At 41.1% G+C, this 144,179-nt stretch overlaps 1 long non-coding RNA gene and 1 pseudogene across 5 annotated transcripts; both read right to left on the bottom strand.

Moving 5' to 3' along the window:
• Positions 1-40,966: 40,966 nt before the first annotated feature.
• On the bottom strand, positions 40,967-123,417 carry LOC309859428. 4 transcript variants are annotated; one of them, XR_014308682.1, is made up of 6 exons: positions 123,252-123,417; positions 46,141-46,292; positions 45,425-45,540; positions 44,414-44,486; positions 43,783-43,932; positions 40,967-42,990 (listed from the first exon to the last, which is right to left on the bottom strand). It is a non-coding gene; the product is annotated as an uncharacterized lncRNA (long non-coding RNA). The 4 variants fall into 4 exon arrangements; XR_014308683.1 differs by having other exon boundaries at positions 45,443-45,540; XR_014308684.1 differs by lacking the exons at positions 45,425-45,540; positions 46,141-46,292.
• On the bottom strand, positions 90,436-93,512 carry LOC309859424 (vasculin-like protein 1 pseudogene; annotated as a pseudogene). The gene has a single exon. The product of its transcript is annotated as a vasculin-like protein 1 pseudogene (transcript).
• Positions 123,418-144,179: the final 20,762 nt, after the last annotated feature.

Below are 144,179 nucleotides of genomic sequence, written 5' to 3'. Positions count from 1 at the left end.
TCCTTCTAAAGAATGAATGGGTCAACCGGGAAATTAAAGAAGAATTGAAAAAAATCATGGAAACAAATGATAATGAAAATACAATGGTTCAAAATCTGTGGGACACAACAAAGGCAGTCCTGAGAGGAAAATATATACTGGTACAAGCCTTTCTCAAGAAACAAGAAAGGTCTCAGGTACACAACCAAACCCTACACCTAAAGGAGTGGGAGAAAGAACAAGAAAGAAACCCTAGGCCAGCAGGAGAAGAGAAATCATAAAGATCAGGGCAGAAATCAATGAAATAGAAACCAAAGAAACAATAGAACAAATCAATGAAACTAGGAGCTGGTTTTTTGAAAGAATTAATAAAATTGATAAACCCCTGGCCCGACTTATCAAAAAGAAAAGAGAAAGGGCCCAAATAAATAAAATCATGAATGAAAGAGGAGAGATCACAACTAGCACCAAAGAAATACAAACTATTATAAGAACATACTATGAGTGACTCTACGCCAACAAATTTGACAATCTGGAAGAAATGGATGCATTCCTAGAAACATATAAACTACCACAACTGAACCAGGAAGAAACAGAAAGCCTGAACAGACCCATAACCAGTAAGGAGATTGAAACAGTCATTAAAAATCTCCAAACAAACAAAAGCCCAGTGCCAGATGGCTTCCCAGGGGAATTCTACCAAACATTTAAAGAAGAACTAATTCCTATTCTCCTGAAACTGTTCCAAAAAATAGAAATGGAAGGAGAACTTCCAAACTGATTTTATGAGGCCAGCATCACCTTTATCCCCAAACCAGACAAGGATCCCATCAAAAAAGAGAGCTATAGACCAATATCCTTGATGAACACATTTGCAAAAATTCTCAACAAAATACTAGCCAATAGGATTTAACAGTACATTAAAAGGATTATTCACCACGACCAAGTGGGATTTATTCCAGGGCTGCAAGGTTGGTTCAACATCTGCAAATCAGTCAATCTGATTCAACACATCAATAAAAGAAAGAACAAGAACCATATGATACTCTCAATAGATGCTGAAAAAGCATTTGACAAAGTACAGCATCCCTTCCTGATCAAAACTCTTCAAAGTGTAGGGATAGAGGGCACATACCTCAATATCATCAAAGCCATCTATGAAAAACCCACCGCAAATATCATTCTCAATGGAGAAAAACTGAAAGCTTTTCCGCTAAGGTCAGGAACACGGCAGGGATGTCCATTATCACCACTGCTATTCAACATAGTACTAGAGGTCCTAGCCTCAGCAATCAGACAACAAAAGGAAATTAAAGGCATCCAAATCAGCAAAGAAGTCAAATTATCACTCTTCGCAGATGATATGATACTATATGTGGAAAACCCAAAAGACTCAACTCCAAAACTGCTAGAACTTGTACAGGAATTTAGTAAAGTGTCAGGATATAAAATCAATGCAAAGAAATCAGTTGCATTTCTTTACACCAACAACAAGACAGAAGAAAGAGAAATTAAGGAGTCGATCCCATTTACAATTGCACCCAAAGCCATAAGATACCTAGGAATAAACCTAACCAAAGAGGCACAGAATCTATACTCAGAAAACTACAAAGTACTCATGAAAGAAATTGAGGAAGACACAAAGAAATGGAAAAAATGTTCCATGCTCCTGGATTGGAAGAATAAACTGTAAAATGTCTATGCTACCTAAAGCAATCTACACATTTAATGCAATTCCTATCAAAGTACCATCCATCTTTTTCAAAGAAATGGAATAATTCTAAAATTTATATGGAACCAGAAAAGACCTCGAATAGCCAAAGGGATATTGAAAAAGAAAGCCAACGTTGGTGGCATCACAATTCTGGACTTCAAGCTCTATTACAAAGCTGTCATTTCAAGACAGCATGGTACTGGCACAAAAACAGACACATAGATCAATGGAACAGAATAGAGAGCCCAGAAATAGACCCTCAACTCTATGGTCAACTAATCTTCGACAAAGCAGGAAAGAATGTCCAATGGAAAAAAGACAGCCTCTTCAATAAATGGTGCTGGGAAAATTGGACAGCCACATGCAGAAAAATGAAATTGGACCATTTCCTTACACCACACACAAAAATAGACTCAAAATTGATGAAGGACCTCAATGTGCAAAAGGAATCCATCAAAATCCTTGAGGAGAACACAGGGAGCAACCTCTTCGACCTCAGCTGCAGCAACATCTTCCTAGGAACAACACCAAAGGCAAGGGAAGCAAGGGCAAGAATGAACTATTGGGATTTCATCAAGATCAAAAGCTTTTGCACAGCAAAGGAAACAGTTAACAAAATCAAAAGACAACTGACAGAATGGGAGAAGATATTTGCAAACGACATATCAGATAAAGGACTAGTGTCCAGAATCTATAAAGAACTTAGCAAACTCAACACCCAAAGAACAAATAATCCAATCAAGAAATGGGCAGAGGACATGAACAGACATTTCTGCAAAGAAGACATCCAGATGGCCAACAGACACATGAAAAAGTGTTCCATATCACTGGGCATCAGGGAAATACAAATCAAAACCACAATGAGGTATCACCTCACACCAGTCAGAATGGCTAAAATCAACAAGTCAGGAAATGACAGATGCTGGCGAGGATGTGGAGAAAGGGGAACCCTCCTGCACTGTTGGTGGGAATGCAAGCTGGTGCAGCCACTCTGGAAAACAGCATGGAGGTTCCTCAAAATGTTGAAAATAGAACTGCCCTATGACCCAGCAATTGCACTACTGGGTATTTACCCTAAAGATACAAACGTAGTGATCCAAAGGGTAACGGGCACCCGAATGTTTATAGCAGCAATGTCCACAATAGCCAAACTCTGGAAAGAACCTAGATGTCCATCAACAGATAAATGGATCAAGAAGATGTGGTATATATACACAATGGAATACTATGCAGCCATCAAAAGAAATGAAATCTTGCCATTTGCGACAACATGGATGGAACTAGAGCGTATCATGCTTAGCGAAATAAGTCAAGCAGAGAAAGACAACTATCATGTGATCTCCCTGATATGAGGAAGTGGTGATGCAACATGGGGGCTTAAGTGGGTAGAAGAAGAATCAATGAAACAAGATGGAATTGGGAGGGAGACAAACCATAAGTGACTCTTTATCTCACAAAACAAACTGAGGGTTGCTGGGGGGAGGGGGTTTGGGAGTAGGGGGTGGGATTATGGAAATTGGGGAGGGTATGTGCTTTGGTGAGTGCTGTGAAGTGTGTAAACCTGGTGATTCACAGACCTGTAGCCCTGGGGATAAAAATATATGTTTATAAAAAAATAAAAAATTAAAAAATAAAAAGCTGAAATCACAAGTATGAGGCTTATCGGACTGAGTCACCCAGGTGCCCCTAGGCTGTGTATATTAATAATGTGTGTGGCCCATACTTTTATTCATATTGTGATCTGTAGGATATATTTTATTGATGTTGCTCAAAATCTTCAACTACTGGTTGTATGGGAGTGTTTGGCATTTTTAGGCTACAGTTTGACATTAAATTTCAGACAAGTTTCTGTCACCTTAAATAAAGAAATATCCTTGTTAAAAAAAAAAAAGAAGAATTTTATTACGGTGCCTTGGTGTCTCAGTTGGTTAAACATCAGACTTCTTATTTTAGCTCAGGTCAGGATCTCAGGGTCTGGTGGTGAAACCCTATATCATGCTTCCCTCTTTCTTACCCTCTGTGGGGGTCTGCTTCCCCTCTTTCTTTCCCTCTGCTCCTACCCCACCTGAGGGCAATCTCCCTCTTCCCCTCTTTCTTAAATTAAAAAAAAAAATTTTTTTTAAAGAATATTTTTGTTAGTGCCTTCAACTAGGGATCATTTAGTTTAATTTCTTATAAGAAAGCTTGAATGAAACAAATATTATCATATTTTGTCAAGAAAAATTACTCTGATCATGATTTTTTTTAGTCACAAAACTATACACACATATATAGTACCTGAATTAACAACAGATACGATATCTGGGTGATATTCAAGTCACGTATTAGTTCAGAAAATTAAGAATACAAATGGAGCAAGATCTCTAGAATTATTTAGGAATAATAGTGATGCATTGTGTATAAAGAATCAACAAACTACACCACAAATAATGCTAATAATTAAAATTATGCATGACAGAATTGTGCTCCGTTTGTGTTGTAAATTTCCTATACTAATACGTGACGGGGGTGTCACTCAGATATTGTACCTGTTGCTATTTCAGGTACCATATGTGTGTATACGGTTTCATGAGTTTGGTCAGTTTGTCTCTTCAGGAGAAGCAACTTCTAGAGATGAAGAATGAATGAATCTTTCAATGAATGACCTCACATATAAAAAGAGGATGTATAAATAAATGATGTGGATAACAGAAAGGGAGTAGAATCAGATCATGGAGGACTGAGAAACTGAGAAAAGCTTTATACCAGTGCTTAGGTCTCCAGGTTTTGCACTTATTCTTTTTTTTAATTAATTTTTTATTTTTTATAAACATATATTTTTATCCCCAGGGGTACAGGTCTGTGAATCACCAGGTTTACACACTTCACAGCACTCACCAAAGCACATACCTTCCCCAATGTCCATAATCCCACCCCCTTCTCCCAAACCCCCTCCCCCCAGCAACCCTCCTTTTGAAGAATGGGAAGAATCTGCATATCTGAAAGGGCCAAGCAGAGGTAATGGCCCAAACCTGAAGATCAGAGGACCAACAGAAGAAAAGGTACAGAACTAATAATGTGCATGATAAATTGCCTATAGCATGGAAAATACTTTTTAAAAAACATGATAGTATGTGCTCAACCATATATGGGCTTAGAAGTGACTTGGGTGCTAGTTTGCAATCTCTGAGTCAGAAGTGGAATGCAGGCTGCAGTTTTGTTTGCTCTTTACATGTAAAATCTTAAAAAAAAACTTGATAAATCAGTAAAATATTTGTGTTTTTTTTTTAAAGATTTTATTTATTTATTTGAAAGACGGAGATCACAAGTAGGCAGAGAGGCAGGCAGAGAGAGAGAGAGGGAAGCAGGCTTCCTGCGGAGCAGGGAGCCCGATGCGGGGCTCGATCCCAGGACCCTGAGATCATGACCCGAGCCAAAGGCAGCAGCCCAAACCACTGAGCCACCCAGGCGCCCCGATCAGTAAAATATTTGAATTGAGGGGCACCTGGGTGACTCTGTGGGTTAAAGCCTCTGTGTTTGGCTCAGGTCATGATCCCAAGGTCCCGAGATCCAGCCTCACATTGGGCTCTCTATTCTGCGGGGAGCCTTCTTCCTCCCCTCTCTCTGCCTGCCCCTCTGCCTACTTGTGATCTCTGTCTGTCAAATAAATAAATAAAATCTTAAAAAAAAAAGATTTGAATTGCATTGGGAAGGAAGTGCCTCGATTATAAATGATAATGATGGTGAATATTAGACATTGTTGGGAGACAGTATACATGACAACTTTGAGCACCAGTTAATTTTACTCAAGAAGGTAAGGGATAGATGAAATGACAGACTGGGATGAATTTTAGACAAAGAAAGTTAGAAGGAAAAAAGTCAGCTGGGGTTAAGCAGTAGAAATCAGAGGGTGGGTCTGGAATGACAGGAAAAAAGGTTACTGTTATTGGAAGAAGTATGATTCCTTGATTAGGTAGAATATGAGTGATAAAATCAGATTAAACTGATTTTTATTATAATTATGTTTAAAATTTAGAACTCATCAGTTTAGTTTATATGCACATACACATACATACACACTTATATAATTTACATTATAGATATACAATTCACATGATATAAATGATATAACTTTTGTTGATACTTAATCCCAAAAGAATCAATTTGCTTTGGAGAAATCAGAACTCTGTCCCTTTTCCCCTTACATAAAGACTAGAAAGTACTTACTGCTTTTTCTTCCTCAGGTTCATTCTGGTCTTATGGAATATACATTTTCAGTTTTATTTCAACAGAGCATCTATGGATAGCTTACATTTCTATTTCTTTATCTTTGTCAACTTTTTTATTTCCCCAGTGGACATTTCTGCAGAATCCATTTTTACTTCTATGTGATCCCAGGAACTCTACTGGTCAAATTCAATAACGTCCTTGGTGTAATTTCAGGAGGAAATTCCAGAGAGCACTTCAGGTTTACCACTTTCTTGGAAGGTAAATATTAACACCCTCACCTCTTGCTCCCAATATAAGATTCTGGGTAGGAGTGAGTTACTCATTTTCTGAAGAAGGATTAACTCTTTTAGACCTCTCCAGTCACTTAGTAAATTACTTCTTTTCTTGTCCAGAACAGAGATTTCAAGGACTCAGAGATTTCAAGGACTAAATGCTTCAAAAGTAGAAAAATGCTAAGAAACCCATTATATAAGTGGTTCCCTTCAAATTTTATTTTAAAAAAGTGTTTCTTATATAAGGACATGTACATATAGATTTATGTATGAGTGTATGTATGCATTTGTATTTATACAAAAGGATATTGGGGCTTTTAGTTATATATTTGTATTATTAGCTAAGCTACAGGTTTTCTGGCTATAATAGAAATCCAACAAAATAGTGGCTTACTCTAGATCAGGATTTCTCAACTTTGGCACTGTTGACATTTTAGACTATATAATTCTTGGAAATGAGAGCTTTCTTGTGTATTGTAGGATGTTTAGCCACATCACTGAGTTCTACCCACAGATGCCAGAAGTAACCACACTGTCCCAGTTAATGATAACCAAAAATGTCTCCTAAATGTCCTCTGAGGGTCAGGGGGGCCACGTTGGCCCCTACTGAGAATCACTGAGCTGGATATAAATATGTGACTCACCTGGAGAGCCTAAGTGGACACAATGGCTTTGTTCCGCATTAGGACCCCTTGTTTTCTCATCTCTGGGACCTGCCCTCATGATACAGGCCCACAGATCTTACTCAAGTATCCTGATTCTAGGAAAGCAAGGAAAACAGTGCTGGTAAACTTATTCTGTGTATATAAAAAAAAAAAAAAAAAAAAAAAGTCCCCAGCTGGGGGATATTGGCTCTGATTGGATTAATGGATTTCCATGTGGTAAACACTTTTCTCATGGCTGATATTAAACTACCAACAGTTTAATAACTGGCTTGCTAGAGTCTTGAATGTTTAACAGTCAACTTTTGTAAGGTGGTTTTGGTAGGAAGAAGCATACCACAGACAGAAAAAAGGGGAAGAGGAAGGAAAAGGTACAGCCTTCTGTTTAATGGTAAAGTGAGGTTTCATTTCTGTTCATGACCATGTTCATCCTAGCTGCAAGGAGGCTGAAATGCTGTGTTTCTTCTGGTCAGCATACAGCTGCCAAAGAATCAGACAATCGATCTCTAAGAGACATAAAGAATATTTATTGGTGGGGGGGGACTGCCCCTTCTATACTATTATAGCAAAAAATCAACCAGGAATCTCAGTGAATTTTATTTAAGAGGTTATTAGAAATCTCAGCAGATGAGATACATCACAGACCTGCCTACTCCAACAGTCAAAGTTTCCTCACACAGCTAATATCAGAGGTTGCTGGGTAAATGTTCTTGCAATTTCTTAAACTGAAGGTACACGTGTCTCTAAAATTCTAAACTTTTAGCTCAGTTTGTTTGAGTTTGAAGTTGGTTACCTATGTTCTCCAGGAATAAATATTGGAGGATTTTGGAATTAGAAGAAGCTTAATAATGATAATGATAGCAGTTTTAATAGATAACCTATATAATACCATGTGTCAGTCACTATCTAAATATTTTACATATTTTTATGTTAATTTAATCTTCACAACAACTCAACTAAGGCTGAAATGGGGTAAGTAGGACAATTCCAAGGCCATAAAAAGCCAGATCTAGCATAAAACTGTATTAGCAGTTTTAGTGATAGAGTAGAAAGCTGGATTGGGGTCTTAAAGATTTTTAAAAATTTATTTATTTTGAGAGAGGTTGAGAGAGAGAGAGAGGTGGAGAGAGAGTGCACACGTAGGGGAGGAATAGAGGGAGAGAATCTCAAACAGACTCCCACCTGAACACAGAGCCAAATGTGGGGCTCAATCCAAGGACACTGAGGTCATGACCTGAGCCAAAACTAAGAATTGGATGCTTAACTGCCTGAGCCACCCAGGCAACCCTGGGTTTGAGTTTTAGACTTAGGATTGCTACTTGCTGGTTCTGGAAACTTGGTAGGTTTTTGTTTTGTTTTGTTTTTACAATTTCCTCATTTGTAAGATGGAGATAATAACCTTTCCTTTTTAGGATTGTTGTGAAGATGGAATGATTTATCAGGGAGTTGCTTTGGTGCTAATGACAGATCCAAAATAATAGCTGATTAAACAAGATGGACATTTGTTTCTCTATACTGCAAAAGTCCCAATACACAGTTCAGGCTTGGGTTGCAGCTCTCTGATCTTCAGAATCCAGGCTCCTACCCTGTTGCTTAACATTTATCAATATTTAGTACTCAGTAGTGCTCTAAGATGCCTATTCCCACATCCTAGCAGTGAGAGCTGGGCGAAAGGGAAGTAATCAGTGTGTCCTTCCTTTAAGGACAAGACCCGGAAGCTGTGCACATCATTCCACTCATGCCCCCTTGTCTGGCAATTAGACTTATTTTCATACTTTTTTTTTTTTTATTTTGGTGGGTGCAAGGCAAGATTTATTAAAGGCACTCTCTGGTGATGTTTCAGGGCTCAGGAGAAGGGGAGCCAGGAAAGTTGCGTAGGGAGGAGATGGACACCCTCAGGCGAGGTTCCTCGACTCCGGAAAGGGGAGTGGAGGAAGCTGCACTCTATTTTCACACTTTTGATGCAAGCGTCATCTTTAAATTGCAGCCATCAGCTAGGCAGTTATGGTCTAAACATTTTTAACTCAAAGCTTGGGAAGACGGCAGAGTAGGAGGACCCTGAGCTCACCCTGTGCCATGTTTATACCTAGGTATCATCAGCATCCAAATCAATAAACTGGAGCGTGATCCAAAGACTGGCAGAACAAACTCCACAATGAAACAGAGAGAAGTTGGATCTGAAAGATTACGAAGGTCAGAAAGGGAGAGGGAGGCTGCCGGCAGGAACAAAGAAGCTGTGTAGACAGAGAGGTCTGAGAAATGAGCCCTGGCACTGGGGAGCTCACACAGGGAAAACTAATCACCATAGCATTTGGCTTTAAAACCTAGAGGGGTTGATTACATGTGTGTGTAAAATCAGTGGGACTTAGAGCCTGAAGCTTTAAAAGTCAGCTGACTCAGTGCTTCGTGAGCTGGGAAGGCAAGGGATAGCTGGGGCACCACACTCAAAGAGACAACAGCCTGCATGAACAGGCAATAAAAACAGTAGTTACACACGGCCCAGGGCAAATGGGAGATAGATCTGTTCATACTGATTTCAGAGCACATTGGGGAACTTCTCTAAAAATGAGGGATCTGGCAAGGGCCATTTTCCTCCTTCATCCCAAAACATAAACACAGAGCTAGCTACAGGAGGCAAGGCTGCACAGACACTTGCTACCTAACCTGCAAGCAGTGCACCATACTCACAAGGTGTCCTGAGGCCTTGTCTACTCAAAGCCTCCTAGCCTCCACCCAGAGCTCAGGCTAAACTCTGTTAAAGTTGTGTGCACACCTCACATGGCTATTGGGTGCACCTGCTGCCACACCCCATGCCTAGCCTTGTGCCCCCAACCACTGTCATTTGCTTCCCCCAGCCTCATGCCTCTGACTGCCCTAACATGCAGCCTCCAGCCATCAAGGGCTTTGGGGGATCTGGCATAGGACTAGTGGCCCAACACAAATTTGATAACACAGGTGCTCCACTCCCAAGTTCCCCAGAAGACACAATGGCTCAGAACTGGCCTGTGTCCCACTAACACCACAGAGAACAAGCACAGCCCACAGCAGGCAGAGTCAGGAAAGACAACCCACTGAAAGGACAACTGACCCAGACACAACAGTAGAGTGTAAGCATCACACACAGGGTCCCCTCCTGAAGTGCCAGGCTCTGGGGAACAGGGCACCGCAGGGCACTCCAGGACCTACTCTTCATAAAGCCACTACTTGCAAGAGCAGAAGCCATAGCTGACTTTCTTCACACATAGAAACAGACACAGAGAGGCAGATAAAATGAGAAGACAGAGAAAATTTATTACAAATGAAAGAACAGGACAAGGCCATGGCTAGAGGTTGAAGCAAAACAGACATAAGTACATACCTGATAGAGATTAAGCAAGGATCATGAGGATATTCACTGGACTTGAGAAAGAGTAGAACACAAAAGTGAGGCCCTTAACACAGAGATGAAGGATAATGCAGCAGAAATAAAGTTCTCAATAAAATGAGAAACACGTGATGGGATGAATAGCAGGTTGGAAGAAGAAGAGGAATGAGTTAGTGACCTAGATGACAGGGTAATGGAAAGTAATCAAAGTGAACAAAAGAGAGAAAGAAGAATTACACAGAGTGCGAATAGACTTACAGAACTCAGTGGCTTCAAACATAATAGCATTTGTATTATAGGATTTCCAGAAGAAGAGAGAAAAATGGGCAGGAAATTTATCTGAAGAAAATATAGCTGAAAACTTGCCCAATCTGGGGAAGGAAACGGATATCCAGACCCAGGAGGTACAGAGAACCCCTATCAAAATCAACAAAAACAGGTCCGTACCAGAACATAGCATAATTGAGTTGGCAAAATAGAGTGATAAAGAAAACATTTTAAAAGCATCAAGACAAAAGAAGTCAGTAACTAACAAGGGATAACCCATAAGGTTAGCAGGAGATTTTTCATAGAAACCTTACAAGCCAAAATAGAGTGGTGTGATATATCCAAAATGCTAATCGGGAAGAATGTGCAGCTGAAAATACTCTATCCAGCAGGACTACCATTCAAAAAAAGGAGAGATAAAGAGCTTTCCAGACAAACAAAAACTAAGGAGTTTATGACCAGTAAACCAGGCCTTCAAGAGATACTAAAGGGGACTCGTTGAATGGGAAGGAGAGACCCAAAGTGACAGTATAGAACTCAAGAACACAAACACAGAAAAAATAAATACTTCTCTTAAAAATATCAGTCAAGAAACTCACTAAGAGGGCATAAAATATAATAAAAGATGCCTAAAGTACAAGGAGGAGAAAAGAACTGAGCTCAAACTTCACTGATCAACGTTTATTGACTGCTATATTCAAAGAGATTATATACAAACCTAATGATAACCATGTATCCCAAATCACTAAAGAATATGCAAAGAATAAAGAGAAAGAAAGCCAAATACATCACTAAAGGAAACCAAATCAGCAAAACATGGAAGACAAGAAAGGATCAGAGAAAATATTCAGAAACAACAACAAAACAAGTAATAAAATGGCACTACTGAATATACATCTATCAATCATTACTTTGAATGTCACTAGGGGATGGGGACTAAGGAGGGCACTTGTTATGATGGACACGAGGTGATGTATGGAAGTGTTGGATCACCAGATTGTACACCTGAAATTAATAAGACTGTAAGTTAACTAACTGGAATGAAAATAAAAACTTGAAAAATGTTTATCTTTATTACTAATAGTATGTAAGAAAGCTATTGTGGCTGTATGGGATGACTAGAGTCTCTGCCCCAGATGGGATAACATAGGCTAAGCGCTTGGTACATGTGCAGTAATAATACACAGTAATATTAACATCCTCTTTTTTATTGACTTAGGGTCTCTTATCTCCCAGAGATAATGTTATTTCAGATTTCCGTTGTAAAGGTAATGGTTTGGAATTGTGTTATCCGAACACTTTAGGAAGTACTATTTGTCTCTGAATCAAGCTTGTGAAATAGATCTTGAACCACATGCTAAGAGGAAATGTTATTGTCCTTATAAAATGATTTTTTTTGCTCATATATTCCCTTGCAGAGAAATAATAATAATTAATGACATTTTGGAAACTTATTGGGATGTTATACACACTTCAAGCTTTATGGCAGTTCCAGGTGACATATTTGCTTTTGCAGAATACTGAAATCCTCAATGCGGCTGGTGGCTGTAAGATTGTTTTAATTATTCTTTTCAAACAGTGAGTTCTGGAGTTAGCAAAAGACCTGATCAGTAGAACATTGTCAGTTTGGTTGAGGGGCCTGGGAACTTATCCAAGAAGACCTTTTATATCCCACAATTCTAACTTTAATTAGTGAGAAGAGAAGAGGGCAATCATGGGCACTGGAATGGAGTGGGCCTTGGAAAAATTGTGTCACAAGCAAGCTTGCCTTCAACATTTGCCCACATTCCTTTTTAAGTTTCCTTCTTCCCTCCCATGGCAGTGCCCAGCCCATTAGGCTCCTGCCAGGTGTATCTCATTTTACTATCTTGTTAAAAGAGCTGAATACTGACTATTACTCTCACTTTGCAGGTGAAGCAAACTTTTATCTCAAAGACACGACGCCCAAAAGCCTGAGAAAAGGGTTCCAGAGGTATTTGGAAAGATTTTCTTTGTACCCATAAACTCACACCATGTTGGCGGCGACTCCGCACATACAGAAGTTGCACCTGGTTAGATTTGCTGGAAGTTAAGCCTTTCTAATTTGGGGGCAAAATTAGCATGTTATTATACAGATAAGTAACTATGCAAGGGTCATTTAGCCTGCTTACTGAGACTATCAAAATATTACATAAAGTTTGGAGTGGATCCTGGATTATAATTTTTTTAAAGATTTTATTTATTTTTTTGACAGACAGAAATCACAAGTAGAGGGAGAGGCAGGCAGAGAGAGAGGAGGAAGCAGGCTCCCTGCTGAGCAGAGAACCCGATGTGGGCCTCCAACCCAGGACCCTGAGATCATGACGTGAGCCGAAGGCAGAGGCTTTAACCCACTAAGCCACCCAGGCGCCCCTGGATTATAATTGTTAATACTGTTATTCTTGATCAGAGCAGAAAGAGGAGTAGCTATTCCTCTTTGAGAGTTTTCTATTTCTGCCTCTGATCATACCACATGGAGATGTTCAAAGTGGCCTGCCTAGAGAAATGACAGAAGTCACAAAAGATATTTAAATACCCTCCTCTGCTTCCTATAGGACTTCTGCTCTCTGTAAGTGAGGTCAGGGGTGATTTCTCTGTCCTCAACACTTGAAGCAATGGCTGGAGAACTAACAGCTGATTGCAGATTCCATTTTTGGGGTAGTTTTGGAATCCCTCAGCTGCATCTTAGGCCACACAACTCATGTTTAATTTTGTGCTTTAAATTCCACATTTTTTCATTTAAAAATCTGCTTTAGAAACTAAAAGCTGCTGAATATTAAAAAACCATAAAATCCTCCATGTTTATCTTGTATGTAACTCTCTCTCTCTCTACATGTCTTTTTTTCTAAAAGGTCTTATTCATTTATTTTAGAGAAAGGGTGAGAGAAAGAGCAGTGGGAGGAGCAGAGGGAGAAGAAGATAATCTTCAGCAGACTCCATGGCACTGAGAGCAGAGCCCCATGTGGGCCTCAGTACCAGGACCCTGAGATTTATGACCTGAGCCAAAACCAAGAATTGGATACTTAAACCAACTGAGCCATCCAGGTGCCCCTCTCTACATGTCTTTTTATCCCATTGTTTAGCTTTGGAAGCCCAACTATTGATCCAGGGCAAGTAAAATAGAGAAGATGTGTCAATAAAAGATATGCTCAAGATGTTTTGAAGTTGGCAAGTGTGACTATAAGAAGAAAAAGAAATCCTCTAACAGTGAATTCTAGACCTTTGTTACATTAAATGGGCCAGCAGATGTGGCTCTGTAACTTATAAGATTTAAAAAGAAGATAGGGTGCCTGGGTGGCTCAGTCATTAGACATCTGCCTTTGGCTCAGGCACTGATCCCAGGGTCCTGGGATCAAGGCCTGCATTGGGCTCCCTGCTTGGTAGGAAGCCTGTTTCTCCCTCTCCCAGCCCCCTGCTTATGTTCTCTCTCTCATCGTCTCTCTCTGTCAAATAAATAAATAAAATCTTTTAAAAAGAAGCTAAAACTAGCAGTCAACATTTAAAAAGAAACAGAAAAGGGCGAAATTCATATTTGTAGCAAGAGGTCCTAATTAGAATTCAGTTCCTAAAATCAACCAATGAACTAAATGAACATAACATTCTGTTGATGGTAGAAGCTACAGCAAATTCTGACTTCAAATGTGCCTGCGAATGATTTCTATCTAGCAAGAAAGAAAAACTTGAATTCAGACTGTGCTTGTGTTTTTATGAACAACAGATTATTTACCCAAATATTAATAATTCACTCCATGATTCTTAAGGAAAATTGTAAAGTGATTAAAATGCAGACGTGTAAGATTAAAAACCTGCGTGTTTACTTGGTAATGTGAACTCCTTCCATTTTTAGCTAGGGTGCCATTCTTGGAGATTTTAATTCTTTGGGAAATATTGCTCTTCTCAAAGATTTAGCCTGGGTGTATGGGACCCACAATGTGGAGATGTGTGTGTAAGCAGTCACCTTAGGGAAACAAGGCCGTACACAGGCAGGAAATTCACCTCACCCTGGAGGAAATTCGCTCATAATCTTCTGGGTAAACAGCTTGGGATTATGTTTGAGAGAGTTCCCTGCAACAAAAAATTATCTGGCCTAAAAATGTCTATAGTGCCATGACACCCTGTTATAGATGAAGAAACTCTGCCTAGACAGGCTAAGAAATGTGTCCAAAGACCCACAGCCAGCAGGTGACTGCGTATCACTTGGCACCTAGAGGGCTCTGAACCAAGAGCCTTCTGCATTCAGTCTGGAGTGAAGGCTCCAGGGTACCTGACTCATGACAATGCACATAAATTTGTTTTTTTTCCCCTTTAAACTAAGCAATCTTAATTTTTCCCTACTAAAATTGAGTTCAGCTCTCATAAAGAGCATAAAGAGCTTTGCTCATTTTTCCCCCAGTATAATTTCATTTAAGCATTGAAATTGGACTCATTTTTATTCTATTTTTGGCCCAGGATTGAGGTGCCTTAGGTGATTCTTAGATTAGCTCCGTCTAATTAAGGGTTGGTGCATTGTGTTCTAGACTGTCTTCCATCATTGTGGCATGCTAGTGTTGTATCCTAGGTGTCTAGCAGTGTCCCTTGTCATCTTTCTCCTATTAACTCCTCCCCCCACCCGATTTTATTTCAGTGATTTGTAATGGTCCACAAATAATGCTTTTTAAATTACCAAAATAGCCTAGAAAGGTACAGAATGTATTTGAGAAGGCAAAATTCAGGTCTGATTACATATTGGACAAATAAGTAACAAAATGGAATACAGAATGATACCCAATGAGAAAGAATAAATAAGCAAATATGAATAACACCTTTTGTATTAATAATATGTAGCCATATTCCAATTAGCAATTTTACTTCTATACATTTTTCACCTGAGAAAGGATTTGATATGACTTATAAAATACTCACTTTACAGAATTTGTAAATCTGGAAAATAAATGTTAAATTTCTTAAGATGCATTTCATTAGATTTATGATCTTTTTGGCTTTGCATTTCTCAGCATCTCATGTTTGGAATACCCCCAATCCTCTTAACATGTTTACCTGCTGCTAATGAAACGTCCCTCACATTTTTCCCCCATCAGGGTACACCTTCTAAAATTTAAATTTGATCATATCATTATTCTGCTTAAAATTCTTCAACTGTTTCCATAAATATTCTAAGCACCTGTTGAAATATGTGAAGACCTCCCACCCACCAAACTCCCTTTCCTTCCAGGCTGCCCTAATGCAGGCCAAATGTAGTTTCTTGTACAAGCCGGGCTTTTCGGTGCCTGGCTCCATTTGCATTTTGAGTAGGCTCACTGCAGACTGTGTACCCAACAAACTCACATTTTTTAAAATGCAAATAATCCCCTTCTGTAAAATGTCCCATAATAAGCCATACATTCCTCTATTACAATATTGAACTATATTGTATTTTAATTAATCTATTTACCCATCTGACTTGTCCACTAAATGTTGAACTCCTCCTCGGCAAGTCCTTCCTGATCATGTTTGAACACTCTGCATTTTACATTCTGGTATATAGTAGATCCTCAATGAATATTTTTAGAGGAAGAGAGTGAGTAAGTAAATGATGAATATATCAAATTACACTAGAGTCCAATTTAATCAGTCAATTTCAAGAGCTCTTCTTTATCTCTTAATCTTTTTGTTAAAGCATTCTGTAAAGAGTTTTATCTCAAAGTTTGGTTATAGCATATTTAAAATGTAATTGAGGATATTATTATAGGCTAACCAGACAATTGCCCATACTCATTACTGCGAAGATTGAAGGACTATTTTGATAAGCAAATAGAATATAGAACTGCATTCAAAATAAAGTCAAATAGAATGACTTCAAGTGCTGTGTTATCACAAAATTTCATTAGACTGCAAACATATTTCCAGTATTCATAAATCCAGTGATGAATTACTGCTAGAACAATATTTTCAAATCCCACTTCTAAAGAAGTATTTTATCAGCTAGAAGGAGGCTAGTTTCTGCTGAATGATTTCATATTTTATGTGTATATTTAGAGGACTAAATTGAGCTTAGCTTTAGTCATGCTTACTTTAAAGAGAAAAAAAAAACAATAATTTTCTTCCAGAAAGGTCCTTCTGGTCATTATCTTTTCCATGTAATTAGTAACCTGTGAGAGTCCTGTTATTTAGTTAGTATTCATCATAATTTCCTGCCCTGAAAAAAAATCTCATACATTAAGTTCCCAATTTTGCACAATGTTTGTTGTATAATGTTCACCAAAAAAATGAGGAAGAAAATTACCTTATGAGGAACAGCTGTACTGTGAGAGTTTTTTGTTTTTTGTTTTGACAACAGAAAATGTTACAGAAATGGAGGCAGTAAGAAATTGGGTAGCCACGAAAGGACAGATAATATTTCATCAAACTAATTTTTTTTTCTAATTTGATAAAGAGAGAGAGTGAGGGAGAGAGCCTAAGCAGGGTTGGGTGTGGAGAGAGGGGCAAAGGGAGAAGCAGACTCCCTGCTGATCAGGAAGCCCATCACAAAGCTCTATCCTAGGACCCTGGGATCATGACCCAAGCAGAAGGCAGACACTTCAAACCAAATTCTGATGGAACAAGTCAAATTACAGTATGCTGGATGTCGTGTGACTTTCCAGTTATCAGAACTGGAAATGGGAGCATCTCAGTATTACTCTCAACTTTAGCAGTGATTTGTGACTTTGTTTGTAAAATGAGAAGAAATGGTTGCTTGCCCTGTAGTATCAAGGCAGCTTAAAGGAACTATGTGAGCTTCTTCTGACAAGTATAAAGCCAACCCTCTTTTGCCCAGAGTGAATTCAGAAGTAGTAGTAGGCTGAGGGACCGCTAAAAACATGGGCCAAAACAGAAATAAACCAATACTATGGCAAACTCCTAAGGGGGAGCCAAGCTCTGGAGGAAATAAATAAGTACTTTACCTTGACATCAGATAATTTTAAAACAAGCTGATTTCAAAAAATAGTTTTGAGGATTATCATCTAGTATTTTCAAATGCATTTTAAACTTTATGTCAAAGATCTAATATCCCATTGAAAAGAAAGCTTATGCATAGGTTATTTGAAATAATGTTCTGAGGAACGCTATTCTTACAGAAATTCACTAGAGGGCAGTATATAGCAAGCGTTATTCCTGATTGCCTGGAATATTGATTTGTTTCAGAGAATATAACCTGAATATCATATTACAGCTTAATTTTTTAAAATGACATACAGTTCTACTGTTTTAAAGTTTAAAAAGATTTCCCACATTAGGTGCCGGGATAAGTCTACGCATTTCCATTTGTTGTGAAGAATGATGGGGTTGATTATATGTTGAAAGCATTTCTGTCTTCCTGACAAATCAAAGTGTGAAGAATTCGTTTCTGTACTCAGTTGAGCAGTGATGCATTTCAATCTGGCTAGACTTTAATTTATACTCTCTACCTTAGGAAAGAAACCAGGTTTCCAGAGACAGCTGTCCTTAATTGCAGTTAGGTCACACTGCCTCACACGCCTTGACCCCAGAACATGGAGTGCAGTGGTCTTGATCCTATCAGCTGCCTGTGTAGCACACGCTTCCTTGAAGAAATGTATTTAATTTGATTTCTGAGAGTAAATGACACATCTGTGAGATAGAGTTTAGAATTCAAATTGCTCATTTAACTGTAAGGAAATACTACAGTTGATGAAAACTAGGCATCTTTTGCTTATAATAATACCTGCCTCCTCACCTATAGTTTCTTCCTTCCTCCCAAAATCCACCCATTCACCATCTTCCATTAACTTACTCAATATTTATTATTCTTTTACAATGTATGTGCCATGTAAGCCCTGAGGTTAAAGGTGAGCATGAAATTTCAGTTCATAAGAACGGATAAACTTTTCTCAGAATATTAGGACATGGTGAGCCTTAGATGTTCCTCAAATAAGAATAGCAGATGTATGTATAGCCTTCTGAACCAGGCAATTGTTCTGAGCTCCTTTAACAATATCTTTGGGAGGTAGGTTCCATCATTATCGTCACCATGACCATCTTCCTCCTCCTTCTCCTCCTCATCACTATCATTATCATCATCATCAACATTCCAATTACTATCACCTCCATGATCATCCCCCTTCTCATCCCCATTTATGGATAGGTACATTAAGTCACAAGAAGATCAAGTCCCTTGCCCGTGGTCATACAGTATGAATGGCAGAGCCAAAATTTGAGACTTGCTCCAGACTCCATGCTCTAAACAGCTGATCAAGCTATACTTCTCCTTCAGAGCAAGAGTTTCAGGTGAAGCAAAAATCAGCTTGGAAAACAGGTAATTTAAGGACGGTGTTTTGCTTTTGTGAAAGAATGTACTAGACAATTAAGGAAATGTTTTATCTAGGCTATTGCAGTAGGGAGAATGTTCATTAATGAATGTCTCAAAGAAGAGGGAGAGAACTTAGTGGGCCAGACAGCCATAAGGAACTCTGAAGCTGTTTCCCTCACTTCCCACCCCTGTGCATTTAATTTAGCTTTTTTCATGTGTGTAGAACAGTGGGCTTCCAAATGGGGGAAATAATGCAAAAAGCTCGACTCAGAAGTATCACCCTCTGCCACATCCTTCCACCCGGTCACTGGGTCATTCCCCTACCCAGATGCCCCTATTTGTGTAGTAAAATGACATCCTGGTGCCCTACCTTGTTTATCCTGTGTTTCTTTATGTAAAGACAAGCAGATGTATGACTCTTTTCTTTAATCTTCCAAATATTACAACCTTGGGGGTAGTCTTTCCATTTTACTGATGACGAAACAGGCTCTTCATCTGGATGGCTACAAACTCTTGTGCCTTGTTAATAACCTGTCTTGAGTGCTCTATAGTTTGGACAAAGCGATTAAAATGCCTAAGTCCCCAAACACGCAGGTTGTGGCATGCAGCTTTTAATCCCAAAGTTTGCCTTTTGGGAAGACTGCGTTTTCATCTGTGTTTTAAGTCCAGGTTATCTTTTCAGACTGGAATTTGCAGTGTTCCTAGCATATCACCAAGTGACACGCTGGATGTGGGACGTGGCTTGGAGGTTTTCTTGTTTTGTTTCTGTTTAATTTAGGTGAAATGCACACAAAATAAAATTAACATTTGCAGCATGTACAATCCAGGGGTATTTATTATGTTTATGATGTTGTGTGACCACTGCCTCTATCTAGTTCCCAAACCTTTTTAGCATCCCCAAAAGAGAACCTGTACTCATGAAGCAGTCCCTTTCCCTCTTCCTTGCTTCCCTTAGTACCTTGAAACCACTGATCTGCTTTCCATCTCTCTAGGAGGTATCTGTTTTGGATCATTCATATAAATGGAATCACATATTGTGTGACCTTTTTGGTTTAACTTCTTTCATTTGGCCCTCCTGTTATCACAGGCCATCCACGTCGTAGCATGTAGCAATACCCCATTCCTTTTTATGGCTGTACAGTATTCCTTTGCATAGACAGACCACATTTTGTTTCTCCACTGGCCATCTGATGGACACCTGGAAGGCTTGGTGGGGCGGGAAGGTGGGGAGAAGAGTAGTCTGTACCCTGACCTGTGCTGTGCTACTTAAGAGCCGTGCGACCATGAACCAGCTACTGACCAGCTTCTGCTTTCCTTTATTTGTTAAATGAAAACTGATAATAACATCTAACTTTTCAAGTGGTTGAAAGATTGAATAAAATAAGTTCATAGTAACATACCTGCCAAATAGCAGGCCCACCTAAATGCTGGCTGTTGTACAGTAGGATCTTATGAGGGGGATGAGTAGGGGGAGAGAAAGCACGAGCTTGTGTTACAGTAGGTTTTTTAGTATGTGTTTGTTCTGTTACGGATGCTCAGGCCTTTATGCTGCTGCTGCTGCTGCTGCTGCTGCTGCTGCTGCTGCTGCTGCTGCTGCTTCTTCTTCTTCTTCTCCTTCTTCTTCACTTTTAACGCCTACATGTTTTCTCTGCTTTGTTGTTTGGTGATTTTTTCGCCCTCCCTCCCCAACAAACTACCCTCACAACCCCTCCCTCCCAAACTCACTGAACACAGGATTTTACATTTAGAAGCAGGGCCCTAGACAGAATGTCTGTAGTGGAATGTTACATAATTCATATTTAGATCTGAAGAGCTCATTATAAAAACCTGACACACTTCAGGAATATTAAATTATTGCAGACTGTGTGGAGCAAAGAAACATTATTGAAGCATCTCACAATTCTAGGTGAGCCTGAATTTAACTGATAGGGTTTCACAGCTTTTACTGAGGGAAAATGATTTCAGTTGTTACATGGTTCCTGGCCCTTGGGGGACTTTAATCTCCTTAATTACAAAGAAACAAATTTCCTAAATAATTTGGAGTTACTTCACAGCATTTTCCCAACCTCTGGCTTTTGGAAAATTAAAGGGGATGCCAAGACCCGGGCTGTGGTAACTTCTCTCCTTACTGTGGCTTCCTTATCAAAGTTTTTATTTGAAATAATGTTGGTTTCCTTTCCTTATGGATATCCAGGTGTTCTTCAGAAATGCACAAGCAGTGTTTTATAACACTTGAACACAGTACCAGTTTGTTGAAGAAGCAGTGTTGGAGATACCCACGGAATAGGGAGAGGTGTTATGTGGTGCTTTATGAAGTTGAAGAGGAAAACACGGCCCAGTTCCCATCCAGTTTTATGTAGGAACTTCTTTAAAAATATATATATATATTTTATTTATTTATTTGACAGAGATCACAAGTAGGCAGAGAGGCAGGCAGAGAGGCAGAGAGAGAGGAGGAAGCAGGCTCCCTGCCGAGGAGCCAAGCAGAGAGCCCAATGCGGGACTTGATTCCAGGGCCCTGGGATCATGACCTGAGCCGAAGTTTAACCCACTGAGCCACCCAGGCACCCCATATGGGAACTTTTAGGAAGCCTTGAAATTGGGTAAAATCTATATATTTCAGCTCATTCTGTTATTTATGTTAGGTACCTGTTGTGTGCAAAACAGCACGATGGAAATATCTTAGATTCTATCTCTTCCTGCCATGTCTTTACAAGGAAAACTTAACCTGCTTTAGTTTCCTCTTCTGTAAAGGGAGAATAAGAGTATGGACCGGAGGTCACTCACTGCCACGTGACATTGAGCTATTAACACAGGAAATGATTGGCACCTCATCTTTTTTAAGCACTTTTTTAAGCACAGGTACTCTTCCAAGCATGTGACATGTGTGGTCACACTTCATTTCCACAATGGCTCCCTGTTACCGCCATTACAGAGATGGAGACACTGAGGCAAGGAGGGGCTGAGTAACTTCCTCAATATCACATTGCATATCGGTGGCTGAAGCTAGGCACCTGGCCAAAAAGCAGATTGTAGCATAAGTAGGGAGAAATCCCATTGAATAGAGATCAGAAAACCTTTCTGCATACAATACTTTGAACTCAACCTTGAAGGGTCAGTAGAATGTCAAGGCAGACACGAGAAGAAAGATTGAAGAGAAAGGTAGCATGCAAGTTACAACTGGAGATGTGAGGAGGCACATCGCCTCCTTACCAGACTTAGATTTCCTTTTCTTAGTTTGGCTGTTTGTTGCCAGTCTTTGTGCCTTTGCACAGCTGATCCTTCTGCCAGAAACAACCGTTCATTCATTTATTATACATGGACTTACTGAGTGCCTGTTGGTCTTCTCTTATCCAGTTAGCATAAGAATCATTCTTTGAGACCCCACAGTATAGGGCTCCTCCTCTGAGAAGGGTTTTTGTTTTTTTTTTTAAGATTTGATTTATTTATTTGACAGACAGAGATCACAAGTAGGCAGAGAGACAGGCAGAGAGAGGGGGAAGAAGCAGGCTTCCTGCTGAGCAGAGAGCCAGATACGGGGCTCAATCCCAGGACCCTGAGATCATGACCTGAGCTGAAGGCAGAGGCTCAACCCACTGAGCCACCCAGGCGTCTCACCTCTGAGAAGTTTTAGTGATTCTTCCAAGTAAAGGAGAGTCCTTGCTCCTTTGTGTCCCAGTATACCTGGTGTCTGCGTGTGTGTGTGTTCTGGTTGTCCCTGGAGGGACAACCCTGCAGTCCCTGCAGTCCCTTACCTGCCTTACATCCTCATTAGACTGAGCACCTGTGAAGACAGGAATAAAGAGTCCGCACTCTTAGCCAGGGTGGCTGCACGGTAGCTGACTCTTGACGTGAATGAGCCGGCATTTGGGCCTGGCCTGTCATAGGTTCTTCGTCACTGGCTGTGGCCATGAGATGATCAGTATTATTAAAAAATTTAATTATGTACATGTAGGGCTTTGTGACTCTGTCATCTCCTGTGGGATGTTGTCTTCTGTCAGGGGGAGAGGTTGGTAAGTGGGGGTGAGGGCTAGTAGCATGGTGCAGCTAGATGGCACAAGGGTGGCAGGGAAGGTTCCCATTTTCTGTGTTTGATTTCATGGACCCCATTCTAGGAAGACAGTTTTGCATTCTCCTTAGTTGTAGCTTTGGTTCCTATCGTTGAGACATCATTCGGGGCCAGCATTGTTTTAAAAAAATAATAATAATCGCTTTTTAACAAATAAATTAACCAAGTATCTTTGGCTAAGGTGAGAATTTCCCTATTATCAGGGCTTCCTATAATTTTACTAATTTTATTGTCTTTTTATTTAAGTATAAACACATAGTGTTCTGTTAGTTTCAGGTGTACAGTAGAGTCACTCAGCTGTTCTCAGGGCTCATCACAGTTAAGTGTACTCTTAATCCCTTCACCTGTTTCACCCATGCCCCCCCAACAGCTCCCCTCTGGTAACCCCTGGTTTGTTCTCTGCAAATTAAAGTGTGTTTGTTTGCCTCTCTTCGTCTTTGTTTTGTTTCTTAAATTCCACATATGTCTTTCTCTGACATAGTTCACCCAGCATTATACCCTCTCACCATTTGTAACAACATGGACGAAGCTAGAATGCACAAAGTCTTCCTATAGTTTTATGTGGCTTTTACATTAGACCTAGTTAAGCCCTCCTTAGTTGTCATGATTAAGAGGTTTGGTTTACTGTTCTTTTTGAGCAGAAACTGGCATTCAGAATCTGCCTTTCTGGATTCAACCATTCTGGGTCTGTGGGATGAGCTCAGAATTGGCTTGCTCAGTTTAAAGAACCATTTCCAGCAGCTTTATCTTCATTTTCTTTAAAAATGGGATAACTAGGGGCGCCTGGGTAGCTCAGTGGGTTAAGCCAGTGCCTTCGGCTCAGGTCATGATCTCAGGGTCCTGGGATCGAATCCCGCATCGGGCTCTCTGCTCAGCAGGGAGCCTGCTTCCCTCTCTCTCTCTCTCTCTCTCTCTGCCTGCCTCTCCATCTACTTGTGATTTCTCTCTGTCAAATAAATAAATAAAATTAAAAAAAAAATAATTGCTCTGGACTGTTTTCAGGATATGTGTTTGAGATCAAACTAATTCGTACAGTTTCATATCCTGCTTTGTTATTTGACATTATATCATAAGTACATTTCTCATATTATTACATGATATTATAGACTAGAGGGGGTGTTTTTTCCCCTTTGGCAAGATTTAGATGGTTCCTGGGGCAGATATTTTATTTCCTAGAAGAGAATACCTGACAGTACAGGTCATTTATCAAGATTGAGAGTGGCATAAAGAAAAGTTTAGAGGCCCTTTAGAATTTCTCACAAAACGTATCACCCGCTTCTTTAACCCAGGCTATTGAAAGGAAGTCAGAGAGTTTCCAACACAAGTCACCCAGGGGCATATTTCACCATAAAATGCATTTCTAGACAGACCCTTTAGGAGACATAACTGGAGTATTCACAATTCAAATAAGGAAGACTTGAACGTAGTAAGAAATAAAGTTGTTTTCTTCATTTCATTTTTATTGGATTGTGTTACTACACATGCAGCTTGTCCAATAGTGCCTATTCCAGGAGTGGAGTTGATGGAGGATGGGAATGTAGATTTTCAGGTCAAGTTACCTGCCATCAAAGGGGGAGAACATCTGCTGTGATTTTGGTTATTTATAAACCCGGCACCAGGCCACCCAGTGGAAGACTGTGAGAGAGGAAGGGTCCCAGGTGAGCAGGTGCAGGAGTCTTTGGGGACAGTGCCCAGGGATTTCAGTCAGCACCACCTAGCAGCCAAGGGTGGTAGAAAGAGCACTCACTTTGGAGCCAGACCTGGTTTTGAATTCTAATTATTTTCCCTCTTACTGTGTAACCAGAGCTGGCCTCTTAGAACCCTGTCTCAATGAGTGTGTGTGTGTGCATGTGTGCAAATAATACTTACCAGAAGGCGGGGCAGGGAGCATTGTGGGTGAAGGTTCAGCGTGGGAGCCACAGCGTGACAGCTACCTGCTTAGCATTAGTTTTTCTGCCCTTTTCCTTCTAAGATCACAGTTCAGCACTGTTTCCTGATCTTCTAGAAACACCTACAAATAAACTTACTCACTTTCCATATATTAGAGTTATGTCCAAGGATCATTAGTTAGCAAAACAATAATGACAATAAAATGCTACCTTACTTGCTCCCTAAAAGATCCAGCCCCGAGCATCAGAGCCCTGATGGGTCTAGGAGAAGTTGGTGGTCTTATGGCACATGCATTTACTTTGGAGCCCCAGCAAGCTGAGTTTTAACCCTGGCTGTGTGCCTTAGTAGCTGTGTGAACTATTTAGAAGTTTCTTTTTTTCTTCTTCTTCATCTTTTTTTTTTAAATCTTTTTATTTTAAAATTTTATTTATTCATTTCAGGGAGAGAGAGAGAGAGCGAGCAAGCAGGGGGAGTGGCAAGCAGAGAGAGAAGCAGGCCCTCCACTGAGCAGGAAGCCCTATTCAGGACTCGATTCTAGGACCCTAGGATCATGACCTGAGCCAAAGGCAGCCGCTTATCTGACTGAACCATCCAGGCATCCCTATAGGGAGATGTCTTAAAAATTTTTGTTAGTTTTGGTTAAGGAAGTGTTTTAGTAATGCCATTGGGGTTCTCATCCTTCACTTGGTCAGTTAGCCCTGGGAACTATCCTATTAACTAGGGTTTACCCCTGAGGAGCTTGTAAAGTGCCATCACATTCATCATCTGATTGGATCCTTGGGACTGGGGTAATTAATTAAAAAAATTCTTATGACACCTGTGGTGCAGAGCTGCTGTTTCCCTGCCTCTGCCTGCTGCTCTTGCCCTACAGTGAGGCTGCCTGCCATCTGTCAAGACCTTAGCCCCGGGCTCCTACCTCAGGCCACTTCCGCTTTTCCAACTTCTGTTTCCTCAGGCACCAGAGGCGCAAATTAGATCTGGGTGACCAAATCTGAAACCTAGAGGAAGCCTTAACGAATGAATGAAGTCCTTTGTCCACAAGGATTTATCCAGCTCCGGTGTGAGCCCTTCCAGAAGTCAGTGTTCTCTGGGGAGAGAGAAGTTTCTGGAAAGGAGACCCTGACTGCAGGCACCTCATGTAGTTGAAGACCTTCCACCTCAGGAGGCCCGTCTGATTTTTTATAGTCTCATCCTTCCTTGAAAAGACCTGTTCTCCGCTTTGCAACTTTGACTCATTCTCATCCTATTACTACTCAAAAGTTAATATTTTATTTTTACCCCACACTCATATTTGTTCCTTAAAATATGGCACATTCCTCATAATAAAAATACTCTTAAATTCTTTTCATGGCTTTTCTGACTTAAAAGCAAGTGAGTTTTCATCTTCATAAACACACTTCATAAACACATCTTCATAAACACTTACTTTCTAGAGTAAGTTCTCTAGAAATGGAGAAACAGAAAGGGTTCTAAGGAATTTACATTTGGAGGCTAGCTGGAGCCTCTTGCTCACAGATGAGCTTCTCGAAAGAAAGACTTGCCACTGGTCACTTCTTTGGATAGTGGCAGAGTCAGGGCTGGAGGCCAGGAATGGCTCCCATGCTTGGTGCTCCTCCAGCTCCTCAGACTACAGACAACTTAACCTACTTGGGATTGCCCTTTTGGTGTGTTTGCTCCCTCTTCTTTACACTGAAGACTCCTGGAAGAGGTCATGCCTTAGAAGCAGATGAACTTAAGTTTGATTTAAGACTTGACACGACGTCTGCTTGAATGTCTCAGGCTAGCTACTCTAACTTTCTAAGGCTCAGCTTCTTCATCCATAAAACAGGGACAAGAGCACCTATCGCAAAGTGTTGTCATGGAGATTACGTGAGTGACTAGACCTACAACACCCAGCACGATTCTCTGTACATAGACCCAGGATGAGGAACTTTCCCTTTCCCTCCAGCGCCCCAGCTCCTCACTAAGCCCCGAGAGGCAGCATGTCTCTTAGTGCTGTACGACATCAGTGAATAGTATAAGGTGCCCTTTCCTCCAGAGGCACCTGGGGGCATCCCTGAGAAGAAGGAACTGGTTCATCTTCCAAGGGATGCTTGTTTCAAGAATAATGGGCAAGGCAGACAGGAAATACAAAGGAGAATGGACTGTGTTGTTAAGCTATATATGTTTATTAATAGCTATCATTTGTATTGTGCTTCCTGTGTGCAAACCATTTTAGATAAATTGTCCACAAGGAGCCCAAATCTTACATCGCCCCATGGAACACATGAGAAAATAACATTCAGAAAGATCAAGAGACTTGCTCTGGGTCATGTGATTTGTCTGCATAAGCTGGAAAGCCCTAGGTCTGCCAGACATTAACGTCTGTGTGGTCTTCCCTGAAAACATGTTCTGGGTTTGCCCTGTGCCTTGATGCTGGAGGCTGGTGGTTCCGACAGAATTACAGGGGGGCTGCATTCTTTTTGGCAGGTGAGGCACAGAAACCGATGAGGCACATCACAGATTTATGGCACCATTCTCTCTTGGCAGGGTTTGGATCTTGGTATGCTAATTGTTCTCTCCTGACTCTGTGATTTGCAAGCTTTGGAAATTCAAAATCCAGGATTTAATTACATGATGACATCAGTTTCTCTGAGGTTGATCCATAAAGCTCTGGGGCTGAAGGGCTTGGAGGGAGGAAATACTGTTTTGGGTCAAGAAGTCCAGTCCTTTATTGTAGGACAGGCTGTCAGATCATATGATGTGTGGTGGGGAGAGAATTCTGTACTCTCTTCGAGCACATGGTCTTGAATTTATTTTAGGACACATCACTCACTGTAGCCATTCCCTGAAGATAAACTCATTTCAGGTTTTATTGGTGACTTAGTTCTGGGCTTCACTTTAACTGGTTCCTTTATAAGAAGTCAGGCTTTCTCCAAGCCCTCCTTCACATCCCTTTCTTCCCTGAATGTGTTGTATAACCCCAGCAGCATACCAAAGAGGATAACCCCCCAAGCAAGCCCTCTGAGTTTTGGTCCCCATGTCTTTGTCACTTGGCCTTCCTTACCCGGAGCCACACCAGGCTTCAGTTTCCAGAACTCACCTCTGTGACATCTGTGTGTCAGCTACTTCTACCTGGGTCATCTTTCTCACCCTGTCTATTCACTTGGCCAACTCATGGTCAGGACCCAACAACCATTTCTCTGAGCCACGATACTTGACGTTTTGGGCTTCATAAGATTCTCAATTAATCGCTGACTGCCAGCCCCTATGACCTCCCAAATGCCTTCCAAAGCTGTCCATGCTCTCTCTCCTCACATCTCCTCTCCCAAGGACAGTCCAGGCTGCCTTCACCTGCCATCTGGATTGTTCTCACGCCCCTCCTAAGGGATTCTCAGGTTTTCAGTCTTTTTCATCTCCAAGCTGTTCGGGACACTTGGAGATCTGATCACGTCTCCCCTCTGCTTCAGACCCTTCAGTGAGCAGCTCCGAGTGCCCCCAGGGTGACATCCACACTGCTTCTCATGGTGTCCCAGAGGCCACACCTGGTCTGATGCCTCCTTATCTCTCTGGTCACATCTCTCCATGCTGTTCTGCAGTAATAGTCCATTCTATGGCACAACTGAATTAATTTCAGTTCCCTGATCATACCATACGATTGTTCTTATTAGGGATTTTGCAAGTCCTGTTTCTTCTCCAAAGAATACATTTTCCTTTATTTCTTTTCAGAGCTTACTCCACATATCCTTTAGTTTCAAGTTCAGTATTACTGTCCTCGGAAATGTTTTGGAGTCCCATTATAGCCCACACCCCTGACCCCCAGCTGCAGGTCATGACTCTTTTGTGTGCTCTCAGATGTCTCATGTTGCTCACTGTTAAATATTTTTAGTCGTCTTTTTGTTCCTCTATGTCACTCATTAGGCTGGGAGCCCTGTGACAGCAGGGACCGTGCCTGTCTTGTTAATAACCATGTCACTTCTACCACTGAGCACGGTGCTGAGAGATGTAGGTATGCAGCAATGTGGGCGAATGAATAAGCAGGTGAATGAATGAATTTATGACAGAGATAAGCCTCCTTCAGCTGGATTTGTGAAGGATTCCCTAGCACCCTGCACGTACTCAAATCACCACACTTGCCATGGTTCTCCTATCAGTTTTGGCTTATTTTTCTGTCTCTACCATTAGCCCTGAGTTCCTAGCACAGCACTCAGAACATGGTGAGTACATGTTGAATTGGTGATCACGTGGTGGGGCTGGGTTAGGGGGATGATCTGCACAAGGAGAAAGAAAATGACAAAACACAAGCATATCCCGGAAGTGCTGGCTCTTGAGATTCTTATTATGTCGCCTTGAAAATTCCTACCACTCTGTGAACTACTTCTCCTTTTGTGATGTGTGTCCTGTCACGTCTGGTGCCATAATTTAGTGTGATGTGAGCCATATTGGTAGTAAAGCTATACGATTTGCCATATTAGTTCATCCCACTGCTTCATTAAGCTCAGTATGCTGCCCTTGGCCATGGCTGGGCTTGAATTTTGATGTTGGGAAGAACAAAGCCCTTTACATTATCCCTCCAAGTCCCGTGAGTCAGGTAAGGGCACATGTGGAGCTGGAGATTGTTCATCTTTGCAGATAATCAGCACATGCCCTGGAGCTTGGGGTTTTCTTATCCGCATGGTTTGCTGAGTGAACAGACGATGTTCCAAGGTGTGCTAGGATTTCAGCAACCCCCTCCTATTTCTGTAAAGCCTCTGGGTTGGTCAGAGTGCGTATGTTGCAGGATTGAACAATTCTGCACAACCCATCAAGAGAGTACATGGAGATAAAAGACAGAGAAAAGGATGAATACCCAACTTTTGTAGCAACATGGACGGGACTCGAAGAGATTATGCTGAGTGAAATAAGTCAAGCAGAGAGAGTCAATTATCTTATGGTTTCACTTATTTGTGGAGCATAACAAAAAGCATGGAGGACATGGGGAGTTAGAGAGGAGAAGGAAGTTGGGATAAATTGGAAGGGGAAGTGAATCATGAGAGACTATGGACTCTGAAAAACAATCTGAGGGGTTTGAAGTGGTGGGGGGGTGGGACGTTGGGGTACCAGGTGGTGGGTATTATAGAGGGCACGGATTGCATGGAGCACTGGGTGTGGTGAAAAAATAATGAATACTGTTATGCTGAAAATAAATAAATTAATTTTAAAAGAACAATTATATATTCCTGATACAGAGTTTTAAAATGCAGAATGGAAGGAAATATCACATATTATTTATACAATTTGAAAAATACTCCCCTGAAAATTCTGCCAATAAAGCTTGCATTAGATGTTAAAAAAAAAAAAATACAGAGGAGAAGTTTGCTGGGGGTGAAATGTTGTTTCATTTAAGCTTGAAAACAATCTTTGGACAAGTGTCCCCATGTTAGAGGAGAGGTGACTGAGGCTCAGAGAGATGAACAGCTTGCCTGAAGTCCATGCAACGAGGAGGTAAAGAAACCCATTTGTGGCTAGTTCGCTCTGATCCCAGGTCCTGTCTACATGCTTCACACTAGACTAAGCTACTCCCTACTGAACAATGTGTCTTCTTAGCAAATATCAGTAAGGCTTACACTGAAAGACATCATCTGGCAGAGTCCAGCAGAAACACTCTTAGGTTGCCATGGCCATACCGAGAGGAAGGAAGGAGGGCAGAATATGTGATACAATAAGGAGGGGAGTTGGAAAGGTAGAGGAAAGGCAGAATATGTGATACAATAAGGAGGGGAGTTGGAAAGGCAGAGGAAGGTCTTCACTCCCCTCCTCTGGCAGGTGGGAGGTTGCCATACACAAGGGTTCCCGGTGATTGACTAGGAACATTTCCCTTTCTAAGGAGAATGCCAGTTATTCTGTGTTTTCCAGATATAAAAAGGTAAAGACTAGGTGAACTTGAGGGACTTTGTGTGCATTCATTAGAATGCAATTCTAGCTCATAATTGGGAACAAGCACTCCAATTTTGCAAATGCCTCCAAATCGATGAGTTGTCCCATTAACCCATTTCACCTCCCAGTGGGCTTCCCTGCATCAGAAATAATCATGACAACGCTGGTGAGGAAGGTAGCTACTGCCTGTCCGCAGTTAGAAATTGTCAGGCATTGCATTTGAACGCTTACATGTATTTTCTCCTGAACAAGACCCTGAGGGAGCTCCTCTATTTAAAACTCCAAGTTTACAGAGAAGGAAATGGAAATTAAGGAGGCAGGACAGAGTTCATGGCATTACTCCTGACCTTATACTCTGAAGAGACCTGTAGTTTTGCCTCTCTCATGCATCCAACAGGCATCACATGTGCCTTTTGTGCATGTGGACCTTCTGAACACATTGACTTGGTTGGCCCTTCCTGCACATGCATGAGTTTTTTCCAGCTCATTTTCTTCTCTCTCCCTGGGGGGGGGGGAATCACCCTAATCTCTTAGCTCACTGCCAAGGCCTGCCTCATCCTCTGAGACCCAGCTCAGAGAGCACGTCCATGAAGCTCTTTCTCAGCATTCTCTTTCCCCATGAAGCCTTCATTCCTCCTATGATTTTCAGCATGTTGGCTTTTTACAAAATTTTTCACCCAGAGAAAGCCTTTCTGTCTTTCTTCCATCAACCCGAAATGCACTTAAATACCTCTCTTCCTTACTGGATTGTGTTGTTAAGTAGAGACGTGATGGGAGGGACTGTTGTCTTGGGCATCGTTGTGCCCTCTCAGAGCTGGGATGAGAATTTACTGAAGAGTTGTTAGTGTGCAAGATGGGAAATGACATTAATTGCCCAACTACTCAGTGCAAACAGAAAGTACGGTCAACAAAGAGTTGATGAGGTCGGTAAAACTCCTATTTTACAAGATGAGGAAACATACTCAACTTAGTTCAGAATATGTCCAAGGTCACCCATCACATGAGTTTTTAAACTTTGCTCTCAGTGATCCAAAGCCCAGACCCTTTATGCCATATGCCATATTCGCTGTTTCCCAGCAGTGGTTGTCAAATAAAACCTCAGTGAAAAGCTCAGTTCCTGGGAGTCTGTGTCCTGTTGGTATGTGGCAGAAAGATTTGCAATTTACTATTTTTTACAAAGAAAGAATTTATATATCATCATTGTAGATTCACTTCCCTTGGATTGGGGACTGTCATCACTTGAGTTTTTTGGTTCCCCTGACTGGTGATACCACTCTAGGGAGAGCTTGCATTCCGATTATTAAACCAGAGGCAGGAAAAGCCACACAGGAACTCTCTACACTGGAAGGAGCCCAGCAGATGATGAATAGCAGACCTGAATCTTATCATGTATTTCAGGATGATGTATGGGACTGTTGGAAACTGTCTTTGACAAATGTGCACGGGAAGGGGAATTATCTCCAACAATGAAAAATGTTCTTATTATGTGATCCTAAAAAGGATCAGGACCCCTATCATTGGGAAAATGATCATCCCCGTATCCCTTATTAACAGCGATATGGAAGCATGTGCTAAAGACATTGGACATTGGGCTGAAGCTGTGATGGATAACTGTGAGTGCTGGATCACGTTGGACTTATGAAAGGTAGTGTTATGCTTGATAGCAGGTGGGAAATGTGCAACTCGCTAAGGTCGCTTTTAGCCCTTGCTTCGTGAGGCTCTGTAGGACTTGTTCCTGCTATCTTAGCCAAGTACCCAGCGGCTTTTGGTCAGGCCCAAAGCTATGAATCAAGAGTAGGAGGTATGCAATACACATTTGTAGGAAATAAAGCCATTTCCATAAGGAGGAGAAGACAGGCATTTTAAATATTTAATCTTACTTTATTTTCACATTTCACATGCTTATGTGGAAACCTGGAGTCATAGAGATTCACCAGCCTCCCTGAGGCTAGAAACCAGCAGAGTGCAGATTTGAACCTGAACAGTTTAATTTCAAAGTCTATATGCTTTGCAGACCATGGTAGTTTTCAATAAATAAGCTCCTGGTTGGAGTTCAGAATAATAGAAATAGAAACAACCGAATGTGTATGTGAAGTGCGTACTGCAGGCCCTGGCACAGGGTAGATGTTGAAGAGATGCGAGTCTTCCTGCCTTTCCTCCTTCCCTCTTTCCCTCCTTCTTTCCTTCATTCCATTTTTGAGTGTTTGAGTGTTTTCCAAAACCAGGCAGAGTGTTGGCCACAGAAGATTATAAACAAGTCCTGGGCTTAGGGAACTTGAGATCTCTCCCAAAGACAGACAACTAAGAAGCAATTAGAGTTCATTACAGTAAGTTGAAATCCCAGAGCAGAGATAAGCAACCACCCAAGGGCCTCCTGGAGGTTGTGCCATTTAAATAAAGATTCTTGGAGTGCAGATTTATTACTTTTTTCAGTTCAATGGGTGCTTTGTGAAATGTCTTCTATTATTATAGACACTGTCTACCCATTAGATTTAAATCCCTAGTTGTGGAAAATAAATCCTACATTGTCCTCTAGTTAAAGGAAGATCAACAGATCAGAAATCTTGCTGGGCTAGCTACAGGCTCCCCCTGACTTGACTTCTAGAGTAAAAGGCCTCTCAAGTTGTACACATATTTTATTCATTTCCTATTACATGTAGGATCAGGAACATATGTGCTTAATGTGTTCATTAAGCATTTGTAGAATAATCGAGTAGCCTATATTAGATAGGTAATTCTTTGGCCTTTGGCCTGCATTTTTCTAGAATTTATATTTCATTAGTTTTCCTTTGATGTTTTAAAGTAATGATTACTCTAGCTTCTTCTCCTGCTCTCAAAGTTATAGATTACAAATAGATTTTTGTGTCATTTGCGATTTAATGGCTGCTTGAAGCACTGTGTGGGGGTTTCTGAAGTCATACCCTGGCTCTGAGCAAGAACTGTTAACATTCAGGCATATTTTCTTTCAATCTTTTATTTACTTTGTTTTTTATGCACATGAGTGTGTGTACACAAACATGCAAACACATGCATTCTACTACAACGATCCTACTGGATATTTAATTCTGCATTACTTTTCCACTAAACCTTACCATCTAAGCTGTTCTCATGTCATTATAAATTGTGCAATTATCAAATTATAATAAGGGAGGCGATCTCATTTCCCTGAGCTTTTACTCACAAGCCCTGCTTCCAGACCCTTATGTCATTGTTGAGTTTTTTTCAGTGGTTCATTCCTAAATTTGTCAGATCTCACTTGAGCTGTGGCACACAGAATTGATTTCAGTGGTTGATGATTCATTTTTCTCTTTTCACCCTTGGACTGATGCAAATGTTTGTCTTCAATATTTGTAGCTGAGGGATGATGCTAACTTGTTTCCCCACAGCAAGAAGAAAAGGAGACCTTGGGAGTGGGCTCCCCTCTACGGGTGTGTCCCCAGCAGGGGCTGCCACTCCAGGAAAGCCTTGAAATCAGATTTGCCAATGGATGCCTCTGGATGCCAGTGATTCTTGCAGTTCACCTCTTTTAACCTCAGCTTTATCAACTTTAATATGTTGTCCTGGTGCCTTGATTTTTTGGCTCATCTGTTTTAATGTGATGAAATGTAAAGATGGAGCTCAATCACAGCGACTGTAGGGGTTTTCAGCTGATCGCCTATCCTCCGTCTGTTAAGGATTCGAATTTTAAGCAGCCAAAAATACATTTTCCTGGTATCTGTCATCAAGTGATTAGTGCAACTATTTAGTTCTGGTCATCTTTCCTATTCTTGGTAGATTTGTTTTCTCTTCTTAGAATTCTACTGCTGCCCTCTCTGTCTGGGAGACTGGAGCTGTCATTTAAACATTGCTTATTAGGATTCCAGTATTTGTCTCTCATATACAGTCAGCTAAATCAAAAAGTCATACAGCGTTTTTAAATTGCAAATTTAAATGACAATTTATAGACCAGGTCCGCTGGAAATTTTCTGTCCGTGGCATCCATCACTGCTTTTGTGTACATAGTTTTATGCTCCTCTCTTTCTCTCTCTTTTTATCTTCTTGAGAGCACAGCACACATATCCATCAGAAGGATCAGAACTGCTTGCAATCCAATAAAAATGCAATAAAGATCTTGAAAGGAAATGAAGACAGACACTGTATCCCAGACCTTCCTTAGATACTCCTTCTGTTCCTCCTTCCCCCTACCCCTTCCTCTTGAAGAGGAAACTTTCATTAGTCACTTTTTTAAAAAAGTATTGAAGCTCCTGGTTTAGTTTCAAATAAAATAAACATTCACCAAAGGCCTGAAAAAACGCCAAATATTGTTACCTCAATTAATTTGCATGATAAACCAATGATAATGGCACTATTATTAAGAATGGTGTCATAGCTGATATTTACTGAGCACTTACTATGTACCAGGCACCGTTCTATGTGTTTCCGGTGCTGTTACTCACTTAAGGTAATAAGATGTTGATTTCTAAAAGAGAAGACTGAAATGCATGGGAGCCGGCTTTCCCAGGGCCCAAAACTTGACTGACTGGTGGAGCTCCAGCTTCTGATGGAGAACTCTGTCCACCACACTAGCTTCTATCTTTATCTTCAGTGAGAAAACTTGGGGCCTGCTTAGTATCTCTATTTTGTAAGAATGACAGATTGAAAAGTCATCACACCATGCTTTACTGAGTTTTAATTTTTAACAGATTGGGTTAGAAGTGGGGAAGGGGGCGGTAAACCTTAAAATCATCTTCTACCGGTCCATTTTCCCTGGGATCAGAGTAGATTGGCAAAACATTATGATCTTCCATTTCAGAGCTGAAGGATTATCCATCTCGATGGGGGAAATCATCTCTAAAATCCTTCTGAAACCAGCTGCTGCAGAGGTTGGTATATTTCAGAAAATGTCTGCGGTACCCAGTAACTTCGGTGATGAAAATGAACAGAGTCAAGTCTGCATCTGGAGGCCCATATTGAGTATATGCTCCCCACCCCCCACATCCCTGCTGTGTCCTGTGTCTCCTCTTGTAACAGAACCAGGAGGTCTGCCTTTCAGCCTGTGCTCACCAGGCTCCAAAGTCAGCAGCAGTTAGGGTTGTCAGGGTTGGTGGGGTTCCAGTCAGACAGAGGAGGTGATGATAGGAAGAGATGAAAGGACTTTGTCTTGCCTATGAGAAGACATGGGGAAGGAGCCAGAGTAGGCTAGGGGAGCCATCAGACCAGAGTGCAGGTTTGGTCCTGAGTGGAAGAGGGAAGGAGGGAGGGAGGGAGGGAGGGAGGGAAGGAAGGAAGGAAGGGAGGAAGGAAGGAAGGAAGGAAGGAAGGAAGGAAGGAAGGAAGGAAGGAAAAGTAGAAGGAACATCTCAGACTTCAGTAAGGTCATTGTGGAGTCCTTGAGCCAGAGTCACGCATCAGAAGAGGCCCCACCTCCTGGGAATAGGCCTACTTGAGTATCCCTGCCTGCTCCATCATTGGCTGGGAGCAGCCTGTAGGAAACACAGTCTTGCCGTAGACATGGAATGGATTTATGAGTGCAGGAGTTGGGGCTCTTTCCCTTCTTTGCAGCTAGAAGTCTACCAGATGCATTCTCATTCCAACCCCCCCACACACACACTCCACACCAAACTGATAGTCAAGGTACCTAAGTCATTCAGCCCTTCTGACTTCTTCAGTTAGGTGGTGTGATGAGCAGTTCAGATTCGTCCCCCGTGTTACCCCATATTGGACACATGTGGGTTTAAAGGAGGTGCTGATTGAGATTGCAGCCCTGGATTCTCTGGCCAGTTTATACAGCAGTCCTCAGAACATTTTGTCCTTTCACAGCCTGTGAGGCCTGAAAAGAGGGGATTGAAAGCAGCTGTTGGGTTGGTAGCCTGAGAAGGAAGCCCTCTTTGTACCTGGTGATATCCCCACACCTCTTTTTGTGTCACAGGCAAAAGGGGAATGTCCATCCCCTCATGCTGCTGCATCCCCACCAATGTGAGAAAGGCCAAAGTGCCATTTCTGGAACATCTTCCTGATGGCCAGCATGCATAGGGTCTTATTTGAGTAGATTCCATGAAAATGACCAGTAAGGCCCATATTCTTTGGAGCATAGCCTAGTGATTGTGTCACTGTCTTCAGAATTCCAAACTGACCCATCACAGCTCTACCATTTATCAATGGCAGTTACCATGGGAACTTCAAGTCCTATAAGTCTTCATTTCCTTACCTGTAGAATGGAAGTGATGGGACTGATCTCTAAGGGTGAGAATGCAGACGAGATGTAGTCATCTGTATAAGGGCTCCAGATGGTGTTAGACATACTGTACTAGCTGCTGCCCTTCTGACTATGGGAGAACCAAAGTCCATGTATTATGGCTGGTTCCTGGAACCTTAAGGCTCATGGGAGGTGGGCTGGATGAGCCCATGTGCATGCATCCACCCCTGCCTAGCTCTGTGCTATAGGTGATGGAGGATGAGTGGGGGCACTGCACCTGCCCCTTTCATGCCTTCTGGAAGGTTACAGCTTAGCACTCAGTGTTACTCGTTGGCCCTCAAGCATTCTGTGCTACTTTATGCTTCCCTGCTCAACCTTCACATTGGCCTTCCTCCAGAATAATTTGTTGCTTGGAGCAGACCCCACTCATAAAAGAGGCAATCTGGAAGGCTGGGCATTCTGAGAGCCTTGAGCAGAGCTCTGAAAAGCCAGGCACTCACATATCTTCCTCTCATCTCTCCAGAGCTACTTTGCTTTTTCCAGACTGGCTTCTTGTTTCTCCCTCTCTGCAGTCAGGCTCACCTTGGTCACTGTGCTGCTCATGGCCAGCTTTACTGGCTTCTGCATTCAAAATCTCAATGAAGACTGAGTTGCAGGGTCCCCATTCCAGATCTTGGGCAGGGAAAATCTGTAGGCTCATCCCCCCTGACAGTGGGCTGTTCAAGAATTAGAGACCTATGACGGACAGTAGGTGCTAGAGCCCAAGCTATGAGCAGTGGGAGGGGATCACTATGCAAAGTAGTGAAGTGTGGTCTGAACAGACACAACCACCAAGAAGATTAAGATTAGATGTTACTTCCTCCAGGAAGTCTTCCTCGACCCATCTGAACAAGGATAGATCGGCCCTCTCCTGGGATGTTCTGATTCTGGGCACTGGCCTCTGTTGTGCTCTACTTCCCTTAGCCCTACATCTGTCTTCAAACCCGGTGGTGCATCCTGAAGGTAGGGATGGGATCTACTTGGTCTTTTCAGACACTGCCAGTGTCCAAAATGCCTGCCACCAAGCAGGTACTCCATAAATAGTTTGGAGACCTAAGTATCATCTGGGAAACTGACAAATAATTGTACTGCAGAAGAAGTACTTCCCAGTAACAGCACGAAGCATCTGCTTTGGCAGAAAAACAGTTGTCCTCTCTGCCCCACCCTCATGCCCGCCTCCAAGGTGCAGTAAACATCCACGGGACAGAAGCAGGGCTCCGGTGACTGCCTTTCATGTCATGCTCTCTGTCTTTGATCCTGATCTCCTTTAGGTATTGAATCCTGAAGAGCCTGCTGCAGCTCCCCACGGAACAGCCATCCGGCATCCCATGTATTAATGCCAACTAGCATTATGCTAAGTGCTTACTTAGCCCAGTGTCTGGCACATAGTAAGTAGTTGTTCTTTTATTATTGACGGAGTACTTTAAATAAAGTGCTGCATACCCACATCTCAGTGCCTTCATTTATACAATGAAAATGCTTCTCTGTGCTGTACGGGTTTGTATGAGGAATAATTTGATACTGTGAACAGAGCACAGCCAGGTCTGGGCTCAGGGCTCCATAGATGAGAGGTGATGCCAGCCCCATCAGGAGAAGGCTCAATGGGCTCAGGCAGTGACCGCCCCCCCCCCCCCAGCTCCCAGAGCCATGCACAGGAGGAAGGGGACAGGTTTGGAGAGGGGCTCTTCTGTAGCTCCATTTGCATGGTTAGACACACAGGGCTCTGGTCTTTTGCCTTTCACCTTGAAAAAACTCAGGCTTTTCAAAGAGATTCTAGACTATATTATCAGACTTTCACCTAGCACGCTGTTCTTTTCAGCAGACTGACTTTTATAATTCTCATGACCAAATGCCAACCCTTCTTTACCCAAACCCCCTTAATCCTTTGACCTTGTCTCAGTCACAAGAAATGATTGTCTGCTACATCTTGCCATACATGATTTAGGGAGGATTACTGACCAACCGCAGTCCATCCTTCACCTTCCCCTCCCCCACCAGCCATCATTTCCTCCTGTGAAATCCTCCTAGGGGCCCCAGACCCCAGGAAATATGCTTGGAAAGAAAAGAGCTAGGCAGGGCAGCTGGGGCAGAGGCACAAAGCATCTCAGGGTAAGAGGTTGAAGGGAACATTCCAGAGGAAGGGAGGACAGGTGTGAGTGTGGACATACTGTTTTGTCAAGTGAAAGAAAGCCTGTTCTTGTGGCTCAAGGTAAGCAGATGTTCACCCTGGCCTCGTCACCCTGTCACCCTGCATGTCATTTGGCATGACTCTCCAGTGAGGTCTCTGAGGAGGCGGGCCTGCCACAACAACTCCTGGGTGCTCTTCCAGAACAGAACAACAGGACCTGTGTGGGTTGCCTGTAGTCACAGGGTGAGCGACGGCCTCTTCCAAGACTAGACCCTAGCTGCCAACAGCAGATCCGCTCAGCAAGACACAGGGCTAAAACGTTCAGTCCGGTCCGGTTCTGTGCCTGTTGCTGTCAGAGTCATTCTCTACCTGGACACGGCAGAGTGTCCTCTGTTACCCAGGGAGCTGTGCCTTGCAATCCCATTCTCCCCTAGGCTCTCCTGACATTGGGCATCAGGCAGGGCTCAGCCCGTGGGAGGCACTGTGGAGGGCTTGGGAAAAGTGGGACAAAGGGGGATGTGGGGGACTCTTCTCTTCCTCCCTCTCCTTCTGGTTGTGGTTCTGGCAGTAGCTACATCCTGGGGATCCAGGTCCTGCAGGATGGCTCTTGTCTTGACGGCTGCAACCCTCCAGGACAACCTTGCGTCATTCCAGCCACCTCTCCACAGTCCTGTCTCTCTGCTCTGGGGACTGCACCTCCTCCTTTTGTGGGTCTGTTCCCAGGGCTGGTGGCAGCTTCCTGCACTCACTAATCCTTGGATCACTTCCTTTTCCCCTGGCTTTTCAGCTCTTCCAACACCATTGTAAGGGTTCCCTGCACTAAATTCCCTCTTGGAATAGCTGGCAAGGGCTCACTTTGTCTGATGGGTCCTTGACTGATCCTTTGTTTGAAAACTGGCTCCCCTATTATGTGAGAACTAGAACTTTGGACCAGCTTCTTAACCTGCAGAGCCTCTTCAGTCTCCTATGAAAGAGATTTTAGATTTAGAGGTTATGTGTGTATAGAAGCTAACTGAGGGCTTGGCGCATTGTAGGTGTTTAATGAGTGGTAACTCTTATTCCAAGTCACTGAGGAAGAGAGTAAGGCCCTGTCAGGAAGGAAGCTGGCCTTTTAATTTTCAACTCCTAGCAGGATGCCCCACATTTAATAAAGTAAGTAAACTTAATAAAGATATATATATACATATATATGTGTGTGTGTGTATAGAGAGAGACATTAGAGTGCCTCCATGGACTAGTTTCCTGAGGGTGCTATAACACATTACCACAAACTTGGTGACCAAAAACAAAACCGGAAGGTTGCCTGGGTGGCTTAGGTAGTAACATCTGCCTTCAGCTCAGGGCATGATCCCAGGCTCCTGAGATTGAGTCGTGTGTCTGGCTTCTTGCTCAGTGGGGACTCCGCTCTCTCTCGCTCTCTCTCGTCCTGCTGCTCCCTCTGGTTGTGCTGTTTCTGTCTCTGACAAATAAAATCTTAAAACAAAACAAAACAAAAACCAGAAATCCACTCTCTCACAGTTCTCACATTCTCTCTGAAAGTCCAAAATTTAGGTGGGTCAGCAGGGCTGCTCCCCCTGTGAAAGCTCCAGAGGAGAATCCTTGTCTTTCCTCTTCCAGCTTCTCATGGTTGCTAGTTGGTGCTTTTGGTCTGTGGTCACGTCTCTCTCTGCCAGTCTCCTCATCTCCCTGAGTGTGGGTCTTTCTGTCTTCAAATAGCATTCTCTTCTGTGTGTCTCTTGTAAGGACGCTTGTTACTAGATTTTCCTTAACTTATTTATGTCTCAAAGATCTCCCCCCCCCCCCAAATATGGCCATACTCACAGGATCCATGGATAAGGATACAACAGTATCTTTTCAGGGCTACTGTTTAGCCCACTCGAGTATCTCAAGGGCTGATGGTGATGTGACCGACAACAGCTCTCATGGGCTGGTACCCATGCCCTAAGTTTACTTTAGAACAAGTCTACTTTGTGTGGTTAGGGGGATCATTGAAATCATATGCCCGCAGAAGCTTATTTTATTAACATTTACAAGGTATTGATACATATTACTCATTGTTTATTTGAACATTTTTCATTCACTATTCATTCCTGTGAACAACAGTTTATTAGAGTATCTATCTATAATAGGCCAGTCACTAGGCAGGCCCTGAGGATTTAATTAGATAGATAGATGAATGGATGGAAGGATAGATTTCTTGAGACATGAACTGGATATGAAGATAAACGGGGAATCTACTATAGTCCAGTGTGACCAGGCCTTCAGTGGATATATTTGCCCAAGATTAGAAGAGCCAGAAATGTGCCCAGGAGATTAGAGGAAGCTTCACAGAAGAGGTACCATGCAAGCTAGATCATACGAGTTGAAAGGAGTTTATTTATTTTTTTATATAGATTTTATTTATTTATTTGACAGACAGAAATCACAGATAGGCAGAGAGGCAGGCAGAGAGAGAGGAAGCAGGCTTCCCACTGAGCAGAGAGCCTGATGATGCAGGGCTCGATCCCAGGACCATGGGATCATGACCTGAGACAAAGGCAGAGGCTTTAACCCACTGAGCCACCCAGCCGCCCCTGAAAGGAGTTTATTAAACAAGAGGAAGACATGCAGGCAACACCTGAGATGCTCCATGTATTCAAGCATAAGAGATTGTAGTGTTTTGGAAGAATGGTGAGAAAGTTAGTGTCCTGGAGCTGCAGGGTTCTCATAAGGAAGCAGTGGAAGTGAGACAGCTGTAGGAACCAGAAGCCAGCTTTTATTTAATACCCACAAAGGGGAAAATCGTATTAATCCCATTTTACTGGGAAATGAAGAGAAATTAGCATCACATACCTAGTTAAAAGGGGGACTTGTGCCCCGTTTTCTGCCTTCCCTTGTATCAGAGAGCAGCAGGCAGATATCCCTCAGTGTTCTTCTCCCGTGGTCTGCATGTTCTCCTTTGCTTGTGTCTTATTCCTCCAATATTGGGAGCCCTTTGATTTCTAGGAGGCCTGCCTTGTGCCTAGCATGTGCCCGTGGCCTGCCTTATACCTGGCGCCCCACAGGCATCGAGGAAATCTTTGCTAACTGAGTTTTATCACAGGAGAAATCCTGGATCAAGCAGGAGAGCCGGATAAAATTCTTCCTGAAGTCCTCTCTGACCTCAAGCTTCCAGACTGAGCTTGCTTTCATGGGAGGCTGAGATTTTCTTCTGGAGTCAAAATACATGGATACCGCCCGAAACCTATTGTTACTTATTTCTCTGGGGGCAGGGACGTATTTCCACACACAGCCCGCTCTCCATCTGTCACATGCTTTTTTATTGGTTTACACGATTACATCTATTTACGTTTGCCATTCACATGAATGCTGCTTTTTCATAATTCATAGAAACGTCGCACAAACTTAATCTGCAGTGAGAACTCAAACTTGACTAAAGCCAAGCGCCCTACCTGCGAATGTCTTTGTTCCTGATAGCATATCCTTTGGAGCCCTTTTCGGTGTCACATAGGTTCCAAATTCTCCTTTAAGGAGAGCCAGATTGAGGAAATCACTAATCTCTGACAGTTGTATAGATATAATTAAAGATGTACAAATTTAAAAATACCTGCTATCTCAAATTACTCTCTAAAAGAACAGGGAGGGGAGAGAGAGAGTTCTATTTAAAATGTCAGATACAGATGCATTAGGCCGGGTAGTCAAAGCACTGTATGTCTGTCACTCATGAAAACTGGCCATTAGGTCCATAAGTAGATTTTACAGGCTTCCACACAAGAACACATCCCACACATTTCAGCCACATAAAGATGAGGAGCCTGGATGGCAGCCGCTGACTCACTGGAAGGGAGCAGCCATTGGGAGGTGATAGTGAATGAGATGTTTGGAGTAAATCCACTGCACCTGGAGGCTGGATGTGGGGCTCAGGGAAGGGAGCACTCAGCAAGGTGGGAGAAGGGCGTAGCATTCCATCACAGCTCTGCCACGCAGCATCTACCTGAACTCTGGCCAGTCTCCTCATCTCCCTGAGTGTGGGTCCGTTTCCCCATCTGCAAAATGAAATAAGTAACAATCGTCTCAGCTGTTTCTACTTGCATGGGTGGTTGGGGGAGCAGATGAGGTTTACATACGTAAGCTGTTGATCTGTTGCTTGACATAGTCAAATGTATACCAGGAAGAGACAGCGCAGGTGATCGGAAAGCACGTTAAGAGTGCATCAGTGAGTGGTTTAGGCCTCTGCCTTTGGCCCAGGTCATGATTTCAGGATCCTGGGATCGAGCCCCACATTGGGTTCTCTGCTCAGCGGGGAGCCTGCTTTCCCCCTCTCTCTCTGCCTGCCTCTCTGCCTACTTGTGATCTGTCAAATGGGTAAATAAAATCTTTAAAAAAAAAAAAAAAAGACTGCATCAGGGAAGCACACAGAAAATGCCTGAGAGTAAAGCTGGACTTGGCCTCAGCTTTGATAGCGGGAAATCCAGCCAGGTGAGCAAGAGCCTGGGAGGTGGTGGGGACAGGGCTGGGAGGTAGATCCATTGTAAGACCTGCTCTCAAGATCTGAGCTCCATGCTTTGGGGTCCTCACTCTCTAGATTGAACCCTATTCAAGCACTTGGCATCTCTGATCCTCAGTCTCCCTCTCCACAAAATAGGTAAGATGATTCTATAATTACTTTCCCCACAGGACTGATGCAACATCAGCTAAAATCACATTTAAGTGTATGGAAATGGTGGTGTCAGCGTGAAGTTTATGATTGAAAATATCATGATCCCTTTGGAAAGGATCAGAGAGGCAGGTCTGGGTACCCATCCTCTCTTCTATTATTCATTCATTCATCCACTTACCTTATTCCATATTCCTTTTCAATTTACTTATTTCCTATGCTTCTTGTTTATTATTTGTCTTTCATCGATGGCATGTTCCAGGTAGGCAGAAATTTTGGGGTCTGTTCTGATCATTGAAATGTCCTAAGTGTCCAGAAGAGCTCCCATCACCTAGTAGGTGAACAATAGATATTTGGTGAGTTAGGTATGTTGTGGTTTAGGCATTATAATGGGAACAGGTACTGTGGTACCGAGGAAAGACTCTTTTCTTCAAAAAGTTCATAGTTTGTTTGGGGGTTTAGAGGGGAGACATAGGAACCGATGGGTCTAATGTAAAATGTTAAACACAGAGTGATATGTAGAGAAGTATGCTCCCCAGCTCTTTTATAATGTATGAAGAGGGTTTTCTCCCAGGTGGGGATTAGCCAGGGTTGGTGCACTCAGGGAGCTGGTGTTCCTGGTAGCTACAGTTGGCCCCTGGAGGTATAGGGCAGTAATCATAGTATTGGAATGAAGCACACTTGAGTTTGAACACAGACCCTACCACCATCACACAGCTGTGATCTTGAGTAAGTAATCACTCTGAGTCCCCCTTCCTTCTCCTGAAAAGCTTTGTGAAGATTCAGTAAGAAAAAAAAAATGTAACAAAAACCATGGACACAAAAGCCGGCTCTTCTTGAATGGCTTCCAGTCCACCCACCATTCCTTTGCCTTTCTCTCCAAACCTGAAAGAAATACAGCTTTTCCAGGTATTTCATTTGTGAGATAGTTTTTTTTTCTCGGTCTCTCATATTACCAGTGAGGTCTAGCATCTTTTTTCCTTCTCCTACTGTGGCTGTTCCCACCATCCCTACTTCTCCTAGAACACCCCCACCATGGCCACTGTCGCTCCTGTGCCTTCCCTGTCCTCAGCTTCCCCTGGGAGCAGCCCCGCGCCCTTCTATGATTACCACCTCCTGTCCCTGCCACGATCAGCCCTTGTTAATGAGCACTTAACTAGTTAGGCATTGCACAAAGCATTTTGTATTAATCATTTAATCATCACAACACTTGAGGAAAAAAGGTGTTATGTCTCATTCGACAGATGATGAACCTTAGACTCAGTGAGTTCACTCATTTCCCAGGTCACAATGCTTTTGAGAGATGGATGCCAGCGAGAACCACTCTCTAGTCCGTGATCTCCTTGAAGGAAAAGAAGCCTCACACTGGCACATGGTGGAGCTCACAAAATTCTTACTGCCTGGACAAGGGCACCATGCTCAAGTCTGTGGTGTTGAGACACCTGGGAGGTGGTACCTGTATTTCTAGGATCAGAGAGAACGCCATCCCAGGGACCTCCCCTCTTACACTCTGGCTGGGAGCAGAGGTGTGAGGGTGGTGGGTTCCTGCCCACTGCAGCCAGAAGAGGCTCTGGGTCCTCTTGATCCCATTTTACATTATGGGTTCAATACCTTACCATGGGGGAAGCCTTGCCCCCGGTGGTCAGACTAGATGCAAATGAGCCTCTTAGAGATGCAAATGAATTTCCTACAGAGAGCTCTGGATAAGAGCTGAAAAGATGTGTGTGACTAAAAGCAGGGACTCCTGGAAAAAAAAAAAAAGGAAAAATTCCTTTTGGGACTTGCCGGCTAATTAGCTATAGCAGCCCTCCTTGGTGGCCAACCTGCTGATGTGGGCAAACCTGTGGGTTTGGTGCTTAGTCTTCATCCTCATGGCCAGCTCTGGGGAGAAGCATCTGAGGCAGGAGCACAGGCCCTGGGCTCAGAGGTTCTTAGTCACCTGTAAGAGGGTTGGTAAGAGTTCTAGACGAGAAGCAAAACTTTTCTGGGACTGCTTTGCCTAATTGTTGTATCTGACGTGATTCCAACCCAACATGCTTGCTTCAGATGTGGTTCTGCCACATAAAGCTGTGTGACCTTGGGTAGATCATTTTAATCTGTCTGGGCCTCAGTTTCCTGATTGGTGTGATGGGAATAATAATCTTCATGACAAGAGTGGTCCTGAATATTGACGAATAGAAGCTGTGTGTTGACATCCTTTTCTCCCCTCTCTGACAGCTGTTCTTGGATTCCATCTGTTTTAATGGTTCCTTCCTCTGTTTACCTGCTGAAAAACAACCCTCACCCCCAAATCATTCTCTCTTCCTCCCCCAACCAGTAAACCCGCTTGAGGGTAGTGGTGATGCCTCTTTGATTTCCATTTGCTCAGTGCATGAACTAGATAGGTGAGAGATGGCTAATGAATGAGTTGACTGTTGGTGTCCCCGCCATTCCATACTTAAAGGCCATGATAACATTTCTGTACCATGCTTCTGTTTGGAAAAGTATTTTTAACGCCCACTCGTTATGTAATTGGCATAAGCATCTGTGATAATTTTACCACTTTGCAGGTGAGGAAGTTCCAGTTTCCTGAGGTGGGTGGCATGGCTTGTCCAAGGTGACCCTCCTGGTACCTGGCATGGCTCACACTTCATTCACTAGTCAGCAAGTATTCACCGGGCACTTCCTGGTGGCCAGTGATCTGGGTCTTTCCTTTTTTTTTTTTTTTTTTTTTTTTTTTAAGATTTTATGTATTTGATAGAGAGAGAGAGATCACAAGTAGGCAGAGAGGCAGGAAGAGAGAGAGGGGGAAGCAGGCTCCCTGCATGATTCCAGGACCCTGAGATCATGACCTGAGCCAAAGCAGAGGTTTAACCCACTGAGCCACCCAGGTGCCCCAAGGTGGTGCCTTTCTTATTCTCTTCCTTTCTTCCCCAGGGTAGCCACATTCTTCTGGGACCAACACTTCAGTGAGCAGTTCCCAGCTGCTTGGGACCCCCAGTTGTAGATGGGGGCCGCTACCTTCATGGAGCTGATGTTCTGTAGTGGAAGCAGAGAGCAGACAGAAATAGTACATTTGTTAAATAAGTAAATTATTGAGAATTTTAGAAGGTAATCACTGATATGGGGGCGGGGGAGGGAAAGGGCTCTGAGACCTTTGGAAGAACTCTTCATTTCTAATGTCTCTTACTAGAAAAAGAAAGTTACTTTGTCATTGATTGTGTCCCTCTCCACACTCTGAGAAAATGTATGCCTGGTCCCCAAGGATTTCAAGATGAAGAATTATGTCTGTAGGCTGACTGTTCCTTGCAGAGTTAGAGGGGGCTGGTGGAGGCCGCAGCAAACTACAAGAGGGCCAGAATTTACCAGTGTGTATGAACAGATTAGGAGGGTAGGAACAGTAATCTTAAATACAGCTAACAGTTATTAAGCACTTACTACATACCAGCCACTGATCCAAATTCCTTATATATAGCAACTCATTGAATCCTCACAGTAAGCCCTTCTGGTAGTGCTTATCATGGCCCTATTTCATGGAGGGGGAGACTATGGCACAGAGAAGCTAATAACTTGCCCAAGTTCACACAGCAGAAGATAGCCGAGCAAGCCCAAGGTGGTTGTTTCTTGGCTCTTTTAACCATGCTACTATGCTGCAGGGTGGAAACCAGCCCCCTTTAAACAAAGGAGCTGGCATGGTGTGGCCTGAGAACTGCCAGGGTCCTACTGAGCAGACAGGCCATGGAGTGATGGGGGGTAGATGTGCAGTGAAGTCAGCTCAGATATGAGAAAAACCAAGAGCACTGGATATCTTGAATCATACTTTTGGCCTATACTTCCCTGTGCCTTGGTTTCCTTATCTGCACCATGGAAAGGGATTAGCTTAGAGGATCATCTAGAGGCCCTTTGCCATGGAGCCTCCGGAACTAGGAGGGCTGTGCCATCTCGTCAGCTCTGGACCGTCAGGTCATAAGCCCTGAGTGCAGACCAACTTAGTTTGAATTGGTGGCTCTCCCTTTTGCTAGGGCAGGGCACATGGCTTGAATAAATAGCTTACCTTGAACAATTCGAGCTTCAGTTTCATCATCTGTTAGATGGGTGCACTGAAAGAGCCCTGGCCACAGGGTTGTTATGAAGATAAAATGATGTCATGTGAGGGGACTCTGTACTGTACTGCCTTGCTCTCAGGCCCTGGTGGCTTGATCTCATCATAACATTGTGAGGACTCTGAGGGCCAGCCACTGGCAGGACAACAATTAGCAGAGAAAAGAGTTTCTCTTAAAACCGGCTAATAGTTTTCTTTACTACTTCTTGCACACTAATTTCACTGTGAGACCCAAGTACATTACAAACTACAGCACCTTCCCACATGGGTGCTCTGCCTCTGCTCACCAGGAACAGGCAGGGCCTCAGACCTCCTAGAACTTTCCCCTGGCTTCTCACTCTTTAGGTCTGTGTACATGTCATTTGCTCAGCCTGTAATGTTTTCTGCATCTTTCAAGGTCAACTTAGTCCTGCTACTCATTCTGGAATCAGATGTTCTGATGGCTTACCCCAGTTGAATTAGTCACTTTGTTCTCTTCTCTCCTAGGGTATTCTGCTTCCCTCCCCATAGTCCTCATTTCACTGTGCTTTAATCACCTCTTTACTGCTTTGCCTGTTGTCTAAACTGTGAATCTCCTGAGAACAAGGACTGGCTCTGTGTTCATTATCTCTGCAGCCGGTGCTTAATATGTTTTATTGGCTGAATGGTCCACAAACTGAAAGAGGTCACACCAGGGATGGGATGCAAAGAGCACCCTAAGCAGGGAAGGCAGAGACCAAAGGACAGAGAGGTGGCACAGGGAGTTTTGACTCTAGCCTCTGTTAAGCAACAGCTGAATGTGTACCATCCTCCAGATGCCCATTATCTGTGCTGTGTCGCTCTCCGAGGTGCTGAACCAGAATCACACAAACATCTTGTGAATCTCACAAACACCTTCTAAGGAAGTGAGAAAGTAGAATTCATTTTTTGTAGCATGAGAAAATGAGACATCAAAGGTGCTGAACCTGCATGTTTGGGGGTTGATATAGTTCGCTCCCCAGCTCCTAAGGAGTCAGTACAGAATATACCCGCCTCACCATGCCTGCACCTCCCCTTCTCTTCTGACATCCTTCTGACATGTCTCTGCCACCCCTGCCCCACCTCCCACCTTCCCACTCTCATCTACTTATGACTCGATGTGTCACATTCAGGTTTGCAGATGATTTTAGAAATGGAGAGTGAGCAAATCCAGTTGAACAATTTAACCAGATTCAAACGGATTTGGATCATTTGCGTAACTGGGCTAGCAGATGGCAAATGTACTTCAAAGTACAAAAATGTAGACTAATTGTAAGAGGAGAAAGCAAAGCAGTTTATGGGTGAGGGAAGAGATTTGGGAGACAAGCTCATTGAAATCATTACCTCAGTGTGTTAGGACAAGCAGCACAACTCTGGGTAACAGAGGCAGATCAAATAGAGTACTCTGGTGACTTCTTGCTGGATGGAATGCAGGAGAGAGGACCTGTCTTCTTGAAGTAAGAAAGGAAACAATTGATGGAGAGAAGGATCTAGGGAGGATGATGCTTGTCTGGGCAGAAAAGCCATCATGGTCACTTTATGGGTTCATGTTTCTCCTGTTCCTGTCTTACCTATGGCCCCTTGGTGAGAATCTGTTTCTCCCTGAGCCTCACTTTCCCTTACTGTAACATGAGCAGACTGGTGTATACTTTCCTGTTGCACTGAAGAATTTATGAGATCATGGATGTGAAAAATGCATGCAACTTGTTTGGAAACCTATGAAATTCACTCTTATGAATATAATTCTATGTTCACAATGCCCCTCCCCCAAATCCAGTGTTTTCAATGACTGGAAATTGGAAAGTGGTTGTGTGCTAGCATGATAGACCAAATGATGACCCCTCTCCCAAATATCCTTGTACTGATCCCAAGAGCCTGTGAGATGAGACATGGAAGATGGGATTAAATTAGGCATCTTGAGGTGCAGAGATTATCCTGAATTATCAAGGTGGGGCCAAAATGTTGTTACAAATGTCCTTTTAAGAGGAAGACTGAGGGCTTTTTGACTTAGAAGAAGGAGACTGGAGTGATGTGGCCACCAGCCAAGGAGTTCCAGTAGCCAGCAGAAGCTGGAAGAGGCAAGAATAGAATTCCCTCCCTCCAGAGCCTCTGGAGGCAGCAGAGCTTTGCTGATAACTTTGATTTTGGCCAAGTGAAACTGAATTTAGACTTCTGGCTTCCAGAACTCTAAGAGAATAAATTTTGGTTGTATTAAGACACCAAGTTTGAAGTAATATGTTATCACAACTGTAGGAAAAGGGAATTTGACCAATACAGAAGAGATCTGGATGAATCCAGGCTCTGGTTTTCCCTTCTGTGGAACCCTGGGTCATCTCTCTTGACTTGTTTTTCATCTTTAAACTGGAATAATAATAGTATATTCCTTTATATGGATTATTGGGAAGTTGCAAAATAGATAATGCATGTACCCTCTCCACCACAGATATATTTAAGAGAAAAAAAAAAAAAGCTAGGCATAGTTTTAGGTTTTGAATCAAGCAGTATTTATCAGCACTCAGAATTACAGAGAAGCTGACAGGGTACAATTTTGGAGCATGAAGGTAATACTCAGTATTAAAGAGGCAGCTGGAGTGTTGGTGACATCTTGACAGCGTGTCTATAGGAGGCAGGACCATGACCACCAAAAAGGGTGTCAAGTCCGGCTCCTGCCCTAGAGAAGGTTGGGGTTCTAGGAAAGGCAATCCAGCAGAACCTAAGGGCTAGCACCATAACTGAGAGACGGGGATATCTCAGGTTAGGAAAACAGGATTTTGGTTAAGGACTTCATCCTGGGTCTCAGGTGTGATTGCTAGTGAAGAAAACTCAGGGAAGACTGCTGGGCCCAGATCCTTAGTTTCTAAGGACATCGTAACACCAGGTCCTAAGATTCTGAATTCACTGGTATAAATTCTGCATCCATCAGAGTGGGTCTAGTCCAGGAACAGTGGCTGCTAGGATGCCAGGGATTACTCAAGGCTGCTTTAGAAATTAGGTCACCAAGTCAAAGAAATCTGAGCTGAACCTAGGTGCTTCCAAGGTGCTTTTCAGTATCTGAAAAGACCAATGACATCTAGAAAATTGAGTGCAAGATGGGTACAAATAAGAAGCTCTAGCTAAGATTGTGGATAGAGTCAGAGCCTGATGAACTTGGTGTTTACAAGTGTGGTGCTGACTATGGCACAGGGAGGCTCTGATGAATAAATATGAAAAATGCAGACCAGAAAGACTGAGCAACTTGCTTAAAGACTTGGCATATTAAGTACAGAACTGGATCTAGAAACTTTATCCTTTGCCAGATTCTTAAACTGATCAAATATGATTCTGTTTTAAGGTCTTACAAACTCTTTGCTCTTGAATTTAGAAAGATTTGTTCAAGATCCCATCTCTGTTGTAATCAGTATCCAACATTTAACAACTCCTGTGCTCTATGATTATATGGCAAGTTTTTTACCATCATTTAAGGAAAGAATGTTCAGGGAGAAAGGGAGGATTCTAGGAATAAAAAGTAATTAAACATAGTAAGTCTCTTGAGATTAGCCATTAATTTGGATGAGAAATGTAAAATTGCCTTTAAAGTAAGAAGGGATAATATCAAATGATTGTAATATCCAGCCTGGGAGGTATCATGCTGGTAACATTGCACAAGGCAGGATAATACATGTGGCAGTTCCCTGATTTTTGTAGGATAAATGATGTTGGTTTCATTTCACTGCTGAATTAAGATACACATTTCATAAACGGCACGTTAAGGCAAATGTATCAGAATTGCACCTAAAGAGCTGAATAGCCAGGAAATGGCAGCCCCAACTTCAGCGTGTCTGGTGTCTCTCTCCTCATCATCCCCAAGGCCCTTTGTTGGGTTTGGGTTCATACTGGGGAATCTCTGGGAGGGTTGGCTAATCACACCCCTTCTCCCCATGCATTTGGAGCCAAATACAAACCAGACACAGGGACCAGATAAAGATAAAATACCCTCATGTTGCTGGCCACGCTGGACTGGAGCATGTGGTTTGGCTGGAAGGCTGGAATCAGGCCGCCTTCTACCAGCCCCTCCTTGACTTGGAGACCTACTTGAGTCAAAATGAGGTCTGTAGAGCTGGAAGTCACCCAGCCCCCCACCCGTCAGAGAGATAAGGACAGCAGCCCCCTCCCATCCTCTCTGTGTTTCCTCTGCTAACACGCACAAGGAAAGGGCTTGCCCTGGTTGGCTGGACAGTAGTGTGCTCACACCCCTCTTGCAGATCCAGAAGTGGAAAAACCCCACATGGACTGAGCTCCAGTTCTCACAATTGTACCCAGTCTCCAGGATCCCATAACTCACTCCTCTTCTTAAGGGAAGCAGCAGGAGGGATGGAGGAAAGAGACAATACCACCTTCCCATTGTTTGAAAGAGATGAGGGTCTCCATTTTGTATGGGCTGCCACCCTCCTCCCTTCAGACTCCATCCATCTGTCCATCTGCCTGGCCCTTGGCTGCCTGATTTCATGTGCCTAAAACACAATACGTGTCCTACCACTCCCCTGCTTCCCAGTCTTTCAGGTTGGCATGGTTTTAAGCTCTTTAGTGATATGCCTACAATCTGCTCCCCTATTTCATGGATACACCCCAGTCCTTGTCAACTATTGTTGATGGCTCCTTAAACAGAGGCTGCTCTCTCTCAGCCCTGATCCTTTGCCTCTAATGCAACCCCCCATTCTCCTGGTTAAGGTGCCCTTCAATTCAGAGACCAAACATCTGTATTACTCTCCACAGCATTTCCCCACTCAGTGTATTTCTCTGTCTCTTCAATTAGATATGTGAGGCCTCACATTTGGCATATAGTAGGTACTGGTGATTTTTGGTTGGCTACGTCAGTGAATGAACATTTGGAAAAAATAGAGCAATAAGCCTACCATTCTAAAGAAGGATCTCAACATGATTTTTAGGTTTGTTTTGTCTTTTTGTTTTCATGGAAATAAGTTTCTTAATGTCACTTTTCAGCATTTTTTAAATTTTTTTATTTGGGGGGGGAGAGAGCGAGCACAGGCAGACAGAACGGCAGGCAGAGGCAGAGGGAGAAGCAGGCTCCCTGCTGAGCAAGGAGCCCGATGTGGGACTCGATCCCAGGACGCTGGGATCATGACCTGAGCCGAAGGCAGCTGCTTAACCAACTGAGCCACCCAGGCATCCCTTTTCACCATTTTGAAGATTTCTTTAAAATAGTCATGAGTGTTTCCTTTGCTGTGCAAAAGCTTTTGATCTTGATGAAGTCCCAAAAGTTCATTTTCGCTTTGGTCTCCCTTGCCTTTGGAGACGTGTCTGTCAAAGAGGTTACTGCCTATGTTCTCCTCTAGGATTTTGATTGATTCCTGCCTCACCTTGAGGTCTTTTATCCATTTCGAGTTTATCTTTGTGTATGGTGTAAGAGAATGGTTGAGTTTCCTTCTTCTATACATAGCTGTCCAATTTTCCTAGCACCATTTATTAAAGAGACTGTCTTTTTTCCCACTGGATATTTTTTTCCTGCTTTGTCAAAGATTAGTTGGCCATAGAGTTGCAGGTCCATATGTGGCCTCTCTGTTCTACTGGTCTATGTGTCTGTTTTTGTGCCAGTACCGTGCTATCTTGGTGATCAAAGCTTTGTAGTAAAGCTTGAAATCAGGCAACATGATGCCCCCAGTTTTGTTTTTCTTTTACAACTTTTCCTTAGCAATTTTGGGTCTTTGCTAAAATTTCCATACAAATTTCAGGATTGTTTGTTTCCAGCACTTTGAAAAATGTCAGTAGAATTTTGATTGGAATGGCATTGAAAGTATAGATTGCTCTGGGCAGTATAGACATTTTAACAATGTTTATTTTTCTGATCCATGAGCATGGAATGCTCTTCCATCTTTTTGTGTCTTCTTCAACTTCTTTCATGAGTGTTCTGTAGTTCCTCAAGTACAGATCCTTTACCTCTCTGGTGAGGTTTATTTCAAGGTATCTTATGGTTCTTGGTGCTATAGTAAATGGAATTGATTCTCTAATTTCCCTTTATGCTGAGTGAAATAAGTCAAGCAGAGAGTCAGTTACCATATGATTTTTCTTACTTGTGGAGCTAAGGTCAACATGGAAGACACTGGGAGATGGAGAGGAGAAGGGAGTTGGGATAAATCAGAGGGGGAGACAAACCATGAGAGACTGTGGACTCTGAGAAACAAACTGAGGGTTTTGGAGGGGAGAGGGGTGGAGGGATGGGTGAGCCTGCTAGTGGGTATTAAGGAGGGCACATATTGCATGGAGCACTGGGTGTGGTGCATAAACAATGAATCTTGAAACACTGAAAAAATAAAGTTTACATATCCAAAAATTAAAGGAAAAAGGAAAATAGTTGTGAGTTTTTTTATGATTATCAGCGGAATCAAGTAGAATAAGAGCCCTCACTTCATCTAAGGTCCTTCATAGTAAGCTACGTGAGTTCTCAATCCAGTACTTAGAGTACGCAGACTGGTTTTACTCAGCTGTGACTGTATCCTCTCTGCGACAGAATCACATAGGGGACTGTGGGCCATGGGCCAGGTTTGCACAGATAATTAGTCAGCAGTGGATGGAAGTTTTTTTAAGTACAAGGGGAAGGACCAATGAATGTATCTTTATAACAGGGATAAATGGAATTTCTCCTTTTATTAAGTCTGCTCTTTTAAGTGATAGAGAACCCTTCTTTGAAGTCTTTGCCTCTCTGATACTGGGGAACAATGGCTGTGATTATCTTTAAGGACTTAAAGGGAAAGCAAGACTGCTTGAGTTGTGCCTCACTTTCATCTCCTCTCCTGACTGTCTGTCCCTTTCTGGGCAGGTTTGCATGGAGCCTGCAGGCTGCAGGGCTCCTAGGACCAAGGTCATTCCCTATTAGGGCCTCTGCATCAGCCTGCCCCTCCCAAATCCTCTGATCACATAGAATTCCAGCATTTTCTGTTTCTGAAATCATTGTCTACAAACAAAAAAAGAAAACTTCTCTCAGCAGGTTTTGTTGGGAAGAAAAGGGCTTCAGGGTCCAGAAGAAAAACATTTCCTTTTTATTTCAATAACCCAGTTAAGAGGGAAGGGTTTGTTTGTTTGTTTAAATTCTTTTGCTTTGGTTTCTGTTGAAACTGATCTGTTCAAAGTCCTGAAATGAGGAAATCCAGGGGGCTGTGGTTATAAGCAGTTGTCTAATGATATCTTTTTGTCTCCTCTTTGTGTTTACACTTCTTACTGGCTGCTGTATAAAATGCTAAACCTTTAGATTCTTCATTTATAAAGTTATTCAGCTCTAGCAGGCTGGATAGTTTTTAAATGTTGTACTAAAGGAGCCAGCTGGTTATAAGATGAAGGTATCTCCTCACAAAATAATTCCATAAATTTTGCTATTCCAATAGCTTCTAAGGACACTTTTGATTAATAGTGAGATCAAGGCAATATGGTGCCTGGCTTCTCAGGAATGACCATTTAAGCTGGCAGCCCCAAACCCATTTTTTTCTTCTTGCAACAAGACCTTTCACTCCCAAAGATGTTTCAAGTTTACACAAACATTTGACTGTTTAAGCTAGCATATTCTAGCAACTGTCATTCACAGTAAGATTTGGTGGCTTTCTTTGGTGGCCGGCCCATAGTGACTTATGGCCAACTGCACATCTCAAGGTCTTCATTTAAAATAATATATGATTTTTTCTTCATATATATATGATATATGATATATATATGATAATATAATGATAACACATTTTATTTTTCCAACCAACTAATGCTATCCCTTCTCTTGGCTCCCCACACATACACAGCGTCACCACACACACAACTTCTGAGCTCTGCTATGGTAAAAAGAGTGTGAACTTTGAAACCAGGAAGACCCACATTTAAATCCTGGGCCTGAAAAATGCTGCCTGGATGACTTTAGCCAAGTTACCTCACCTTTTTGGGTTTCAGATTTCTCATCTGTAAAATGAGGAATAGAAGTATTCTCCTTAAAGGGATAACATAAAATTATACATATAAAGCATGTCATAATTTATTGGAACAAAAAAATTAAATAAATGTATTTTCTAAAATAATGAATCAGTGAAGAACTGTTGACTGGTGCATGAATCTTAGCTTTGGACCTAATATTCTATAATGATGAACAAGTACAAGCTATAAAAAGCTATAGATTCTTAATAGAATGTAAGGAAAGAGAAAATCTTAGAAAGATTTGCTGGAATGAGTCTGTTTTAAGTGAACTTTATTGGAACCCAGCTTTTTGTGCCTGTGCAATAGGAAAGTCTCAGAAAGAACTCTCTGAATTTTCCCTTAAAAGATTTTAGAATATGATCAAAGGAAGAAGATAAATATTATAGTTTTTAATATATTTACTGGTCCCCCCAGGTCCTGACCTCCATACATTAAGTACTTCCTTTGTTTAAGAAATTTCATTTCTTAATAGTTGTAGCCTGAATGCAAAAGATATTAAAAGTTTATTGGCATAAATAATTACCCCACCAAACATAGAAAGATTGGTGTACTATATTCTGCCAGTTGAGGTGAGGGACTAACATTTGTCTCCATGCAAAATTCCTGCAAACCACATGGTCCAAGACGATGAATTTTATCTTAGCGAGGGCATGGATCTAGTTCAACTGTGCTACCAACTAGTTCTGTGGTCTTGAGCAAGCACTTTTATTTTGACGTCCTTTCCAGTTGAGTTCAGGACAGCAGAAGTTTCCTGTGTTATTGTGTGCCAGTCCTGATTCTGGGCACAAGACCTAAAGGCAAATAAAGTAAAGGCAAATATCTGTACATTCCCAATTATAACTTGCCAAATGCAAAAGAGAAAATTAATGCAAGGTATGGAAGAGTAGGATACGTTTTAGATTAAAACATAGATTATCAGAGCAGTGCAAATAGAAGAGGAAATGCCTGGGCACAATTTTGAATGGAGCCAGAAGTTGTCAGATGCAGAATGTGAGCTGGTGGAGGAGGAAGTGAAAAGAGCACAAGGACATTCTGGGTAGAAGGTTAATGTGTGCAAAGTAAGGAAAAGGCATGGTACATTCAAATCAAATTATAACTATTTGGTTAAGAGCTTCACAAGAGTGGGGAACTTTGTTTTGTACAGGGATATATTCCCATCTCCTAGCATAAGGCCCGAGACATGGTACTCAGTAAACAAATAAATAATGGAGTAAATAAATTGGCATATATTTTTCTCTATATATCCAAGGTCCTTATCAGAATTCAGTTACTCTGTTCCTTTGACGATTTGTCTAATTTTCCCAGCTAGACTGTCAGTTCCTCACCACAAAACTCTTGGAAGGCCTTCTCTAGACACCTGACAATTGAATAATTGATCCAAGCCTGAAGTGCTAATTGAAACCTTTGTGGAAGGTCTGACTTGGCAGTGCCCATATCTAGGGATCACGAACTTGACGTACCTCTCTTGTTTGAGGGAAAGCAGAAATCAGGTGGGTTAATTCTGAGAATTACCCTGGGAAGTACAATAGTGAAGCCAACACAGCATCTGTAAGAAATGCAACTGGGGGGTGCCTGGGTGGCTCAGTGGGTTAAGCTGCTGCCTTCGGCTCAGGTCATGATCTCAGGGTCCTGGGATCGAGTCCCGCATTGGGCTCTCTGCTCGGCAGGGAGCCTGCTTCCTCCTCTCTCTCTCTGCCTGCCTCTCTGCCTACTTGTAATCTCTTTCAAATAAATAAATAAATCTTTAAAAAAAAAATGCAACTGGGTTTCCTAAGGAGGAAGAAAAGTGTTAGGGACTCGTTGGAGATTAAATAACATCCATTTGCCATAATGAGGGCCTGAGCAAGCGCAGAAACCTGTGGTTAAAGAAAATCACAGCTTCTCCACTCCCAGCACAACTGTGGGTGTAGGGGACCTTCCTGTTTCATTATTCTGAGGAAAAGCATTATCGGGGAATTGCCAAGACTTGAGCGTCTAAATCAATATGTGCTGAGAGTTACCAAGCAGGAAAGCCAGAAACTATAATACTTTGAACACTATTTTTAGAGTCAATTTTGAGAAAGTCCATGAATTCAAATTCAAGGACACATTTTCAGTGCTGGCACTCGTTAGCCGATACCATCCCGCGTTTGTTCTTTTTTCTTTTTCTTTCTTTCCTTTTAGAAGTGTTTAACGAGTCTACACTATTTGCCAAGCACTGTCCTTGCTCTGTGGCATGCTCAGTATGTGGACCCTGCCCTAAAGGAGGGTAAATTCGTGTGAGGGGAATTCCAGCCACTCTCGAATGTGTAATCATTCAAGAAAAATTGGAGTTAACTTCCTGCTCATGTAATGGTCCTGGGCAAAGGAACCACTTGCTAAGCATTTTGTTTCTGTGTGGTCATTCAGGAATGCAGACCTAAGGAGGCTCTGCCGTTTTCTACAAGTAGGTCCAAGGGATCTTCCTGGGGCTGGTCTCCATTCCAGATGGTTAGAAGAGACAAAGGGAAGAAAAAAACATCCACCGGGGTCTTTCTGGGCCAGGTTCTAAGGCGGCACTCATCATCTTCACTTGGGTAGAATGCATCTGCCTGTGACAGAGGATGAGAAATGTGGTCTGGCTGTGCCCTGCGGACTGGTTAGGGGGTGCTGCAAGTCTCTGCCATCACGGTCTACTATAGAGAACAATAAGTCAGATTCCACGGCAATACAAGAGAAAGGAGAATCAGGTAGATTTACTGACTACGAGGTCAGCCGTTTGCTTCCCCATGAATTAGAGCATTCTGGCCCTCAAGGCAAAATTTCATGGGTTACATATCATTATCTTCACTTTACAGAAAAAGAAAGGGAGACTCAGAGTGTTGCAAGCAACTTTTGATAGTGCTCATTTGAAGCCATAGATGAAAAGTAAACAGAACATTTGCAGTCCCTGTGTCCCCAATTTGCAGGGAAATTAATAGTGTTCTCACTGGTCAAAAATAACAATGCAACAAATACTTCTCCAGACAGGGTTTTCAGCTAGTGATCATCGTTCTTGCTCTAACATTCCCTCTACCATGTTTTTGGTGATGTATGACTTCCCATAGAAGTTTACGTGGTGATACTCAGCTATAAAGCATGGACCAAAGACTCATCACTCTGTCATTTCTTTGCCCATCTATCCATCTTTCCTTCATTGGTTGGTCCATTCCTTTTTTTTCCCTCAACCACATCGAATATTTACTGTGCCCATTTTATGTGCCCAGTACTGTGGTGGGTGTTTGAAACACAAAGACAGAGACTATGGTGCCTTGTCATGGCAAGCTCACTGTCTAGTCGAGGAATCAGACATGAAAATGGATGATTAAAGTGTAAGGTTTTTAGAGGGTGTGGGACAGAAAATGCAATTGGACTAAGAGATGGGAGAACTGACTTTGCCAGAGAATACAGTCTAAGAGAGGACCCACAAAAAGGGAATAAACAGATTTGAGCAACTGGAAAGTTTTCCCAGGTTAAAGAATCAACAGTCAGAACATCCCAGGTTAAGGAATGAAATAATCTTTTGGGTAAATAAATAGAAAGAAAGAAGAAGAAACAGAGTTATGGGACTCCAGGCAGGGAAAATAGAGCAGGTGGCGCTTGTACTTTTCCTGAAATGCCTTTCTCTTTATACCTTTTTTTTAATGTCTAAATCGAATCTGTTCTTCAAGATCTATATATAATTCATCTTCACATTGACCCAAAGTGTTTTCCTTACACATGGTAAGTAACGACTTTAGAATAAATCTGGTTTTCAAATCTCATTCTACCCCTTAGAACCTATGTGTGTTTGAACACTTTGGATAATCTTTGAACCTCTACTTCCTCCTCTGTAAAATGGGCATGAAGATTTGAAACTTACAAGGTTCTTGTTGGGATCAAAGCCCATTGTGCTTGAACAAATATTTCATAAACCATGAAGTACTAGTAAACACTAGTTATGTTAGTTATTATTCTTTTCTTACAGTATTTCTTATAGTTAGTAATATTAGAAATAGAAAAGTTATTATTTATTTGATATCAGAAAATTTATAACTGATGCCCTTGCTTAGTTAGTAGCAGAAAATTAGAGGGGCATTCCTAGATAGGAAGAAAATCTGCCTACTTTGCACAGAGCCCTGATACTGAAAAGAAGTAAACAAATACTTCCGGGTCATTCAGAAAGCCTCAGAAATGGTTTGTGTTTAATTGTAAAGCTTCCCCCAAGAGAAGATGAATTGCCTCTCTTTGTGGAAAGGTTATCTTTCATTTGGATAATGTCTGCTTCAGCTCAAAAGACCTTCCTTGAATCCGGTCCCAAGCCAGGTATGTCAGGTATACAGAGAAAAGACACAGTCCCTGTCCTCAGACAACTCAAATCGTGGGTGAACTCTTAGTAAATAGAGTGTCCAGAAATGTCTTCCCCCACCCCTGGGACTATCTCTTCTCAAAGGATTGGGAAGCTAGAGCACTGGAGAGGAGGATAAGAGAGGGATTATTTGAGCAAATTTTAACTCTGTCTTCTCTGAGAACTGTTGTCATTTGCCACATATGGCAGGCTTACATGTAAATTTAAATTTAAAATCCAGTTCCTCATTTGGAGGAGCCACATTTCCAGTGCTCTAGGGTTACTTGTGGCCAGTAGCTACTCTGTGAGCACAGAATCTTTCACCATCGTAGAGCATCCAGTGGGGTAGCCCTGGGAGTCTGGCTCCTGTGTGATCCCCAGGAGGACCTGAGGGTCTGGCAGAGAGGTTGAAGTCAGTCTCTTGCCAGCCCTCTGCCCCTGTAGTTTGACTCCTCCTACTCTGGGATCACAGAGATCTCTTCTATTCAAATATCAGGATTTCCCATTCTAAATAAAAACCAGTCTTTGGGGCACCTGGGTGGCTCAGTCTGTTAAGCATCTGCCTTCAGCTCAAGTCATGATCCCAGGGTTTTGGCATCAAGTCCCACATTGGGCTCCCTGATCAGTAGGAAGCCTGGTTCTCTGCCCCTCCCCATGCTCATACTTTCTCTCTCTCAAATAAATCAAAGATTTAAAAAAAAAAAAAAAAGAAAGAAAGAAAAAAAAAAAAAAGAAAAGAAAATCAGCCCTGGACTTCCTGTGCCCACCAGGAGCAAAAATAAACCCTAGCATGACATGAAAAGAGCATGGTTATTTATTCTTCCCATGCCACTCCTGTCCCAAGTCCCAGGTGTGTTTGTTCTCTGCAGATGGTCCCAGTCTATAGCAGTTCAATTTATGATACTCGTGCCGTGGTCCAAGAGTGATGCACATTCAGTAGAAATTCTGTGAGTTTAGTGTGAGGGGGATTAAAATGAAAGCCATGAAATTGTGCTTACAATGGTGGATGCAACAGATGTGACTCAGCCACGGACAGGGTGATTGTTTGAAACAAGATGGGATTGGGAGGGAGACAAACCATAAGAGACTCTTAATCTCACAAAACAAACTGAGGTTGCTGGGGGGAGGGGGGATGGGAGAACGGGGTGGGGTTATGGACATTAGGGAGGGTACTTGCTATGGTGAGTGCTGTGAAGTATGTAAACCTGGCGATTCACAGACCTGTACCCCTGGGGATAAAAATATATTATATGTTTATTAAAAAAAATAAAGTCTGGGGTAGAAACCATCCAACTAGGGGCTAAGACAGAGTAGTTGACCTTTGGCTCTGCTCTCATTTAATGAGAGGCACTGTGTTAAGTCCTTGAAACTTTGTTACCTGTAAAACACACGTAATAATAACTCACCTACCTGATCGGGATGCGGTGACATTTAAACAAGACGGCTCACCGCCATTTAACCCATAAACTCTGGGAAGAAAGGAGCTATATCAGGCACCTTCCATGGGCCAAAATCTCTTCAAGGCCCATTACATTCTTGTTATTTATTCCCCAACACCATCCTCAATATGTAGATGTGATCCTTACCACAAAAGAGCGTCTTTTGTTTCTAGACCCTACTATCCATTTCTGAGCAGACTACGTATCACACATTATTCTGGTTGGTTTTATAGGTGTAACTTCTGTAAATCTTTCTACCTACTAAACTAGGTAATAATGTCCTCCCTTTGACTTACCATGCTAGTGAGGCCCACAGGGGTTAAGTAACTTGCCTAGAGGCAAACAGGAAATAAATAGCAGAGAGGGAGTTTCACCCTTTAAGACTCTGAAAACTCTTTGTACTCATTTTGTTGGCTATAACTATGCTAGGCAGAATGTCTAAAGTGGGCCCCAAAAGAGGTTATGCCCTAATCCCTGAAATCTGTGACTATTATGAGGGGCCACACCAGTGATTACATTATGTTATACTCACAGTTTACATTAAGAAGGGAGATTACGCCACTGGGCTCAGTTGAATCACATAAGCCCTGAAAAGCAGAGAGAGTTCTCTGTCTGATGGCAGAAGTCGGAGGGATTTGAAGCACAAGGGAGATTCCTGGTGCTGTTGAGGCTTGAAGATGGAGGGCCCCCATAGAAGGGATCTGAGCAGCTCTAGGGGTGGTGAGCAGCCCCCACTAATCACTGCAACCACAAAACTGAATTTTGCCAACACAACCTGAATACACCAGGAAGTGGACTGTCCCCAGAGTCCCTGGGTGAGAGCGGTGCTGGCTGGCACCTTAACCTTGGTCTGGTGAGACCCTGAGCAGAGAAACCCACTGAGCCTGCTCATAGGCACCAAGCTGTGATCTGATCAGCAGGCATGTGTGTTCAGCTGCCGAATTTGCGATGATGTGTTACACAGCAAGAGAAAAAGAATGCAAAGGCTTTATATGAGTTTACATGTGTTAATAGCACCTACCTGACAAGATTATTTTATGGACTAAGTAGAAAACAACAACAAAAAACCCACAGCATTCAGCACAGTTGTTGACATTTAGGAAGCATGTAATAAATGGTCCGTTTTATTTGTGCCCATTGTACAGGTAGGAAGACTGAGGCTTCGATGGCTAAATAGCGTGCCCAGGGCCCTGGAAGAGGTGGGAGTCAGGATCAGTGTAGACACCAAGGGCTGCTGCTCTTCCTCCGTAGACCAGGCATTTAGACAGGAATGCACATTGGAATTACCTGCACAACTTGCTAAAATGGAGATTCTCATGTCCTGATCCCAGTGATTATGATTCAAAATCTTGGGTGATCTTGAGTAACTGTATATCTAAAGGTATTATGGATGCTTCTGATGTACACACCCACAGAGTGACTGTACTAGACTGTGAATTTCTTGAGCTAGGGGTGTTCTTGTATCTTGTTTGTGCCCACAACAGGGCCTGGGACCTACAGTAGAATATATCCATACTTCCAGTGGATTGTCCGACCTTTAGTGTTTCTGCTACAGCACCATTGACCTTGGAGTCATTGTTGGTGAACCTATATCCCTACCGTCCTCCCAACTCAATCTGCCATTTTGGTGGCTGGCAGTGAGCCCTGCATTTGTTCTGAGAGCTCCCAAAGCTATGAATCAGCTCCCCCGCACCCGCCCGGCCCGCTCACATCCAAGTATGTAGTTTCTCTGTCTTTTCTTAGTCCGCGGAGGAGGCATTGCCACTCACCTGACAGCAGCAGTTTTAAAATAAGTTGGTGAAGGATCGAAGCAGAGACTCGAAGCCACGTTGCTGAGTGGGGTGAGCCTTTCCTGAGTGGGCTTGAGAAAGGCAGATAAAAGGCCAGCATGGAGAAGGATCACGCTAACGCAAGTGATCTCATCTACTAAAATACCAAGCTTAGGAAAGTCTACATCTTTTTTTAAACCTTAGTCGTAGTTATTCCCTGTGGCTGTTTGGACATGTCAAGTGTTTTATTTTTTAAGCTGATAACAGTAACTTCAAAAGGTTTGGCTTGTGTCAGACAACTTTGGGAAAAGTGTTACTGTGTTGCCTTTCACCTTTCAACTTGGACACTCAGCTATGTTATAAAACTTTTATAGATTAACTGCACAGAAATAATCAGCACTGGTTATAATAAGTTAACTTGAATTCCTTTCCCTGGACAGGATTCTACATGCTTAGTGGACACTCTTTTACAACAACGAACTTTAGCACTAGAAATAGTAAAAGGAAGAAGTTTATGTTGCTTGAAAATTCCAGTATAGTGTAAAATATTTTGTTATAGCCTACTGCTGCTTAAAATGCATCTGGTACAAAAGGCTTAGAATGCATAACTTCTTACTCATAACTATTAATAAGGATAATACATCAGCAAATTTGACATTCCAATTCTAGCAACAATTCCTCCTTGATACCTGGGAAATGTGTATGACATATCTATTATTCATATATATCTCTATCCCAACAGGACCACAGTACTGAACTGTGCAACTCTAGGAGTACCATTCACTTTGAGGGGTATTAATGTTGACCCATTCCCAGGAGATCTGTAGGATATAATCTTCCACTTTTACACTGACAGCCTGGAATCTGCCAATACAATTCTTGCCTTAGCATTGGAAGTACTTACTGTTTCTCAATTCAGAATATCTTGAAGAGATTAAGATTTTGTCATCCATGAGTTGTGAGAATTATTATTGTTCAATGGCAGCTATTTTACTTACTCCTTCATATCACTCCTATTGGTGTCCATCTCTTTATTCACTTTCGAAGCACCATGTTATCTTGCTGTGTGAGTGAAAGGGAAGATGTCCTAGGGTTCATAAATGGAATATGAATACATTTTTCACTATACTGGTACAGTAGGTACCAAGGAACATTTTATAAGCTGTCTTGGAAATCTATCAGTAACACTGAATGTATGCAGAAACATTAAAAAAAAAGCCAACTCATAAGTGAATGTTTGGAGCACAGTCTGTACCTCAATATATGTATGTCTATATCATGCGCATATATATGTATATATGTTATTTCTTGGGAGTTACTGTCCTTGTTCCACTAGGAAGAAATAATCAAATGCCCAAGGTGATGAATATCTAGGCAAAAGTGGATAACCACATAGAAAACAATAAATCTTGACTATTTTACATAATATACAAAAATTCCATGAGGATTATAGTTCTAAATGAGAAGACAAGATTTTTTTGAAAAAAAAAAAAAAAAAAAGAATGTCTTCAAATCCTCAGGATAGGCAAAAATTTCTAAAAACAATAAAAAAAAAAACAAAGAAAAGTTCTAGACAAAAAAATCTGATGAATTAGACTACTTTAAAATGAATAAATTCTATTTATCAAAAGGTACAACAGAATGGGAGATGATATTTACAATTTTTTTTTACAAATTTTAATTATGACTACCATATATTTCCAATAAGATGTCATATCCAAAATACATAAAGGACTCCTACAACTCAAGGATAATCCAACAGAAATATGAGCAAAGGACTTAAATAAGCACTTTATGAAAAAAGACATTGAAAATGGCCAAACACACCAATGGCTCATCAGTAATCATCAGAGTAATGCAAATTAAAACTCAGTGCAGTACCACCACTGGTATGGCTCAAATTAAAGGCAAATAATACCACATACAGTTGACTCTTGAATAGCACAGAGGTGAGGCGCACTGACACCATGTGTAAATTTTGACTCCCCCCAAACCTAACTATTGTTGACTGGAAGCCCTACTGATAACACAAAGTCAGTTAACACATTTTGTATGTTACATGTATCATATATTGTATTCTTCCAACAAAGCATGCTGAAGAAACTGTTAAGAAATCCTTGGAGAAAATGCATTTACAGTACTATTTAAAAAAAAATCCAGTATAGAAGTGGACTTGAGCAGTTCATACCCAAGTTTTTAAGGATCAACTATTAGCTAAGTTATGCAACAACTACAATGCTTGGTGATAAAAATGTACACTGCAACTTCTTAGGTGAAATTAGTATCTACCCAATGTTTCAGTAAGTTCTACCATATACCCAACAGGACTATACCCCTATGTTTACCAGAATACATAAAGGAATATTTATAGTAGTAATACTTGTCATAGTCCCAAACTGAAAACTCAATGTCTATCAACACCAGAATGGATACATTGAGATAAGAGAATGCATAAGAGAACACTGTACCATCATGCATGCACAAACATTGACACCTCTCCTGAACACAATGTTGAGTGAAAGAAACCCAGACCTGAAGAATAGGATTCAATTTACATAAAATTCAGACACAAGTAAAACTAAGTAACAGTGTTAAAAGTTACAATGGTGGTTAACCCTGAGGAGAGAAGCAAGGACTGTGAGGAACTCAAGAGAGATTCTAGGTGCTGGTAATTTTCAGTCTTTGGTTATCAAATACATAGGAGTGTTCACTTTCTGGAAAGTCATTCAACTGAACATGTATCGTTTGTGCATATTGTTTTGTGTGTTATTCTTGTGTATGAGGCCAACAGAAGTTCACATTAAAAAAAACAGCCTAAACACCCCCCAAAACAAAAGAATTTTATAGGTATTCTATTCATGAAAGCTTATTGATTAAAACACTGCTAAAAAAAAAAACAAAACAACAAACAACACTGCTTAGTGTTATCCTGCTTTTTATAGAAAGAACATTTTTGCTCAAACATATGTCTCTGTGTTAAAAACCTTACTTGATATTTGGAAGAGAAAACACTCGAGACAAAATGCTTCTAGGCATCTGTTTTGAATGGATTTCAATGCCTCTAAAAGTCATTTTATTGATAATGTGCTAAGCTAAACATTTTCAATTTCATATCATTGACTTGAGTACTACTATGTTTTTACTACTGAAAGATCAACAAATGCTTATGCTAATCAGCTTGATACTTGGGATGCCAGGATGGAAATTTCTTTGTCTACATAAAGTAGTCGAGCTGAAAAATACCCAGGGATATCCATAGCGGTCATGCTTTCAATGGATAGGAAGCTGCAAGCAAGCAAGAACTTCTTAGCCAACACCCTCACCAAATTCAGCAACATGCCACCAAGTTTTATTTGTTCTTGTGCAAATGGCTCTCTCTAAGAGAACATTTCCTTACATAGTTCAATCTAATATTAGGCTTAAATCCAAGGATGCTAAGACTTAATTATCTCATTTCCTCCATAAGTGATACAGCATGTTACTATTTGGCTATAATTGTTAATGGTGTTCCTAACACAGACTTGGAGGGGAGGTGTGCTAGGGACTGTGTATTGTTTTTGACGTTAGCCATGGATGATGAGGCATACCTATGCAAAATGACTTGCATGCAGGATTAGACTTAAAGCTATTCATTGATCTTTTCTAAATATTAGTATTAAAATGCATTTTTCCCAGGATTTCTAACTTTGTGTCACTCTGAACAAGAGGAATAGGTAAGGGTTGAGTATGCTGTTTCTCATTTAACCAAATGTAATTTAATTTAGACATTTGAGTGCTTGCTACTTCAAAGCAATGAAACATAAGCTTTTCACATGACTACACACATGAGCATACACAAAACATACATAGAACACTGTACCATCAAGAAAAAGCATTCAGGTATAGCTTTCATGGCTCTATTTTTTTTAATTATATATCTGGACATCACGTGTCTTCCAAGTTCTAGTTCTATATCTTCATCTGTCTGATAAATATTTCCACTCAGGATGTTCCTCTATTACCTCAAACGTATCGTATCTAAAATTAAATCCCTTACGTCCAGTTCTAACTAGCTTTCCTATATTAATAGTCATGCATACCATAAATATTCCAGTTACTCAAGGTCCAAAGTTTGAAGTCACCTTTTACCCTCATTGTAGTTTTAATTCACATTTGCCTAATGGCTAATTACAAACTATTTTTCATATGTTGATTTGGCCATTTGTACATCTTTTTTGGTGATGTGTTCACTCATCCAGTGTATATTTAGACAGTTTTATCTCTAGAATTTTAATTTGTGTCTTTCATGTTTTCTATCTCTACTTATATGCTCTATCTTATCTACCCTCTTGTACATATGGAATATTATGAAATTACTGTTAAAAAATGTTCTTGCCCAGTATGGTACTGGCACAAAAACAGACACATAGATCAATGGAACAGAATAGAGAGCCCAGAAATAGACCCTCAACTCTATGGTCAACTAATCTTCAACAAAGTGGGAAAGAATGTCCAATGGAAAAAAGACAGTCTCTTCAATAAATGGTGTTGGGAAAATAGGACAGGAACATGCATAAAAGTGAAATTGGACCATTTCTTTATACAACACACGAAAATAGACTCAAAATGGATGAAAGACCTCAATGTGAGAAAGGAACCCATCAAATTCCTTGAGAAGAACGCAGGCAGCAACCTCTTCAACCTCAGCAGCAGCAACTTCTTACTAGGAACATTGCTAAAGGCAAGGGAAGCAGGAGCAAAAATGAACTATTTGGACTTCATCAAGATCAAAGGCTTTTGCACAGCAAAGGAAAACAATTGACAAAACCAAAAGACAACAGACAGAATGGGAGAAGATATTTGCAAATGACATATCAGATAAAGGGCTAGTATCCAAAATCTATAAAAAATACTTAGCAAACTGAACACCCAAAGAACAAATAATCCAATCAAGAAATGGGCAGAAAACATGAACAGACATTTCTCTAGAGAAGACATCCAGATGGCCAACAGACACATGAAAAAGTGCTCCACATCACTCAGTATCAGGGAAATACAAATCAAAACCACAATGAGATACCACCTCACACCAGTCAGAATGGCTAAAATTTACAAGTCAGGAAATGACAGATGCTGGAGCGAATGCTAAAAAAGGGGACCCCTCCTACGCTGTTGGTGGGCATGCAAGTTGGTGCAACCACTCTGGAAAACAGCATGGAGGTTCCACAAAAAGCTGAAAATAGAGCTACCTTACCACCCAGCAATTGCACTACTGGGTATTTACCCTAAAGACACAAAGATAGTGATCCGAAGGGGCATGTGCACCCAAATGTTTATAGCAGCAATGTCCACAATAACCAAACTATGGAAAGAGCCTAGATGTCCATCAACAGATGAATAGATAAAGGAGAAGTGGTATATATATACACAATGGAATACTATGCAGCCATCAAAAGAAATGAAATCTTGCCACTTGCAATGACGTGGATGGAATTAGAGGGTATTATGCTTAGCGAAATAAGTCAGTCAGAGAAAGACAACTTTCATATGATCTCCCTGATATGAGGAAGTGGAGATGGAATGTGGGTGCTTTGGGAGGTAGGAAAAGAATATGAAACAAGATGGGTTCGGAAAGGAGACAAACCATAAGGGACTCTTAATGTCACAAAACAAACTGAGGGTGGCCAGGGGTGGGGGTAGGGAGAGGGTGGTGGGGTTATGGACATTGGGGAGGGTATGTGCTATGGTGAGTGCATGAAGTTGTAAACCTGGTGATTCACAGACCTGTACTCCTGGGACTAATAATACATTATATGTTTATAAAAATAATTTTTAAAAAACTTTAAATAAAAATTAAAAAATAAAAGGAAAGAAAAAGTGTTCTTACCTGTATATTCTATCACTGGCAGTATTTGTGGGTCTGTTTCTATTGATTAATTTTTCTCGTCATCATGACTTACTTTCCTACTCTTTTGCATGGCTGGTATATTTGACTGGATGACACTGGGAATTTTACCTTGTTGGGTTCTGGACATAATTGTTTTTGAGAAAGAGTTGATATGAAACATTAGTTTCAGGCATACAGTATGATTCAATCCACAGTAAGTCTAGTCACCATTAATTATCATAAAAGGTTACAAACTTTGTTCTTGTAATGCAAACATTTAAGATCCACTCTCCTGGGAACCTTCTAATATGCACAATACCATTGACCATAATCACCAGGCTCACACCACATTCCTATTCATTTCACAACTGGAAATCTGTACCTTCCCTTTCATCCATTTTGCCTGCCCACCAGGCCCTTTCTCCACTGGTAACCATCCCTGTGTTCTTTGTATTCATGAGTTTGTTTGCTCATCTTTGTTTTTTAGATTTTGCATGCCAATTGTATCATATGGTATTTGTCTTTCTCTGACTTATTTTACTTAGAAGGATACCCTTGAAGTCCTCCATGTTGTTACAAATGGCAAGATTTTATTCCTTTTATGGCTGAGTAGTATCTGTGCATGTGTGTGTATAGTATATATATGCATGTATGTGTGTCTCATATCCTTATCCATTCATCCACCAACTGACACTTAACATTGTTTCCATCTTGACTATTTATCCTTTTTTTGTTCTTATAAATATTTTTGAAGTGTATTCTTTGACACTGTTAAATTACTTGGAAACAATTGGATTCTTCTATAACTTCTTTTAAAATGTCAGGATTAGAGCAGGCTTCATTCCACAGACAGTTTTGTTTCACTACTGAAGGTAGATCTTTCTGGAGTAGTCTTCTGATATCCTATGAATTACTGGGGTTTTCTACTCTAGCCTTCAAGAAGAGAAACTATTTTTACTTTGAGATATAGGAATTGTTCTCTAATATCTTCTTGGTGATTCTCTCAGGTTTCTCTTTCTCACTTATTTTATTAGTATTCTCGCTCCCCACTCCTTTTCATACTCCTCCCTATAAGCTTTTGCTGTCTTGAACTCCCAAAAGATCATCTCAATTCATGGGAGAGACTGCTAGACTCTATCAGGATTCTCCCTCTATATCCTGCTTCCTTCATCTCTCTACTCAGTAAACTGGAGTTTCACAACCTCTGATCTTGTGCTGACTTTGTTTTCAACCTCTGATCACTGTCCTGTCATCTGTAATGTTGAAGATCTAAAAACCTTGTTTCATATACTTTGTTTTACTTAGTTGTTTCAGGAAGGAGGTTATATCAAATCCTTGCTACTCCATCTTGGTCAAGTGTAGAAGTTGTTACGGCTTTTTAAACTTCTTGGGCCAGTCTTTGTACAACTCACCTAATAGGTCACAGTGTATCATCTGGTACGTGAACTATCTGACTACTGAAATTTTTCTAACAATGTTCCCTATTCTCAGTCTCTACTACTTGCAATTCATTCACTTTAACTCAGTCACAATAATTTTAATGTACCATGACTTTCTTCAAAACCAGTGAAGTTTCCCTTTGGCTTCAGGATGCAATCCCAATTTCTAGTCTAGCATGCAAGATCCTCCACAATCCGACCTCCATTTATTTAACTTTCAAAACTTACTTTTCATTATTCCAACCAGGCTGAACTAAACAGGGCTTCCCAACGTTATTTGTGCACATCACTCTCTTTGTCTTGTTAGGATATTCTCCCCATGAAGAACACTCTTCTCTATGCCTATTCAAGTTCTACCCATTTTTCAAGAAAGTGTTTAAGTTTCACTTTCTTTTTAGATCCTTTAAGACCCTACTCCATGAAGCTTCTATGTGTATTTTTTTTTTTTTTTGTCCTTACTGCTTAAAATTATTGCCTTGCCTACCAAGATGGTAATTTAATAGGTTTTTTGACAATTTTCCTAGTAACTTTTCAGAACAAAGCTTAGAAGTTCAGGTTCTTTTCATTCTTAAAAATTAATTTTTGATAGGCAAGTCTGACTTTTCCCTCACTAGATGATATATCTCTTGACATCAGAAGCTTGTCTTATACACCATTACCTACATGCTTAAGCTCATCACTGTGTCCTCTAGGAGTGTAATATTTCATGGTCAGTCTCTGTGCTATTCACATTCTTTTGCTAAAAATGTCAATGTAAGTTTCTTATCCCTGATAACCTGTCAGCTCTGCAAAGCTTCAAGGTGATAGGCTGTAGGAACTCTTCCTTTAATTTCTTACCTCCTTTACTATTTCCCCTTCAGGAAAAAATTATCAGCTTCATATGTGGAGTGATTCTACAACAGGGTGAGGAATGCCAACAGAACACCTTAATGCCAATGAAACACTGAGACACCTTAGTCTCCCCATAGCACAAGGCTCTCCTGATGCTTGGTAAATCTGTGTTCTAGTAAAGGTCCCAGTCATCTTTCATCTTAGAGAAGTAGAGGTTTTGTCCACTCTCTCAGGAGCTATGGGTATTCAAAAAGCAGGGTCCTTTTTGTTGGGTATCAAGATATGTCAAACAATTCCCAGTACCCTAAAGAGAATCTTCTCCTTATATTTTGAGATTCCCAGCCACCCTCATAGTGTAGATAGCCCAGTGGCTTTTCCTTTTTTTGTACTCTGGCTCACATTTAAAGAACAGAGTTGCTAACTACCAGGATATAAAGACCATGGTGCCTGTAAAAGGTCATTCTCATTGCTATTAACTAGCCTCTTCCTAATTTGTGGTATATGCCACCATTTCCATGACGAAGGAAGTGATCCAAAAGTACTGACTGATCTCTCTTTAACATTTTTTCAGCCTGGAGTTTTCTTCCACCAGACATAAGCATGGGTGACTTTTACTTCAGTAATAGCTATAATCAGTTACCATTTTATTGGAGGCAACTTCCCCAACCTCACTTTCTATCTTCTTATCTTGTTGGGTTTCATTATAGTGCTTACAGCCACTTGATACATTTATTCATTTTTCTCTTCTCCATCATAGTAGCCAACATGAATAGCTCAGCTCAACTGTCTGTGATATATCACCATGACAGAAAATCAAGTCATTAGGACCTTTTTTTGGGATCACATTTCCCCCTTAGCCTAGGTTACTACTACCCAACCATTTGTCATTTAATTCCTTAACTCTCAAAAAAAACTCTCACAAAAAAATAACTAGTGTTATTAAAAAAAAAATCTCTTAATGTACATATATGTATGTAGCCGAAAAGAAAGTGGTGATAACACGAATTATGAGTCTTGGGGCCTATCCACTCTGCCCTGGCTGACCACAAACCCACTTTATATTGCAAAAGAAAGCTGTTAGAGCGTTTGCTTTAAGATACAAACTCTAAAAACTCTAATAAAACAAAATAGAACTTTATTCATGTTTAATGGTTGCATTGCAAGCATGGATTTCACAATCTCAAACCATATGAAGGAACAGTTTATATGCTGATGTTGTTCTTAGGGAACATGTCAACTAAAGAATAAATTTATAGACACAAATTAAATACATAAGGGAAAGGCAGGGAGTGGCTTCTAAGAAATCATAAAATTTAAGCATTTAGGGAATGGAAAAATACATAGAATTGACTTTTATTTAAGTGTGGGAGAGTTCACAAAAATAATTTTGAAGAACAATTCAATTAAACTACATTTTGGTATATAATAGATACCTACAGGCAGTCTTTCTTTACTTTAGGCCTTCAGAGGCCAAAGAACCTCATGGATTACTCAAAGTTACCTCTACCTGTTAGGGCTCAAATTCCTCCTTTTCTGCTTGGTTAAAGTTGATATCTTAACTCCAGTGATAAATTAGCTCTTCTAGGAAACAAGATAGCAAACTAGGATTAAAAAAAAACAGGAATTTCCAACAAGATGCATTAAAGGACACAGGACTTACAGTGAGCAAGTCATCCTGGTTTGTCCAAGACTTTTCAGCTTTAGGACTAAAATTCAACAATCAGGGAAACCATGGAGTCCTGGGCAAACTGGGATGGCTGTCACCCTTACAGATATCTCTCTAATGATAACAAGCCCAAGTTATCAGATCACACCCAAAACTATTTATTTGGTTTTGTGAAGTCATTGCCTGATGTACCAAGACCAAAACAATGGACTGGGTCTTAGGGTCTATACCAGATAATGAGCTTTTGCATCTGGCAGACATCTTGCCTAGATACTATGTTCTGCTGTTTACTAGCCCTGTGAGCTTTTGCAAATCCCTTTACAATTTTGACCTTCGGCTAGTAGGACTGCTTATAACACCGAAATAGGAAGTTACTTAGCATGGTGCCTAGAGTTAAGTATCTCTATGTAATTTATTATTAGTTCATCATTAGTTTTTGATGTGGTGTTCAATGATTCATTAGTTGTGTATATTTTTAATAAGGTGCAGTAGATGGTATCTCCTCCTCTTCATCCTCATCATTATCATGGCCCTAAGAATCAAAGGTTCAGGCTCTTTCATTATTTATTATTGTGACCTTGGTCAAGACTTTTCCCTGTCCTAGACCTCAGTTTTCTTACCTGTAAAGTGAAGAGAACTATAGAACCCATCCTTGTACTGGAAGATTATTATGAAATCAAATGAGAAAATGTAGGTTAAGAGAAATGTATATTGTAAAGCTGGATTCAAATGCAAAGATTCAAGATATGCTAATGTGTCAATGCTGAAGGAAGGACTGGACCTCCAGAAATGAAATGGATAACAGTAGTTACACTTATTTAAAAAGTCAGTTGGCATATTGCCTGTGGTGCTAGTTATTAAACCTCAAGAAAGACAAAACAATCAGGGAGAGTCCAAGATGGCAATGTAGGAAAATCCTGAACTCAACTTCTCCACAAACAAACCAAATCTATACTTTCATATAGAGCAATTCCTTCTGAAGAATGGAGGCCTGATTGAACAGCTTCTGCACAATGAAGAATGGCAAGAGAGATGGAGATACAGTAATGAAGGAAACCCCCAACCCTGATGTTGCAAACTATCATAGGAAGGGACAGTACTGAAGGACCAGGAATAAATTTTTCTCCCTGGGAAACATGGTGGTGGGGAGGGAGAAGCTGCCATTTTAAATTCTAGTTGCCCTTTCAAAGGAACTAGCCCTGAATCCCTGCCAAATGTCAGGGGAGTGGCTAGAATGCTCCCTGGATCTAAGGTGATGGTAAGCACAATACTTTATGCTACCCCTCCACTTTGAGAGTACAGATTGGGGGAGGAACTGGGCACTATAGTTGGCCAGCTGCTTCAGGGAGAACTGGGGTTCTGCTGCACACTATCTCCAGCTGTCCCACCAAGGTAGCCTCAGTACAGTGCATACTGGGATACCCCTTGGCAGTACCCCCTTAGCTCCAGCCATTTTGCTAAAATGGCACAGGCACAAATCACTGCACCACTTCAGCACCAGAATTTTAGGAACATCCCCAGTGCAGAGCACCTCAGGACCTCTCAGCCTATAGCTGCTTTAGACTCAGACAACTCACAGAACACCCTTAAGCAAAACACACAAGGACCTCCCTCCCCACCCCACAATTTGGTGCCAGCTCAGCCCCAGCTGCCCAACCAGGACACCCCCTAATGTGGAGTGTTCTGGGATCCTGCAGCCCACATTGTCTCAGCTCCAGCCACCCTGCCAGTGCACCCTCTATACAGAGTGCCCCATGACACCATAGCTATCATCTACTTTGCCTTCAGTTGTTCTGAAAAAGCATGTCCTCTACAAAGAAAGCCCTGGGACCTTCTAGCTTGTACCCATTTCAGCTTCAGCAACCCTGTCAAGGTGCTGTCGATAAAGAAATCCCCAGGACCATACCAGTCTATGCATACTTTGGCTCCAACAATCCCACCGGGGTAGCCCCAGCAAAGAATGACACAGGACACCCCCACCAGCCACAGCTCTAGTCAGCCACCCAAAGTCACCAGGCACACAAGTGTACACTGGTGATGGCCACACACAAGACTATTACTCTAAGTTTAGGAGAAGTAGATTTTACACCTAATTCATAGAAATACACCCAGAAAATTAAGAGGAATATGCTCTAAAAGAAACAAAACCTCAGAAAAAGAACAAAGCAGATAAGTAATCTATCTGATAAAGAGTTCAAAGTACTGATCATAAAAGTGCTCACTGGACTGGAGAGAAGAGTAGATGAACTTAATGAGTACTTCAGCAAAGATCTAGATAATAAATATAAATTACCAGAGTTGAAAAATAACTGAAATCAAAGCTAAGCTTTGGGAAATCAGAGGATATAGAAGAATGGATAGGTGATCTGGAATACTGGATAATGGAAAGTACCTAAGCTCAACAGCAAAAAGAAAAAAATATTAAATGAGGTTAGGGTAAGTGATATTTTGATAATATAAATCAAACATTTGTATTATAGTAGTCCCAGGAGGAGAAGAGAGGTGGGGCAGAGAATTACTTGAAGAAATGATAGCAGAAAACTTACCTTACCTGGGGATAGAAACAGACATTGAGTTCAGGAAGGACAGAAAGTACCAAACAAGAAAAAGCCACTGAGGTCCACATCAAGACACATAATAATTAAAATGGTAAAGATTAGGGGCACCTGGGTGGCACAGTCAGTTGAGTGTCCACCTCTTGGTTTAGGCTCAGGTCATGATCTCAGAGTCTGAGATCCAGCCTCATGTGGGGATCCACACTAAACACAGGGTCTGCTTACAGTTTCTCTCTACCTCTCTCTCAGGCCCTCCCCCACTGCATGCTCACTCTCTAAAATAAATCTTTAAAAAAATAAGATGGCAAATATTAACCATCAAGACAATTTTAATAGTAGCAAGAAGCAACTGGTTACATACAAGGGAAACCTCCTAATAACAACATCAGATTATTTTTGTCAGAAACCGACTATATCATGCCACTCCCTTCTGGCTACAAAGTACTGGAAGGTTTAAAAAAAAAAAAAAAACAACAACAAAAAAAAAACCTACAACTGAGAATACTCTACCTGGCAAGATTATCATTCAGAATTGAAGGAGAAAGTTTCTTAGATGAACAAAAGTTAAGAGTTTATCACTACTAACCTGGCCTTATAAAAAATGTTAAACATACTTTAAGTAGAAAGACCATAATTATAAGAAAAGTATGGAAGAAAAAATTTCACCAGTAATGCAAACATACACTAAAGGTAGTAGAACAACCACTTATAAAGCTATTATAAAGATTAAGAGACAAAAATAATAAGATATTACTAGTTGCAGGGACTGGCAAAATAAAGATATAAAATAGGACAGTATACATAAAAAACATGGAAGTAGGAAGAATGAAACTTCCTTAACGTGTATTCAAACTTAAGTGAAGATAACTTAATATAGATTGATTTAGGATGTTATATATGAACCTTATGGTAATCATAAACCAAAAATTTACAACAGATGCACAAAAAGTGAAGAGAAATGAAATCAAGCATAGCACTAAAACTCATCGATAAGAGCAAGAGAATTACAAAAGTAATCAGAAAGCAATTAACAAAATGGCAAAAACAAATCAACTAAGTGTAAATGGCCTAAATACTCTAAAAGACACAGGGTGACTGAATGGTAAACAAAACACCTAATACCCATCTATATGATGCATACAAGACACTACAGACTTAAAGACACATACAGACTAACAGTGAAGGATAAAAGTTACTCCATGCAAATTGAAATGAAAAAGAAAAAAGCTGAATAGCAATACTTAGACACAATAAAGTTTAAACAAGGACTATAATAAGAGACAAAGGGCACTGCATAATGATAAAGGGATTAATCCAACAAAAGGATATAACACTTGTAAACATCTATGCACCGAACATTGGAGTACCTAAACACAAAGCAAATATTGACACAAAGGAGGAAAGTGACAGTAATACAGTAACAGTAACAGGGGACTTTGACACTCCATTTTCATCAGTGGAAAGGTCATCCAGGCAGGGGAGAAAAAAGCAGTAGAAAACAATGTTTTTGAATAGCACATTAAATCAGGTACACTTATATAAACAGAATACCCAAAATAGAATATACTTTTTTTTTCAAGTGCACATGGACATTCCCCAGCATAGATCATATGGTAGATAGCAAAACAAGTTTCAATAAATTTGAAATGGAGATCATATCAAGCATTTTTTTTTTTTCTGGCCACAATGGAATGAAACTAGAAATCAATTACAAAAGAAAAAAAAAACTGGAAAAAAAGACATGTAGGCTAAACAACATGCTACTAAATTACCAATGAGTCCGTGAAAAAAATCAAAGAAAAATAAAATACATGGAGATAAATAGGAAGACATAGTGGTCCAAAACCTTTGAGACACAACAATACCATCCTAAGAGAAATTTATACCGAGAAAAATCTACCTCAAGAAACAATAGAAATCTAAAGTAAACAATTCATCTTTCATCTAAAGAACTAGATAAAGAAGAACCAACAAAACCCAAAGCCAAAAGTTAGTACAAGAAAGGAAATAACAATCAGAGCAGAAACAGATGAAATAGGCACTAAAAAATTACCAAAATAGAAAATATCAGTGAAATCAAGAGCTTTCTTTGAAAATATAAACAAAATGATAAACTTTTAACAAGACTCATGAAGAAAAATAAAGAGTACCCAACTGAAATCAGTAAGAGGAGAAATAACAATCAATACCACAGAAATACAGATTAGAGATTATCAAAAATTATATGCTAACAAATTAGACAATTTAGAAGAAATGGATAAATTTCTAGAAGCATACAATCTTCCAAAAGTAAATAGAAATAGAAAATAATGAACAGATGATTGGTAATAAAATTAAATTGTAAAGAAAGTCAATAAACAGAAGTCTAAAACTAGACATATTCACAAGTTCTAGAATATTTAAGAGATAATATCTATTCTCAAACTATTTCAAAAAATAGAAGAGGAAGGAAAGCTTCTAAATTCATTCTATGAGGCTAGCATTACCCTGATACCAAAATGAGACAGAAACACTACAAGGAGGAGCAGGAGAAAGAATTACAGGCCAATATCCGTAAAGAATACAGATGCCAGAATTCTTGAAAAAAGTTAGCAAACCACATTTAACAATACAGTAAAAAAATCATTCACCACAATCAAGTGAGACTTAATCTGGAAGTGTAAGAATGGTTCAATATTTACAAAATCAATTGATACTACATTAACAAAATGAAGGATAAAAATGGTATCTTAATTGATGTGGAAAAGTGTAGTCCTCGACCCGCAAGGATGACAAGAAGCCTGGTTCAGTGTTAATATTCATTTCCTCCTTTTATTTCGTCAACTTCCTTAGCTTATATGCGGCAGGGTGACCAATAAGGGGTCAAGCCATGGGGAGAGCCAATGAGAGTCCTGTTACTATGCTGATTAAATTTGAAACAGCCAATGACTATGTCCTCCTTTAGGCGGGCTTCACCAGAAAGTTCGTTGTTTACTTGCAGCATATTTTGCTGGCAGTGAGCCAAGCGCCATCTTGTAATGGCGGGGACTTTCCCAGTGGGAGGTGGTCCCTGACATCTCCCCCTTTTTTGTTTTATGGCAGAGATGGTGCCTGTCTTAGGTCGTCAGTAGCAGAAAACATCCTTACCCATCATCAGACACAAGATATCAATGATCTCTGTCCTGTCTTAGGTTGGTATGCTTCTCTACTGATCTTACCCATCTTTGACTACCGATCTAGCAAGCTTAGCCATATCTGGGGAGATGTCCCAGCCTCTATTGACATAAGGGCTTGTACTATAGCTCCGCTCTGCTCTCGCTGCTGTGTTCTCCATTGGCGAACTTTTCTGAATAGAAGCAGAATGCCAATAAGGAGGAGGACAAGAAGACCAATTGTGCCAGCCCATTGTTTGGTAAACTGGAACATATTGCTCAATGTTTGAAATAGATCTGGAAGGGAAGCTGGTTGCACACGCGTACTATTTACTCGAGTTATCTCAGCCAAAAGGATTTGTGTGAAATTTTGAATATAGTCAGACCAAGCACCCTGCAAACCTGGGAAAGCTGTTCGGAGGAATTGCTAATCTGACTAAGGTTAGAGAATTTTACAGGGGTAACACAGAGTGCAGAAAAAGAAACAATAGAACCAACACTCAGTATTTCAGCTAGTGAAGAACAGGGGAAAATAAAGGAAGAATTAGTTAAAGGTAAAGGATAGGGCCAAGCCTTTAGAATAGCCCATAATTCACGTGTCGCCATCTGGGGAATTAGGAATATCAGAGTCCCCCACGACAGTAGGAGGATCACGGCTTCCTCTGTCCTCATCCTCGTTCTCAGGGGCCTTCCGGACCAATCTCTCTGGAATCCAAATCGGCACTTCTTTGTCCTGCGGACTTCTCCCTTGCAAGGTTTTTATATTTTTCTTAATATTTCTCGGGTTTCGGCACCATTTTTCGCCCTCGACCCGCAAGGACGACAAAAAGCCTGGTTCGGTGTTAATGCTTCATTTCCTCCTTTTATTTCGTCAACTTCCTTAGCTTATATGCGGCAGCGTGACAAATAAGGGGCCAAGCAGTGGGGAGAGCCAATGAGAGTCCTGTTACTATGCTTATTAAATTTGAAACAGCCAATGACTATGTCCTCCTTTAGACAGGCTTCACCAGAAAGTTCGTTTTTTACTTGCAGCGTATTTTGCTGGCAGTGAGCCAAGCGCCATCTTGTAATGGCGGGGACTTTCCCGGCTGGAGGTGGTCCCCGACAGAAAAGTCATAACAAAACTCAACAGCTGTTCGTGATACAAACTCATAAGTGGGATTACATGGACCACATACCTCAAACATAAGAAAGACCACTGATGGCAAAACCCACAGGTAATAGAACACTTAATGGTTAAAAATAGCTTTTCCTCTAAGAGCAAGAGCAAGACAAGGATTCCACTCTCACCACTTTTATTCTGCATAACCTGAAGTCCTATGCACAGCAATCAAACAAGAAATAAAAGCCATCCAAATTGGTAAAGAAATAAAATTGTCACTATTTGCAGAGAACATGACACCATAAATAAAATCCCTGAAGACTCCACCAAAAAAAGTAGCAGAAAACCAAATTTTAAAAGACTCCATTTAAAGTTACACAAAAAAGAATAAAAATACTTAGGAATCAACCCAAGAAAAAAATGTACCCTGAAAACTATAAAACATTGATGAAATGGAAAAGTACATGAACAAATAGAAGATACATGTTCATGGATTAGAATACTATTGGTAAAATGTTCACTCCACCCAGAGCGATCTACAGATTCAAACCAATTCCTGTGAAAATACCAACAGTGCTTTTCAAAACACTGGAATAGTCCTAATATTTGTATGGAACTACAAAAATCCTGAATAGCTAACACAATCTTGAGAAAAAGCAACGACTGAGAACTTGAAAATTACATTCTGAGAACTCTATTTGTCAATTTTCTCTCAATAAAAAGGGATATCTTATTAAAAAACAAAATGAGGGGAAGTTCACATAATAACCAAATATTTAAGTTTTTAGAAGTAAGGCTTATTGGCCTCATACACCTGTTCAGAGCTCATGTTATGTATTTATGTAAGTGTATAGCTCCATGCTTGTGATCAAGATTAGTGGTGCTCATCAATATCTTTATTTTTATCTTTTTATTTAGATTATCACAGTCTATTTCTTCAGCTCATTTAGGCGGCCCTGAGAGACTAGTCTGGTCAATGGCATGAGGGAAGAAGTACTATGTACCTCTTTCAAACCTGGCCCCTGAAACTTCACTTGAGATCATCTTCACCTTCACTTTCCTCATGTGATTAGGGGTGCAAGAACCCACTGCAAGACTGAGAAAAGATTAAAAGAGCTTGGATCCCTCCATGACTGTGGAATATAGCATCGTTAGCCTACCCATTGCGTCATGAACAACAAATCCTTCATGTTTCCTATATATTTCTGCAACTATGGTTGTGACATTTAATTTCAAGCTTTAAATATCTTGGTTCAATACTTTACCAAGTTACCTCACAGACTTTTTCTTTTTAAATTTATCTGATATTTTACCTACAGAACTTTGAAATGGTACATAGATTTCAGGATCATTTTAGAAGAAGAATATTAATTGCAGGGGCCCAAACATGAACTGATTAAATTAAAACAAAACCTCAGATAAACCTTTGGCACTGACTTCAAAACTTCTCTTGTTGATAGAGAATAATTCCCTTATGAACTATGCTGGACTTAATTAACACATCTTTCTGTACTAGCAGTTGCTTGTGCAGGGATGAAAAACAGATTTAAAGAACAAGAGGTTGTTGCAACAACTTGAGTGTGATGAAGCCATGTTTCCCTTGTTACAGTGTGAACTGTGCACTGGCAGCTGCTTGAAAAATTTATGTTATTCTTTATTTAAATTCAATTAGCCAACTTACAGTACATCATTAGTTTCAGATGTAGTGTTCAGTAACTTCTCAGTTGCATATAACACCCATTGCACATCACATCATGAGCCTTTCTTAATGCCCATCACCGAATTACCCATCCCCCTACCCTCCTCCCCTCCAGCAACCCTGTTTCCCATAGTTAAGAATCTCTCATAGTTTTTTCTCCCTCTCTGATGACTTCCCATTCTGTTTTCCCTCCCTTCCCTTATGATCCCTCTATGCTGTTTTATTCCACATAAAAGTGAAACCATATGATCATTGTTCTTCTGACTGACTTATTTCCATCAGCATAATACCCTCCAATTCTATCCACATCAGTGTAAATGGTATTTATCCTTTCTAATGGCTGAGTCATATTGTATATATTACATTTTATATATGTACTACATCTTTATCCAATCATCTGTCAATGGACATCTAGACTCTTACCACAGTTTGGCTACTGTGGACATTGCTGCTATGAACATTGGGGCACAGGTGCCCCTTTGGATCACTACATTTATACCTCTGGGGTAAATACCTAGTAGTGCAATTGGTAGGTCATAGGGCAGCTCTATTTTTAACATCTTGAGGAACCTCCATACTTTATACCACTTTCCAGAGTAAAGAATGTACCAGCTTGCCTTCCCACCCAGAGTGTAAGTGGGTTCCCCTGCTTCCACATCCTTGCCAACATTTGTTGTTTCCTATCTCATTAATTTTAGCCATTCTGACTGGTGTGATGTGGTATCTCATTGGGGTTTTGATTTGTAAGTCTAATAATACAATTCACCATTGTACTATTTTCAGTGAAACATTTCTGTAAAGCATTTTAATTACCAACAGTAAACCTTTCCCTGGGAATGTGTTTTTTGTTTGTATTTTTTTTTTAACAGTGAAGCTTATTTTTCTTGCCATAATTTATTATGTGTAAATCATGTCTTCTTTATATTACTTCAAAAGTGGGCATCATAGGCTATTTTTACTGAAGCTAGTATCACACAGAAATGCTGACAGTTACATAAAAGGTTTATTAAGTGGCAACATCAAAACATGATCCATTAGTGGGAAGCTGATGTACTTTGCCATTAAATCATAGGTCTCTATAAAAGTGTTAACCTCTTTGAATCAAATTGGGACACAGATAAACAGTAAAAAGCAATACCCAAGTTAGTTCAAATGTAATATTTATTAGTTAATATGCTAGAGTTGTGAAAGTAGATATATATTCACCAAGTTATACGAATTAGCATAAACCCATAAGCCTAGGGCACAAAGAACTCTAGTGAGGGTTAGTTCACACAAGCAGGAATAGAAACTTGAAAATTCCAACAACGACTTAGAGCACCAACATTATTGTCCATCTCTAGCTAGTAAGGCTGATGGCTGCAACAGTAACCGTGTGTTGGTGACTGAAAAGACTGGCCCCAGACCAGAAAATAACTGAAATGAAGTTCTGCCTATTTCCCATACAGCACTGTAAACTGTGTGACCCAAGATCACCATTACCTTATTCTGCAGCACTATCCTAGAAGACATATGGCAGGATACTCAGAGCTATTACTAGAGCTATCTCCTGCATGTATGCATGCATGTACACACCCAGAGGTCTTTGGCAAGCCACACATCTAATTAGGGCCTTTCAATCCCTTAGGGTAGTGAAGAGAATACCATGGGCCACACTGGAGTCAGGACCTCTGGTTTACTCCTGGAATTAAGAGAAGGTGGGAAAAGGGGCCTGGCACATTGCAAGTCATCAACATTACTTATTGAATGGAGAGTCTTATATGTAAGGGAGTTCCTATTTCAGAGAACTTTGAAAAGTACCTTAAAAGACTTGTTCCCATGAACTTGTTTGAAAGCAGATCTAGAAGACCAAATAGGGATCCTGCTCCAGGCTGTCCTCTAAAAGTAATGCTTCCTAAGCCTTTCTACATCATGACACACACAGAAAATGATAGTATTTGCATGAAACAGTAGTTAAATGGAGGATTTTGGAATCCTACATAAGGTGGAGGTGACAGGAAACCTGAGGGCTGATGAGATGGATCCTCCAGCACATAGTTTGGAAGCTATGTTCCAGAAGAGATGAATAATACTGAGAGTCCATTGAGGGATCTAGCTTTTCCTGTTATTATTTAACAGATTCTATCACCTGCTGAGTGCTTACCATATGCCAGCAACTATACCCAACACTTAATGCACACTATTTCTTTTTATCCTTAAAGTAATCTAGGGACTCTACTTCTGGTAACAACAGCATGAGATGGTCAGATGACTGCTCCATAGAAAATGACTATACACTGGACAAAACCATTTGTGACAATCATTTCAGGGCACTGGAAAATAACCAAAGGTAGGCAACAACTTGGGAAATACTAATTCATGTGAAACTGCTACTGCATTGAGTAATAACTAAGAATTAACTTTTGGAGGGGAGGTGGGAGTCTGAGAGCATTCCCAAGCTCCACCAACTACCAAACATGGGCAGTGAAAATCCAGCTTTATGAGCTGGAGGTGACAGACTCAGGAGCAGGCAACAAAGCAGTTAGAAATTTCAGAGGGAGATTTTGGATGTGAGAAAGCTATAGAGCAACTGATACAATAAGCTTTCCATATATACCTGGTTAACTGCTAAACTATGTGTGCTTATTGGATACAGCAGGGAACCCAACAAAAATTGAAAGAAAGCATGTGAATTTGCCACACATCTGAATGCACAGTGAAATCTACACAAAACAGAGGAGGATGAAAGCCTGACTAACTCAGAGTCTCTGACTACAATCTCTGACTCTTTGGCCTCTGAACTATGCAGGTGCAGAGGAACTCCTTAGAGAACTAGGCAAAAGAAAAAACATCTGTGGTTGGAGATTTCAGTTTGACTCCAGGCATGTTAAAGTCTAAATCCCTCCAAAGAACAAAACCGATTTCAGATTCACTGTGAGTACAACTACAAATGCTTTTTACTATTTTTTGACCAAAATATATGAGATGGGAAAAGGAACAGGAATGACCCATATCTAGGGAAAAAGGCAGCCATTAGAATTTGACACTGAGTGGGCTCAGAGGTTGGATTTAAGACAAAGACTTCAAAGAGCTATTATAAATACATTAAAAAATTAAAGGAAATCCTGTTCAAGGAATATTCAAATAATGAACAAATAGTAAATACTAAGAGAAGGAAACTAAAAGAATCTAATGGCTATTGTAGAGAAGAAAAGCATATTAATGGAAGTGAAAAATATATTGTATATACTCAAACAGATTTGAAATGGTGAAGAAAAAAACAATGAATGAAAAATCAGTAGGTCACAATCTAAAAACAGAACAATAAAGTTAAAAATAAACAAACTTGAAGATCTGTGGGTCAATATCAAGCACTGCAAAATATAACTCAGGCCTGACCTCAAGGTAAGTTCTGTTAAAGCTGCACATGTACCCTGCCCAGACATTGCTGCATACTATGCCCCACACCTTGTGCCTCCAACTGCTGGTGTATGGCCCCCAGCCACTATAGCATTTCAAGAGATCTGGCATAGGATTTGCGACCTAATGGAAATTTTGCTAATCCTGCTGCCCACTCCCAAGTTCCCTGGTGGCCATGCTCCCTCAGAACTGGTGTGCCTGGGTCCTACTAACACTACAGAGAACAAGCACAGCCCACAACAGGCAGAATGTCAGTGCAGACAAGTGCACTGAAAGGAACCTAAGTGACTCAGACACAACAACAGATTATAGGCATCACACAGAGAATACTCTTTTGAAATGCCAGATTCTGCGAACAGGGGACACTCTATTGCAGGGCACTCCAAGACCTCTTTTTTATAAAGTAGCTCTTTTCAAGAGCAGAAGACATAGCTGATTTTCTCAACACAGGGAAATAAGACACAGAAATGCAGAAAAAAAATGAGGAGACAGAAGAATTTATCCCAAATGCAAGAACAGGACAAGGCCATGCCTAGAGATCTAAGTGAAACAGATATAAGTAATATACCTGATAGAGAATTTAAGGCAATGATCAGGAGGGTACTCACTGGACTTGAGACAAGAGTGGAGGACATGAATGAAACCCTTAACAGAAATAAGGCATGATACAGAAGAGAGAAAGGGCTCAATAAACAAAATGAGAAACGTGCTTGATGGAATGAACACTAGGTAGAAACAGCAGAAAAATTTAGTGACCTAGAAGACAGAATGGGAAGTAAACTGAAGAAAAGAAATAGAAATTATATAAAACAATACATTTAAGGAACTCGGTGACTTCAAACAGGACATTTGTATTTTAAGAGTTCCAGAAAAAAAGGGAGTAGGGAGCAGAAAATTTATTTGAAGAAATAATAGCTGAAAACTTCCCTAATCTGGGGAGGGAAACATATCTAGATCCAGGGGGCACAAAAACTACCATCAAATCAACAAAAGCAGACCTACACCAGAACATATATTAAACTGGCAAAATATAATGGTAAAAACAATATTTTAAAAGCAGTAAGACAAAAGAGGTCATTAACTTACAAATGAAAACTCATAAGGCTAGCAGGAGATTTTTCAAAAAATTTTGCAAGCCAGAGTAGAGTGGCATGATATATCCAAAATGCTGAGTTGGAAAAATCTGCAGCCAAGAACACTCTATCCAGCAGGACTACCATTAGGAATAGAAGAAGGGATAAAGAGTTTCCCCAACAAAAACCTCCTAGGAGTTCATGACCACTAAACCAGTCCTGCAAGAAATATTAAAGGGGATTCACTGAGTGGAAAGGAAACCCCAAAAGTGACAATATAGAGGTAGGAAACACAAAAGTAGTAAAAATGATTCTTTCCTCTTAAAAAAAAAAAGCAAAACAAAAAAACCACAGAGTCAAAGAACTCACAGAATAAAAGAATATAAAATATAAACATACACCTAAAATGTGGGGAGTTAAGGAACAAAGAATGGTCACAAAGTTAAATGACAACCAACTTAATATAGAAAGCTATATGTAGAAGAGGATAGAATATCACTAAAAAAAAAAAGTCAAAAATCATGATAAGAGAAGGATTAGAGAAACACTTCAAAAAATATAACATGTAATAAAATGGCTATAAATACATATCAATAATTATTTAGAATGTAAGTGGACTAAATGCTCCAATCAAAAGACATAGAGGATTGAAGAAAAAAAAAAAAAACAACAGAATGGATTGAGGGAAAAAAGACCCATTTATACTGCCTATAGGAGATTCGTTTTAGGCCTAGACACCTGCAAATTGAAAGGGTATGGAAAAACATTTATCATACAAATGGATGTCAAAGGAAGTGGGAGTAGCAATACTTAGTTCAGACAAAATAGAACTTAAAGTTTTACTTTAGAGAGAGAGCACGTGTGAGAAGGGGAAGAGGTAAAGGGAGAGAATCTCAAGTGGTCTCCCCATTGAATGCAGAGCCTGATGTGGAGCTCAATCCCACCACTGCAAGATCATGACCTGAACTGAATTCAAGATTCAGATGCTTCACCAACTAAGCCACCCAGATCCCCCCCAGATAAAAAACCTTAAATCAATGACTATAATAAGAGATAAAGAAGAATACTATATAATCATAAAAGGGACATTCCAACAAGAAAATAGAAGTTATCAATATTTATGCACCAAAGAGGGGAACACTCAAATATATAAAACAGTAACAAAGGAGCTAATAATAATAGGGGGCTTTAAAAACACCATTTATAGCAATGGTCAGATAATATAAATGGAAAATCAAGGAAACAATGGCTTTGACTGACACACTGGAATAGGATATTTTGAGTATATCTGTTAAATCTATCTTAAAAGAAAACACATTCTTTTCAAGTGTATCACAGAATATTCTCCAGAAAAGATCACATGCTGGTTCACAAAACACGCTTCAGCAAATTCAGGAAGATCGAAGTCCTACCATGCATCTTTTACTGACCACAATGCTATGAAGCTAGACATTAACCACAAGAAAAAAATCTGCAAAGAACACAAATACATGGAGTTTAACATGCTTTACTGAACAATGAATAGGTCAACCAGGTGTAAAGTTTTTTCCGGCGAGATAAACACAACACCAGGCAAAGTGGGTGCAAGGCAAGATTTATTAAAAATGCTCTCCGCCGAAGTTTCAGGGCTCAGGAGAAGGGGAGCCAGGAAAGTTGCGCCGGGAGGAGGTGGGCACCCTCGGGCGAGGTTCCACCACTCTGGAAAGCAGAGTGGCGGAAGTCGCGCCCAAGGCAGGGAGGAGGGGACTTTTAAGGGGTCTCAGAGGAAGCTCAGGGGTCTTTTGGAAGTTTCCCTTATTTGGATATCCCGCTTGCTCATCGGGATCCCATTGGTCCACGGGAGCCCGGGGCGGGGGGTCTCAGATTCCTGCTTGGGCCTTTGTTCTCCTGTCCGAGCTCAGGTCTTGTGGCGGGAACTTTCGCCATCTTTAGTAGCCCTTCCTGCCAGCCCAACACCAGGAAATAAAAACAGAAATAAAGTACATGAAAATGAAAACACAATGGTCCAAAATCTTTGGATGCTGTAAAAACAATTCTAAGAGGCAACTATATAGCAATACAGGCCTATTTCAAGAAGCAAGAAAAATCTCAAACAACCTCACCTTACATGTATAGAAAAGGGACAACAAACAAAGCCTAAAGGCAGCAGAAGGAAAGAAATAAGGAGTAGAGCAGAAATAAAAATAAAAATGTTAAAAATTAAATAGATCAATGAAACCAAGAAATGGTTCTTTGAAATGGTTCACTGAACCATTCAAATGGTTCTTTGAAATGGTTCATTGCCTTTGGCAACGTTTCTAGGAAGAAGTTGCTGTGGCTGAGGTCAAAGAGGTTGCTGCCTGGGCTCTCCTCAATACCAAGCATTTTTAAAGAAGAACAGCAAAGTTAGAGGACTTATATACTACCTGATTTCAAAACAATATAAAAATAATCAAATAGTATAATATTGGCATAAGAATAGAAATACAGATCAATGAAAGAGAATGGAGAATTTGCAAAGATGTTTAAATGGTTAATTGATTTTTTAACAAAGGCGTGAAGTAAACCAATAGTGAAAAGAAAATCTTTTCAACAAATAGTGCTAGGATACCTGGCCATCTGCATGCAAACAATGAACCTTGATCCTTGTACCATGCACAAAAGTTAACTTAAAACAGATCATAAATCTAAATGAGAACTTATTTTAAAACTAAAAATTCTAGAAGAAAACCTAGGGAAAAAAAAATCCATGACACTGCGTTAAGCAAGATTTCTGAGATGTGACACCCAAAGCTTCTTTTCTGGCTTATGTTTATTGTGTCATAGAAGAAAAAAATTAGTAAGTCAGCTTTTATTACAAGTACTCTGGTCTTTGAGATATACCAGCAAGGAAATGAAAAGTTAAAGACTGAGAAAATATTTACAGAAATATCTAATGAAAAATTTGTTTCCAAAAAATATAAAAAGTGCTTAAAATACACAGTAAGAAAAAATTTTTATGTTAGTAACCATACAACTTAATTTTAAATTGGGCAAAATATTTGAACACACCTTACACAAAAGATACATAGTTTTCTTTACAAGCACCACACAAAAGAAGGTATATAAGTTGAACAGATACTCCACAGAAGATATACAAATGATCCACAAGACACAAAGAAGCTCACCATCATTGAAATTAAATTAAGCCCTCATTGAGACACCATTCCATGCCCACTGGAATAATTCAGGTTAGAAAGGTGGACAATACCAAGTGTTGTTGAGGATGTGGAGGAACTGAAACACTATGTACTGTAGGTGGATATGCAAAATGGTAGAACCACTTTGAAAAGTTTGACAGCATCTTATAATATTAAACATATACTTACTTGGCTCAACAATTCTACTTCTAGGTATCTACCCAAGACAAAACCTATGGCCACAGAAATATTTATATGATTATGTGTAGCAGCATTATCCATAGTAACCCCAAATAGATACTACCCAAACATAAATAAGATGTGGTAGGTTATACAATGGAATACTTTTCAGCCATAAAAGGGATGAACTACTGATACAAGGTACAAACAAAATGCATGCACCACAAAACAACATGCTAACTGAAAAACGCTAAAAGACTACACAGTTTCCATTCACGTGATATTCTGGAAAAAAGCAAAACTGTTGGAACAGAAAGCAGTCAAATGGTTTCTGGGACCAAGGAAAGGTAGGCATTAGGGATTGAAAAAGGCCCTTTACTTTAGGGGGTGATGCAAAAGTCCTAAAACTAGGTTGTGGTGGCAATTTCCCAACTAAAGATGCTTACCAAATTCAGTGAAATTTATACATAAATTGATTTTAGAGCATGTAAATGACACCTCACTAAAGCTGTTAAACCCATACAGCTCTGTGCGGTAGACCTCACTTCCATTGCGCAACTGAGGGAAGAGTCTCAAAGGCTGGGTAACTCACTTAACGCTAAACAGCTAGTCATTATCAAACCTAAGTCCACATTGGTAATCACTGCTCTACTCTGCTTGTTGGAGTGGAGGAGACACTAGGGACCTTGTGATGCTCCTAGAAGTTTCCACAATCAGCAGATTCCACCCAAGCTGAAACTGGTGTGGGCTGCTCCCCTCTACAGAAATGGTCTGCCACCAGGAAGTGAGGGGTGTCCTGGGCTAGAGGTACAATGTTTAGAGATCCTGCTGCTCTCGGGAAATGTGCTACAGAAAAACAAGCACAGCCCAGAGAAGAGGGTCAAAACTCTGGTTTTGGCACTTAACAGTCCTTAAGACCTTAAGGAGGCCATGCAACTTCTTACTGCTTCAGTTTCTTAATCCATGAAAAGTATTTAGAGACATACCACCTCCTTTATGGAGTTGTGTTGAATGTTGAAGGGGCAGTAAGTGAAATAAAGGACCTGATCCTTAGTAGAGCCTCAGGAAAAGTAAATTCTTTTTTAAAAAGTAAAATACTTTTAAATTCCCTTCCCTTTTAGTTCCTAAGAGAAAAACATCCAGTCCCACCATTTAATAAGGATTTAGATTTTTTTTTCCAAACTGATGCAAAATATTTATTCCAAGTTAGTTATTTTATGCAGTAGTTTTCCCCTTCAACAGACTTGTGATAACCACATCTTTTAAATCTGTAAATAATGTTATCAAAATAATCTTAATCTTTGAAATCTCACAAAAATTTATATTTTACAATCCACCCTGAATATCAAGGCTGCAAGAATAACACAACATTTCCTATATCCAAATATTTTACAGCTGTACCCAAAAAAAGGGGAAAAAAAAAAAAAGAAAAGAAGAAAACCATGTATGCTTGGTTAAGGGCTAACGTTACCCGAGCAGCCAAAAATAAAATAAAATATCCAAATTATTAGCATTAATTTAATACAATTATAACTTCAATAGTCACTTTGTCATTGACAATGATTGCTTGAGCACAGGGGTGAGTGCCCCAACGGTTGATGGTAGAAGCTGTTGCTGCAGACCTGCGTCTCCTCTCTGCACTGCCAGCTCCCACCTGTGCGTCGCCTCATAGATACTGTGTCTGTGTGTGTGTGTGTATTTAAAAAATCTTTCCCATCACACAAACTTCTATTAAGCAGATAACAGGGAAGAACAACAAAAGCTAAACAAGCCAATTGCTCTCTCTTTGGGATATGACTATTTTCCCTTGTGCATGAAGTATTCAACATAAGAAAAGGAAAAGAATGATTTCTTCTGTATACTCCCTAAACACACAAGCTGAGTTTACTGGGTCAGATTTTTGAGGACTTATATGCCTACTTCCAGGCATCGTCATCTGATGTTTCACTGCTACTGGTTTCCGTGTCCGAATCCTCAAACTCTGCTTTACGAGTGCTTCTCCACGGGGAGAACAGGCCGGAACCACGGCTCTGCAAAAAGCCGTTCTTCCCAAAGCCATTTCTTCTCAGCTGTTCCGTCTTCATGTGGAACTCTCTGAGCTCATCCTCTGTGAGGGGGAGGCAATTCTCATCATTTTCAGGATATTCCTGCCATCCCATTGCTTTCAATAATCGATGCTCTGCTTCCAGAGAGTGTGAGAGGACCTCCCCTTCCTCCTCTGCAGGGAGAGTAAGACCATTCTGATGACAGCCTTCCTCTCCGTTTTCCTTTGGTTCAGGTGTGCTGTTGTCCTCCAAATCCTCCAGCTTGTCACAGTCTCTGTTCTCTGAGAAGTCTCCATTCCGGTCGTCCTTTAGAGTCTTCAGGAACTCACTCTTCCTGTCGGTAGTTAGGCGGGTGAGCTTGGTCAGGCGAGAGGAGCTGATCTCAATCGGAGGAGTAGTGTTGGAGGGACTCTCTTTAGGAGAGCTTAAAACTGTGCCCCAAGCCAGTACTACTGGTTTGGTAACAGAGATCGGACTGGAAAAAGCAGACTCCCAGCTAGAGGAAAGGGATCCTGATTTGTGTTCCATTCTGTTAGCTTTCCATGCACTGGGCTTGGAAGGAGGTGGTGCAGGCTTAGGAACCAGGTTCTTATAGACACTTGGAACCATGGTTGATTTGTTCCCATTTGCATGGTGAGATCCTGGTGAGGTGAATGCAGCAGAGAAGGCAGCAGAAGGATCTTCTTTGGAAACTTTTTTGATGACTAGCATTTTGGAGGGTTGCTTGGCACTAGGTGGGTTTTCCCACACTCCAGAAGGGGTCCCAATAGGTCTGCATGGCTGATTCTGTTTGCCAGCTTCTGGATTCAAAGAAGGAAAATCTTCCTCTTCAAATTGTAATTTTTCCACCTTGTCTTCTTTCTTTTCTTCCCTAATCTCTGTAGGTGGCTTTTCTTGAAAGGCACAGCCTTTCCGGGAATGGAAGCTGCCAATCCAGTGGCGATGGTTCCCTGTGCCACCCCCACTACGCTGGCTCATGCCATCATGACCTCGGGAAGAGCCATGCCAACCAGATAGGTTCCCTGTGATTCCAGCATATGCTCCCTTAGAGACACCAGAGTCCACAGAGTCATGGCGCAACAGGGAGGGCTGGTGCCAGGAATCTCCTGCAGTTCGCAGAGGTCCATTGTTAAAAAAGCCATCAGAGGAATCATGTCGACGACGGCTTACTCCAAACCTACGATCTCCTCGGGGTAGGTGCTCTCCGTGGTTTTCGAAGGTGGCTGTAGGTGACTTAGCTGACTGTGGTGTTGAGAAATTTAGCCAAGCAGGAAAAAAGTCATGCTGTGCCATTTAGGTCCAGTGTCTCTTTTCAGCAAGGTGAGGCATCCAACCTCATGGCCAGGATCCCAGAGTGTAACCTCTGTGGTCCTGTTTCCCGAACTCCTTGAGTCTGCCAGCTGGATTTCCTACGAGGTTCTCTTGTTAAAAGGGTGCTGAAATAGGCTGGCCAGCAGCACGCCTTGTGATAAAGCACAAGGAAGCCAGGCTCTGTCTGTATCACTTTTTCAAGTCTCCTCAATTGCTCATCTTAAACTATCTAGTTCCTGACACGTTTCCAAAAAGGGGAAGGGGAAAGGGGAAGGGAAACATAAAAATTATTTGTTACATTTAAAAAATGGGGGGAAGGGGAAAGAGCTATGTCTATGTTCACCTCATTCAACTTCCTTGAGTGATGGCACTATGATGCTGTTTAAATAGATAATACATGGACATTTGCACATTGAGTGCAAACACTGTTCATAACAAGGTCATAACTGGAAAGAGGTAAACTCATGTGTGGGCGAATGCCATCAAAGCCACAGATCAAAAATATAGCATTAGAGAGCAATAAAAGATCTTCTGAGCAGTCAATTCCAGCGGCAAAACATCCACATAACAAAGCCCTTAATTTATAAATCTCATTATTCCTACAGAGCTGCTAAAAAGTGTGCGGATATGTATTTATATCTGTTTTATTCTTCAGAATCTAAGGGACATAGGAAATCTGGTTTGTTTTTAATCAGACAGGAACTTAGTATGTTTTCCTCCAAAGAATAGCAGCTTTCAAGGCAAATTTCTTGGGTTATATAAAGCTCCCAAATGTATCTTCTATTTCTTTGGTTTTCACTATTTAAATTCACAGCAAAATTAAAACAAGTAGAAATAAAGAAGTCAAGGAGTAAACAGTTCCAAAGTGAGGTCGTCTTCTCTTCAGTCTTCTCTATTTCACTTGTTCCACCTCCTCCTGAAGACTGAATTGAACTGGAAGGTGATACGAGTCTTCTACTGCTTTAGTAGAGCAGTCATTTATTATTTTGGATCCATTTCCATCATTATTCAATCACTTAAAAGGCCACAGGAATCTATCACCGGCAGCAGTGGGGCTACAGCTAGGGGCCAGAGGCAGCGTCTAAGGGCGCGTCCCCAGCTTCCTGATCCCACAGAGGTGGAGAGCCCACAACCATAACAAAGCTCTTCCCCAAGATTTAGATTTTTTTTAAAAAAAGTGTTTCTCACTGAGGAAAAATGGGAATTTTTCATCACAAGTCCTGGGCATCAGACTTAGCAGGTCCTCAAATTTTATCCAAGATCTCACAGTCATGAAGAAAAAAAGTGCATGAAACTCCTTTTACTCTGTAATTATTTTCTTCCCTTGCTTCACTTTTATGAAGTTTGACATATAAGGCAATCAGTGCCTCCACATGCTCCCATAAAAAAAATCAAAAGAAATTATGTAGATAGATGTGTTTGTGACTTATATGTACACAAACTTGCATTATTTGAATTTTTTGGCAGGAAGTAAATATTTGAAACCATGTGCTGAAATGGAAATCCAAAAGGACTATTTTAGCAATGAGATGTTCATTTTATTAGGTCCAGCAAATGATAGCCTGGAAGAGGTCACTATTTACAAAATCTTTCAAGTTCTCAAGTTTTGAGGTTAGACTCAAAGTGCTCAAAGAATTTTACTGTTGAACATTTTTTGTCTACATGGTATGGACACCTTTCCTCTTCATCACACATGTCTGTAAGGGGGTTCTCATGCCTGACTGTTCATAAAGGCAGAGATGGTATTAAAATGTGGAGATCCAATGCCACCACATCAAAAATTATGATTTCATAGGACAGAGGTAATGCTCAGTAATGAATTTTTTTTAAAACAATTAATCCCTGGTGATTCTGGACCAAACCAAACTCACATCCTGTCTATTTCTCAAGGGCTTCCCTCAGCCTCAGGAAAATTTATGATAATTCTAGATAATAGTTCCTTAGTTTGTTTTGGATGTTAATCAGTGTTATAAAATAGGATTTAGGCTCGGATAAGCTTGGGAACACACTATTACTCATTATGTTTATAATGATTTAATTGTAGACTTGCTCTTAGCATCCATTACCCCCATCAATATTTACAATTCTGTATCAATACTGAATAATTCACTATTTTCTTGTTCCGTGTATAGCCTCTTCTCTCCAATTGGATTTGTAAGATCCTAGAGACAGATGTCTATTTCAGGCAGAAACTTTGTAACTGATACTTAAGAAAGGCAAAGATATTGACATACAGATTTTAGCTGAGTAACACCACCATGGAATTAGCTGGAAAAGGGAAGCATGATGCTCAAAAGTTTTATTATGTTCCCAGGTTCAGTTTTCTCCCATTTCCTGAATATGACTTCTAAAAAATTTCCAGAGAAAATCCTACACTTGAACAACCAAAATCTCAGAGCAGGCCTCTCCACATAAGGTTAAGGAATATAAGCTACTGCCTAGTGGACAAGGGAAAGGGGAGGGCCTAGATAAACAGCACAGTATCAAATACCACTTTGCTAGAATAACTTTTCTTGCATTTGTAGCATTATGGTTTGGGGCACTTAGAGGCACATGAATATAATGAAGAGTTTAAAGAGAAAAATAGGCTAATATGTAGATTTAAATTCATGTACACCTGTGCCTAAAAATTGAAGTGATATTTATATTCTTAATGTAGATAGATGAACTTCAGTTCAGAGAACCTTCTAAAGCTGTATGTAATATTCTGCCAATTTTGGGGTCATCAGCTTCACAAAAGGATCCAGAACCAAAAAGGAATTTATCCCTCTCTGGTCTAAATAATCTATTTTGGGTCATATAATCATGAAGCTTACAAAACTAAGATTGACCTTATATATTCCCCTGAACAACATTTAGCTGTTTTGTTTTGTTTTGTTTTGTTTTTCCCCCAAACACTAATATAGGAGGTTTAATAGAGAGGCATTATTTACAGATCTGAAGCTGTGAGGTCTTTGCTGGTCTCTTGGAACCAGATGTTTACATATTTACTTAAAGTGACCCACTGAATAATCATGGTTACAAGTTGAACAGCACACATTCTTTCAGTTTTATAAATACCAGGAAGTTTATAAACTCAGTGAAAAATAGCATTACTGGTAACTGACCTCAAACTGTATTTGCTAAGATAATATAAACCATTGTCCGGAATCAATATAGCCATTTTCTCCAGCAAACATTGGGCAGCATTTCCCAAGACAAAGTCTTCTGCATACATCCTCCTTATTTTTTAAGGACTGCAAGTAAATATTATAATTCATACAGTATTTCTTTCAGGCCAATGAATACTTAGAACTGGAATTCGAATGTTTAAAGCAATGTGGTATGATCAACAATGTAAGAGTAAAGTTAGAGCAATTTTGCCTTGTGATTTTCATAACACAGATCACCCGTGTATTTATCTTTCCTTCCAGTAACTTGGTTTGAGGTTTGCAGTTAAGTACATTTTTACTGCTATAAAACATCAACTAAACATACTGACAAGATTAGTTCAATGGAATTACCTTTTATATATTGTTATCTGGGGAAAAAATATCCCAGAATTAGGTGAATTTTGATAGCTCGCATATTGTACCGGCATTCCAACAAAATGATGATGGCCCCTTTCCTCAAGCATGGATTTATGGTGATTGCTTTTCTTATGGGGATTTATTTCTATATACTGCAACTAACCTTCATGCCAACAACACAAAAGACAAGCCAATGGGTGGAAGTATACATTTATTCTATGACAACAGAATATTTTACTCCTACTAGTGCTGATAAATTATTTCTTTGCTTAGGCACAAAATGTATGCCAGGGTAATCTTAAAGGAAACAATATAGCAGAAAAGAGAATGAACTTCGAAATAAGAGTTGGAGTTGTTCGTTTATTTCTTACTTGTGTATTTATTATGGACCCATTTTGTGCTGGGGACTGAGAATACAACAGGAAACAGGTACAGTCTCTGCTGCCTAGAACATTACAGCTTTCACTCCTGGGGTGCTTTGGAGTACTTTTTATTTGCTATTTGCCAAGCTATTTGCCAAGCCTCAGTTGCTTTATCTGTAAAGGAGGGGATATCATCTCTGAGTGTTTCCATGAATATTTATGAAAAGGTATCTGGTTCATTATCTAACAAAGTAACACTTAGATCTGGATTGTTATTAAATAGCTACTTTATGGTTTTGAAGTGATAGACAAGCCATGTGGCAGATCAGAGTACACATTTCAAATTCTTGAAAGAGTACAACAGCCCTATGTGGTTTCAAATTGTTCTATAGTCTAATGAGGATATTTTATCTTGCTAAACAGTCTAACCCCAGATGTCCAGCACAGTAAAAAATGCAAGCCTGCTGAAGGGTTACTTTGAACACAGACCAAAACTACAACTTGGGAATGTGTGAAACTGTGGCTAGAATCAAACTCAGGGGTGGCAAGCAAAAGAAGACTCAGTTATGAAGTTTGTTCTGGGAATAACTAACTCCCTGTCAAGAGCAAGATGTTTCTATCTCTGCATGAGGATCACCGCTGATGCTGAACTCTAACTGAAGACTTGGTTGGGTGGCTCCCAGTCTTCTCTGGCACTTAAATATCTCCTTCTACCTCCCTTGTCAATGAACTGCAGCTTTGGAAAGATCACGTCTGGAGTACTGGAAGAGCACAGGCACACAGAAGACATTGCATGAGTGTTTGCTATTAGTACTGTGTCTGTTTCTGAGTTTAATTTCTCCATGATTAAATAAAGATCTATATAATGAACTTCTATCATGAGGACACAGAACATTACCACATCAACTTAATAACATTTTAGCTAAAAATCCAAGAAACTCAAGGGGCTAGTGATCCTTTGCAGCTTTATCCTGGTAAGTAAGTGAAGGCTTCTCAGAACACGGGAGCGGCTGAAGAACTTTCAGAATCCTAGCATGGATCTTTATAGGTCCAGGAAACCCAAGCTCAGAACTACTGGGTTTATCTTCAACCCTTCTAGAACATTTTGAGTAGGCTTGTATGAAGTACAGATTAAGGAGTTGTAAAAATTTGATCACTACTATTGTCTTAATGTTTAAAAAAAAAAAAAATCAATACTTCCTGTAGTGGGTACTATTTGTAGCCTGGCCACAGGGATTCCCAAGCTCTGTACCTTGTCTGTAGAGCTTGGTACCAGGTTTTTGACTTAAGTTACCTAAAATTGGGTCCCTGGCCTTTGTTAGTTGAAACATGGATAGCCACTTCTTTCTTTTCAGAATTCAGGTACTGTGATACTGAGAGACTGTAGGTCTGGTGAGACCAGGGCTTTTGAGAAAGGTCCATGATTTCACCTTCAACCATGATTTCACCTTCAAGTCCCCAGAGCCCAGTCTGAATCCTTGAAATATATTCCCCTTTTTAGTCTAAAGTATCTCAAATTGGTTTCTGTTACTTATAAACAATACACACTTAAATACACAACAGCTGAAATGCTATTTGGCTAGAAATTCCAGATTATGATAGTTTGGAAAATATCAGATTGATCAGGGTTTCTATGGAGAATTTGAAAGAAACTTGTGACAGCTCTCATTTCTCTCTATTTTGGGAAACAAACTGGGGAGTACAAACCCTCACAAGGCTATGAAAATTTCTTCTAGAAGGCCAGAGAGAGGTTTTAGCCCTTGTGGACACTGAAAAGTTAGGATGTCCAAAGCATTCTCCCAAAAAAGTAAGCTCGTTTTAAAGATTAGTTCCTTCACTAAGCACAATTCACTTTCCAGTAGGATGTTGAGGATTTTAATAGACAAATGTGATCTGAAGTTTGGTTTGGTAAGTGAATAAAGTCTGAATAGAGAAAACTGGTTAAGTAGCCTGTCTGTGGAGGACACTTAGCCATATTTTCTTATTTCAAGTATGTATGGATGACCCTAATGAGTTATTTATTCCATGTAATCAGTTCATGACTCTGCTTCAGAAAAGGGGGGGGGAGGAGGTGGCTGGGAGCCTCTGCTCTGGCAATTAGGTTTGTGGAACTTGGCAAATAATATATTGTGTGTAACAAAAAATAAACAGTAAGGACTCTGTGAAGTTTATATAGGCAGCTTGAGAAGATTTTATCTACATTATTTTTTTTTTTTTGACAGAGAGGCAGGCAGAGAGAGAGAGAGGAAGGGAAGCAGAGAAGCAGGCTCCCCGCCGAGCAGAGAGCCCAATGTGGGACTCAATCCCAAGACCCTGAGATCATGACCCGAGCCGAAGGCAGCGGCTTAACCCACTGAGCCACCCAGGCGCCCCTTATCTACTATTTTTAACTCCTAATGACTTCATTCAGTTTTTCCTTATTTCTGAGAGAAGATTGATTTTACAGTATCCTGGCAAGTGGAAGGCTACTTTAGTCTTCTATATTAAATTAAGTCCTGTATGCATTTCCAATTTATAGCTGCATTCCATTGCTATTTACTGTCCGCTTCTCTCTCCTAGCACAAAACAAGGCTGAAGTTCAAACACTCTAATAATTGTTAGATGCGACCCACAAATGAAATTTGATCCTGATTTTATATACGCCCTAAATTAAAGTAACAGATTTCAAAAGTATTTTCAAAATTTCAAAGCTAAAGTTTTTGTCTAGAAATGATTTAGGAAATGGTCATATTTGCAAAATCCCTAAGTTTGAATTCTGATCGTAAGTACACCTAATTATACATAAATAAGATGTGTCAAGATAGGTGCTGGGACATAAATGTTGTCCATGATCTCTTTACCCACCTCCAACCTCTCGAAGATACACAGGATTATCCCACTGACAAAGTGTTAAGTTCATACCAAAACAGAAGGGAAAATGATTGAAAAAGAAGGCTTGCTTTGAATGAGGAGCAATGTCAAGGGCGTTGGCATAGCAATCTTGAAGGGAAGGACAGGGCATTCAGGTGATGACAGTTTCCCAGAGATCTCAGAGTATTTCTTTGAAATCTAATAGGAAGCCTTAACCTTTGCCTTTAATCTCTGTTCACATTTAAAGCTTAGACCCAGTGTCCTCCTAAGCTCTCTCAATTGTTTAATTTGCAAAAGGGGAAATTCACTGACAAGGATCACTGGAAATACCTTATAGAAACAAAAGAGTCTTACTCAATTGGTGACACATATGTTAAATATTTAATATGCATCCAGCACTATCAGGATCCTGTTTCTACTCTCAATGAGTATGGTAGCATTTGGAAATTTAAAAATACATACATTTTAAAAGTCCAGAGTAAACCAAGCCATTTAAAGAACTAAGCAGCTATTATTGCAGGCTTGGAATATCAGAAAGGCACTCCGCTGGATTAGAGCTTCTTTAATTCATCAAAAAAGAACACTATATTTTGGCCCCTAAAAACAAAAGATGTGGATGTTTTCTTGATTTCAAAAAGATGGTGACCTCGAATCATTTGACGGACTCCTCTCAATCTTGCTTGTCTCTTGAACCAACCCCAGCAGCATCAGCGCCAGGAGAGTGGGGGTGGGGGTGGGGAACATTACCAGAAATGCCTGTTTGAAAATCTCGGGCCCCAGCCCAGCCCCACTAAATTGGAATCTGCATTTTCACAAGATTCCAGGTGATTTCTACACACATCAGTTTTGAGAAGCTTGGTTATACACTTTTCCCATGATTCATTTCTATGAAATCTAGATTTCTTCAACTCCTTAAAAAGTATATACTTGACTGCTGCCTTTGTTATCAGTGAAAACTAGCCCCTCTCTACAAAATTTCAAGTGAGAAAAGGAAAGATAAATTGGCAGCTTTTAAACAGATTTCCCACCATGCCCCCTTTTTCCAGAGTATTCTCACCACATGCCCATGGCAGCTGTGTTTACCTCCGTGATTAGACAGTACAATAAATGCACCCAGTGATAAACTAAGTTGATTTAATTAAATGCCTGATTGCATATACATGTTAAAACTGTTATTTCACCAAAATAATGGAAAATATCTTGTCTACAAAAAATGCAAAGTATGGCCAAGTAGATACAATGCAACAGTGACTAATTCTTTAAGATATCTATAGAAAAGAAGATGGGTTTCCAGATTTGTCCTTCAACATGTTGAAGTCTCGTTTCTAGGGAAGGACACCGCTGTGTAATTACAAATCCTTAGTTTGCTCAAACCAGTGGACACTTTGATCTTGCTAGGGATTTGTAAAGAAACTGGATGTTAGAGGAGAGTGATGGGGGGAGTTATTAATCACCAATGAGATCTATGTATCTTAAATCTGCGGCACTGGGCTCTGGCAGCAGATTGAAGGGAAACTGCATTTCTTAGGGCATTCTCCTACTATCCTTGCCTAAAAGATAGCAAATGCTCCAAGAATCCAAATTGAGAAAGAGGACAAATGATACTAAGTCAGCAGCATAGCAAAGAAACCTTCCACAAATGGTAGAGTTTGGGACGTGAAGAGTAAGGCTTGATCTATCCCCACACAGGACTCTGCAGCCTTTGCTGAGGAGAGGAAAACAAACATACACGAAACCAAAGACATCTCAGACCACAAGTCAAAAAAAAGAAATATTCCCTATTCCTTCCAATTCTTCTCCTTGTCCCCTTTCTTCTGGAAAGTTCTTTGGTCTTTGAAGGGAGAAATTAAGAGAAACAGCCTGCAACAGAGGGAACAGCAGGGACTTTGAGGCCAAGCAAATCCAAGTTTGGATTTAATTGTCTCAAGTGTGTTTTCAATCCAAGTTGCACAGATGAGTGAATGAGCAGCAGCACAAGGACGAGGGAGGGCCGTGCTGGAAAGAAGTACCATGAGATGAAGGAGAAAGATACCCAATTAGGGCATCATTTTGCTTTTATATGGCTGGAATTTTGCACTTTAATCCTTGCCATTTTATCCCTCAATACAAACATATCAGTTACATGTTCTTAATAGAAGAGTGAATGGTTTCAAAAGCACAATAATATTAGGGGGAAAAAATAAGCATGTGTGGTAGTGAAAGTGAAAATTCTTGGTCGACCCACTCCCAAGAATAATCATTGTTGACCATATGGTATAGACACTAATATTTTTGCTGTTTTATAGTTTAAAACTTTAAGTTTTTTATATATGCAGAATAATCATCATCATTCTAGTAGGCTGAATAATGGCTCGCAAAATACATCGATGTTCTAGAATGTGTATTCCCTTGTATGACAAAAAAGAAAAGAGAGCATTACAAATTTATTAAGAATATCAAGACAAGAGATTGCACTAGGTTATCTGGAAGAGCCTAAAGATGCAATCACACATGTCCTTAAAGAAGCAAGAGATTAGACAAGGCAGTGTGACCATGGAGAAAGTTTGGAATGAGGTAGCCACAGTCATCAGAAGCTAGAGGGAATGGACAGATTCTCCCCTCTAGCTGTCAGAGGAAATGTTGCCCTGTTGACACTTTGATTTCAGCCTCATTGGCATACTAATAGAAGCAGGCTTTGGAATGAATCTCTCACACTAGAAGACAAAGAGAAGGGTGTGCATCTTTTTTTTTTTTCTTTCCTGAAGACTTATATGTATACCCTCCAAGCTAGCATACTTTGACTCAGTCCCTGGGTCCATCATTTTCTAGAATATTTAATCTATTCTTAGTATTAGCCAATTCTTCACAGCAAAATATATTAAGACTTAATCAATCCCAGTTAGCATAATTAAGAAAGTAATGTGCCTGGGTGGCTCAGTCAGTTGAGCATCTCTTGGTTTCAGCTCAAGTCATGATCTCGCAGTTGTGGGATCAAGCCCCCCACTCAGCGCAGAATCTGCCTCAGATTTTGTTTCACTCTCTCTCCACCCCTCCCCACTTGTGTGCTCGCTTGCTCTAAAATGAGTAAGATCTTAGAAAAATATATCTATCTGGAAACTCACAGCAGGGTTTTAAGAATTATGCTTTTGTACTATGAATATTTGAAAAAATAAAAATTTGGGCTGGAAAGAAGAATTGTGTTTTTAGTATTTTTTAAAAGGTAGTTTGGCTAAGGAAAATTCATCTAGGTAAAATCATGACTTATTCTTCTAAGGGTCAGAAACACAGAACTTGCAAAATCTTAGGGAAACCATCCAGGTCTATGCTAATTGCCTGTCCCACATAAACAAGGACCAGTTGCTGGTTACGGTGAGGGACACACATGTATATCAGAAAATCCCCCTAAAGGAATTTTTTCAAACTGGAAGTTAGAAAAGTTCCTATGGCAAGAGTCATTCCTCCATATCTCCATCTGGGCTGGTACCTTTCCCCAAGTACAGATTTCCCAGTCTTAGGAGACATGCATTATTTGAACAGAGACAGAGGAGACTGAATTCTATTCACAGAACTTTGTTTGAACCTTGGAGGAGGGGTACTTAGCTTACCTGCCAGTATTTTCTTTGGGTTCTTTTTTCTTTCATTGTTTTGGGCAGGTTGGATGGAGAATCATAAACAAGGCAATAGGCCAGTTTCTAAATCTAATCAAAATAAATCTTTGAGCATTTACTATTTATGAAATACTAGGGGAAGCATATGAAGTAGTTGAAGATACAGGCTCTATATTAAAGGTGACTAGTGCTAACAAAAAAGCTGTTAAAGGTGGTCTCTGTGGGTTTGTTTGGTCACGCTAGAGATGAAACATAAATCTAGAGGTTGAAGGGAAGGGACCTTTCACATGGGAGGACAGAGCTCAGGACAGCCTCCTAGGTGCTAAAAATGAAGTGGATGGAGTAGGAGTGAGCTGTGGTCATGTCTGGTGAAATGGCAGACTCCTCGGACCAGAACAGAGGGGAAAGGGAAAGAGTTGCAGAGGGTTTGGGACTTCAGAAAAATGAGTTTGAACAGCATTCTTGAGAAGTCATGGCCTACTGAAGTGTTCTGGATCAGCAGAGCTACATGACATAAATGTACTTGAGGAGGATTAATTTGGTACTGAGGCATAGAACTGACGGAGGCAGTGGGAAATTAGGAGGTTATTATGGCCACATGAGAATGATATAATGAAAGAAGATTGAGAGAAATGAGATGGAGGGAAGACATTGCTGCTGGGAAAAAGGAATGCTAAGATTCAGTGAGTAATGATAGTGGGGAAGAAAAAAAATGAGCAGTTTTGACCTTGGGTGGTTAGATTTCTCCAACCTGAATGAGGATAGGAAGAGGACAAGTGTTAAAGGATAAACAGTTTCAAAAAAGTTGGCATCTACATAGAAATGTCCAGCAGCCATCATGAACATATCAGACTGGAAGCATGAAGAAGCCAGAACAGGAAATAAAGGCCTGAAACTCATCAGAACAGAGATAATAGAACTAGTGCCCTGAAAAACAATCAACATGTTTGGAGCAGAGAATACAGAGCTTGCAGAGAACGTTCTGAGTGATAATGTGAGCAGCAAATGGGGTTGGGGTAGGGAGGGGATCCATCAATGGAGACAAAGGAGCAGTGGTCAGACAGGTGTGAGCAACATTGCATTTGGATAATTCCATAGATTTCTAGGAAAAAGAACTTGAAGGACTGGTCATTGGTAATTTTGTAACTATATCTATGCATTGTGTACCCTGAAATTAACCAAGGCTCATTTTAAGATTGTGGAATTAGAGACTTCTGCTGTGGATTTTCAAACTCACCATTTCCTGCCATCCCCATAAGATAATGAAGTCACTGCTTATGTTGTGTAGCTTATTTCAAGTTCAGAGATAACTTCAGCTGACCTTTCCTTTTCCATCCCCACAATTAGAAGGTAGTAGCTAACAGAGCCACCAGATTTTTACTAAGCAACCTACTATGTGAAAGATCTATAACAGGGCTGGACAAACCCCTTATTCACTAATATTCTCCCTTTTAATGCAAAAGGTAAACATTACAAGTGTTTAAGTAAATCAAATGCAGGCTGGAAAAAGTCTTAAGTCTAACATATGGAGTTAATGGTGACAAGTTGCTTGTTTTTATAAGCACAAGAGCTTTTTAAAGCTAGCACTCTGGCTATGCCCATTAGGTTCCATGGTCCCCTCAGACTTTGTTACATGACATCTGGTACTTCACTGCCTTAGAACTAAAAAGAAATGCCATGCGTGCCATTTGCTTTGTTTCAGTGTTTCTAAATGGTTCCCTTTCCACTTGGTCTTTCTGTTAGTGGTAATATTCTTTTAAGCATTTCAGAAATTGAAGGTCTGGTGTTAATAGACTGTATTTTTTTTTTTTTTTTTTTTTTAAAGAGGGACTATACAACTACAATTTGACCATTAGCTTTAACAAAGTTTTAAAGAGGGCTCCACCGGATGATGGAGTTTTTGCATAAAGTATATGCCCTTGGACTAAAGATTAGGACACAGCCTATCAGGACACAGAGAATCAGTTGCAGATTAAAGTGGCTCAGGGTAATCCTTTATGGCAAGACTTGTATGTTACTTTAGGAAAAATTCCTTATCAAGGATCCTAGTCTGGGAAAAATGAAACTCTACTAACATGTTTGAATTTCATACATCTTGCTAGCTGTGCAGGAGGGCTTAGCACTAAGAGGTATTTCCTATGTAGGGACTTTACAAATGTTTGTTGTCTTCCCTGCCTTGTTGACAGGCAGCTCGACCTTATAGGATAAACTTCATCTGTAGTCCACAAACACTAGTGTACAAAGGAGATGGCTCAGAATCCCTTGGTTGTCATTTTTTAAAAGATTCCTGGGCTTAGTTTCTAGATATTTTGATTCTGTACATTCGAGGGTATGCATAGGATAGATCTGCATTTATTCGATTTGCAGATAATTCTGATGAGCAATCATGTTTAAAGTCTGCTCATTTCTTCCTAGATGTATTGTTCTATGACTGGGAGATTCTATGAAAAGTAGGCTGTGTTCCAGACTGAGTGTCCATTTTCCATATGCTAAGTATGGGCATAAATGCACTGAACCTTCTCAAGTGAAGACTGATGGCCCTTTTTTAGGGGACCATAGCTGACATACTAATTTATGATCTTCTAAATCTTGGTATATAACTACAGCAAAATGTAAGAAGTGCAGAGGAAACATTATCTTGTCCTAGGAGGACCTTGGAGCATTTGATAATTCCTCATATTTCCTCAACAGGTGATAGAAGAGATTAGGAATCCAATAATATAATCCATGGCATGTAAGTCAAAACAGAACCTGGATTTCTTCTTTCCTAGTCCAGTTACTATGAAATACATAATTAAATGGTCAAATTAAATCTCCCATGTTGTTATCATTTTAGTGGGATAAAAAGAAGAGAATTTCTCTCAAAACACCATCACCTTTTCCCTACCTCCTAAGAATTAACATCCCAGAGAGACAGCCCTACAGTGCAAAGGCTACCTTAAAAAAATCATGCATATGACTCTAAAGCTTTCTATTTTCATTTAACATATCCTACATATTCCTCTAGGTCAGTGTGTGTCCATAACTCATTCTTTGTAACAGCTTCATAATATTCCATACTATAGACTTCTCTTGATTTAGATCTTAATTTTTCCAATGGATTTCCTGATGGACTTCTAGCTATCAGTTTTTTTAATTCCACCTCAATGCTGCAATAAATATTCTAATGCACAGTTAGGGTCCCTGATCAAAGGAAGGAGACTGATGTAATGCGAAAGTCCCACAAAGTTTTATTCCTTGCCAAGCATCTAAAATCAAACCGACCAGTCAGGGCGACAACGACCAGGACAGGACCAGGACACTGACCCCGACAACGCCGCTCCCAACTCCGCTACCTGAGGACGACCCTACCTGACCACAAACCCCACCGCAACGCCGCTCCCCAGTGAGGCTGCTCCACGCGAGGCCGCTCACGGACCACACAGCTCCCCGTCAAGGCCGCTCACGGACCACGCCGCTCCCCGACCCCGGGACTCCGCTCCCCGACCCCGGGACTCCGCTTCCCCACCACAACCCTACCCGAGGAGGCCGCTCCCCCAACGAGGATGCACCCCGGACAAGGCCGCTCACGGACCACGCAGATCCCCGACCCCGGGACTCCGCTCCCCGACCCTGGGACTCTGCTTCCCCACCACAACCCTACCCGAGGAGGCCGCTCCCCCAACGAGAGTGCACCCCGGACAAGGCCGCTCACCAACCACGCAGCCCCCAGCCAAGGCCGCTCACGGACCACGCTGATCGCCGACCCCGGGACTCCGCTCCCGGACCCTGGGACTCCTCTTCCCCACCACAACCCTACACCAGGAGGCTGCTCCCCGGACGAGGCCGCTCACGGACCACGCCGCTCCCTCGCAAGACCGCTATCCGACCACGCTGCTCCCCGACCCGGGGACTCTGCTTCCCCACCACAACCCTACCGGAAGAGGTCGCTCCCCTGAAGATGAGGCCACTTCCCCACGAGACCGCTCCCCCGACAGCCAGGAGACCTCAAACGACCACCCGAAGGACGCTACCCCCACCTGACCTCCCACACTAACCTTTATAGACGTGGTTGAGCCCGGCCCACACCCAGGTGGCCAATGAGATTGCAACACACAGGGAAAACTGCACAGTCATGCTCGGTCAGCCATACCGGTGGCCAATTGAATTCCAGCTCACCATAGCAAATATATGTGCACCCCACTGATTGGATGTCTCCATCCGGCCTGGCCCGCCCCTATATCCGGGATTTGTAAGTAAGTTCCTCTGGGAGGGGCATGGTCAATCTAAGTTTACAACAACATGGCTCCCTCTGGCTAACCAGGGTTTTACACATGCTAACTTCTTGGTCAAATAATTTCTATGAGTAAAATGCATTTGTGCAAAGGTGCGAGAATCAGAACTCTTACTAGATTCTGCAGGATTATTTTCTGATGAGTTAGTAGCAATTTCACATTTCCATCAGCACTGTGTTGTTTTTTTCCACAGCCTCATCAACATTAGTGAAACTCCAAAAAATTGAAAATTGTTCAATCTTCTATTTGAAAAATGGCTTTTTTGTTGCTTTAATTTGCATTTCTCTGGGAATGAACTATACCTTTTTGTGTATGTTGGCTCTTTGTATACCCTTTTCTGTAAATGGCCCTTTTAATAGGCCATTTACACACTGAGATTGGTTGTGCATCAACCAATCTGTGCATCAACCACACTGAGATTATTCTAAGAAAAAGAAAAACCCAAAACAAAATAAATCAAAACCCAACAAAAATCAAGGCAAAAACTTCGTTTTCTTACTTGTCCTGTGTTCAAAATCAAGCCCTGTAGTAATATATTTAGATATTTAGACACCGATTATAAGAGGCAACTTAGACTTTCCCTGAGATATTAAAAGTATCCTATTAAAAAGGCCAAGGAGTTCCCCTTTAGACCAAAGTCATACTAAGCTACATTCTTGTCACTGACAACCTGAACTGTCCTCACATCAGCAAAACTGAAAACTCAGCTTCTAAGTTAAGAAGTTAGCTGGCACATGATGTGTCCTCTATCAACCCTCTGCCAAAATAAAAAGAAGGTACACAAAGAAAGGGAAAATCCAGTACTTAAGTACCTGTACCAGAGAATTAAAGGAAAAGGCCAAAAGATAAAGCTAGATGTTTCACTGACAGGTTTCTCTAAAAAACAAACCCCAGCCTAGGTCTACTCTACTCCTTTAACCGGAAAAGCAGAAGCCCATGCTGTACGATATGGCAGCCATGAACTCACAGGGCTTTTCAAACTAAAATTAAGTAATGTTAAAAATTTTAAAAAAAAATCAGTTTCTCAGTCACACCAGCTGCATTTCGAATGCTCAACAGCCATGCATGGCTAGTGGCTACTATATTGGACAGTGCAGATACAGAACATTCCCATCCATCATCGGCATGGGTTCCAATGGAGGATGCTGGCAGGAGTCCTGCCCATTTCCCATTGAGATGCAGTCACTATATTAACCAGAAAATCAAGCTGCCACCAACAATTGATGAAGAGAGATATCCATCAAATAATTATTTATAATAAAGAAGGATGGAAAACACCTTAAACATGCAAGGGAAAAGTTTAAGGATGATTCAGGTCTGTAAAGAAATATATTAAAAAGGATACTAGGGAGAGTGATTCTTAAAGAGATATGGGAACAAGGGAAGTCGTCCTTTTTTTTTTTTTTTTTAACAGAAAATAGGTCATTGACCACATGGATTCCACAAAGTAAAATGTTTGTAGCCAAAGGAATAGGAGACATAAGCATATTGCTCATTTTTTAATGCATTCTGTGTACCAACCAATGAGCTACGTGCTTCATGTACATTATCTGGTTGAATCAAGAAAATATCAGATAAAAGAGCGAAGAGCTATGTGCTTCATGTACATTATCTGGTTGAATCAAGAAAATATCAGATAAAAGAGATAATATCCATATTTCTATTTCATAGGTGAGAAAAATAAGACTTATCAAGAATACATAAAAGGGGTGCCTGAGAGGCTCAGTGGGTTGGGGCCTCTGCCTTCGGCTCGGGTCGTGGTCCCGGGTCCTGGGATAGAGCCACGCGTCGGGCTCTCTGCTCGGCGGGAAGCCTGCTTCCCCCCTCTCTCTTTGCCTGCCTCTCTGCCTACTTGTGATCTCTGTCTGTCAAATAAATAAATAAAATCTTAAAAAAAAAAAAAAAAGAATACATAAAAGAAGAAGCCTGGATAGAAACCCATATTCATCTGACCTCAATCTCTAGCCTGTTTATCTCTGTAATTCAAAACATTACAGAGACTGCTTCTGAGTAGAAATATTATGACTTTTTTTTTCATATTTATTGTGTGTTTTCCAAATTCAATAAACAAGGGATTATTTCTGAAGAAATAATGGTTAAAAGGAGGCTGTTGTACGCAGTGGATCAGTGCTGAAAACGGGTTCATTATGAACACCAGGAGTTTCATATTCTGCTGAAACTTCTGTTCAAATCTAATTTCTCAAAGTATATTGCTAGACGCTAATGAAAACCCAAAGAGACACACGCATTTAGGAGATGGATAGCCAATGAATTTTCGTTGTTTTTAGAATGAACAACTTTTTTATATCTTAACAATTTTATGCGAGCTATGAAAAAGATAAAGAAATATTTATGACATTCACTCAATTCCACAGTAATACTAAGTTGTTTGTGTTCTCACTCTGGTTTGAAATGTGCATATTTCAGAGGCTGGGAGTCAAAGCTCAACCCTAAACAAGAACACCATAGAACACTGTCATTTACAGATACCACACGCACTCATCTAACTTACTACGGGCACTTGCCTGGGCAGCAGGATGTAACAGGCTTCACCAAGGCAGCTGTAGAATCAGACACACATATACCTCAGTGCTGCCCAGCAAACAGTGAGCAACACACTGGGATTGCCATGGATACCGGTTTTACCAAAGGTTTACCCTGTATCAGTAGCATTTAATCAAGAACAACAGAAGAGGTGATTGAGGAAACACACAGAAATAAATGAGGACCAATTCCTACCATCCAACTGTCTTACAGAAACTTTTCCTTACTAAAAATGGCCCGATTTACCCCTTGGTATATTTATCGAACTTCCATTTGAGAGAGATCTATGTAGTCATAGATAATTATCAAGAATAGGCCAGAATCCACAATGAGGGGGTTCATGAGTCAAAATCAGCCCATGGGCCAGTTATCTTTAGCCTACAAATGTTATTTTTCTGTTGTTATTGTCATTATTCTGTAACTAATTTCGTGCCACATTTTTAAACTGATGGATTTCACAATTAAAAAACAGATTTCTTGGGATGCCTGGGTGGCTCAGTCAGTTAAGTATCTGTCTTTGGCTCAAGTCATGACCCCAGAGTCCTGGGGTTGAGTCCTGTCCAAGGCTCCCTGCTCAGTTCTTCTCCCTCTTCCTGACATTCTCCCTGCTCCCATGCTCGTTCTCTCTCTCTCTCTCTCTCTCTCTGGCAAATAAATAAATAAATAAGTCTTTAAAAAATTTCTAACTTTTCTCAATAAAGCTGAAGACTTGGCTACTTTGGTCTAGAACTCTCTTATGGCAACCCTTGGCTGGAGCTGAATAGTAGCTAACCCAAGGCCCCCCCCAATGCCTCCCCTGGATTGTTTCATTCAGCAATGTCAACTACACCATCTTTGTAGGCACCTGGGCTTGCAGATATGGTCACAGGAGGCCTCTGAGAGACCATTAAAACACACCGTACCTGCCACATACCTATCCTCGTTTCACCTAAATAAATATAACCCCATTTCTCCTTAGACTGCCTGTTCACCTCAGGGAAGAGGAGAAGAGTGAGACCTGCCCAGAAGGGCACACAAAGAAAAGCCTGTTTCACCACCAGCCACAATCTCAAGGCTAACATGGCAACCAGGTACTACCTTTACGGCCTCACTTTCCCCGGCTCTGGCCAGCTCATACCAGCTCATTCAGGGCTCACCATACATGGAGGTGCCCATCTCTACCTTTACCATGGTCCCCTCACCTAGAACGTACCTCCTCCATGCATTTGTGGATTTGCGCCTTCCCTGGTAGACAACAGCTGCTGTGACATTCACCCCACACAATACCTGAAACATATTTACAATAAGAATGATCCATCAGGGCGCCTGGGTGGCTCAGTGGGTTAAAGCCTCTGCCTTCGGCTCGGGTCATGATCCCAGCGTCCTGGGATCGAGGCCCACATCAGGCTCTCTGCTCAGTGGGGAGCCTGCTTCCTCCTCTCTCTCTGCCTGCCTCTCTGCCTACTTGTGATCTCTGTTTGTCAAATAAATAAAATCTTTAAAAAAAAAAAGAACGATCCATCAGCAAATCCCAGTTCACCTTCAAATTACTTAGCTGGACACTGGCAAAATTCATCCCTCAACTAATTCTACTTTTTTTGTTATTGTATTTAGCCACTGTGTTGTCATCTGTGTATCTGGGCTTTACACACCAATCCTCAATCTTGAGAAGGAAGCCTATCTTTTGTGGCCATTTCCACGGAGCCCACCATTGTGCCAATACCCTGCAAGGGTACACTGAACATGGGTAAATGAGTGACAGGACAGATCACAGAGTACTTCCCCATCAGCCATTACCCCTTGTAATGGACACAGAGGTAACTAACCTCCTCACCATCACCCTCATCATTGCTATCGCCCTTGCCACCAGCACACCATCTCCATTTGCTAAGAGAGCAGAGACCCAGGGCACACAGCCTGAGGCAAGGCAGCCAGGGTCCGATGCATGCCTCTGTGTCTAATGTTGCTACAGTGCCGCCAAAAGGGTGGAAGGGACCAGCATCCCAAGGACCGTGATTACTCAGTGGGCTGCCGCCTACTTTTTCACACCCTCCCAATTTGAAAACAAAATGGAGACAACTGCTGGTTTAGATCACATCCAAGGGAGAGTTGCTATCCTATCAGCAACCTGCACTACACCTGGCAGAGAGCTAGTTGAATAACGAACGCTGACGTCTTACAGGACATATCTCATATCTTCTTCCTCTGGAGTTTTCTATAAGTTATGGATTAATAAACTTTCCCTAAGAATGCAGCCTTACTAATCTTGCAAAATACTTAGAAAAAGAGAATATTTTATTATGCCCATGTACCATGAATTATGATAAGCAAAGTCCCATGTGTGCTGACAAGAAATAAAGTTGCTCTCTACAGCAAATTGTATTTGTGATCTGGTTGTTTCCTCTCCAGTCAGATTTGGAGTAACCAAAATAACAACCTGTGCGTATCTGGATCTGTGAAGACAATAGGGGTCACAAAGTTCACAGCCAACTGAGACCCAGTTTCCCAGGAGAGAAAGAGAAAATTAGTATGGTGGCATTTCTTCAAGCCCCTCCTCTTAAAGCCAGGAAAGCAAGCAAGCAAGCAAGCAGAGACACAGAGAGAAAAGGTCTGTCTTCAGTCAACTACTAAGTTCTCTTCATGATACTGTAGCCTTCCCTTTCAAAGGGAATAGCTGTGTGGCTTCATGTAATCTACTTTACTTGTCTGAAGGTGGAGCGGTGAGGAAGAAAGGATGGTCGATGGGCACCAGGCACAGTTCTAATTGTGTTGCCACTCCCCCTATAGGTCTGATTGTGGCTAAACAATTAAAACAAAAGCATGAGTAAGAATTCATTTTCCAGTGGAGGCTCCAAGCGTTCAGGGACTTGCCCACAGCCATGGACCTAATTACTTCATTACTCAAACCTTGGTCTGAGGGTCTGGAAAATGGGGATGGTGACACCCATCCTGTCTGTCTGATAAGATCAGAAGCTGAAAAGTTTTTGCATGAGTGTGAGTACATGTGTGTGGGTGTGCAAATGTGCGTGCCTATGTGAAATGCTACAAAAGGATAAGATGACCACAGCTGGAGGGCAGATTTACCTGTATGTTCACTCACCAGCTGGCTTCCTTCATTCTGAAACTTCAAGGCTGGAAGTCACCCAAGCTTCAGACCAAAGCAGCATGGACTGCAAAGGGAACTCAAGTAGTAGCAGCTCCTCTGAGAAGCCCTTGGTGACCCCACAACACATGGACCAGCTCTCCAACCTCAATGAAGTCTCCCCATCTATAGACTGAGCAGGCTGTTAGGCCAGGCTACAGAGGAACCCTGCTCTGGCATTCAGTGATCCCGGAACGGCTGTACTGCTTACCAGGAGCACTGGCCTAGAGCTGCCTATAATCAGGCCACATTTCCACTCTTCCTTCTCCTGTCATGTTGAAATACAGGTTCACAATCCAAATTTCCTGGGTCTGATGTGTTCGGAATGCAGATTTTAATATGCAGTTCAGAAAGGCAGCGTGTCGCATGTCACATGTCACATGTCACACACTTAGCTTTTAGGTATCTGGACTACCCCTAGCTAGGTCCCTCCCTCCGTAATCAAGTTCATCAATACCTCTCAAGCCATATGTATGACTATTCACACTCACGGGGATCAACAGATATGATAAGTAGCCTCGTATCCATTCAGATCAGATCAGGTCTTGCCATTCAATGAATTAGGAAAAATATTGGGACTTTTCAGAGTCATCTAGATTTGGGAACTGCAGAATAGGGACTATCACTGTTCTACTCACCAGGGCACTTGGCATGGACGTAGCTCCCCCTGGCAAGATAGAGATTCAATGCCAGGGGTCCCTCTCACAGTTCAGCAAGGGAGGTTGGATGGGACAGCATGGGAGGGCAGCTTAGAGGAGGAGCAGGGCTTTACTTCCCATTCCCAAGTTCTGCAATATTAACAAACACTTTTATAAGAGACTAGTCTTCCTGGCATCAGAACTAGTCCTTTGCCTGTTTCTCTCTGATCCGATTCAGGCTCCTTCCCCTGCGCTGCAGCCTTCCTGCATGGCAGGAAGCTGAGCCCAAGTCCCATTCCCAGGCTCCCTGGCCAACTGACTTCCAGTTAGGGTCAATCAATGGGAATGGCAGGCAGGAGACAGGAAGAAAGGGAGGGGGTTAGAAACTAGGGTATCTATCTCCCTCTATCCCTCTCTTTCTGCTTCAAGGTGGCATCCTGGGCAGCGGCCCAGTCTCCTCGATGGATCCCACCCAGCCCTGTGTGGGACCTGCTCCCACCATGCAGCCCCAATTCCCAGGCTCTGGGAACAGTACCCCTTCCCTTTGTGCCTCTAACTCCAGAAGGAGCTTCCCACTGCTGTTCCATCCCACTCTCAGCTCTTCAGACACGTGTGTGATTCTATGAAAATTTTCCTTGTAGTTTCCTGTATTAAATTCCTTCTATTAGGCTACCTGGTATGTGTCTCTTGACACAGCGCTCACTGACACAGTGTCTACTGTTAACATTGTTACGTTCTGCTTGGATGTCCCAGTGGTGTGGCTGGGTTTTGAGGTGTGCTCACAGGACAGCACCCAGAGACACTCTCCCCTTGCCCCCAAAACACAATGGTTGGCAGAGTTTCCATCTTTAAATTGTAATTTTAAACCAACTGCAGACAACCCATGAAGGGAACAATCACCCAGCTAAAATACCTACATTACCAGGGAACTGGGCAAAGAACTGATAAGGTCCACCTCCTGACTATTCCCCCAAATAGAAATAACACATGAAAGAGGGAATAAAGCATATTTCAGCAACTGTGCAAGATCACACTACAAAACTTTAAGCTGGGAGCCCTTTTGTGGTTGTTGATTTCATGCAATTTCTTTGATTTGGTGAAAGGGGAAGGACAAAACAAAACAAACAAACAAAGGAAGCAAGGTAAAGGAGGGAAGGAGAGAGGACAGGGCAGGAAATGCACAGTTTGGGCATAAAAGAAGCCAAGGACTGGTCCCAAAAGGAAACACTGAAAATTACAAGAGAAAGCTCTTATTTTGTTTCCAAGGTTCAAAATAGTTCATGAAAGGGAGGACAATCTTCTCTCTACTGCAAAGTAACCTTGGTAGGCATTATAAATCAGAAGAAGCAAGAATTTAGGGTGAACTTCCTGGAAAAGCTAAGCCTCTGAGGCATGGAAGACAAGTCGACAGGGCCCTGGAGAAACTCTCAATCTTTAGAGGAATCGAGAGAAACAGACATGGAGCAGAACAGCATAGGACATAATGAAGTATGGTGTTTAATAGAGTTTGAGGTTCCAGAAGCCTGAGAACGATACACATGCCTAGGAAAGGCAGGCACAGGGAGGCATCAAACTTGGCTGAGCCTATGCTGAATGACTCATGTATTTTTGTTTTTAAAAAAGGACAATGTCAATCCATTCTCCCAACCCCCTTCCTCTCAGCCACATTAACTTATGGCTACTGGAATCAAGACCTCTCTCTCCACTGAAACATTTGGAGCAGTCAAATGTATACAAAATGATATCTGACCTCACTCCTATGAACCCAGGGAGAGCAAAGAGAAAATATGGAGTGATATTAGGGTAACCAAGTGATCAGCTTCTCCTTCCTGTAATTTTGCCTTAAAATGACACCCTTTTTTACATCAACCTAAATAAGTATGACTTGCATTATCTTCACCCCAGAAAATACAATGAAACATGATGGCATAATGTGAGAAAGAGGAGAAAGGTACCCCAATAAGCAAGGAGAGAAGAAAAATTTGAAACTTTATCCACACGAATATCCTAGGCATATTCCAGGAGAGAAACCAGTATCCCCTCTAGCTCCTAAAATATAAATAATATTTGAATGGGAAAAATATTACTGGGAGTGAGTTTATGAAAGAGTTAATAACATAAAGAATTCCGAGGGGCACCTGGGTGGCTCAGTGGGTTAAACCTCTGCCTTCAGCTCAGGTCATGGTCTCACAATCAAATCCCACATCAGGCTCTCTGTTCAGTGGGAAGCCTGCTTCCGCCCCCCCCCCCCAACCTGCCTGCCTCTCTGCCTACTTGTGATCTCTCTCTCTGTCAAATAAATGAATAAAATCTGAAATTAAAAAAAAAAAAAGAATTTCAGAGAAAGACATAGAGAGACAGCAACAGAGAGAGAAGGATAGCAATCGACAAATAATCATCATCCCTTGGGCCATAGGTAGACGTCTGTCCTGCTGTCCCCATTTTTGCAGATATGTTACAATGTCTGTGCATAATGGTGATTCCTCATATAGAAAAATGCTTCAGTCTTTCACATGTTCAACACAATATACTTGAGGATGGTAAGTCAACGTGGGGAGGTGGGAAGAATACCGACATGGGTACAGGAGACCTGGATCTCTATTCCTGCTCAACTTGATGACCTGAAATGCCTTTTCACTTACAGATCCAGATTACAAAACAAAACAAAAATGAAACAAAAAAAGTTTTCAAGATCTCTGATCACAAAGAATTTCAATACTGTTAACGAAAAATAATTACTTTTCCCCAATCTCTGTTACCACGTGAACTTAATATACCCCATGAGAGTGCACACATTTAGTTCAATTCAATTCAGCAGAAATTTATTGAGCATCTACTGCATTCTGAAAACTGTTAAAAGGAGAAGCCATAGTTCCTTCTTCTGAAGAGCTTATAAATGAATTTTATTCCAGGAACAGAACAACAATTCCTGGACAGAACAACAATTTCTTTATTATCTCTGTACTGACAAGCTAGAAACTGAATGAGAATTCAAAGGAATTCTTTGTCTTCTAAAAAGAATATTCAAAAGAATTATATGGAATCATAAACACCAAATATAAGACGGTGGTTACCTCTGGCAGAAGGGAAGGAGATATGATCAGGGAAAGGAGACTTCAACTGTATTTACATGGCTCTATTTCTTAAGCTGAGTGTTCTCAGCTTTTTTGGGTTGCTTTTTTTTCTTCTTTAATCAACTTTTACTCTATTTTTATACTTTTTTGTATGTCTCACATATACTATACTACATTTCAAATCACACATATTACTTTTATGATAAGATTAACTCCTTTTGGGGTGCCTGGGTGGCTCAGTAGGTTAAAGCCTCTGCCTTCAGCTCAGGTCATGATCACAGGGTCCTGGAATTCAGCCCCACATCGGGCTCCCTGCTCGGTGGGGAGCCTGCTTCCAACCACCCCCCCCAACCTGCCTCTCTGTCTACTTGTGATCTCTGTCAAATAAATAAATAAAATATTTTTTAAAAAATCAACTCCTTTTTGTAAAAATCCTAATTGATTTACCTACAAACACATTCCCCACTCTATCTCATAAGACACTTTTTAAAAAGGGATTCTTGAAATGAGAGGGTCTCTGGCAAGTAAGTTTAGAAGATCTTAATGATTTCAATGAGCTTCCTTGCTTGCTTGCTTTTACTTCTTACTGAAGTTTTAATGTCAGTAAATACCATGTCTTAGCAAGAGTGTGTTATGTTTTTCAATGCTTTTCAAACTTTGGGGGGCACAGAACATTTTCCTTCTGTATGTTCTTTGTTTTAAAATACTCATAACTATCTTGGGGAACCCTAGTGTTCCTTGGAACACAATCTGGAAAATGCTGTATAAAATAATCCATTTCAGTCACATATTGTACACTACAACCACACCCAACTTTGCCTGTCTCCAAACCAATGATGAACCTTCATGCCCACCTATCTTTGCCCACAGTTCTCCCGGTCTGGATCCCTTCAAGACCTGAGAAATTCTTGGTCAACCTTCAGCTTCCAGCTGAAAGGCAATCTCTTCTTTGAAGCTTCCCCCTCCTTTTCCTTTCTTTAGACATAATAAATTACTCTTCTGGAAGCTTCTAGTGCCATGCAGATATTTCCTGTACCGTATCTCACACTGTGGCAGTAATTTATGCGTGAGGCAGAGTGCCTAGATGGCAGAGACAACATCCTTGCTCATGGTACTGTTCATAATGCCAGGCACAAAGCCAGAGCCAGACACAAACTAGGTGCTCAGGCAAGTATGTGTTAAATGGGTTTGGAAGTAATGTCTATGCACATTCCCTGAGTTAGCTTCCTCCATTTCCCAGATAGTCTCAAAGACATATTTGTAACTTTTCAGTCTTTACTAGCAAAAGTGACACTAACAAGAAGAGATACAAACCAATTCAAAGACTGAAAGAGAGACAAACTCTGAGACAAAAACAAGAAGAGGAAAAGAGGGGGAAAGGAAGACTAACTGATGGACCAACAGATCACAGTTGTCCAGTCAAGAACCAGAGACACTGACCAACAGCAAGAGTCAGAAATTGAATCTTGGAGCCAATATACCAAGTTGACTATTTTGCAAGGCTCACTGTAGGTGGTCGACAGGGACTGGGGTTCACCTTGAATGGCCTCATCTGTCTGGGACTGCCCTCCTCTCATTTTTACCCCCTAAACTAAACAACCCATCTTAGCCATCACAAAACTTGTATCATTTTGGCTGTGAGTTGCTCTATTCAGCAAAAATTTTATTTCTGTTTTCCTTTCTCTTTATGAGAATCCCCCACTGGCATTGTAGATTGGTTATATGTTGGGTTCAAATAAAAATAATAATAATAATAATAATAATAATAAAAACAAGCTGGCAATTTCTCTCCAATAGCATATGCAGCATATTTCATGAAATAGAAGCCGGAGGAGTTTTAATGATTCCTGAACCAAAACCTTCCCATATCTGAGAACTAAGTGGAAGAAAAACACAAAGAGCATCTCACAGAAAAAGAAACCCAATCATTTGTTCATTTGCTCTCCAACCTAAGGGAGGTGTTCAAGTCATCAACTGCTGTGTGTGTGTGTGTGTGTGTGTGTATGTTTAACATGGGTTCATATCCTGATATGCATTTCATAGATTGAGTTTAGTGCCAGTTTTCATGGATATAAGTGTACTTATAAGAGGAGGGGTTTTCTTTTCCTATTGGACACATTTTCTTTTCCTATTGGACACATTTTTCAGTACCGAACATCTGACTGGCTCCTGCTCCCAGTCTGGCAACATTCCCCTTGCTTCAAGGTTTGTTTATATTTCAGGCTACTTCCCTATCCTGGTATGGGAGGCAATCTGGCCCAGAGGAAAAAACAGTGGAAGAGGAGCCCAAGAATTCTGGGTTCCAATGGTGTCTCTCAGCCATTATGTTTACATGCTTCCTTCAATCTGACTTGTTTTCCAATCTGTAAGTGGGGAGAATTGACTATTCTACTACTAGAATCCAATCAATCCAACAGTCATTTTATTTTCCTCAAAACAGTTTCTGAAAAGAGCAATTCCATGGAGAGTTTAGCATTATGTATACTTCCCAATTCTCTTCACAAAGAATGTAAATGTTCAAGGTAATATTTCCAATAAACTAAAAAGACAAAAAAATAACCAACAACAATAAAACCTTTCTCTGAAATCCTGAACTATATCTCTTTCTCCCTATCTTCTGTTTAGGAAAAAAATAAAAATAATAACAGATACTGTTAGGATATTTAGGCCTTGGGATATCAATGACAGAGACCTTTGTATTATGAAAAGGAAGAATCTGGCTTTCATTTGAAGGGTAACACATAGATAAGTAACATTACGTACTCACTGCTGTTCTAAGCACTTGGTGTTAATTCCTATAATGGTCTCCACAGTCATAGGTGGTGGGTACTGTTGTTTTATTATCAAGGACACTAAAGCATGGAGAAGTCAGAGAGGTTGGTCAAGTCCACACCGCTGGCAGGGCTGGAGGAACTAGGGTCTGAACTCAGGCAGTCTAGCACCCAAGTCCAGACTTCTAACTACCTGTTATGCCACCATTCAATTTTAAGAATCTCTGCTTATCACAGTTGGTAACAGACAACCGTAGTAATGCAATTTCTGAATACCTACTTAAAGAATACTTTGACAGCACAGACAGATGTGAACATACTGACCAATACCTATCATGAAGTCCCAAGTGTTCAAAATGTCTATCATCAGCCCAATGCCCTATTGATAACACAATACTCATTTTGTTTTAGCATCTGAACCTTGAGAAAAATCTATAACTTGCTCCTGCCAGAAGTCTATTCCATTGTTCCCTGTTAAGTTTTACAACCACCGCGAGAGATAGCTGGGATCACCCCTCCACACAGAGGCAGCAGTGTGCTGCCACACAGGCCCAGGAACCAGAAAGCTTGGATTTAAATCCCAGTTCTAGGGGCACCTGGGTGGCTCAGTTGGTTACCTATCAACTCTTGACTCAGGTCATGATCTCCAGATTGTGAAGATGAGGCCCACATGGGGTTCCATGCTGATAATGGAGCCTGCTTAGGATTGTCTCCTCCTCCCTTGCCCTCTGCCCCTCCCTGCTCATGGGCACTCTAAATAAATAAATAAATAAATAAATAAACAAACAAACAGACAGACCCTAGTTCTATAACTTATTGGCTTTGTGACCTTGGACCAGTTACCACCTCTGTGGGCCCCAGTCTCTTTATCAATCCAAGGGGAACAAAAATACAACTATCAACCTATGGTTACTCAAAGATTATTCATGGTTATTTAAAGATTAAATAAACTAATGCATGCAAAGTGCTTAAAAGGGTACCTGACTCTTAGTAAGTGATCCAAAAAGGTAAACTATTCTTTTTTTTTTATTTTTTATTAATAGAAGAAGTGATTTACCAAACATCACATAGTCAGGATTCCATCATGGCCATCCAACGCCAAATATCCTCTCTCCTTAGCAGGACTCCATCCTCTGACCAAAAACTACCATTCCCATGAAGTCCTGTTATCTGTCAAAGGGCCCAGAGAGATAGTTTTCCCTATCAAATTGTTGGAAGAACATACAAAGTAGATAATACTGTCCTTGCTTTGCAAATAACAAAACGGAAGTTCTGAGAGGTCAAGAGATTTATCCTCAATTACTTAACTCACCCAGTGCATGTGCTTCACAGTAAGCCCTAAATAATTCTGAAAGTTCCTGACAACAGCCTTCAATGTGGGCAATTTTTTAAAGTGCCATCTAAAAGATATAAACTGTGATGTTCTTGCTTTGTTAGTTTTAGTAGTTTGAGAGAGGGATTAAATTCCTGCAAAAACCAAAATGTTTGACTTGAGTGAATTATCAAAATGAAATGCTGCTTCAATTAGATTCTTCATCTGCCTGGAGGGTGGCTCCAGGCATCCATATATCCACCAAATGCAATTTTTAGGAAGGGTCCTATCAGGTACCAAGCCAACCCCCATCCCTTTAAGGGAAATGACTTTGGAGGGCAGAGGGGAGTGAAGTAGCAGATTCCTCTCTGGCCTGGGGAAGAGAACAGAACAGTAAGTGATGGCATCTCTTCCCTGCAGCCTCCTACAGTGGTGTGTCTTGCAAATGAAACATACTGTGAAACAGCTTGTGAGATGAGCTTCATCAACAATAAGTAATTTTTATCCAGATTCTATTGTTGAATACAATGAACATGATTAAATGTTTCAGATATGCCTACTCAGACCTTAAGCAAACCATCAAGAAAAGAAAAAAGAAAAAAAAAAAAACCTAGTAAAAATCATCCCCTAAATCTGCTTTAGGAGGAGATTTAATTGCCAACTTGATGCTTAGAACTGAATTCCTACTTGACAGTGGCACTGCTCCCAAGAAAACTGTAGCAACACATTTGCACTTCTCACCGCGGCCTCTGCTCTCATCCCTGCCAATCCCCTGAGAGTCAGCAAATAGTTACAATGTCAGTCTTTCAAATCACTGCATTTAGAACTTCCCAAACCTTTAAGAGGTCCTCTGTGTATGGAAAAGAACAATACCACTTCAAAAGCTATGTCTGCGAGTTCTTCAATACTCCATTTGAATGCTGGGGTTTCAATCAAGGACAACAGCAGACAATTTCTGATAAGAAGTTGACTTTTACACAGTTCTGATTAGGTTGCCGCGGGCGAAAGGGAAAGGGTCAAAGCTTTCAGCCTTGGCTTTCACAAAGTAGCCAGTGTTTTTCTTACGTGCCCAGCGCCCGGACAGAAAAAGACTCACTCGCTTCCGCAAGCTTTCCACTCGCGGCTCTTCCTAAAGGATCTAAGTCCAGGCGTGCCTGAGTCTCCAAACTTACCCGCCAGGCACCGACCCACGTGGGCACGCAACCATGCTCGCCAACAGTTGCCAGAGCTCACGGATGCCCGCGCTGGGTCGGCGCCCGTTCGCTGAGCGCCCCCGGCCTCCCTACCCGCATCCCATTCCTTAAGACTCTCCCAACCCAGGCAGACGTGCCCTGGCAGACCCCCAACAATGAGGACTTGTGTGGTGCAGTTGGGGGTGGCGGGTAGTTTAGAGTGAAACATACACAATCTGGCGGGTCCTGGAGCAAGCAACTCAGGAGCCAAGTGGCATCAGCCTCTCCATGCAGATTTCCCTTGCGCCGACTAGCTCTTCCCCCACCCGGTCAGGTCACCAGCACCACCAAGGGAGGGGAGCGGGGAGGGACGGGCGCCTTAAAAAGTGCAGAGAAAAGACTCGCCCTCCCACCAAGGATCACAATAATACTCTGCCGGACACGGATGGAATCAGCCGGGGAAGGAGGGTCCCGGCAGCAGCAACCACCTCCGTTTTGAAATTTACTTTGTACACTCATCCCAAGGCTCCCTTCCGACGAACGACACAATCTCCCCCATCTCTGTCTCCCTGCGTCCAGATTCTCTCGGCGGTTGAGCCCTCCGATAGCGCTTTTTAGGAGCCGAACCACGGGGATTTTAAAGTTTCCCCAGTAGGAGAAAAAAAGAAAAAGAAAGAAAGCAAAAACAGAAACAAAAGCCCTGAGTTCTGGTTCCCAGGCACAGCATCCAGTCTGGAACCTAAACCAAGGGGGCGGGCCAGGGAGGAGAGCCATCGGGGCTGCGGGGAGCCTGGGGAATGGGACAGGGGGGAGCAGCACAGAACGGAGTCCACGGAGGACTCGGGAACGGCTTGGGTCCGGGGAGACGCGGGGTCCAGCTCTGAGGGTGTTTGCGAAAAGGTAGGGGTTATAGGAGAAACCCGCTTGTTCGACGGTTGCGGGCAGAGCCGTAGCTCTACAGATGAGTGGGGAAGAGGGTCCGGCCGCGGGAAGCCGCTCGAGAGGCCGGGAGATGGGCTCCGGAGCAATGGGGAGGTTTTGGAGTGGAAGGGAGGGCTCAAAGGTGGATAGAACCGGGTTCGCGGCAGGGAGGAGGGAGCAGCCGGTCTCGGAGAGAGACGAGTGTTTGGGGTGAGGACGTCTGGAAAGAAGACGCGCGCGGTCAGAAGGAGACTAGGGGTGGTCAGGGAGAGCCAAAAGGAAGGAGGAGAGGTCGCTCCTTTTCTCCCAGCAGAAAGAGGGAGCGGGCGGAAAACTGCTGTCGCCATCCCCGCAACACCCCAGCCAAACTCCCACGACGGGCGCGCCCAGGAGCCCTCTTCTGCGCCCGGAGCCCCAAGCGGTGGCGTCTGGCACCCGGTTCCCCTCTCCCCCCGGCACCTGCTGGCGCTGAACTCAGAGCTGCGCCGGGCCCCACCGCGACTCACCTCCGCTCGCGGACAGCATCCTCCTCCGCTGTCGCAGCCGCGCTGGAAGCGGCTCCCCATGCACGGCGGGCGACACACTCAGGCGCGCTCTCCAGCCTGGGAAAGCCCCGGCGAGCGCCGCGCAGGGTCCATTCTCCCCAGGAGCCACCAGCCTGCGTCAGCGCCGGGGGAGGAGATGGCCGCCCGCACAGCCCCGACTCCTCCCGCGGCCTCCGCCCCATCCGCCCCCGCGCCCGCCCAGCGCAGGGCAACCTAGCTCACCTGCTGGCTCCCCTCGCTGCCTCTCCGCCGCCTGGCCGCCGGGCCGCTCGCCTGCGGCGCGCCCTCGCCCGGGGCCTTGCCTCTCCCGCTCCGGCTGCGGCTCCGGCACTCGCCCCCGCTCTCGCCCGGACGCTGTCCGCGGCGCCTGAGCGCGCTCCGCGAGCTTAGCCGAGTCATGGCGGCGGCGGGGTGGAGGAGGCAGAAGGAGCGAACAAGCGAGCGGGTGCGCCTCGATTCGCGGTCGCGCCTCTGGAGCCCCTGCGCTCACTCCGCATCCCGGTGCGGAAGGAGGCGAGCGGAGCCGAGGGCTTGGGGTCCCCTACGGGGCTTGGGGTCTCCCCCCCAGCCGCATCGCGCCGAGCGGGGGAGGGAGGGAAAGGGTCAAAGCTTTCAGCCTCGGCTGAAAGTAGCCAGTGTTTTTCGCCACCGTCCCCACCGACCACAGCGCCCTCCCGACCTGCCTCATTTTTCCCTAGGGTCTACTCTTATCCAAGCCTCCAAACTTCTCACGCATTCCCAAGGGTAGAGCGACCTCGGGTGAGAGCCAGAGGCGGGTTCGGCGAGGGCCCGCTGCCCCCTCGCTCCTTCGCGGGAGGGGCCGCTAGCTCCCAGCGGCCAACCCTGGTTAGGCAGACCCGCGTCTCCACTGAGGCTCCACTGGGCGAGAAGGGAGAAGGCTTGCATCGCTCCCGTGGCCCTCAGTCCTAGGAAGGGGCTCAAGCCCCTGAAGGTATGCGGGCTGGTCTGCTCGCCCACTCGCGTTCTTAGAATGCTCGGCAGAAGACAATCTGCAGATTCAGTTCGAACACGCGGCCTGCAAGGGAGAAGGCCCCAGCCAGTAAACAGTTGCTCCCTCCTTCTGGTCCTAGTTGCACAGAAGACTGTTTTGGTCTGAAAGTCTTGTATCCTGAGATTGGGTTTAACTCCAGTAAATGTCTGGTATGGTATAACCTGTCTCCAGACGCCGGAATGCCAGGTGTGGGAGAGAGAAAAAAACCCGATCAAGGGCTGCCCATGGGAACAGGGCCAAGAAAGGAAGAAAAGACAGGGAACAGTTCCTCAAAAAATTGATTTTTTTATTCTTTTGAGGGGCCACACTCCTGTCCTCCAGCTGTATAATAAAAAAGCTAATGTGGCAGATTTGGGTTTTGGGGTTTTTTCCCCCTCATAGCTTCTGTCACTCACCCATGAAAATTTAATGAAGCATTTAGGATCATTACCCCCAGGGTCAATGGGCTAAAAATATTTAGCCTAATGCACTCCTTGTGGAGCCAATACGTCCATTGCTGGTACATACAAAGTCATCGAGAAACCCTCGCTTTCTGCATAAAATTCACGACCCATTAAACTTATTCCGTAATAACAGCTTCTGTACAAATGGAAGTTTGAAGGGAATGCAGGACGCTGAGTTGGCCAAGTAATAGAAATGGAAGAGGTTCATGTAAAACTCTCTCTATATTCAATGTTGAATAAGGTCAACTACAGAAACTGGGCAAATCCCCATTACATCCAACAGGGGCAATAAGCCACAGCTGTTCCCAAGTCCAGGCTAGAAGAAAGTGTAACAGAAAGACAGTAAGTGCACACAAGCTGCTCACCAAGAACTTGGTGAAGACACTAATATTCTTCTGGGTTAAACCCCAAACCAAGTCTTAAAGCACTATTTTGAGTTATTGTAGTAAACATATCAAGAAAGAACATACCTAAGTAGGTGTTGTTTTTCTTCTCTTTACATAACAATGTCCTTTCTATTAAGTGTGGCATAAAGAAAAAAAATCAATAAACATTTCTTTACCATCTACTCTGAGAAACCGCAAAGCAAAGATGTATGCATTTTGTATTATGTTCCAGGCACTGTGCTGGGTGCTTTCCATACATTAACTCATTTAATCTTCATGGCAGCCCAGTGAGAGAAGAATCGCTTTTAACATATACTGGATAGACTGCCCACTTTGAAATCTGATGGGCCTGAATCACCTTCGACAAGCTACTCACCTTTCTGCACTCCAACATTCCTTACTCTGCTATGGTGTTAGCTTCATGAGACACCTGCTTCATGAGATCACAGCAGGTCTTAAGAGAGATAATGCAGTAGACATAGCTAGCACCAAAGGAATCACCTAGTAAACATTGGTTGTCCTCCTAGAATAATGCCAAAATAGTTCATTTTTTTAAAAGATTTTATTTATTTATTTGACAGAGAGAAATCACAAGTAGACGAAGAGGCAGGCAGAGAGAGAGAGAGAGGGAAGGAGGCTCCTGCTGAGCAGAGAGCCCGATGCGGGACCTGATCCCAGGACCCTGAGATCATGACCTGAGCCGAAGGCAGCAGCTTAACCCACTGAGCCACCCAGGCGCCCCCAAAATAGTTCATTTTAAATCAACAAGCATCTATGCCATTCCTTTTATATATCAGACTCTGTGCTATGCAATGGGAATGATGATAAATCAGAAACAGACTCTGCCTTTCAGGAGCTGTGAGTCAACTGAATAAAAAAGCAAGGGCATGGGCAGGTGGATGGGCACAAAGGAGTTTTATTGAACTTCACATAATTCATCCTGATGTACCTGATTCTCGAGCTAAACAGAGGAGCAGCCTGTATGAGTTACTGTTTGAAACTGACCTAGGATTAAAAGTAAAACCAAATGTCAAAAATCATCAATTCAATTACCAGAAATTACTCCTCCTGTGAAAGAAATGGAAAGTAGCTCATTTTGTGTAGTATATATTATTTAAAACTAAGTTTATTCCTGCAATTTTTTCTAATAAATAAATAAATTTGGGCCATAAGCTCTGAGGGTTTCAAACACAAATTATTACATAGCCACTGTTTATTAAATGGTTTCTAGTGCTTGCATATGCCAGGAATACACTAATATTCTATATACATAAAGCTCTCAAATTAATAAGATTTTGACTAATGCTCAGTAGGAACATTTCTACCCAGCTTACTAGAGACATCATGTGTTCAAAGTATACCAGTATATAGAATGCACAAAATTTCGAAGGTTAATACCTAAAGTAAATGAGCCTTGCACAGGCCCTTTCATTCAAGTTCATGTTAACACTCCGATTCTATTCCTTTACTCAAAAAGTGTTTGCTGATTGTTTACTCCATACCAGGCACAATGCTTGGCATTGACAAAGAAAGAAAACAAAAAGCAAACAAAACTCATTCTCAAACAACTCAGAGGCACACGAAGGCCATACATCATTATGCTGCATTCTGATCCATGCTATGGTAGTGTTAAGTACAGCATGCTAGGGGAAGATCAGATAGGGGCATTTAACACAGAGTTGGACATTAGGAAGACTTCAGGAAGGAAGTGATATCATCTCGAAAGATGACCAAATGAAGCAGGGAAAGGTATTTCAGGACAAGAAAAGAGAATGGACAAATACCCTCATGGGGGTAGAGGGTAGATATAGTTAACTATAAAGAGGGAAGCAATGTAACCAAATTTTAAAGGGTCTTGTTTGCCATATTAAGGACTTTGGAATTTACTGTGAAAGGGCTCAGATTTTTTAAAAAGCAAGAAAAAATATTTTGCAATCCTTACATTAGCCACATTTCAGATATGTTTCTTACACACCCTGGACTCAAGCAAGATTTTCAATTGCTATTTCTCTTCTGAAGGTTAAAAAGACAAGAAATTTCTGTAAGTCTTCATCAAAACAGAAGCTCCTTTCTTTTATGATGCTGGCCTTTCTTGATTCCAGGGAAACGTTGTGTGGCAGTATTATGACTAAACTTGACTCTGGTTTACAGTTGCTATAAATAGCCCTCCTTTTATTTCTCCAAGGAGGCTGTGGAGGGGACTAGTGGCACTACAATTGTATTTATGCTACCAATCTGCTCTTTTTGGCTAAATGCATAGTAGAAACAAAGTGCAGAGCTGAAACAATCATCAAAAGGCTCTTATGGGGACGCCTGGGTGGCTCAGTTGGTTGGACAACTGCCTTCGGCTCAGGTCATGATCCTGGAGTCCCGGGATCAAGTCCAGCATCAGGCTCCCAGCTCCATGGGGAGTCTGCTTCTCTCTCTGACCTTCTCCTCATTAATGCTCTCTCTCACTGTCTCTCTCTCAAGTAAATAAATAAAATCTTAAAAAAAAAAAAAGGCTCTTATGTTCCAACACAAATCCCAATTTTTTTTTTCAATCATAAAATGGAGCATAAGTGGATGTTAGTGATTGAAAATAGGAGGAGCCTGGACGCTATCAGAAAGACCAAGTTTCCGGAGCCTATGGAGTATGAGATCAGGGAAGAATCAGAATGCTAAAAGATACAATGCCATGTAGCTTGTGGCTACAATATTCAAGTTATGACAGATGCTTGGTTTTTTGGCCTCTCTGCAGCCATTGCCCCTTCATTAGTAAACACCACCCAAATTTTGTTGGGGAACCATTTCCTACACTCAGTGATTTGGTTTCCATTTAATTTTGGGAGAGTTGACCCAACCTTGAACTCCAGGGAGAAACAGGTGCAACACATCAATGGCCACAATTCAGGGATGGTCCAATAGACCTGTGTACTTTTGCTAGAGCAACTAGGGAAAATGCTTTCTCCTTACTGCTATTCTAAACTGGAAAGATGGTAAGCCTGTAGCTCTAAGAACCCATTTCATAAGAAAAGCCTTCAGAGATCAGGAAAACACAGATCAAAACCACAATGAGATACCACCTCACATGAGTCAGAATGGCTAAAATGAACAAGTCAGGAAAAAAACAGGTATTGGTGAGGATGTAGAGAAAGAGGAACCCTCGTACACTGTTGGTGGGAACATAAACCGGTGCAGCCACTCTTGAAAACAGTATGGAGTTTCCTTAAAAATTTAAAAATAGACTCACTCTATGACCCAGCAAATGCACTACTAGGTATTTGCCCAAAGGATACAAACATAGTGATTCAAAGGGGCACTTGCACTCCAATATTTATAGCAGCAATGTCCATAAGGGCCAAAATATGCAAAGAGCCCAGATGTTCATCAAAGGGTGAAGAGATAAAGAAAATGTGGGATATAAATACAAAGGAATATTACTCAGCCATCAAAAAGAATGAAAACTTGCCATTTGCAACAGTGTGGATAGAGCTAGAGGATATTATGCAAAGTGTGATAAGTCAGTCACTCATATGTAGAACTGAGGAAACAAAACAGATAACATAGTCAAAGGAAGGAAAAATAACGTGAAAATAGAGAGGAAGGCAAACCATAAGAGACTCTGAAATCTAGGAAACAAACTGATGGTTGCTAAAGGGAAGGTTGGGGGGGTAACTGGGCAATGGGCATTAAGGAGGGCACTTGATGGAATGAGCTCTGGGCGTTATATGCAACTAAAGAATCACTAAATTCTAAGCAGGGAACTGGTGATGCAGTGTATGTGAACTACTTAAATGAAGTACTGAACTACTACTTAAATGAAGAATTAAAAAAAAAAAAAGAAAAGAAAAGAAAAAGAAAATCCTTAACAAAGAAGAAAACAGACTAAGGTGATAAAAATAGAGATGTATGAGGAAACTCGAAGAATGTTTGGTTTAGTCATGCCTAAAGCTAACTATCATCCCCCCATCCAGATTTTTCAATATGAGCCAAAATACCCCCTCTATTACTTAAGTCAGTTTGGGTTAGTTTTTTTTTTTTTTTCACTTTTGACGAAAAGAATACTAATATACCATGTATTGTATTAGGAACTTTCTATATTTAAATCCAATTTAATACTTAAAGAATACCAAAAAGCTATTTGTATATTTTTATACTTAGCCTTGTTCTGAGAAATACATGAATTTACATTTTATAGGTTAAAATAAACTCAGGTTAAATCATTCCCAAAGTTACATAGTTAGACCATTGGAAAATTAAAAATTTAAATGTTATTTATAAAAGCATGTCTCAAAGTAGGAGTAAATTGAACAAAAGTCATCCAAGATTTCGGCCCAAAACAGAAATTTTTGATGAAAACAATTAAAGAAAACCCAAATAAATGGAGAACCGTACCATGTTCACGGTTTACAAAACTCAACATTGAGGTCAATTCTCCCCCAAATTTAACTACACATTTAGTACAAATCCCAAAAAATCCCACCCTTTTTTTTTTTTCAAGAAATTGACAAGATAAATCTAAAATGTATGTGAGAATGCAAAGAGACTTAGAATAGCCAAAACAATCCTGAGGAAGAAAAGCAAAATTAGAGAGCTTATCCTACCTTATTTCAAGAATTACTACAAAGCTACAATAATCAAGACAGTACAGTCTTAGCATTAGGGATAGATAAAGTGATCAATGGAACAGAATAGAGAAACAGAAATAGGCCAACATATATGTGGCCAATTGATACACACACACACACACACACATATATATATATATATATATATACATATATATATTTTACAAAGTTGTCATCACAATGCCTTGAGGAAAGAAATGTCTTTAAAGTATGGTTTTGCAACAAATGGACAAAGATATGGAAAAAAATTAACCTCAGTCCCTTCCTTCCACCATGTATAGAACAATATACAATCACTAAAATAGTAAAGATTTTAGAAAAGAACTATAAAAGGATCCTCTTAGGTTTTAGGTATGCACAGATTTCTCAGAAAAAAAATTCATTGAACATAAAAGAAAATATAATAAATTAGACTTTATAAAAATTTAAGACATGTGATGATCATAAGACAGTATTAAGGAAATTAATGGTAAACTAAAAGCCCAGAGAAAATATTCAAAATACATATCTGACAAAGGGCTTAAATCCAGAAAATATAAACAAATCCTATCAATTAATAATAAAAAGATAAGCAACCTAATCAAAATGGACAAAATGGTTGAACAGACACTTTGCTAAAAATAAAAAAGAAAGAAAGATATATTGAATATAGCCAATAGGCACACGAGAAGGTGTGTGTCATCTCTGATCATAAAGAATATGCAAATAAACCATAATGAGATATCACTTCACACCCATTAAAATTTCTAAAATTTTGGAAGCCTGACAACATTCAATTTTGGTGAGGACATAGAACTCTCATATGTTTCCAGTGGAAGTGTACAATGGTGTGGTCATGTTGAAAAACTTATCAAGTTAAAGATACATCTACTCTTTGGGCATTTATAGATGTTGCACTCCTAAGTATTTACCTCTGAGAAATAAAATAAGTACATACACGCACACTTAATACACACACATACACACAAACACATATGCTAGAAAGTTATATACTTCTAATAGGTCCAAGTGGAAACCACACAAATGTCTTTCCACAGGAGGATAAGTCATACAGTGGAATACTACTATACTAATATGCAAGAAACAAAATAGACTACTCATGAGTACAGCAACATGGACCAATCTTTAAAAAATATTAAATGAAAGAAACCAGACATTATTATGATTCCTTCTATAGGAAGATCAAGAACATTATTATGATTCCTTCTATAAGAAGATCAATAACATTATTATGGTTCCTTCTATAGGAGGATCAAGAACAGGGAAATTAAATGTATGATAAGAAAAATCAGAACACTGGCTGCCTCTGTGGAGAGGGATTGTCTGGAAAGGGGCACAAGGCACTTCCTGGATTAATAGAATATACTCTTTCTTTAATGTAGTGTTGGTTACATAGGCAAATACATTTGCCAAAATTGGCCAAATTACTCTTAATATCTATGCATTGCAGGTAAAAAAAAAAACCTATGCATTGCAATATAAGTTAATTTCATCCTTTTAAAAATTTAAGAGATCAAGTGCAGAGAAAGTGGAGCAGCCCATCAGACCCCACAGTCCTCATGGGGACCACTCCATGATGGCCCAACACAGATGTTTGTGATAATGTTGCAAGTTCTAAATGAAATTTTATACCTCAACAAAAAGAGTGCTCTATGTTATGTAAGGCACAACCAAAGCAATGAATGAGAGAGAGAGAGAGAGAGAGAGAGAGAGTGTGTGTGTGTGTGTGTGTGTTTTAAGTATGCCTTTTTTAAAATGGACATATAATGTAGTATTTGTTTCAGGGGCACAGATCTGTGATTCATCAGTCTTACCCAATTCACAGCACTCAGCACAGCACCTACCCTCCCCAATGTGCATCCACCAACCACCCCATCCCTTCCAGGAACCCTCAGTTTGTTTCCTGAGATTAAGAGTCTCTTATGGTTTGTCTCCCTCTCTTGTTTCATCTAAGTATCCTTTAAAGTACATTAATGAAAGAATGGTTAGGCCAAAATAGAGTACCTTCACCACCACTGCCCCCTACATACACAGAATGAAAGTACTGTCCAGCAATGCTGTGGGTGTCACCAAAAGGTAAAGGATTTCCTGCCAGAGGAGTTAAGCAAACGTAGGTTGGATGATGGTTTAGCAGAAATGGGATAGGCACATTTAAGCTTCGGATTGTGGAAGTGAATGGAGGAATGGAATCTTGAGCCATAAGACTTTTAAGTTGACCTTTGAAACCCCAACAGTTGATGATTCCTTGAAGAGTTCTCAAAAAACTCAGAAACCACAGTTATACTTCAAATGGTTCTCTTCTCTCCTGTCCCAGAAAGACGATAAAGGCTATATAAAACTCTCTACTGGAAGGTCTATGCTGTGTGGTTGAATTTGTATGAAAACCTCACAAGGAAAAAGTCACCACTCTTTCCTGGAAACTTACTGATGGAAATCACACTTTATAAAATATATTTTTTAAATAAAAAGAATGTAATTGCTCACTGAATTGTAATATGAATGCAAATTAACTTACTGTAATTATACTGTGCAATCTTCTACTTTAAAAACTTAGAAAATGGAAGAGACCTGATAAGTAATTTGAGCTGTAATTCTTCATTGTGGTCCTTCATTATGCAATGGTTACCATAAGCAATTTGTTCTGTTTTAATGTAAAATGCTTTTCTTCATACCTTCACACTGGCAGGACTCAAATGAGTCCATTCAGTACAGACAGATACCCATCCCGCCCCCCACAAGTACATTGTAGAAATAAATGAGATAAAATTAATATAGCACAAGGGAATTTATGAAAGATTCTTAATATATTTTCCCTTGGAACCTTTAGCACATTAAGTGTCTCTCCATCCTATGTCCTCCATGTGTTTTAAACAATCAGGGAATTCCTAACTAAATAGGAGTCAGATGACCAGCATTCATGCTTTAATGGCAAGGCTTGGGTAGAGAAATAAAGAAATTGGGTTTAGTCTCAGCTCTGCCACTAATTAATTGTGTCACCTTCCTCATGCTGACCCTCATTTTGCTCATATGTAAATCAGAAGGCTGGACTAGGTGATTTCCAGCTTCCATCCCAGCCCTTATAATCTAAGACGGCCCTGTAGTCGTTCTTTGCTTTGCATTGTTTAAGCAACATGAGTGACAGTAAATGAATTTCTTATTTAAAATGAATGACTGTCTGGATGAACCACAAGCCCTGTGGTGCAGTCATTCATTGCTAAAGGATATCTAATGCAAAGATCATCTGTGATGATGCAAATGTAAAAAAATAATAATTACCTGTTTTCATGCTAATAATAATTTGCATGTGTAGTTCTTTCAGTGTGGTTCCTGTTATCTGCAAGGTGAAAAGATAGAGAGCTGGGGATCTCATTAAGCAGCAGCACAGTATAGTGGAAAGAGAGGCAGATAGAACTTGGAATCACGAGACTTTGGTTTGGCATTTCCTTTGGCTAATAACCATACCAGGCCCCAGGAATTTCATCTCTTAGAATGGATGCCCTCAGCTAATTTCTTGGGCATTGTTAAGATAAAGCACACAATGAATGGGAAAGTCATTTGGTCACCTGTATTTGTAAATGTCTTATTTAATCCTTCCAGCAACCGTGTGAAGTAGGTGCTCCTCTCATCTCTATTTTTCAGCATACATACACATACACACTCACACATATACACATTCACACACACACACATCTCTCTCTCTCTCTCTCTCTCTCTCTCTCTCACACACACACACACACACACACACAAAAGTAAAAGAAAGAGAAGTTAAATAACTTGTTCAGGGTCATACAATCCATGACACGTGTCTGTCCTTTCTATTCAGAAGGGATAGTAATATACTTTCATCTATGAATTCCCATAGACAAGTAACTTTGTTTTGTCTCAACATACATGATCCTCTTACAGAAAGGGAACAAGTACATCTTTGTGCAACCAACAGTACTGTGAACCTCTATTCCTCAGCTATAAAATGGCAATGAAAGTACCTATGTTTCTCTAAAGGATACTCTTTAGTTCCTTCTTTGGCTCTCATCCCACCCATACCCAGACCATTTCTCCCTTCCTGAAAACCCAGTTCCAATTTGGAGAAGTGTGTGATTTCTCAGAAGCTGTCTTCAGCTTCAGCTCTGGATAAGAGCATGTGACCTGAGACCAAAAAAAAAAAAAAAAATCCTGTAGACCAGGACACAGCAGTGTATGCTTCTAAAGGGAATGGGTCTTATAATTAAGCTGGATCCAAAGAGCTCAAAGCAGAGAGACCAAAAAGAACTCATCCTGTCATATCATGGAGTCACTGTCTAAAGTCAGCACTGCATTAACAATAGCAGGAGCCACAATGTCCTTTTGATTATCTAAGCCAACATTGTTTATAGTTTCTGTTACTTCTGCCCAAACCACATCATCAATGTAATGAGGTAGTGAATGATAAATTGCAAAGGCTACACAATCATAAAATTTAGCAATGGTGATTATGACAACAATGACATGATGACTGGGAGAAGAGGAACACCTTTCAACAAACATGGCTCTGGAATTTCCCATACATCAGAAATTTCCTTCAGGGGTTAAAGACAAAAGTAGTTCATTTTTCTACGTTTCAATCTAGATTCATTTTATAATCTTCTTCTAGCAGGGCACTCCTATATATTCCTGATCAAACCACAAAGATGATGGGTCTCTTCCTGACCACACCTTCTCCATGCTTGCCTCCATTCCCTCACTCAGGCTGCTTCTTACTCCTGGATGACTCCTCCCTATTCCCACGGACTGAAATCCTTCCCAATGTGTAGGACCTAGTCTAAACGAAGCCTCCCCCCATCATTCTCTCTTCTGCTTCCTTTATATATTGTTCCTACTTAAATCCTGATCCCTACCATGCGTTATGGGATAACCCATAAGGACTATAATCTCTTAGAGTAGATGCTAAGCTCCTTATAAACAGCAGAGAGAGAGAGAGAGAGAGAGAGATGTATGTGACACCTGTCACTGCACAAATTTCAAGGGTGATTCAGCTGGTGTGGTTGTAATTCCACCATTGAACAATCATCAATCAAAACCATATAAACAGCACCTTATGAAGAGATGGAAAGTCTTTATAATTAGGAATGCTTAGACTTCAATCTAACTGGAAGTTACAAAAAAAAAGACAGGAGAGTGGATAACAGAGGAAGGAAGGGAAGAAGGAAGGAAGGAAGGAAGGAAGGAAGGAAGGAAGGAAGGAAGGAAGACAGGCAGGCATGCATCCCTGTCTGGTTCCAGGTGCTGTCACTTGTCTCATCTCCATTATTGAATCCCATTAAGAATCCCTCTCCTATGGGCATCTGTTTAATGCCTGTTCCCCCAACAGACTAAAAGCCATCACTATACCTTCCCTGTGCCTCATTGAACTATAACCAGCCCTTTCCCCATCCTTGTCAATGTACATCCAACATGTAACTCAAATCCCTTCACTTCCATCATCTCTCCTGCTATCATCCTGGACCCAGCCGCATCCATCTCTGGCCTCGAACCATCCTTTGCCCTGTTTTTACTCTTGCTTCCCTGAAACACAAATATTAGCTGCAGTAACATTCTAAAAATATAATTCAGGTATTCTTTCTTAAAACACATTAATGATGCCAAGACTTTTCAGAAGTCTTGATAAAGGCTTTCAAATCCCTCCATCATATGACCTAGCCTCAACTCACTCCACTCTGCCCCTGCTCATTATACTCCAGCAACAGTGGGCTTCATTCACTTCTACAAACCCCCATATAAAGGCCTTTCCAAGTAATGTTCTGTCTGCTTGGAATGGTATCTCCCCATGTCGCCAACAGCTTCTACCTAGGCCTCACCTCCTACATATTCACCAGTGCTAGCTTAACTGTCCCTTGTTTAATGGTCTGACCTTACTCCCAGCCGTAATGAGTTTCCTTGGTTAAAATCTTTCAAGGCACCTGTAATTTCCCTCCACAGACCTAATTACAATGTAAAACTATTAATGTACAACAATATAGAAAGTATAATTACATTTTATAATAATATTATGGCTTAATGTCTATTTCCCCTCATAGACTATAAGCTCCATAAGGATAGAATGACGCTTTTATTTGTTGTTTTTGTGTTTGGTCACTGTAGTGGGTTGGATGGTGGCTCCCCAAGATATATGTCCGTGACTCAGTCCCCAGATCTATGAGTGTTACCTTATTTGGAAAAAATCTTTGCTGTCTTTGTATCTCAAGTTAGGATGTTGAGATGAGAAGAGAATCCAGGACAAGGGTGCCTGGGTGGCTCAGTCAGTTAAGTGTCCGGCTCTTAATTTCAGCTCAGGTCGTGATCTCAGGGTTGTGAGATGGAGCCCCATTTGACTCTGCACTCTGCAGGAAGTCTGCTTCTTTCCTTTTCTCTGCCCTGTCCCTTGCTTGTGATCATTCTTTCTCACTCCCTAATACGTAAATTAATAAATCTTAAAAAAAAAAAAAAGATAATTCAGGATTATACAGGTGGGTCCTAAATCAAATTAAAAGTATCCTTGTAAGACACACACAATGGAGACATAGAGGAGAGGAGGCAATGTGACCAGATGGTCAAGGACGGGAGTGATGCGGCAATAAGCTGAGAAACAGCTAACAGCAGAAGAAACTGGAAGAGGCAAGGAACGGATTCCTCCCTAAAGACTTCATAGGGAGCCCAGCTGTGTGGAGACCTCCATGTTAGACTTTGGGCTCCAGAACTAGGAGAGGATAAACACCTGTTGTTCTAAGTTACCAAATTTGTGGCACCTTGTTATAGCAGCTCTATGGCACTAATATTTTTGTATTTCTAGGACACAGATAATTCTGTATTGGATATATTGCTGAGGGCTGATCGGGGAGTACATGCAGAATGAACAAGCGAGTTTTCATAGAGCAAAAGTTATAAATGTCCAGCATTATATACCAGATTTTTCCACAGTGAACAGAGCACACTTGGTGCTCAAATTATTTATTAAATTTCATTTAATTTGATTTCATTTTATAAGAAATACAGGTGTATGAAATTTTTAAAGCTTAAATATGCAAGAGAAACAAAGATATACTAGGCAATATTCTCATTTTTATAAATGAAAACTATAGAATTGAGGAAGATTATCTGACTTACACGAGGTCACACAGCAGGTTCAGGCTGAAGGAAATGGCATTTATTTATATAATTCCTATACCATTCCTATTCCTATATACTAGACTATCTTTCTTAAGTACAATTATATTATTCTAATTAAAATCATTTGCTATGTTGCTGCTGTCTTTAGTCAAAGACCCCAGCATTCATTGTCCTTAAACTAGTTAGTATGTGTAGGTCTGCACTGATAATGAAATAAATGTTGAACTAAATCCCAAGAATTATAAGATAAAATTTTTATCCATTCAAATTCCAAGGATTCCATGAGGGAATAGCAACATTAGATAGACATTTACTATTACATTTTACTTGATTTAATTATGATTTCATTATTGGCATTCAAATATTTAAGCGGCTTATCAGGCATTATCTCTTCATTTAAGAATTTACCCCAAAATATATTAAAATGCATAGAGTAAACCAATGCACTTGAATACTAAGGTTTTTCCCACTTAATTTCTGACTTAGGGGTAACTCCACTCAAGGAGTCTCTAATGATTACAGTTTAATGCTTTCTCATATTTTATGTATGCATGACAGAAAAGACCTCATATATTTCTGTTAATACAAAAAGAGTATCTTGAATCACTTCTAGTGGTTCCCACTATGTGGGAACCCAAAATAGAGCTCTGGAAATCAGCATTGCTGGATTTATTTCATTGGTCTAATTGTATGATCTTGGGCAACTGACATGACCTTTGTGCGTATCACTCACTGACCATTCGCTATCTAGCTACTCAGGCTCTAATTCCATTACTGTTAATGCCACATCATTTAATTCCCAAACACATGCTCTTTTTAGTCACTGTGTCCCCAGTTGTTCTGTCCTCCCTGACATGCCATGAATATCCGTCTATACCTGTCAGGAAAACTGCACAATGATTGTGAGAACCTGGTGTGTTCTTTCCTTCGGATTTACCATATGTGACTAAATTTGGAGACTCCTGTCATAGTCGGAGGACTCCCCAAGGTCATTTACCAAAGGTCCAGCTGCAAATTGATTTTTAATTACACACACCTATGTAAGTTTTAACCATTATACTTTTAAGTATCCTTGGAACTGGAGCCCACATCTTCTCTGGAATATATTTTTCTGAACGATCATGTCTGTTTTCATTTATAAAGCTCATATTTTTATTCATTCGTATGTTCATTTGTCTAAAAACAAAACAAAACCCAAGTATTTTTTCCCTGTGAATGATGCGCTGTGCTAGGCGCCGATGGTAAGGAAATGAAAGACTAGTTCCATTCCCAAGTAACTCACAGAACAATGGGACAGAAAGATAAGTAAACAGGTAGTTTTTTAAAATCTTGCCCTAACCTCTGCCTTTGGCTCGGGTCATGATCTCAGTGTCCTGGGATTGAGCCCCGCATAGGGCTCTCTGCTTGGTGGGAAGCCTGCCTCACCATCTCTCTCTGCCTGCTTCTCTGCCTACTTGTGATCTCTGTCTGTCATATAAATAAATAAAATCTTAAAAAAAAAAAGTCTTGCCCTAAGTGGGGCACCTGCCTGTCTCAGTTGGTGAAGCATGTAATGTTGACCTTGGCATCATGAGTTCAAGCCCTACACTGGGTGTAGAAACGACTTGAATAAATAAACTTAAAAAATTAATAAATGAAATAAAATAGTGCCCTAAGTACCATAATACAGGTAAGGACTGAGTGCTTTAAATGCCTCCCCACTTCCAAGAGAGAGGTATTTAGAGTGGGGAAGTGATCAGCAGCTTCAAAAGAAAGACTTTGTGAGTCTGTTAGATGGATGACAAAGGTCATCTCATTCCTTAGCCACTCAGCCCTCCAGATTTTTCACTACTCAGAGATTTTCTCCAACTAATTCCTTTCCAGTGACACTGATCACCCTGTTAAGATTCTCAGAGAAGTTCCAAAGTGAGGAAGCCTTGTGAAGGTTTCTCTCTCTCTCTGGGCAACCATGCAGCTACTGCTCAGATGAGATATAACTTTATTTGTGCCCACACTTGCACTCAGATTGTTACCGCTTCAGTATATTTCACTGTTTTTTAGGGGGAGATTTATTCCTCCTGTGGGCTTTCTTTTCAGAGAGGTCAGTAAAGAACCAGCTTCCCAGAGAAAAATACTGTACGGCAGTTCCATAATGTGAAGCCCAGGTCTGATTATGCCCTTATTTGAAATAATCTCCAGTGCCTGGAGGAGAAAATCCAGGGTCTTTAATCTGGCATACAGGACCTTCATGGTGAGCACCTGTGTACTCTGCGGCATCCCTTATCAAGAGGACCCCATGCATCAGAGGCCACCAGGCAAGGTGGCCTGTGACCAGAGAAGTCATTGAAGGAGTCAGTGGAAAAGTGATAAGAGCTAATCTACATTTTTCGAAGTTTGTTCTACATTCCCTGAATGGAGCAACTATTGCAGCAAAATCCATGTATACCTCAACGTGCTTCCTTAATACTTTCCTGGAATGAGACAGACCACCAATTAGGAAGCAAAAAAACAGGGAAAGAGAATAAGTAACAACAACAACAAAATGCATATTGTACTTCAAAAAATATACCAAAGAGGGTTCCAGGGTATTTCCTATTACTTCTGTAAAAATGTCAATCTAAAGGTTTGCTATCAGTCTCCTGAGTTACTCCAGTGCCAATCCATTACGTATTCTCTCGACAAATGCTAAATTGGCCAATAGTTTGTAAACATAGCCCTCTCTGTGTCATTGTGCACAGGAGCACCTGGGTGAAAATGTGAATCACTGTAAGTGTTTAGTTATTTCATACTTGTCTGCACCTACTTAAGAAGGGTGCCTTGAAATCGGGGTTTGCTATCATTTTTTTCTCCTTCTGAAAAAAGTTCAGAAAGGCAGCGTGTCGCATGTCACATGTCACATGTCACACACTTAGCTTTTAGGTATCTGGACTACCCCTAGCTAGGTCCCTCCCTCCGTAATCAAGTTCATCAATACCTCTCAAGCCATATGTATGACTATTCACACTCAGGGGGATCAACAGATATGATAAGTAGTCTCGTGTCCATTCAGATCAGATCAGGTCTTGCCATTCAATGAATTAGGAAAAATATTGGGACTTTTCAGAGTCATCTAGATTTGGGAACTGCAGAATAGGGACTATCACTGTTCTACTCACCAGGGCACTTGGCATGGATGTAGCTCCCCCTGGCAAGATAGAGATTCAATGCCAGGGGTCCCTCTCACAGTTCAGCAAGGGAGGTTGGATGGGACAGCATGGGAGGGCAGCTTAGAGGAGGAGCAGGGCTTTACTTCCCATTCCCAAGTTCTGCAATATTAGCAAACACTTTTATAAGAGACTAGTCTTCCTGGCATCAGAACTAGTCCTTTGCCTGTTTCTCTCTGATCCAATTCAGGCTCCTTCCCCTGCGCTGCAGCCTTCCTGCATGGCAGGAAGCTGAGCCCAAGTCCCATTCCCAGGCTCCCTGGCCAACTGACTTCCAGTTAGGGTCAATCAATGGGAATGGCAGGCAGGAGACAGGAAGAAAGGGAGGGGGTTAGAAACTAGGGTATCTATCTCCCTCTATCCCTCTCTTTCTGCTTCAAGGTGGCATCCTGCGCAGCGGCCCAGTCTCCTCGATGGATCCCACCCAGCCCTGTGTGGGACCTGCTCCCACCATGCAGCCCCAATTCCCAGGCTCTGGGAACAGTACCCCTTCCCTTTGTGCCTCTAACTCCAGAAGGAGCTTCCCACTGCTGTTCCATCCCACTCTCAGCTCTTCAGACACGTGTGTGATTCTATGAAAATTTTCCTTGTAGTTTCCTGTATTAAATTCCTTCTATTAGGCTACCTGGTATGTGTCTCTTGACACAGCGCTCACTGACACAGTGTCTACTGTTAACATTGTTACGTTCTGCTTGGATGTCCCAGTGGTGTGGCTGGGTTTTGAGGTGTGCTCAGGGACAGCACCCAGAGACACTCTCCCCTTGCCCCCAAAACACAATGGTTGGCAGAGTTTCCATCTTTAAGTTGTAATTTTAAACCAACTGCAGACAACCCATGAAGGGAACAATCACCCAGCTAAAATACCTACATTACCAGGGAACTGGGCAAAGAGCTGATAAGGTCCACCTCCTGACTATTCCCCCAAATAGAAATAACACATGAAAGAGGGAATAAAGCATATTTCAGCAACTGTGCAAGATCACACTACAAAACTTTAAGCTGGGAGCCCTTTTGTGGTTGTTGATTTCATGCAATTTCTTTGATTTGGTGAAAGGGGAAGGACAAAACAAAACAAACAAACAAACAAACAAAGGAAGCAAGGTAAAGGAGGGAAGGAGAGAGGACAGGGCAGGAAATGCACAGTTTGGGCATAAAAGGAGCCAAGGACTGGTCCCAAAAGGAAACACTGAAAATTACAAGAGAAAGCTCTTATTTTGTTTCCAAGGTTCAAAATAGTTCATGAAAGGGAGGACAATCTTCTCTCTACTGCAAAGTAACCTTGGTAGGCATTATAAATCAGAAGAAGCAAGAATTTAGGGTGAACTTCCTGGAAAAGCTAAGCCTCTGAGGCATGGAAGACAAGTCGACAGGGCCCTGGAGAAACTCTCAATCTTTAGAGGAATCGAGAGAAACAGACATGGAGCAGAACAGCATAGGACATAATGAAGTATGGTGTTTAATAGAGTTTGAGGTTCCAGAAGGCTGAGAACGATACACATGCCTAGGAAAGGCAGGCACAGGGAGGCATCAAACTTGGCTGAGCCTATGCTGAATGACTCATGTATTTTTGTTTTTAAAAAAGGACAATGTCAATCCATTCTCCCAACCCCCTTCCTCTCAGCCACATTAACTTATGGCTACTGGAATCAAGACCTCTCTCTCCACTGAAACATTTGGAGCAGTCAAATGTATACAAAATGATATCTGACCTCACTCCTATGAACCCAGGGAGAGCAAAGAGAAAATATGGAGTGATATTAGGGTAACCAAGTGATCAGCTTCTCCTTCCTGTAATTTTGCCTTAAAATGACACCCTTTTTTACATCAACCTAAATAAGTATGACTTGCATTATCTTCACCCCAGAAAATACAATGAAACATGATGGCATAATGTGAGAAAGAGGAGAAAGGTACCCCAATAAGCAAGGAGAGAAGAAAAATTTGAAACTTTATCCACACGAATATCCTAGGCATATTCCAGGAGAGAAACCAGTATCCCCTCTAGCTCCTAAAATATAAATAATATTTGAATGGGAAAAATATTACTGGGAGTGAGTTTATGAAAGAGTTAATAACATAAAGAATTCCGAGGGGCACCTGGGTGGCTCAGTGGGTTAAACCTCTGCCTTCAGCTCAGGTCATGGTCTCACAATCAAATCCCACATCAGGCTCTCTGTTCAGTGGGAAGCCTGCTTCCGCCCCCCCCCCCCCAACCTGCCTGCCTCTCTGCCTACTTGTGATCTCTCTCTCTGTCAAATAAATGAATAAAATCTGAAATTAAAAAAAAAAAAGAATTTCAGAGAAAGACATAGAGAGACAGCAACAGAGAGAGAAGGATAGCAATCGACAAATAATCATCATCCCTTGGGCCATAGGTAGACGTCTGTCCTGCTGTCCCCATTTTTGCAGATATGTTACAATGTCTGTGCATAATGGTGATTCCTCATATAGAAAAATGCTTCAGTCTTTCACATGTTCAACACAATATACTTGAGGATGGTAAGTCAACGTGGGGAGGTGGGAAGAATACCGACATGGGTACAGGAGACCTGGATCTCTATTCCTGCTCAACTTGATGACCTGAAATGCCTTTTCACTTACAGATCCAGATTACAAAACAAAACAAAAATGAAACAAAAAAAGTTTTCAAGATCTCTGATCACAAAGAATTTCAATACTGTTAACGAAAAATAATTACTTTTCCCCAATCTCTGTTACCACGTGAACTTAATATACCCCATGAGAGTGCACACATTTAGTTCAATTCAATTCAGCAGAAATTTATTGAGCATCTACTGCATTCTGAAAACTGTTAAAAGGAGAAGCCATAGTTCCTTCTTCTGAAGAGCTTATAAATGAATTTTATTCCAGGAACAGAACAACAATTCCTGGACAGAACAACAATTTCTTTATTATCTCTGTACTGACAAGCTAGAAACTGAATGAGAATTCAAAGGAATTCTTTGTCTTCTAAAAAGAATATTCAAAAGAATTATATGGAATCATAAACACCAAATATAAGACGGTGGTTACCTCTGGCAGAAGGGAAGGAGATATGATCAGGGAAAGGAGACTTCAACTGTATTTACATGGCTCTATTTCTTAAGCTGAGTGTTCTCAGCTTTTTTGGGTTGCTTTTTTTTCTTCTTTAATCAACTTTTACTCTATTTTTATACTTTTTTGTATGTCTCACATATACTATACTACATTTCAAATCACACATATTACTTTTATGATAAGATTAACTCCTTTTGGGGTGCCTGGGTGGCTCAGTAGGTTAAAGCCTCTGCCTTCAGCTCAGGTCATGATCACAGGGTCCTGGAATTCAGCCCCACATCGGGCTCCCTGCTCGGCGGGGAGCCTGCTTCCAACCACCCCCCCCCAACCTGCCTCTCTGTCTACTTGTGATCTCTGTCAAATAAATAAATAAAATATTTTTAAAAAATCAACTCCTTTTTGTAAAAATCCTAATTGATTTACCTACAAACATATTCCCCACTCTATCTCATAAGACACTTTTTAAAAAGGGATTCTTGAAATGAGAGGGTCTCTGGCAAGTAAGTTTAGAAGATCTTAATGATTTCAATGAGCTTCCTTGCTTGCTTGCTTTTACTTCTTACTGAAGTTTTAATGTCAGTAAATACCATGTCTTAGCAAGAGTGTGTTATGTTTTTCAATGCTTTTCAAACTTTGGGGGGCACAGAACATTTTCCTTCTGTATGTTCTTTCTTTTAAAATACTCATAACCATCTTGGGGAACCCTAGTGTTCCTTGGAACACAATCTGGAAAATGCTGTATAAAATAATCCATTTCAGTCACATATTGTACACTACAACCACACCCAACTTTGCCTGTCTCCAAACCAATGATGAACCTTCATGCCCACCTATCTTTGCCCACAGTTCTCCCGGTCTGGATCCCTTCAAGACCTGAGAAATTCTTGGTCAACCTTCAGCTTCCAGCTGAAAGGCAATCTCTTCTTTGAAGCTTCCCCCTCCTTTTCCTTTCTTTAGACATAATAAATTACTCTTCTGGAAGCTTCTAGTGCCATGCAGATATTTCCTGTACCGTATCTCACACTGTGGCAGTAATTTATGCGTGAGGCAGAGTGCCTAGATGGCAGAGACGACACC

This window comes from Mustela nivalis (genome assembly GCF_964662115.1).
Source record: "Mustela nivalis genome assembly, chromosome: 2".
NCBI classification, from domain to species: Eukaryota; Metazoa; Chordata; class Mammalia; order Carnivora; family Mustelidae; genus Mustela; species Mustela nivalis.
Note: the sequence above shows the minus strand (reverse complement) of the source record. Positions and strands in the feature narration are given on the sequence as shown.